Below are 112,300 nucleotides of genomic sequence, written 5' to 3'. Positions count from 1 at the left end.
AAGATCATTGTTAATTTTGTTTTTAAATGTTGTATGGAGTATTTACACATTTAAATGACTGTACTTGAGCGAGCTCGTGATATAAATTTGTGAACAACATTAATATGAACAGGAAATACAACCTTGAAAGTTACAGTAATATTCTTTTAAATGTGACTGTCTGAAATTTAAAAGCAAATCCGTAAAATTTAAATCATGCTACGGCAACACGTGAAAACGATGATGAAAACATCCTTATTTACATTGATTTTTCAAACTGCTGTTGCATGTGGGTTTTTTGCCATATTATGTTCCGATGTTTCAATGAATAAATAATGTCTTTATATGCTGTCTTGACTTCACGTGAGTTGATATAAGCAATCTGTGCAGGCATATTGTCCGCCCGTGAAAATGCTTTTCCCTTCTTAATGCAAACGCCTCTTAATTAGCCGAACATATGGCATTAGTACCTTTTGTACAGTTACACAGTTGTGTAGTCGTTCTATGTAAGTGTGCATATACAAACAAAAAAACAAATAAAATCTTGAAAACTAACAGTGAGAAGTATTAAGTAGCGTTTAGAGATTGTTTTGTTCATTGACATGAACGGCTTTAGCAATGATAATAGCCTTCAGAATGCTTCATATAGTTCCTACAATAGTTGAAACGTCTGTCGTTGACAATCTGTGGATTAATTGAACGAGTTTTTGGAGTTAATCCGGCCAGAACACCGGGTGGTTTACACTCATAACGCCGTATTTACTATACAACTAATCCACTCAGTGAACGGCGAGCAACATTATAATTATTATCTCGAGCAGTTGCGAGGAATGAAATTGATCTGGCATATACCAAACATTATCCCTAGCAGCGCAGCTAGAATTTTCAATAACACTTGTACTTTTGCGAGAAAAAAAAACGAGTAAAGCTCATACCTGCAAAATGCAGAAGCTTAACGATCAAACTGGCTAAATTGCAGACTAGTCTATACATGCCTATTTTCTTAAAATTCGGACAGCTAATCAGGCGTACAAAAATCAATCGGAAGTATCCGATTTAAATATCTGAAATAACATGTCAAGATTTCAGCGCAAATTTCCAAGACAAAGTGGTGCTGATTTCGCTCTTGGCTGGCTGCTCTGCTGTTCAAATATAAGGTTAAAGAAACATGTTTTGGCATAGTCATTTGAATTTAATGAAACGATAAATTAAAAAAAGAACGTTGCCTTACAGAAATATTGTGTAAACTATATTGAGTAATATTATGTGAAGGACTGAAATATATTGTAAACCGGAATAATTGTAGACAGAACACCCACGATCTTCCTTTATGTTTTTCTGTTGGACTAAGCATTACCCATGATATGATACAATTTTGGATATCTCTCAATTAACAATCGTTTTGAAGCATAAAACAATATTAAGTAATGTGACGCCATGTGGTTTCTACATTGATTACTTTCATTACTCATTCTCCCCTTATTATTCAGAGAAAACGGCGCTGATCAATTAGACAATGCGATGTGTCTGCGAGGAAACAACTATGTAAAGGTTGCAGTAAAATGGTTATTCGAAGTATGAACATGTGTGACCATTAATTGACTTCCTAGCATATTTGGGGTCACACATGATGACCTTTACATCCGGTATAGCAGTGTAGGCCCAATTAAAGTTCGCTAACTTAGACATATGGACTTCTGAAACTATCGGTGACACTGAATGTTTGCAAGTAAATTAAATGTAATGAAAACTAATTTGCCAGATATGTTAAGATATATTAGCAACGATGTTTTCAAGGGGCTTTTCTTATAATAGCAAACAAGTTAATATTTACTTTAAAGTATTAAAAAGTATTCCACGCTATTGATTGAAATATCATCATCTCAAGTAATTTCTTGTCCCAGCACACTCGATATATCGTTGATAGGATACAACTTATGCTGACTGGCTGGACCATCCTTTACTCATGTCATCACCATGGATATTCTTCCTATTATAATGTTGTTGTTCATTTAGTTTTGAAATGTGATACATCAAGAATGTTTACTTGCCTATCAAAATTGACTTCTTTGTATAGAAAAGTATTTTTTCCTTGTGGGGAATGATTTCGAATATTATTAAGAAAAACAAAAATATTTACAACTTAATTTGACGTGATGGCATCACTAATCGTTGCCAGATAACATTCATAAAATATCGGCAGATTTCAAAGCTTAAAGTCTTTACTATAAGAAACGCTATGAGAAAGTGTTTTAGACCTAAAGAAACAGAAAATCCCAGCAATTTTGTTAAATGATCAACTTTCGACACCGGAAGTTAGAAGTTCTTTCCAGTATTTTGATAGCATTGAGAGATCTTTTTACAATGACAAAAAGAGGAGTGTTAGCACATTCAGCCATCTCCCTCCCCTTTTTTAAAGTAGCTTCCACAGTTTAGTAAACGGTTCATGGAAATTTGACTAAATTGCAAGAAAATTTATACGGTTCTCAAAATAATACAGCTTACAATTGCAATCAAACTAAGATACTCTTCCATTTGTTTTCATCGGAATGAACGTTAACTTTAAGCTAGTTATTCACTACTATGTTCGAGTTTAAACAAAGAAATATGCAAACATCATCTTTAAACCATCAATTAACATGTAAAACGCAAAGCCAACTCTTTTATTTGTTGTAGTTTCTTGTCATTATATATGACTACTTATACAACCGATGAACTGCATGGTGAAGATGTCGAACATTGACCAATATATTGTAAACAAAACTGTTTTCAGTTTTAAATTGTTTGCAAAATGTATCAAAGTCAACATAAGAAATGACAGAACTGATCTGGGACACGATGGTCTTTTTGTTGATACTCCCATGCACTTGTTAACTGCATCGTATCCCCACTGTAGAGACCGAAGATGCCATTGATGTGAGGGGAGAAGGGGCGATTAGTAGCAATTCATAGGTCAACAAAGTCAACGTTTTTCGTCTCTCGTCTGAGTAATCGCACGTTAGCCTCTTCTAATGGTGGTAGACGCACTGGCTACAGGGTCATTAGACGGTTTCAGACCAAATATCTTGCGTAATCCCTGCTGGAATTTCCGATATTTGAAGGTATAAATGAACGGATTGATCCAAATGTTACAAAAAGCTAGGAGTACACCGAACACATAGACGTTTCCGTTGAAGTCCAACTGATATATTCCCAAGTTATAGCAAAGGAATGTGACTTGGTTAGGCGTCGAGCAGACGGTAAAAATAATGCCAACCAAGAGCAATGTCTTAATCACATTTCTTCGCACTCTGTGGTGTAATTCAGACTGCTTGGGGTCCGATCCCTTGGGACGGCCGACCACCGGTGGTTCCGTGTTTTGTCTATCATTGAGCTGTGAGTCGTCCTTTGGCGGTTGCGATGAACCATGCTCGTCTTGGCGCTTCTGATTTGAAATCTTGTTAGTTTCTGTCGTTGTCAAGCTGGGAGAGATCTTAGTGTTAAGCTTCATCACGATTCCAACGTAGACAAAGACCATAACCATGATAGGGATTAAATGTTTGATCAAGAAAATAAGTATACCCAAAACGGCTTGAAGAAGAGGACTTCGCCAGTCTGGATAACAAGACGTTTCTGTCCATTGATGAACTGCTGGCCAATATAATTGTAAAATAAATCCAAAAATCCAGGCGAACACAGCAGCAACTTTTGCGCTGTGCCAGTTGACACGGTTGCGATATGTCACAGGTAGTACGAGAGCCATGTATCGCTCCAATGTAAGGAACACGAGATTAGTTGTTGAAGCTGCCAAGAGTGCCCAAAAGACGTAATCGGAGGACCAAAAGAGACATTTTAATTTACCTACACCGAGGCTGCTCTGTCCCTGATCGGAGTTCTCATCTCGATACTTGCTTAATAGCAGAAAGATCGAGGAAACCAAATCTATAAGGGACTGGTTCCCAATAAAGAGGTTCGTAAAGTTCATTAATGAACGAACTCTAAGAAATACGTATATAACCAGACCGTTGCCAAAGACCCCAAGAAGTCCAAAAATGAGATACATTATTCGGAGGAGATCTTTCGCTGACCAAATATTGTTTTCGTTCGAAACAGGTATTGTTTCATTAGCATCCATCTTTAAAATGCAATTTACGTCTTGCAGACGCTCGTCGAAAATCCCGTAAAAATATTCTAAAATCCAGTGGTTTTAATCTCGTATAAACGTACGAGATGTTCTAATAAGCTGAAATAGATGGAGTGAGTTGCTAGCATTTAATAAAATAACAATTTTCCTAGACCCCCTTTTACCCTTTAGAAATATTTGCAATTGCTTGTAAACAATCACTACGTTTTCACTTTGAGAACACCATTCGCTTTCAACAGAATATATGTTTTAACAGCTTCTTGTCACGCAAATTTCCTGTATATTGTCATCGGAAAGAAAACTGCGTTCCCAGGGATACGCTGATGACGTAAGATCTTATATCAAAAGAAACAGAACTCACAACAGCCAATTAGAATACTGAGTAATATAACGACGATTGCGACAGTGACTTCACACTTGCTAATTACATGTATGTTTATATATATATATATATATATATATATATATATATATATATATATATATATATATATATATAAACATTGCACATTGCGCGAACTCTTGTAACTGAAAGTAAATTCCATTCTAATTACCAATTCTATAGCAATTTTTAGAAAGACTAATTTGAAGCTATTCAGTTAAGCACATCGTTATAAACGTTGTACTACATGGTCGAGATTGCATTGAACATAATACGGTAAACCTAAGAACTAAAGTTAAAGCTGAAGGTTTAAAGTCTTGCTTCACGGCAAAGGTCTTCTCAACGACTTTTCAGCAATTAATCCCAAGTGATTAGTTACTTGTCTCACACATACACCCAAGTGTGAAATGTTCAAAACAATGGCCGGCCGGAGCACTAAAGCTCAAACTCTCACATCTATTTCTATAGTGTGTAGCCAAAACTAACTATCTTTTACAAGTTATACATCTCAAGAGATGTGGAATGTCTCTGGGATGAAACAACTTTTAAAGGGTGGCAGTACGAAGTACGAACATGAGTGATAAAATGTATAATAAAGTGTCATTGCCAAGGACAACGTAAATGATCGGTCAGGTCTAGAACCTGCATTCTTTACATTGCTTGTCCATCGACAATTTGACAACTACGCCCTCGCTATAAGAAGAGGAAAACACGTATGAGCAAAACAGCTTTATGGGATCATGATTATTCGTTAAAGAAGCAAATGTCGTCATAAAGGTTTGTGGAAACTATATGATCTTAACGGCTCATCCATGACGGCAAAAAGATCTGAATGATAATAAAAATTTCGTTTGACTGATTAACCTCTTGATTTGTCGAAACTAATATATACACAGATTGATCAGACCAGTTGAGGTGTAAATACGACCACCAACTCGCAAAGTTTGAGTTCATCTGGTAAAGCATTTTGATAATGCTCTGTCATAAATGAAACACATACAAAGCATACAAAATTTTGGAATTGCAGATCTTACTGTTTAATATTTCCATTTGTTTGGTTGATTCGAGAAAGACCTTATAGGTATCAAATGCGATGAGATTATTATTATTATTATTATCCTATTAGTATTTTATTAACTGATATTATTAGCGCGTACTCAAAGTGATGTCAAACATCCGAATTTCTCGGCCACCGTAATGATAAATTAATGTATGTGTGATTGATAAGGCCGGCCGAATATCCCATCTGTAGGGTAAAATACAATGAAAACGCTCGGTTTTTGTAATGTTTTCTTTTGCGAAACTACGGTCATTTGACCGGCAGTGTCATTTAAAGTGGCCATTACACGAAAATGTCAACATCCAATCTTTTTGGGATCCATCTAAGCATGTTCTCTTGAACATATATCAACCATTCTGCCAGCTAAAAACTTGATTTTTCTAGTCGGAAGTTGAGAATTAATTTACCCTCTCGGCGGGGCTTGAAATGTTCGCTCGCCCGAAAGTGTTCCTAATCTCATGACGTCATGATGACGTCATGTTAGGAACACGATTTGCTCTCGCTGCTTCCTCCGAACATATATACACGTTCGTACACATTCGACAAGTATACATACTACACACAAAAAATCGATAACAAGTCAATGCGAAATCAAATCTAAATTTCCCGTGGAATGGCAGATCTAGACCCAAATGAGGCAACCGAGTTCAAAGTGATAGTGGTTCTTTCTTCATCAGGCAGTGAAATTGGGCTAGAATTAGAGTGCCATTTCTCATATTCGAAGCAGAGAGTGAAGTCGATGATCATGCCCATATTGAACCGAACGTTGAGGGTGAACCTGAGGTGTGATTGTTAGTGTTAGTCATAGAACCGTATCATTTCGAGCCTGTTAAACGAGCCAAAAATGAAGCTCCACAACATATCGAAGAAGAATACTGTTCGGAACTATTGCAAGGAACAAAAAACGTGGTGAGAATTTTGTAACGAAGAAATATATGTCAAAAATCCAGTCCATTCTGTGCATGTGTCGTTGGAATTCGCGGAACTGCCTAAACCGTATTGTGCGTTGTGTTGCGGTGATTTACACCCATAGAATCCTAACAACCCATATGTACAGTGTGTTGGCTATATAATGTACTACCCCGGTGCTGCTAATGAGAGTACAGCATACATGTACAGTATGCTGCGTAGTACTACTACTAGTAGGGTTGGTTGAATACTGAAAGTTTGGCTCGGGGATGTAAACATTATGCAGCCATGTTAGGTAGGCATATGTGTCTTTTTATACTCATTATTGGGCTAGTACTTAGGCCTGGAGTTTTGCAAATCAATTGTCTGAAACTGTAAAGAATGTTTCATTAAACATGGAAGGTGTAAATTTACAACAGATGTAACCATAACTGTACATCCCTGGTGAAAATTCCAGTTGAACTTTTGAACTGAGTTCAACTGGAATTTTCTATACGGAAATTGGCCCAAATTTGAACTAGGTTGAACTGGGGTTCCCAACTGGTTCAACTATGTTTTACTGGGTTCAATCTGGTTCAACTATGGTTTACTGGGTTCAACTGGTTCAAGTTCAACTATGTTTTACTGGGTCCAACTGGTTCAACTATGTTTACTGGGTCCAACTGGTTCAACTATGTTTTACTGGGTCCAACTGGTTCAACTATGTTTACTGGGTCCAACTGGTTCAACTATGTTTTACTGGGTCCAACTGGTTCAACTATGTTTTACTGGGTCCAACTGGTTCAACTATGTTTTACTGGGTCAACTATGTTTTACTGGGTTCAACTGGGTCAAATATGTTTTGCAGCTGGGTTAAACTTGTTGAACTATGTTTTACTTCTTATATTTTTAAATAGTTTGAACTGGGATTCTCAACTGGTTTTATCTACACTTATATAACACCACACTATAAGAAGTTTTCATTTGTTAACAGTAGATCTATACTGTATGTAAGGGTGTTAGCCACTGAAAATAAATGTTTGTTTTTGATCAGAGAACTCTGGGTTTGGTGTGATGACCTAACACAGAGCAAGACACATATAAAAATGGAGAACTCAACTGGACTGGATCAAAAGAAATTATAATTATGAATAACAAACAATGTACAGCTGATCTGGGCCCAGTCAAAGAATTAAATGAAACAACTTGCAGTCGTGAGGTGCGCACCCAAAATATAAAGAAATACACTTAATTTTAAAGTCTGTTCTGGTGAGTTGGCCTGCTGGTGACATCAAGTATTCTACGACCTCAGACCTTCCACGACATCAGATTTCTACAACATCAGTATAGTTGAACCCAATAAATGGTATTATGAATGTCCAATCCCAGCAAAAAAGTATCCTTTAATTTATATGAAATAGTGTTCCAGGGTATCCTTTCAGTAAAATAATGTCAATATCCTTTGTAGTAAAATAATGTCCTTTATTTATAGGTGATGGTGTCCTGGAATATCCTTTATTGTAAAACAGTATCCTTTATAGTAAATAGTATCCTTTATAATAAATAGTGTCCCAGACGGTCAGTTGAATATCACAACTTCCATAAAATAATAAGGTCTACAGTAACTTGAACTATGTAAATTAAGGTTAAAAATAAACTATCCAGCCATTAAACTATCTTTCTCTTCTTTTACAACTGCCTTGCTCAGATACTCATAGCCAATTGCCAACTCCCTATACTGTACCCTCACAAAACTCCTTTGGTTCCTAAAATATATACACACAGACCCCATTTCCTATGAGGGCTAATTTCCAGGAAGAACAAGATAGTTGCCTAGCAACCCAGAAGAGAGAAAGATTTTAATCAACCCTTTTGCTGCCACAATACAACATACAAATATACTGTACAAATGTATAACCCTCTGTACAGTGAGCACTGCACAGTGCACTACCTCACCTCACCTCACCTATCCCGGAGTCTGGTAGACCTTAGGGGCGCCACAGATGCCCTCCCAACTATTTCTTTCCACTTCTTCCTGTCCTCGGCCTCTCGAAGGGCATCAGGCAGTTTGAGGCCCGTCCACTCTGGGATGTTGTCCTCCCATCTTTTCCTCTGTCTGCCTCTCCTTCTTCCTCCCGGTACCGTGCCCTGCAGTATCGTCTTAGCCAGTCCTGTAGATCTTGTGACATGGCCATACCATCTCAATTTGCGTTTTGTCACAATGGTGAGGAGGTCATCGTAGGGCCCGATAACCTGGCCAATTCTTTTCCTCACTTCTTGATTGGAGATGTGGTCCCTGTAGGATATATTGAGGAGTCTGCGGAAACATCTCATTCTACAGCTTGTATCCTCCTTTCGATGTCTGCTGTCAGGGTCCATGACTCACAGGCGTAGAGGAATATGGAGGTGACAAGGGAGCGCATCAGTCGGATCTTCGACCGGAGGGTGATGTTCCTGTCCTTCCAAATTATCTTCAGTTTCGTTACTGCTGATGTTGTCTGTGCAATCCTGGAGAGTATTTCTGGCTTTGAACCTTCATTTGTTACTATTGCTCCCAGGTACTTGAAGCTCTGAACCGTTTCCAGCTTTTCGCCATTGGCCCTGATGTCTATGTTGATGCCATCGCTGCTATTGGTCATCAGCTTGGTTTTTTGTGCATTGATCTCCATCCCGTAGGCTGCCGAGGTCTTGTCGAGGCGTCCCACTAGACTGGAGAGCTCTTCTTCTTTTCCTGCAAGGGCATCAATGTCATCGGCAAAACGTAAGTTGTTACATGTTCTGCCACCGATGCTCACTGTCCCTTCATGCATATCTAGAGCATCCGACATGATTTTCTCGAGGAAAACGTTGAAGAGAGTAGGCGAGCAAGCAACCTTGCCGGACTCCGACTGTTGTCCTGAACCGCTCCCCTATTGCACCATTGAAGATGACTGCGCTGGTGGCTTTGTCATAAAGCTGTTGGATCACTCTAGTGAGGTTGACATTGAAGTTGTAGTGTCTCATAGTTGCCCATAGAGCCGCATGCCAGACTCTATCAAAAGCCTTTTTGAAGTCTATAAAGACATGGTAGAGGTCTTGCTGGTGTTGTAGGTAACGTTCGCACAGTATTCTGAGATTGAAGATCTGCTCTGTCGTGCTGCGACCAGCTCTAAATCCAGCCTGCTCCTCCGCAATGATTGCTTCTGCTTGTGGTTTCAGTCGGTTTAGCAAGATCTTTAGCATTACTTTACTCGGGTGGCAGATGAGGCTGATTGTGCGATAGTTCTGGCACTGTTGCAAATTGCTTTTCTTTGGAAGGGTGATGACCAAAGACTGTGTCCATGGTGTGGGCCAGTTTCCTGTCTGCCAGATCTTTTTGCAGATTGTGTGTAGTGTGTTGATGGCAGCTTCTCCCCTGCTTGAATCAGCTCTGCTGGGATGTTATCCACTCCTGCTGACTTGTCCTTTTTCAGTGATCTAACAGCTGCTTCTACTTCCTCCCTAAGGATAGGGTGATTGTCACTGTTAGTGGCAGTGCACTAATAAACAAGTAAAACTATGGTACAAAACAAAACTTTATGTAAGAGCTGACCATCTTACACTGTACAAATGAAGCCTCACTTGAAATTAGATTGATAGTTTAATCATATGTTCATAATGTTCAGTGTAGGGCATCCTCACATTTGTAGCATATACGTGTAATGCTGTACACTTCACTAGGCTAATGACTTTTGCAAAGTATGTTAAATGCCAATTGGACACTTCATGTTTGAAACAACAATCAAGGCAATTGCGTAAATTTTAAAAACTGCTATTATGTTTGCTAGTTGACGATAACTTTCCTTAAATCATGCGGCTAAATATCGGTGTTAACTTGAGTATAACTAGGTTAGGCCCCTATAAGCTAGGCAACTATAACGTTAGGATATGTCTAACGTTAGTAATTGTACCATGTGGCATACCTAGTAGGGAACCGGTTTGTTAGGCCTAGCCTATACTATAGTCCCAAGTCACTGACCTATATATAAAGTTTCTGTTCAATTCAAATATTTATGATAAAGAGCACGTTTACAATCAATTGTTATGTTCCAAGTATGTGTCAATAATATAAAGATACTGCAAGATCACAAAGGAGGGAACTTAGCCGCGGTAATAATTTAAAATTGTTGGCAAAATCGGTTAAAAATGCGATTATTCTGCGAAGCTTCTGTTGGCGTATGTGGTTTGCGGATTCGGAATTTATAAATTTAGCGCTCACACAAGCACTGATCTACACAGTGTACACAAGGGACAAATGTCAAAGCCAAATTTAGTCGGATCATACTATTTTGCACTAGGAAGGCATTTTGCCTACCAATTGTTCAAATCGACGAACAAAGTATAACATAATTTTTTTCAAATGTATTATATAGGAAATATTTTATACTTTTAATCATTGCGGTACAAAAATGTAATCGTTTAATCATAACTGTGATAAATATGACAAAGATTTATTTTAAACCCCTCTTAATTTGGCTAATTTAGCATTTTCAATATATTACGATACGGTTACTGCTTACGAACTTACATTATAATATTCTTGATAATTACGCCTAAAATAAAAGCAGTCAACATAGTCCAAACCCAGATGGGCCAGTGTGAAACCTAGTTCAACCCCAACAGGACAAGTTCACCAGTAAACATAGTTCGAACCCAGTTGGGCTTGTGCAAACCAGTGAAACCTAGTTAAACCCCAACTGGGTCAGTTCACCAGCCAATAGTCCAAACCCAGTTGGGCCAGTGCAAAACCAGTTGGGCTAGTGCAAAAACCAGTGAAACCTAGTTGAAGCCCAACTGGATCAGTTCAAACATAGTTCAAACTCAGTTGGGCCTGAACAAACCCAGTTGAACATTGTGTAAACCCAGTTGAACCTAGCTCATGTTCAGCATAGCCCAGTTGGAATCCAGTTAGACCCAGTTAAACACACTCAGTTAAAAACCAGTTAAACATAGTAGGCCCTAGTAGAACCTAGTTGATTTTTTTAACTGGGTTCTACTGGAATTTCTACCAGGGATTGTATCACTGCTTGCTATTGTGGACACCATGTGCCCACATTAATACATTTGAACTTTCATAAAAAAAAAATCAGTCAGTACAGATACATAGCCTATCATCAACAGGTTCAATTTGCTAGGGGTTCCTAGCAAGACACGTCAGGTGTGATGCTGTGTTTCACGTTGCGCGTCAGTGTTGTACGTGTGGTCGTGTGTGGGTAACATTGTTACATGTGAGTTGCGTCGTGCAGTGTTTCTTGGTTTAAATTATCCTTTATTCTAATTGCTTCTGGTTTATTCTAATTAATTTGTCACAATAACGATTGATGGCGATGGACATGTATCTGTGTTGTAGGCTTAAAGCCCGAACATTACATGTAAGTTGTTTTTCCTTAAACTTCCTTGATGCACGAATTACATCAGTGTAATTTAAGAATGATGTTGTCTATGGAAAGTACAGTTTTTTTATGTCATATAATACAAGGAGAAAATTGTGGTGTTAGTATTTTGAATGTGCTTTAACTGTGTTTATGGATATTTGCAGTGAGAATTCTGTTCCAGTATTATTGATTTTGGGTAACGTTATATATTTTTGTAGCTATCTTTGATGATTTTCATTATTGTGTATCATTGAATCCATTTTCCACATGTGACCCTTACCAATGATTGTTGTTAATGATGGTTTAGTCACGGGCTTGTTCAGATTGTCCAGAATGACTGTTTAGAACAGAACCGATATTGAATAAACTTTGTTCAATGAGTTAAGATTTGAACTACGTTGTGTGAATTTTTGTCTCTGTGACTGTTTAAAATAAATCTCTGTGAGATTTAAACACCCTTTGGAATATAATCTTTTTAACCACTTATTTTGACCCATCCCTATCACCCCCACTCCCCCCCCCCCAAAAAAAAAATGGTTTCCTAGAATTCAAATAAGAAATATTATTGCCATAACTAACTGACCCGACATATTCCAGATATAAATTGCGGCACTGAGATTTTTCACAAGAATGTAACCCATCCCTTCTGAAGCTAACCTCATAGCTTATTACTACACAATAGGGCAATGAAGCGGTTGTTAATTTAGATGATACCACAAAAACTCTTCTTTTTTAGCGACTTATGTATAGTAATGCTAATACTACAAGGCCTAGTACTAGTGCTCGGCCGCGCTTCCTCCAAAGGATCGCTACTTGACCCACTGGAGGTTTCCTGTTCCCTGATCTGGTCCTCGGAGTTGTTAATGTGGGGTACTTGCCATGAAGAACGACTCTTGTCAGGAAGAACGACTGGTTTATGTCGACCCGTTAAAGGCTTTTTGTTTGATTTCAGTATAAATGAGGGATAGTAGTCTGCTTCCGTGAAGTGTTCGCTACATACCGTTTCTGTATACTGGCTAGGCCCAGTAAAATCAGCGCTGGTGTTCTGCACTTACTTGGTCATAACCAGTGGTGGAGCGTCCATACAGTCAGGGGGGCGAATGCCCCTCTGACGGACTCAAATGGGCTGCTGGCGCCCTTTTCAGCTGTTTACCACTTTTTACTTATTCGCGATTATTGACTTTTTTGGTTTAATTTGGATGCAGTCAACTATCATTTATCAAAGTTGCATCAGTACCTCCTTATTCCCTTAATTGACGATTGAAGTTAAAAAAAATCTTTTTAAATTATCTTTAGACAGTAAATTTTAACTCCTTGAATTTCAGGACTTTTTTTACAAATCAAAGGTGACATGTGCTCTGAAGAAAAACTCCTAACATAAAAAGCCACAGTTAGCAGACTGTGATAAAGACGAACCTGGTGAGTGACTACTAGACTGAAATCCAGTTCCTGCAACCACAGCAATAAAGTCTTTGTTTTAATCAATGCACTTGTGTGTTTGAAACTTTCAAATGGACACTCAATGGCAGTTGGTTAAGATATAAGGTTTTACCTTCGTCATGGAGAGTTGAAGGGATTCTGCCTCATCATCTGAATAATGGACTCAAGGATAGCATCAAATCATGATTGGATAATGATTTTGAGCAAGTAAATATCTGGCAATTTGAAAGTTTGTATTATTTTTTTACATATTATTTAAGCTGTTTAGCTCACACACAAGCAAATGATCAAGTGACAACAACCGATGCAGTATATTTAAAGGTATTGAAGACTTGCCCTAAACCGCATGCCGCGCTCTGTAAAAGTTTACTTTCCGTTGCTTGCAAGTGAAGTTTTTTTTTGTGTCGCTACAAAATGCAGACAGTAATGAAACCTGATACCTTGTTATCTTTTATCTAGACCTGAGATGTCCACGCTGCTATGTGCACTGTGTTGTGGGTATTGACTGTGATGTTTGTATTGACTGTACACTAATGTCTATTTACAGATGGTAGCAAGCTGTGTGTGTATTTTCTGGGATCAATGGTGGTGTCTAACACTTCTGTTACACCGCATTCGAAACTAGGTCAGATAACCGGCATGAGACGTTTCTTTGTGCGGGAGTCTTCACACCCTTTAAGAAGTATTTATATCCCATTAATAGAGAAAGAATTATGTTTCAATTTGTAGCATGCAACTTAAAATTTTGCAAACATTAGATACAATCAAACAATAACAAGGTTCATTTACAAGGTAATCTACTGCCCTTTATTTCACATTAGTCTGTCACATCAGAAGGTCACAGCTTTCAATAATTATACAAACAAACTCCCTTGATGGGTGCTTGGTTACATTCCTGCAATTTTCAAGTTTATCAATGTAATAAGTTCTGAATGTGGCAATGTGGAGAAGCTTTGGGATAATCTGTGGATAAGACTGCCAGACTATCAACAAGATTCCACATCCATGCAACTCCAACTGCTTCCTTCACCTCCTTGCAAATGTACCACATGTCCAAAAAAAAGTCAGCATTGGTTAATGTAATTAAAATCTGGCTTCCTCCTGACCTGGCAAATACACATGAATTGTCAAGTACAGAGGTCAGTGTGAAACCACTGAAAGATCTTCTCAGCTTTCAAGAAAACAAAGACTTGAAGCCAAATTGACAGAGGCCACACTGATACCATTCCACTCTCATAAGATGAAGGTATCACACACACTTCATTTTGCTTCTGCGATGCAGTGCCTGGTAGACTGTGAGGGTCACCCAATGGATGTTTTAACAACTGCCTGGTTTATAGAGCTCTGCAACAGATAATTCATCCTGATGTCTAGTCGTCATCCTGTCATGGCCTTGAGCAAGTTGAACCCACTTCAACACAAAGCAGCTATTGAATTCTTGTCTAGGTACTGTCAAATCCACATCACCATCGTTGCTGGTTCCAGCTACGCTGACCATAATAAAAGAGTACAATGAGGGATTTTTAATTCACCCAACAGAGCTTGCATTCCAGTACCTTTGGGCAGCTGAAAAGATATTCAGAAATTGTTATATATAGTGTGTTTGTATGCATGCATATGTGTGATTTTCTTGCTTTACAGAACAGCTCCATTTTGATAAGCTATGTAACGTGGAAACCTGCCAATCATATGTTTGAAATAGGACAGGCTGAAACGATTCTTAAATGAAAAACTTAACGACTTCTTGCATTTTTATACATCACTGTTCAGGTAAGGCCAGTAAGGGCAGTATGAAGAATAAGTAACAATTAATAATTATCATTATGGCCATTTGCTGTATGCATAATAACAAACTGAATGATGTCATCAGCCCTGTGCTCAGTTGACAACACTGACAAGTAGGCACACTATGTCAGTGTGATCCATGAAACCTTATTAAGGACATGACCGTATAGTATATATGTTAATGGAAAATACATAAGCTACAGCATACACCAGTATTCAGTTGTTGCAGGGATTCTTTTTTCTCGACAGACCCATTCAATCTGTTGCACCTACTACAGCCTAGTACTACATTCCTGAGAAATTAACACCACAATATCAGTCTTAGGTTTGCCCACAGACTCCCAGCTATTGCTAACTCCTACACTCAAGTATATAGTTTAGTTTAGTAGAAAAAAGGACCAGGAGAGACACTCAAGTCCCCATTAAGGACCCTAAGGCTATATGAGAGGAATAAAACCGAGGATATCAAATGTCATACCCAATTACAACGCTTAATGTACTCATCCAAAGCATTCTTAAACCCATTCACACTACTTGCAATTCAACCTTCTCAGGCAAACCATTCCATCCATTCAAAACCCTTGTATTAGACTTTAGAGAAAAAGTTATGCCGAATATTAATCCTACTTTGTAACTTCTGGAGTTTAATACAATGACCTCTGGTACAACTACTTTTGGCAAACCTGAAAAGATCAGTGAAGCATAAATTGTCATTTTATGTGTAGGCCTACTCTATTTAATTGAAGGATCTATTAATGTAGGCCTGATGCTATAGTTGTGCGTCTGTAATCTATAGCCTAGCCAGGACTGTGATGTGTGCTTTTCGTTTGTATGACTAAAGTAGGACTAGTAGTATGAGGCGTAAAATAAACAAGTGTAATGACAGGTTTTCAGCTAGTTTTCTATGCATTTCAGGTGTGAAGATAAACGTAAATGTCATTAACTAACCCATACTCTAATTCATTACCTGATATCCATTTTGTTCCTCGTATGCCTGTCAAAATCTGACATTCTGAGTCGCTTCGTTTGTTCGCAACGAGCACAGCGTGCAAAGCTGATATACTATTGTGTGTGATGTTTTCCGTGTTTCGCGCAACTGGTAACGACATCTGGACCTATTTTGATGCCCATGGTTTGCGTGTGACGTCACAAATCGCCAGTTGGCCAAACTCTCTCTATATACGGCTCTGATAGTGTCGAAAGCGCCCCTACAGACCATTCTCGACCCCTCTGACCAATACCCCTAGCTCCGCCACTGGTCATAACCTCCGTGTTTTTTCGTCCTTGAAGGCAATTGTGTGGGTTATGACATTACTGCAGCCCCCAACAACACAACGGACCGACTTTTTTTCTCGGATAGTCTACAACATGTTGTAAAAAAATTCAAATTTCTAACGATATAGCGTAATATTTTGGTTGTTCTCTCTGCAGTGTAAATGTGCGGTGTATGTGTGACGGTATGATCGTCGCGCATCTGATACATGCCTGTGCTTGGCACTTGTGTTCCTAATATGACGTCATCGTTGTGTTGTTATAAAATCTCATTTATCAGAGGACTGTTTTCGGTTGCGAAAAGCGTTCTATGTTAAAAAAATTCTAATTAGTCCTTGAGGTTTTCAATGTGATGATGAATTTTGATTTTCTCATAGATTCAGAGGAAATTACTCTCGATTAGTTGGATTTTACATGTAATGGCCTCTTTAAGTTTCTTATTACTGTCAGCTCATCAGCACATTGTTTACTGGTTTAGTAGGTCTAATTATGAACACGATTTTCACGAGGTCAAGTGTACCATTAGTCATAGTTAGAGTAAGTAATAAACTCAGTTTAACCTAAAAACAACAGGCAATCTTTATAAAATACATGTAAAAGTAATAAAATATCAACGTCAGGCGTCCAGTATATAGTGGACGTGTACAATGATTGAATATGAAGCTCGGAAAATAGAAGGCGGATCGAAATGAACCTTAGTTACATTGTAAGCCACCTGATTATTATAATAATAATAATAATAATAATAATAATAATAATAATAATAATAATAATAATAATAATAATAATAATAATAATAATAATAATAATAATAATAATAATAATAATAATAAAAATAATAAAAATAATAAAAATAATAATAATAATAATAATAATAATAATAATAATAATAATAATAATAATAATAATAATAATAATAATAATAATAATAATAATCATAATAATAATAATGATAATGATAATGATAATGATCATGATCATGATGATGATGATGATGATCATGATGATGATGATGATGATGATGATGATGATGATGATGATGATGATGATGATGATGATGATGATGATGATGATGATGATGATGATGATGATGATGATGATGATGATCTTGCTGGCCCTCTGTATCGTTTACTAAAACGATTTCTACTTTCTAGGGATCGCAGAAAGGATCCCATAAAAACGAGTAAAGGGATATCTTAATGCCTTAAATTTCGTCAGAAAAGCATTAAAGGACAATTGCTTCCAATCTGGCCAAAACATTTCCCTAACAAACAGTAATCCGGCGTCGTGAAGATTCTTGTCATAAACAATGGTATTATCAATTCTAATAAAATTATTGTCCAAAGGATTTCCTCACCAAAGTGACCCGAAGGTTTCTTACATGTAGCCTTACTCCAAGCCATGCAAATTTGCCTAATGTACATATCTTGGTCATTCAAATTACAATTAAAAAGCAACTCTTTGCCGAACGGCGACAGAGAGGAATGAAAAAAGAGCTTCCCATACCCCATGTTGGCATTATTACAATAACGCTTGACCCAAGAGGTCTTAAAAATCAACAAAACAAAACCGTGAACGTGTATTATTAAACCCCCCCCCCCCTACCGCCCCCTAGGTTCCAGACCACGTACTGTAAACTCGTGCCTGGGTAAATGGTGATATCATAGGTCAAACACACAGAAACCTTTTTTAGCCATTTTCTGCTTGTCAGTATGTTGTAGAAAGTCATCACGCAACAAAATATGTACAAAATAATGTGACAAATTAAAAAAAAAAGTAATTATATAGTTGTTTACGGTCGAGGTCAAATTTTAGTGTAGATCCATTCCAACAAAGAAGAGTTGAGTTATGCAACTGCATGGATTTCTGTAGTACGGTGGCTTTAATAACTGTGCTGCAAAGTGAAAAGGGGAAAATTGTCTTCTCACGCGATGAAGCATAAAGACGATTTCCAATAAATAAGTCTCAAACCATTACCCCTTTAAGCATGTTATGTAATAGTATAGTAGTAGGCTATAAGTAGAATTAACCGAAAAAGATGGACTCGAAAATGTTAAAGTAGAAGCACCTCTAGGTTAATATGATAAGAAATGAACGTCTCCAGCAGACATCTGACGAAACACTTGATAAGATATCGGATATCATATTTCTTGTGAGGAGCAGCCATTTTGTCAATGCGTAATATGTCATAGTTTTACTTACTCTTTCCTTTCATATTACGTTCAATGTGGATTTTAGCATTTACACAATCCTATGCTTTATTAGTGACAGAAGCTAAACATTGTAATAATTTAGAAACGGATCAGGCATTTGTGGCTCGATGATGTCATGTATATTAAGATTCGTCTAAGTCTGCAGTATTGTGTCGAATATCTTTCTTTCTAGAAATGTTTACTACAATCTAAAAACAGTTGGGTACAACTTTGCCCAACTTGGGCACGATTTAAAGCAAACGCTGGGCACGCATGCCTCCTGTCCAAAAGCTAGGTAAAACATTGCCCAGTTCAGTTGGTTACAAATTTTACACAGAATTTAGGCAAACGTTTTATACTCAACCATTTTGCCCGACCACTTTGCCTAAACAAAACTGCCCAACAGCTGGTAAATAAACTGCCAAATAGTGGTCAAAAACAGTATCAGCTGTACACAATAGATGGTTATTTTATGGTTATACCTAACGTGTGGTTAAAAGATTGAAAACTTGAAGGGGTATATAAGCAAAATATATAGTGTGTAAACTTTTAATGTGTAACACTGCTTTGTGTTTTGCCAGCAAGACTGAAAACTGGATTTCTTTCTTGCTTTTCAACTTAACATTTGTTTGATATTATGGCTTATTAAAACAAACGTAAGATTGTGTATGATACTATTTAACATAAACTCTTACATAGTACTCAACCTGATGTCAACAAAATCAGAAACCTGATGTCAACAAAAAGAAGGGAAAAACATATTTGGATGTAAAGAAACTAATCCCCAAAACACTTTGTATTCTTCTAACTTGTAACTCAAAGTATTCTATACTTTCTTCATGGTAATCACTGATTAAACGTGTCATAACCAAAGTAATACTAGTTAAACTACCGTCCTTGAGAATAAATCAAAACAATATGAAAACCTTTTGCAAAAGACAGCAAGAAACCTGCCAAAAAATTTCCGCTGTTTGTTAATTGGTGACTCATTATCCAGTCGTCACGTTTTCAAAGTTTCTCTAATTTTGCTTCATTGAATAATATTTTCATTACTTGGATGATAACCATCTAATCTCATAAATGTTCAAATTAATTTACTTAATATGAAAGAAACCAAGTTAAATACATCCAATCTGCTGAGAGTGTAAGCAGTTTCTTCTACAGCCAAATTTGTTTGGCAGTTAAATATTAACCATGATTAGATATGCTTGTAAATAACAGAGCGGTATATTATTATCATAGTGATCATTCAAAATGTTAATAAAATGAGTTCACACAACCGTCAAAATAAGTGCACATATACTATCATGTTCCTTTGTACAAGCAGGCATCCATTTATGACGACGAAATACTCCTTATGCTTACAGGAAAAAAACAATTGAACTGGCATTTACTGCCATGGCAGTGTAAAATAATGGTTTTGTGTTTATTCAAGGAAAATGCAAGTGGGAATTAATTTTAGCCAGTACATTTTTTGTACACATGTAAGTTTAGCAGGCGCTTAAATTTGAGATATTATAGGCCTGTATAGTTGCCATGGAATCCATGTAATATATACATAAATTTAACCAATCAAACTTACTGGTTTTACATATTTGAATGATCGCAAGAAAGTTGTAATAGTGCATGCACCCTTCCATGTTGATCTTTCCCACAACAACAAAAATGCGAAGTTCTTCATTTAATCTGCAAGAAAAGGTTAAACTTTTTGAAATTGCTGTAAATCTGATAACAGTAAAATAGCATTTACTGACAGGTTATGTCTCATGATCTGCTGTGCCTTATATGGAAATGTAATCTGCCTAACTGACAGTGCTCCAAAACTTATTTCTGGGGAGTATTATCGTAGAATAAGAACAACATGAGATCTTACATACATCATAATGTCATAGAAAGCTCTTGTAATAATGTAATAGTCCAATGCTTCATAAAAATTGTCTGTTTGTGTGAGGCCTATAACATCAGGAGTGCAATAGGTGTGACCTAGATTGTGGTGTTTCATTTTTACATTTTTTTATGTATGGATAATATTTACATGTGATTAGTCATTGAATTGCGAAGCTTTGCTTAATTAGCTGATATTTCAGTCAAAACCTGTTAACATTTTACACAAGTAACCCCCTCCCCTCCCCCTAGACTTGACTGATGCCCATTTAGATTAAGTATAGTCTCCATTGAGATTAACCATACACAGTTTTTTTTTTATTGTTTTTTTTTTTTTTTTATAAATTATTAGTATAAAATCACCATTTGTCTCGTTATATTTCACATCATGAATACATATAACCTGATATAGCTTCTCTGGCTATAGCCTGGGTAACAGTAACAGAACATTGGAAGTTTTACACTATTCTAGGCCAATACGATAAATGTATCGCATAAAATTAGCCATGTCCCCGAACATGTAGCCAATAGGTGGTCTTAATATATGCACTGTATCTCCTAGGCATATACTATCTAAGAGCAAAAGCAATCTTACAGGGTCTAACTGTGCTAACCCCAGCATAATAATTTATGTGTATATTGTCAAATTCTGAACATTGCATTCCCATAGTGTTTCCAGGCAGCTTGTGTGTATCGGCGATCAGGGTAAAAACATTATCATGGTCACCAAACATTGCCGATGATATTTGTCTTTATGTAGCTGTTACCCTACCACTTGCAAGTGCAAACTTCTTGCATTTTTCATTTCTCAAAATACAAAATATAGACAATAACCCGACTAGGCCTTAAATTAATCCTAATAAATGTGTGGTTTTAGTTAGGTGCGCCCTCAGAAGTTACCGTATTTTTCTACAATTGCTCGCATTCGCTTGAACTTGGAAGCGAGATTTAGCGCAGGTCATATGACACACAGTAGGCATACATTTACTTAGGTCTATCCCTGATAGTACTTATTACCCTATAGATGCTATTACATAGCCAGTTGTGTATACATACTACTACTATAGATCAGGGATCGGATCTGGCTTAGCCTAGCTTAACAGCATAAGGGTCAACGTTAGGTTATATTTTCACGGTTGTCGTAGGCCTGCGTAGGAAACCGCCAAATCTATCTATCAGGCTGAGCAAACAATGTGGCGTAATATACTTGTTGGCGCGAAAGTTTATACGGGTTTTAACCAACCAGGGCAAAACCATCGAGTACCGGTATCTGTTTCTCTTAGAGCCTACCCTTATTTCGTTTATCCAACCGGTTGGGTACACCGTATTTTTATCAACGCTTTTTAAGTAATTCTTTTTAGAGACACGTAAGATAGAGCCTGGGCACGAAAACCAAACCACTCGATATACTCAGCTCTCTTAACCCCAGTCCCAGTGGCGGTCTGGCCACAAGGACATTTGGGCAATGCCCGGTGGCCCGGTGGGCTGGGGAGCCTGGTAAAAATTAGGCTACAGCCCATTTTCACAGGAGTTAGAATACAGACGGGCTGTGTACAAATATGTTTTTAACTGTGGGAATCAGCTCATGAAATCACTATTTTGCATCTAGGCATTCCTTAACTTCAAAAAATCTCAATGGGGAGGGGGAAACCCCATCCCCTTATACCCTCCCCCAGGACGGCATTCACTATGTAAGTAGCACATCAATGAAAAATGGGCCGGTCTAGGTGGAAAATGCCAGTCCGCCACTGCCCAGTCCCCTTACATCGAGACAGTAACCATATATTATGAGATGTTACGTGAAATGGGTTTCACTTTGGAAGGGGAAAAGATATATTACACATGAGCAACTTAAAGGTTGGTGAGCGATTTATTTTGCGTTACACTATTTTACACATTATCGTAGCTTAAAGTCCGAGTCGTCTCAGCCTTGTGTCATATAACTTCAATAGAATGATATTTACTATAAGCGGAATAAGACTTTTCTAAGGGAGGCCTATTTGGATAAGTTATTCTTTCAATTATCTATATCACATAGGCCTATACTGTTAAATTGCTGTGTTTCGTTTTTAGTTTGTAACTCCGCCTTGTATATGTTGAGCTTTACATGTCTGTAAATTTATCAAACAGTTTAGTTAAGTTTAGTTTAGTTTAAAGTTTTAATTAGTAGATTAAAGGATCAGGAGGGACAATCAAGTCCCCGTCAAAGACCGTATGAGAGAGGGGGGGGGGGGGAACCCGAAGACAGTCGTTGTGTTCGCTGATCATCGGTCAGTGGGCGGGTGTCAGTCGTTTAGGATTATTATTCTTCACAATAAAAGATGTTTCACGTAACTATGGTCGAGTTGATGATCGGGATCACTTGTACAGTGTGAGGGGATCAGTCGTACAGTGTTCGGGGATCACTCGTGTAGTGTGCGGCGGGCTTTCTACCCGCACAACTACACGTCCATGTGTTCCAGGGGCGTATCCAGGATTTTCCAATAGGGGGGGGGGGCGTCAGGCATGAATGATCGCCATCCTGGGGGATGGGTCTAAGGGGAGGGGTGTACAATTTTTGTTTTCGAAGACTGAGGGCTGAAATGCAAAATGGGCGGCGATCCGTACTTCCGAGTGGGGGTGGGGGGGTATGACCTTGTTGACTATCTAAGCGTAGCGCCAGCATGGGTTGGCGCGAAGCGTACAAGAAAATTTGGGGATTAACAAACCCTCTAGATGATGGCCGGAAACGGCACTTCCCGAGGTTTCCAAGCGGCATATACCCAACTTTAAAATAGGGATGTCATGTCCGAAATATCTCATAATCAGGATTCAAAATACTTTTTTTTTTTAATTTCGGGTGATATTTTGGGAAAATTGCCCCTGTCAATCTTGTTTCAGGCGCAACGTTAGAATGTTCGAGAGCTCTTTTATATTATTCGATGAAGAAAATGGCCTCATGCAGGCTATTATAGGCCTATACACATGCAATACACAATTACACATAGTTTCATTCCTAGGTACCGATTGCTAGGGCATCCAGGTGAAACGTGTATTAAGCATTACCCTGGTTACATGAGATTCTCAGCTGTTCGAGGGAACATGTACGTGTGTAGGCCTACTATAGGGCCTATATGAATCAACGAGTTAATCATTTAACGAAGATGCATAAATGTAGGCATGAAAATATTCTTATCCCTGGCATTTGGTGGGGGGGGGGGATATGGTGCATTACATCCCCTCCACCCATTTTCATGGGGGGATATATCCCCCCTCCACCCAGGATCGCCGCCCATGGCCATATGTGATCCATTTTTCGACCTTAATAATAAGCAACATTTCCAGTAAATATGGACACAAAATGCACAATTTAGTATGGCTGGCATGTCACTTAGTGTTTATAGTGATAATACAAACACAATTACCATCTATGTTTCTAAAACTATTATGCCGCCGAACTTCGCCAGAACCTTTTTTTGGCAAACAAAAAATAAAGCATACGGGAGGGGGGGGGGGTTGAGCGATCACCGACATCTCACATAAAGGTCGTCATCAATTTTTTTTTTTTTTTTGCTAAACTTTTTTTTTTTGGTGACGGCCAATAGGGGGGCGCGCGCCTGTTGCGCCCCCCCTGGATACGCCCCTGTGTTCAGAACTACCACCCTATATGAACGTTCAAAACAAATGATGTCTGTTCTGAACTGGGACACTAAATGTTGTGTGATTCTTCGTTTCGTAGAACATCTTAAGTTTTTTCTTGTAGATGAAAAATCTTCACATGAAGATGCAACTTTTGACTAGTAGCAAGGGCATGTTAAGCCTATAAACGTGATTTGTGCACGGACGCAATCAGAGCATGCGCACACGATCAATAAAGATAGTTAAGTTTGTGTCTCCGTCTCTTAAAGGAGACAGAAAGTCAGCCATCACCATGGAGCTATATATGACAGAGATATACCCGTGTTGAACAAAATTTACCAAACAACTGTGAGTTAACACATGTTCAATGTTTCGTCACATATAAATCTGAAGATGACATCATTGAGCCATTTGTGTTTTCATTTCCAATTGTTTTCTTTATTTATTTATTACAACGTATATTATCTGTAATGGGTTTTGTAAATGCTGTATCTGAGATATTGGATCTCATAAATTGACCAAATCATGGCAATTCTTTCAGAGTTAACAATGTAAAGAAACACACACAGAATAGAGTATAGGTTTGAGATCCTAGGGACACCGTCACATCTCAGATTTACAAAATAATGACCCCAGCCACGACTATTAAGCAAGGATCTATATCTTGTAGTTAATTGTTCGTGTGGAATTCGTCATTCAGCCAAAGATCTCCATTACTATTTTGTGTTTGTTTGGAGTTGTGTCTCATTAGAATGATTCATAAACACAACAATGGTACTGTAATAGTCCTATATATCTTGTATTGAACGTAATAAACCATATCATCTTAGATGTGTCGTAATTTGCTGTTTTTTTTATAATTTTATTTAAATTAGGTAACCTTAATTAGGTGCTTTACATAATGGAGATACAAACCTCTCCATATATGTGGATCTGTGTGATGGAACTAAATGATATGAACAACTTTGTACCCGAACTTATAGCTCAGAAAAATCGTAAGCTATTTGAAAGATGTATCATAAATTTAACGTTTCTTTACAGGCAAGGCTGAAGACTTGATCAAGTCCCATTATGACAACATCGAGCCACACATGTGCTGTACTTTGCTTATGTATTACATTGTTTTACTACAATGTGTATTTGCTAATCATGTAGATGGGTTTTACAAACTTGATGCTGAATCTTAAATATATCAGCTATTTAGCATGATTCATTGATGACAGAGGTTGCTGTTTCAACACTGCTAAAAGATTTACCAATTAAAATGTGAAAAGAAAAGAAGAAAATAAAAAACAAAGAGAAAATAAAAAGTTCAAATCCTAGTGGCGTCACATGATACCACAGATATCACACCTTCCAGACACGACCTTGAAATTAAGATACTCACAAAGGATGCAATATTATTCTTATCTTTTTGGGGGGAGTTGTTATCGTCACGATACGATATCTATCATATATATATAACCTAATGGTGATGGCTGGGTCTCTGATTCCTTTAACTTCATTATCATTTGCTTCACACTTACATAATCACATTATCATTGTACGGGTGTGTTACTAAATTCAGTTATACAACGAGCGATGGAATCAGGTGAACTATACAGAGGGAAATATTCAAGTATTATAATTGTATTTTATAGTAGGGCATTGCGTTTGATCGATAAACTCAACAAAACCTACAAAATGTTCCTCAGCGTATAAGAATTAAGACAATTAATCAAACTAAGTCATTGGTGGGTTATATATGATTTTCTTACGAACTGAAGCTAAATGAGCAATGGACTAATTATTTCCGTTGATTCTCAACAGTCTGTCGCCCTTATAGTCACACTTTGGATTTTAAAACAAAATAGAGGAAAGTTTTAACATTTTCTGTATTTATTGTGATTCATTATTTGAAAGAAGACGTGACATTATGTGATATTATTAAAAAAAAGTTTTTGTTAGACTTGATCCAAATTAGCTAATACAGTTGCTTTAGAGAGTGTACAATATATATATATATATATATATATATATATATATATATATATATATATATATATATATATATATATATATATATATATGTATATATATATATATATATATATATATATATATATATATATATATATATATATATATATATATATATATATATATATAACAGCAACAGGTCAACAGCAAAGATCGACAATGAATAAAGTGTCAACAGCAGAACAAACTATTGAGTTTTTTGATGGGATTGTTTCTTTGTCGCGTTAATAATATAATACGCGTGAGTCGATATATAGGACAACACAGGTTGGTAGAGTGCTCCATTTCCAGTGTACAATGTTTATATACTTTCTCCTGTACATTCCACCAGCCTTGCAACTTTCTTGTCCTCTCTTATTACATCCCCTGTCCATTCTCCTTTCCTAATACCCAGAGGAATATACTTAAACATGATTGGCTACACCAGGCATAAATTCATTAGCATAAACATAAAGAACAGCATAACAAAATACCACTAGACTGCTTGGACGAAGGAATGTAAATATCTCAAATATTAGTGCAATACTTAATACTGTCATACAGATAGAGGGGGAAAGGCATGGACAGAGCACGTGTCACCAAATACAAAGATAACAACTGTACAACTAAATAGTTGTAAAGATGACTGTTATAATAACATATCACTTCACCCTCGATCGTTGCTTTATCTGGTTTATGCTCTCTCTGTAGTAGAAGATTGCAACCACAATCGGAGCGCATGCGTTCTTAGAACTTTGAAATGATTTTCTGATTGCAATTGATCAAATTATGAAAATAATAAACAAATGTTATGACTTAAGAGATTTTCTATTTGATATGTGTTAATCTATGCTTCAACGAGGGTTCGAGGTTAGACATTCTTACTACTCAATGTTTAAATTCCTATACAAATATCATACTCTGTAATACACTTATCCCATGCATATTAAGTAGAAGTCTATTGTTGTTTGAGAATTTAAAAGCTCATTTGAGGTCACCAGAGGTCAAACTGTAAAAACCTTGCAACAGGGGCGGCGGAACGGGAAAATTATTGGGGGGGCTAATATGTGGAGACTATCTAAGCGGAGCGCCACCATCGGTTGGCGCGGAGCGTACAAGAAATTTTGGTTTTTTCAAACCCCCCAGATGGCCGGAAACGGCACTTCCCGAGTGTTTTATGCTGCGAATACCTAGCCCTAAAACATGGGTCTCAAGCCTGCAATTTCTCAAATTGCACGTAAAAATCTGTAAAAACATTGTAACTTGTATATTCGATGGTGTTTTAAGAGAGTAGCTATATTACTCGACGTGTACTCGCAAAGACGTTTTTGAGTGTAGTAAATTAACTACTTGCAATTAAATGCAACAATTACAAGGGCGTCGGAAGCTATTTTTGATTGGTACGGCGGTTCAGAGTGTGGCCAACTATCATAATTATCGGGGGGACGTTTAGTAGGTCAAACAACGCTACGCGCCACCATGGTTGGCGCGTAGCGTAATGGAGAAAATTTTGAAAATATGCCTCCCAGATTGCAGGAAATGGCACTTGCCGTGCTTGAAAACAAGACACCTGCCATGCCAGAGTGGTCACATTTAGCCTACTTGCCGTCATCATTATTGAAACATATACCTCCGAGAATTTTTTTTTCCATTTTTTAGTCCTACCTTTTTTTTTTTTTGCGTCGTGAATATTGGTCCGACGCCCCTGAATGAAATAAATGTCATAAGAAAAAACAGAAAGCATTTCTTAATGTCAACAAATGGGTAATTCCAAAACCATGTGCAGTTGCCAACAAATTTCTATGACCTAGCAGTAGCACTGTCATCATGTCATGAATGCATGTACCCTATACAGTACAGGTGAAATGCTAATATTGTGTTTTTGTTCGTTTAATAATTGATTGCGTTTAAACATAAAGCCATGTTCCACGCCTTGCGTGTACTCGTAGTGTAAACGCAAATGTTGATGAGTGTATAGCGTTTAGCTTATTACCCTCTTATTTAAAACACTAATATTCGATGAGGCATGATACAGACAATCAATTATCATATTTAATTATTACACCTATATAGTATACGTGTGCATCGGACAGATCGACAAGTATGCATTAAAAAATGGGCACATGCACGTTTCGGAGCCTTGGTAAATATTGGGGGGGCTTATCATGCATTTGCCCCCTCAACTTTTTCATTGGGGGCTGAGCCCCCCCAAGCCCCCCCCCCCCCCCGGTTCCGCCGCCACTGCCTTGCAAACACAATTTCTCCAGAAGGGAATCTACGACAGATCTCATACTTTGCAATGTGGATGCATCTATAATGTGCAGAAGAAGCGTCTTTTGTGGAGGTGAACGGTTATGTTAGGTCACCAGAGGTCAAATTATGAAAACTTTGTTAATCTGACTGCTCCGGAAGACAAGTTTGTACCAATATCAAACTTGGCATGCTAATGCGTTACTATGAGAGTAAAAAGTGTATAGCTGTTCGTAGAGGTCGAAGGTCGTTTGTGGTCGCCAGACACTGAGAAATGAAAGCCAGCTTGTGTACAGGCTATCTCTAGAAGAGAATATTGCACAAATTAAGTACTTACACTTCATAGAACAAAACAATCAAAAAAAAGCATAGAAGTAACACATATACCACGAACGTTTGAAAGTAAATGGTGATTATTCAGCCCAATTTAACAGCTAAATACAGTTAGGCTATTTTCGTTTTCATGTTGGTCCTATTACTTGGCGCTGAAAATACCATTCATCTTGAGAAAAGCTTGAAATTGAAAAGATTTCGTTAAGGATGTCAAATTCTGTTGTGATATTAATACAAAAAACTGTTATAATACTAGCTTTGTACTACTGAATTTCTTTGCGTCAGGAAACACTGCATCAAAATAACAACCAATAAAAATTCACTCTACCCTTGAAGTGTTTGAAATCTGCACAACATTATAACTTCGTTCACATCAGCTTCTTCGACTATACATTAGTATATCATGTATCTAAGGGATTAACGATGTAATGTAAGATTGATGAATAAAGTTGGTAATCCGTCGAGTGGTTTACTTGTCACTTTTTTTATACACGAAATGCTTTCGATAACCCTTTCTGAAATCTTTCATATTGAAAAGTGTAAATAAATGGATTTATCCAAATATTGCAGAAGGCCAGTAGAACACTTGCCACATATACACCATTGTCGAAATCTAGATCGTATAGACCAAGATTATAAAGCAGATATATGATTTGGTTAGGTGTCCAACAAATAATGAAAACCAGGGCAACGCAAATTAATGTTTTAATGACATTGAAACGTATTTTGTCTCTTTGTCGCGCCGGTTCGACTTGATGACAATTACCAATGGATAGCCCGCGTCTTTGTTGATGCCCCCAGTTTGGCAGCTTTTGCTGTTGTTGTTTTTGTTGATGTCCCCGTTTTTGATCATGTTGTTGTTGATGTTGTTGTGTTTGTGCATGCGTTGAACAATGCTGATTGTGTTTTTCTTCACCAGCCGAAATATCACTTTGACTGTGATTATGTACATCCTTGTAGTGCGAATCTCTTTCACTAAGAGCAAGACGTTGCCTGTTTCTTCTAACGTCGACTGCTCTTTGATCGTTACCGTTTACAGATCGCGGATTGGTACTTTCATCCCTGTTTGGAAAAGTAACCACATCTCTGCCGACAAGCTGCAGTGCGTCTGCATCGGTAGGCCGCCGGGGGTGCGGCTGTTGAATGCTGACTTTGTTACGAAGGCTGCGAAATATTTTAATGTACACAGTAAGCATCATACTGATGGGTAGGACGTATTGGAAAACAAAAACCATAAATCCTGCAAAAGCCTGCAGTTGTGGTGTGCGCCAGTCAGGGTAACATTGATTCTCTACCACACGAAATACAGCAGGCCAATATATCTGAACAACGAAGCCAAAGATCCATGGCAGGACTACACTAGCTCGCGCCTTCTTCCTATTGAACCGACGACGATAAAATACATGGATTTCAAGGGCCGTGTACCGTTCGAGTGTCAGGAGAAGTAAGTTCATGGTAGAGGCTTTCAGCAGTGCCCAGAAGATGTAATCCGAAGTCCATAGTACGCACACCAATAGTCCAGTCACTGGACCTAGATTCTTAAAATCTGCATTGTTATCCAGGTACTTACTGAGTATAAGAAAACACGACGATAAGAGATCAATAAAAGATTGATTGCCAATATAAAGGTTTGTAATATTTCGTAAAGACGGAACACGAATGAACACAAAGAGAACCAGACCGTTTCCTAACAAGCCAATCAAACCAAAGATTAGGGAGAAGAGTCGCAACAGGTTACCAGCAGACCATGCTGACTCAGGCTCAAGATCGCTCGAATTATTTCTCAGTTGTGTTGTCAAATTCATAATGAACGATATTTTGTTGTCGAATTATAAGCCTAACGTGAGAACATAAACTTCACAAAATCACCGTATATATCAAAAGGCAGCATCAGTATAACCATGTATGCATTCGGATGGAAACCTTAATATTTGATAACTAATTATTGGTTTCTGATGCGTTTTAATCCGCGGAACAACTTTCGAAGCAGACTAAATTTTAATTAGCTTATGTAATGAGAAGCCTTGTCCTAGTTCATTCCCAAAGCTCTATCTACCTTTCCCTAATTGCGAACAACATGCGGCTACTAAAGAAATGCCAATTAAATCACTAAATTATTCGTAGCCTATTTCTGACGTGTTTGTCGATTAATGATTGTCCTTATCGTCAAGGAAGTACTATTCGAGGAATAACATTACGTATTTGAGAACAATTGCTTCTAACCGTGCACCTATGCGTTAGTTTGTAATGAGTTGAATGACAGTCTTAATTTGTGTACGTTTCTGGTAAAATCGCGGTGGCTATTCCAGAGGACATATATTAAAAGGTGTAAAGACTCGCGCACAAAGAAACGTCTCATGCCGGTAATCTGACTTAGTTTCGAATGAGGTGTAACAGAAGTGTTAGACACCACCATCGATCCCAGAAAATACACACACAGCTTGCTACCGTCGGTAATTAAACACTAGTGCACAGTCAGTACATGTAGCTACGGTTAACACAGTGTACATAAAATAGCAGCGATGGACATCTCGGGTCTAGATAAAAAGGTATCACGTTTCACTATTGTCTGCATTTGGAAGCGACACGCACAAAACGTCACTTGCAAGCAACGGAAAGTTAACTTTTTCAGATGGCCGCACGCGGTTTGGGGCGAGTCTTCAAAGCCTTTAAACTATATCATATGCGTATGAAGGGGAGGGGGGTAGCACAAGGGTTCGCCGCCCCCACATTGACATGTATAGGGGAAGAAGTATATTTGTGCTACCCAAACTTTCATAACTAGAGATTCACTCCACGGCAGTCCAGAATCCTTCAACGGCATGGATGCTTTGCATATGATTAGCAAAACGAGTGCCAGACAATCAATTATAACTTAGACTTTTGTCGCTCAAATTTTGTATAAAAGTTTTAATATACGAAATCAAAATTTCGTTGAAACACCGAAATTTCAACAGCTTTTATGTAGACCGCTTTTCGTTACCCTTCGTTGCTTATAACCTGAGATAAAATAGTCGAAAGTTTGACTTTTTACATAATAAAAGAAAACAAAAATCGAAAGAAGTCGAAGACATTCGAAATCAAAGATTGAGATAAACAGTACAAAGTCATAGTCAAAGGTTGAATATCTAGAAAGAAATCGAACTTTCTTAATTAAATAAATCAGATTGCAAGAAGAGTTAAACTTTTGAGATTTTCAAAGGAAAAAAAAAGCAGTAGAAAAATTTGAGTTAAAAAAGCAAACTTTTGAGAAAAACATTTTGGACATAGTGAGTTTGTGTTTGAACAGAATTCAACTAAAAGTCAAAGTAATTCAATAACGTCAGGGGCGTCGGACCAATATTCACGGCGCAAACAAAAAAAAGAAAAAGTATAGGACTAAGAAAAAAAAAGGGCAAAATATTCTTGGAGGTATATTTTTCAATAATTTTCAATAATGATAACGGCAATTAGGCTAAATGTGACTACTCTGGAATGGCAGGGGTCTTGTTTTCAAGCTCGGTAAGTGCCATTTCTTGCAATCTGGGAGGCATTTTTTTTAAATTTTTCTCCATTACGCTACGCGCTTACCATGGTGGCGCGTAGCGTAGTTTGACCTACCAAACGTCCCCCGATAATTATGATAAGATGGCCACACTCTGATCTGCCGTACCAATCCTAAATAGCTTCCGACGCCCCTGAAAGTCAAGTTAAGATAGAAAGCAACAATCTCGGTGATGCAGGTTGAATTTCGAGAAAAGTAGTTCAAATTTCAAAGACTTTGTAAAAATTGCCTAATTTTGGTCAAAGAAGTCCAAAGTCTAAGTAATAAACACAAACATTTTGATATCCTAAGCAAAATTAACTAATGCAAGGTAAAAAAAATCCTTTTGATTTTTGATTTGCTTCTGATAAGCTGACGTGAATGCCTGCATGCCTTTAAGTTTGTCATGTGACTTCATATAGTTGAGCCTCTTACATTTAATTAAACGATGACGTGAGATAGAAGAAATTCTTTATAGGACTATATGTTCAAAGTAACAAAATTGAATACTGACAATGTTCGTAATATAGTTATTTGGATTTCAAACTAAGCATCTCTAAAATATGCTAAATCTCTGAAATGTTCCTGTAAGGCTACTTTGATAGCGACGTCAGCTCGTAAATGCAGGCCCTTAAAATGTTTAAAATTAATCCATTCAATCATCTCAACCAAAATATTTCTTTGGATAACATTCAACATGTTGATGTGCACATGCATGATTTTCAAACGTGGGAACAAATTTTATAATCTCCCACCCTGCACCCCAACACTCACCCTCGATTATTTTTTTTTTTTTTTAGGGAAATTCACCTTTTGGTTGAAAGGATAAAATTCCTCTCCAACTGAATTTAAAAAAAAATGATCCCAGAATGAACGTTTTATCCGCAAGTGACGATGACCCTCACTTATACACGATAATCCACTAAGTTAGTTTGAATAAAGGGGAGGAATGGGGGGGGTGGTGGAGGTGGAGGGGGTGGGGGTGGGGTAAGATGGGAAGCAATGTTGATACGATTTGTGCACACAAACTGAGGATAATCTACATCTTCAGTTCATTACATTTAGAGATTTATACCTTTAAAGGTGCGACAGACAAATAACCGAGATTGATTGTAGCGTGTGTTTTTAAGGGTTTTATAACATACGGAATTAATTCATTGGTTACATCCTCGAAGGTACAGTAAAACCCGTGTTATATGGCAATGTTTCATTCCATTGTCGATTATTCGGATCCCAAAATGCAACTAATCCTCTTAATATTTTGAATAGTTCCCCCACATGGTTTATTGTGATTGTAGTACAAGTAACCGAGACAGTTAAACCACAATATACAGCAGTACGGTAAGTATAGAGTATTGTCATGTGTATTCTTTTCTGGCTGAAACACCTCATTTTGCTTATGTTTATTCTTCATGAGGATATATCAGTACAGCGCATTTTTTATGAGAAAAGTCACAACTTCTTGGAATAGTACCAGCTGAGTAGGAATTAATAGACTAGTAATGGTTCAACCGTAAGTAATGAGTAAATGAAAACAAGTATAAATAAACAACACTTGTCTTGCTAACAGTCCAGTTTTACAACCACAATAAAACAAATACGCGACTTGTCAGCTCAACTACATTATCACCTTCTATGGGTGTTTTTTTTTTTGCAGTAGGCTTCTGTTTTTCACATTTTTCAAACAAAAAACAGAACCCCACCCCCCCCACCCATCCCCAAATAAAAACAAAGCAAATCCAAAAAGCAGCGACAGTGACAGCGTGTCCAGATAATGTTTTGAGGAAGAAATGAACTTCATGATATCATATAGAATCATCATATATATTAGTCCCTAATTGATTTCGTTTGCTTTCAATTATTAAAGAAGACCCACTTTCTTATTTATATTAAACTTCGTACGGAAATTATCTTCAAAACTGTACCACTTTTTTCTTCGCATTTTAAAATGAAGCTTGAGGCTATTCCTGGAGTGGATCCGTCAGTTTATGTAATATTTTCCCCTTCAAACACGTGCAACATAGATTATTATATAAAACCTGCAGGTTTCGTTGCGAACGGAAAGAACACACTAGTTATAAGATTAGATGTATGTATAAATGTTGTCTCCTGTATATGCTAGACTCCTCCGTCCGTGGTTACTTTACACAGATAAGTAAATGATAATTTGCTTGAGCCACGACCGACCATGAGAAAACAAGAAGTTGTAGTTATACAGGAACTCGGATGGAGGTTTGCCGCTTGACTGTTTAAGCTTCAGTTAGTATAAATAAAGACGCGAAAACATGAAGTAAATTATTCTACATCTATTTTCTCCAACTACTGCTATTCCTTTTCAGGTATGTTTATATCCGACTCTCAGATTCATACGATTACTCTTAGAAGAAACGATAAAAAAATACCATTGTATTAGTCCCTCCTACCACATGGGCGCAGATCAGTCTTGGATAATAGTGCGGACGCGAGTAAGTTCTCTGATACTATCTAAGCGGAGCGCGACCATGGGTTCGCGCGTAGCGTCCAAGAATTGTTTTGGGCAAAGATACCTCCCAGATCGCCGGAAATAACACTTCCCAGACCCAATGATGCATGCTCCCGAACCTCCTTAAGTTTTAGATCACATAGCTTAGAAATTTCATTTTGGGGAAATACATGGGCGTCTGCAGAAAAAAAAATCAGGGGACAAATAATTGTATACGATGGGTCTGGGGTCCTCTCCCAGAAAACAACTATAGACTGCCGCAAATGCGATTTCCGTCCTAACCACTGTGGATGAATATAGTTAAATGAGAACTGCTGCATGTCAAGTTCAATGCTGGGGAATTTGAAATGCAGGGTTTGGTCAAGACAAATTGGTGGGGACACGGTATATCATGTCTCCACCACTGAAAAAGTTGGTTTGGGACGCGTCCCGCTGTCCCGACCAAGATCTGTGCCCATGTCCTATTATATGCGTGATATACCACCGCAGTGTGCTTACGTAACCAGTCAGTGTACCGTTAAAGATTAAAAGATTAAAACTATACCTGCACAACTGTCTTTTGACTTGTACACTTGGCAGCTACAACAAGCCACTATAAAGATCAATGAATTGGGATTATAACATTGAATTAAACTATCGAAACCCTAGCAAAATCAGAACAATTGGTTAGACGTTGTAATATTATACACATTTGATCTTGAGGGTCAGCAAGTGAGGTCATGGCATTCGCAACAAGTACATATCGGCAAATCCACCAGGACAATATCCACATCACCGTTGGGAAGAATGCATCCCACTAGCACTGGATAGGAAACAGTACAGCATCCGCATTCATTGCCTCGAAAACATGGACTTTTGGGAGAAGTTGGGGTGCAGGAGTCAGAAACCTGTAGTGTATAAAATATTATAAAAATTATGACCAGCTTTAAGATTACCGCCCGCCTTCCCCCGTGTTTGAGGGGATGGGGAGGGGTGTATTTATAAGAAGAAGACAATCGATTAAGAATTAATCTTTGATTGTTCATTAATTCATTCATTTTATATGGCAGAATAGAACTATGAGGATGTCTTATAGTTGGATAAATTGTAATTATACGTTGAATGATAAGCAGTAGTAGCGAAATGCCAGCAATTAAGTATCAACGCAAGCGAGACTTGAACAATCCTGCTAAGTTTTCACAACTGACGTACTATTAGTGTGTTTGTTTTAGATTTTAACGAGGAAATAGGTTAAAACAAAATACTCACCAATTGAAAAGTGAAAACGTGACAAACCCGCCCGGTGACCGCTATGACTATTATACGGGACATTGGGTATCCTTGACACGCTTCCCTACTGCCTTCTTGACGTTTACCACGGGCTTCATCTTGATCGCCATTTGGTACCAGTGCTCTTTAACCAAAGAAAATATAGTATCACCAATGATGCAGTATATATAGCTAACACCTGATACAAAGTGATGGCATTGTATGTACATGCAATCAGCAACTTAACTAATTGCAAGCCAGTGTAAGAGTAATGACGGCTAAATAACCAGTCACAGAGTAAAATATGTTTCGAAGAAATGACGCCTATAATAGCTGCCTGATCTGTTTATGGCTTACACTACTTCAGTCAACATCATTTAAGATTATATGATAATGTGACCGGCAGAAACTGTGGTGTCGAGTGTCACATTATATGACATGGACGAAAACGAGCAGACAGCTATTGTTGAACATACAAGAACGCAACCACACACACACCCCCACACCCACTACCACAAACATAGCCTATATTTTATTACCAGATCTAATCTTGCGAGGATACAAGAAAATAAAAAGAAGAGAGATGCTAGCATATTAAGAAATTTCATGTAAATCAGAATACCGAAAGCAACGTAATGTACGTATCAATACAATGAAAGAAACATGAAAACTCACAGAGTTAACAGTAACAAACTTAAGAGACAGAAAAAAATTGGGGGAAAAACAATCGGGTTGACTAGCTACACTGCTTTATACAATTATGTATAGTGTTAATGTAACTAAACAGTACCTATGCAGTGTTAGTCAACAAGGTCCTAAGACAGAAATCACATTGACTAGCTACACTGCTTTATACAGTTAGGCCAAGTAGTGTAACTGTAAGTTACACTGTAGCCTAAGCAGTGTTAGTCAACATAGGTCCTGAGACAGAATAATACGAGCATCGATAGTGGGGTGCAAACAGACGTGGGTTGTTGCTACGAGATAAGAAAATACAATAATTAACGGGTCATTTAACACGAAAAGGGGAACTTCTCGCAGTAGTTACTGATGTACGGTTGTAGAACATGAACAATAGTTACTGTACTAGCAATGAGTATCGGGTGTTAAATTTTTAGACGTCCTAGTAATTAGTCTATAGCAGCTGAATTCTGAATACGCTGTATAGCTCCAGTCATATGGTCTGTGGTAACCCACAAAGCAAGGAATGACAATAGTCAGTGTTACTTGTAATGAATGCATGAACAATAAATTAGCTGGTCTTCCGACCCATTATTCAGAAAATGACGGATTTTTATCTGTTACTCAGGTGAAAAAAATGCAGATTTTCACTTAGAGTTGACAATGAAAGTACTCTTAGTACGTTATCGAATACGTTACATGAGCAATCCATGACATAACCAGCCTTTTTAACCTGACGTGTAATATACTCAGCTATATATATGTATATACTTCTTTCTTTTTTAGCCTTTGTCGAATTTCTGGGGAGCTGATCGTTGTATGTGACTCACCCGATACAAACAGAGAACACAGTTATAATACCAGGGAGTTGTTATGTAAACTCCCTGGTTATACTTCTGTAAATCTTAAAGTTTTGTAACAAAGTAAAAACTGGAACTTGCTATATTAATCGGTAGCATGTGCTATTAGGATTACAGTAAGAACTGAAGATATGTGTAATTCGAACAAATCCAGTTGTTGTTGTTTTTTTTTGGGGGGGGGGGGGGATTACACATATCCTAGCATATGCTACCGATTGATCAGACTTGTCAGCACAATCCAGTATTTACTGTGGAACAAAACTTTAACGTTTACAGTATAGTTACTGGTATCTCTGTGTGAATCGGCTGGGTGTGACGGTAAAGATTGTCACAAATTGTCATTTAAAATGCCGAGTAACCATGTCAAAGAACTATTTGCACAACTTCCAGACTGATTAATTACGCTTAAAGTGAGTCACTCCAGATAATACCAACTCCACCCAGCCGCCTAATTCACCAGCCAAGCGAAACGCGACGAAATTGAAAAGCATTTGACAAGTAACTGTTCACTGCAAACACTTCAATCAACAACGTGACAAAAGATATATCCATAACAATCCCAATCTTGGTGATCGTTGCCAAGAAAACTCCACAGGTTGCATTATTGCAAATTATGTTAAGCAATGCTTTCTGTAATTTCAATAGGTCTATACTGAAAGTTTGTAAAGTTAAGCGAATACAATACCCGTAGGGCGTTTATGCCAATACTAATTATACCTAACACGCTGAAGTGAAACAACAACAAAAAACGATTCCGGATTTAAGGTTTTATAGCTTTGCTACTGCAAAACAGATATTAACTCACGCGAACTTTAAACAATTAATTGTTTTTGAGGTTAATGATAGTTTAGTTAGGTTCTTAATTTTATTTTCTATGTCCATAAATGACCCCCCCCCCCACCCCTATTAAAAACATTGTCGCTGGTCACCTTATGAAATTAGGAAGTTGTCATTTTAAATGGTGTTTCCTTGGTACATATATATATTGCACAATAAATAGCCAAGTCAAAATACGCAGTTGTACACTGTAACAATGTCCTCACTGAGAAGCCCTCAGATAAGCATAAATATACGCAGTTCTGTATCGAATTTGATGAAGCGGGTTCTCCCATTATTTACAATGTTAATACAAATATTTCATATAGATCGCCTCCGTATAGTTGTGATAATAGGCCCAAACTTAACTCGTTAAGCGATAGGTTAATATTAGTAATCTGGGAAAATAAAAAAATCTTTCCATATTCTATCCGATGACGTATTGATTCTCACCCATAAAATTTCCGTAGCAGCTCCAGTTGGTCTCCGCTCAACTCAATTAATGGTTGTACAACCAAACCTCTCGACGTTTCTTGGCCCTTTATCAGATATTCAGTTTCGCTGAGTTCATCCAGGTATATCTCAGCCAAAGCACCTGTCATGTTAGATATTTGTTGACCCGTCAACCCAATTTGAAAGCCAAGTTGGCTGCAGTTGGGGTTTTCCCCTGGAGGTTGGGCGATACCGTGCGGTAATATGAGGAGGCCTACAAGTACAACTCGAGCAAAGTTAGCATGCATCTTTATGAAAGAAAGAAAGAGAAATTTCTCAAATTTGTATTTAAATGAAGAAAATCAAAGAAAAAACTTAATCAAGAATCATTATCATGATTATATCAAATTATTCCTGTACTTTTTACGTCTTTGTTGTGTGGCACTTTCAAGTTTGAACGGGGTTACACGTGCATGGTTACACTAGTTAGTATAAATTGCTATTGTATAGGACCCTTGTGTCATATATAGAGTTGATATAGGCTTATATATGATCAAGTTAAGTCACTAAGGGATTATTTGACATTTGTGGGTTTTATCTTAAATGAAACCGATTCAAGATATCTAGAAAATGCACAGTTTTCATTCTCATCGGGTTTAAGGACAGGGAGCCGATACTTCTCCGTTGTTATACTGTGCACTAAAGTTCAATTATTGTCAAAGCCTCCGGCGGTTGGTTATTATGGTCTGTATTAATACTTTCCTATTCACCGATTCATATTTTTTCTCTTAAAGTTGTGGCACCTGCCATGTGAAACTACTGTAATACCAATAAAACATTTTATTTATATTTATTTATGTTTGACTTTGACTATATTTTCAACAACAAGATGGTATATACCTACCAACAGTCAACAAACTGGTTTTATGTTAACTTCAAGTTCAACTATAATAATCTAACATTTTAAGCGTGAACGATGCAAACGAGGTTCAGTAAAGTGGCAGCTTGTAAGCTTGGTAACTTTCATTAAGCAAGAAAGAAAAAAGCTAGTTTTCTTTATCTAAACCAAACTATCACTAATCTAAAATCACCTGCATTTCCAATATCAAATGATTAACTCTCAATAACAGGACTGGCATATATAGGCCTACAGAGTTTGGCCAGTTTCAATGACACCTGAGAGAACGCATACATCTACCGGAGTGTCTGAATCAGCCTTTTGATTTATGTTTTACACAATTCTGGTGAATGTTAAATGTATCAAGTTTTTTATTTTTAAAGGAAGATGCAACGGGATAAAATATTGCTGCTGAACAATTAAACCGTTGTCAAATTATTTGTTAAGTGGTACGCATTATAGCTTGCTGAATGAACCTATACATGGTTGTTCTATGTGTTATTCTATCACTAACATATATAATGGCCACGAAATTGGATTAACACGAATCACTGAAATCAAATTAAATATCATGTCACTGAGCAATAGATTATAATATAACCAGAGACTATATATAGAGCATATTGAACCGGGGAACACTGTCATATCAGCACGTATAACAAAAAGACGGACTTCGTGTTATTCATGAAATTTGATACTGGAATGATCTTATATTTCTTATATATCTCACTATATCAAAGTACAATGAGAGCACCATTCAAAGTGTACATAACACATGAACACACATACAAGATAAGACATATTAATATACACTTACCATTATGACAACTTAATGAAAGTGTCTCCTAATTTGGGAAAGTTCCGTATAACACCAGTACACTGTTAACTCTTGTGAAACCAATTTGTTTAACCTACACATATAAGTATATAGTTAGCCACAGAAGTTTTTCATTTGACCTGAAATTTTGAGGTTAGAGAAAGAAAGAAAAAAGAACAAATAACAAGGAAATGACTGTCACTCCAAATAATCGTGATTTTGTGGTTTCCATACGATATGGTCTTTAAAGGGAGTAAACAATGTTGATTTATATCATTAATGTAAACTGTATATAATGATATCTCAATGTTACTTAGAGTTCAATGGCTTATCCCGAGGATGGTATACAAACTCGAGTATAGCTTGTCTGTGCGACAAGATAAAAGCACACACACACACACATTGAGTAACAATGGTCTTCAAACTGAGTTTTTTAGGGTAATTGGATGTTTTACCAGGGAGTTGTTATGTTCCATAACAACTCCTTGGTTTTACTTGTAAACCAGATTCCAATTCCAACACAAGAAATGTCCATGAATATGATATAGTGTTAGTAAATTCAGTCTCAAAAGGTGAGAGATTTTGTTTGGAGGAGGGAGGCAAAATTCGCTGAAAATGCCAATTCCAGTAGGGAAAGCATCCATGCCCCCCCCCCTCCCCCACCGCTTCTGAACTAAGAAAAACGAATCAACTATAAGACATCCACCTATTCCCCATCCTTTCATAGACATTTGGTTGACTTAAATTACTTAACATTCAAATGTATCGGTGAACGGAGGATAAGAAAGAAAAAACGACTAACATCGTCATTAAATTTAAAGTAACACGATCCCTTTAACACACGAACCTAAAGTATACATTCAATGGAACGGTAACTATAATGATTATATAGGTAACCTTCGGACTTCAAAAGATCGAGAAACTGTGACGCACATGATTACCATGGTTGTCAAATTTATATATGTCTCCTTGTCATATTCGTTATTTGTTACATTGTTTCGTATTGTCTATCATTACTGTACTGTAGAGACAAATAGCATTTCCTTATATAGTGTTATTTACAGACATGTGTATAATCCAACTCAGACAACCCTATTTCAGGTATAGAAGTGGCCCTTTTGTGATCAAAACAGATACTAATTGCACCAACATGGTAACTGAAGGAAAATAGTTGAGGAATACGTAATTTCCTTTATAACTCGTCTGAAATATACAGATTTGTAATGACAGATGGATTAAGTAACTCGAACGCGAGTCGACTTCAGTGCCTTCTGTAGAGTTTTCCGTTATGATGAAATGTAGGCCACAGATTATAATGCAATGATCATGAAATTTGTTTTCCAACTTTTTAGAATTCATAACCAGTGTGGGTTTTGGTGTTTTTAAAGGTTTTAAATATTAACTTGTTATTCAGGCTTCCTATCTAGTTTGATGTCATTCTCTGTAAAAAGACTACTTGGCAGATTTGCAATTTGAACTTTTCCACAGTTTGTGTGTGGAATACGACATGTGAGAATGACCTATATTGTTGGAACCGATTTCCGAAGTCAGCTCTGTGACATTTCTCTGTGTCCTGTCGATTGTAAAAAAACAAGTTGCAGGTCGTTCTAACATTGTATGGGTGGAAATTTTGTGAGCAATTTTGGGTTTTCACAATTCACACGTGATATCCACAATATTTTAGCAGATTTGGCGAGGAATACTTTCTTAGATTTTCGTTCTTCTATTATCATGAATGAAAACTATGAAGTGCATATATACTGGGTATCCATAATAATAAGTACACCGATCTATTGCATAAAATAAGTTCGTGACAGTATAGATTCGAATGCCAATCCAATAACTCCCAATTCCCTGGTGTGAGTATGTATATGTTTTGGAGTGTGTGTCACAGTGTGTGTGCGTGTATGTGTGAGTGTGTGCTGCCTTCTTGTAACACCCATAACTCTAAAAGTGTATCATTGGTAACCCTTAAACTTGGCATGTACGTTGCCCATATTGGATAGGGAGCTTATTGATTTTATTGGAGGTCAAATGTCATCTGAAGTCAACAGGATAGAAACAGTGAAAAGCTTGAACCTACCTTATCTCGAGAACGGAAACATGTATAGGTTACCCATGATGAGTTGGACAAGAACCTTGATATTAGTTATAAGGCCAGTCTGTGACGTCAACTGGCTCAAATGTGAAAACGTTGTGTCCACCGTAGCTAAGGAATTGTAACATTGACAAGTCTCCTACTTCCATGAGGTGTCATTTTGATATAGATATATTCATTTTTGTGGAGGTCAAATTCATCAAGGGTCCACGGTGTCTGCAGAACTCATATAAACAAAACGTTTTCATGATATCTTACAAGAATAACATTGGTTCATATCCTGTTACGATGAAATCAATCCATTTCAGTTTTGCAATCTGGTTTAAAGGTACTACAAACTTAGGCAGTTCTGCGTTTTAAATATTCAAGAACATAAAAATTTATTTCAAATTTTTAATATTGTTTATTTTAATAATATAAAAGTATTACAATGATCTTTATGATTTTTTCTTCAAAAGAAGTATTTACAACTTTCTGACAGTATTTTTTATTTATTTATTTGTTTCATCACATAGTATAACAAGATGAACAAGACAATATAACTGCAAATAAGTAAAAAATGTGAAAGGAAGTAAACCCTTTTGGGCTTAATCGAATAGAGTACTTTCATCAAAGAATATAGATAACCTTAACACCTATAAAAAGACCCCCCCCCCCACAAAAAATAGATAACCTAAACATAAATGACCTATAACACTACCACCCCCCCCCCCCTCCACCACCAACTCCCACCCCTTACAACGGATACAATCAATAGAGGCTTTTTATAGTAATTTTTCAGTTGTCGCCTGCATGAACGAAGCCACGGAAGTATAAGATTTCAAGTTGATCGGAAGATTGTTCCACAAAGAAATAGAACTGCGATATCGGAGGCTTTGTATGCTTTTGAATTAGGACAAAAATAAGCACGTAAATGATCATTTTGTCTAGTATTATAATTGTGAATAGAATGACCAATTGTATAAAAGGTAGCAAAAGAACTTAGATGCAGATTGTTCACTGTAGCACGATAAGTAAACGTCAGAACATTTAACGAAATGAGATCAGTGAATTTGAGCACGTTTAAGGAGAATAAATGATTGGTATTATCACGTGGAGCTGAACACGTCATGTGCCTCACAGCCCGTTTTTAGAGAATGACAAGCTTATTAAGGTTAGTATTGAAAGTACCAGACCAAACTGAAGAGCTGTACGATAGATGAGGAAGTATAATACTATAGTAAATAGATCTCACAATTTTCATTGGAAAAGTATATTTTAACTTAGATAAAATACCTATACACCTCTAGAAACTTGTTTGGAAATATGATTAATATGGACTTTCCAGGAGAGCTGGGAATCAATATATATACACACCAAGAAATTTAATATTATCGACTCTTTTAAGGCAAATACCATGCATATATAAATCAGCATTTATTGTCCTAGAGGAGTTTCCAAATACCACATAATTTGTTTTATCAATATTCAAGGACAATTTGTTAGCAGAAAACCAATCATAAAACGCATTTATTTCATCACAGAGTTTCTACATTGCTGTCAGAGAAAAAAAATAGTATATATCATCAGCAAAAGGACATTCGAGCAATTTGTGGAGACATTGCAAATATCATACGATCATACGATAATTTCCTCAGAAGAATTCGATGATCGATGGTATCGAATGCTTTGGAAAGGTCTAAGAAAAACACCAATACAATTATCACCTGAATCAAGAGCACTATGAATTTTATCCACTGCCTTGACCAAAGCAAGTTCTGTAGAGTGGCCAGGGCGAAAACCAAACTGGTTTTCATTGAGAATACGATACTTGTCAACCAAAGCATTGAGACGGTTAAATATCAACCTTTCCAGATTTTCGAGATACAAGGTAGTATAGAAATGGGACGATAATTACTAAATAAATGAACGTCACCCCTTTTATATAATGGTATAACTTTGGCAATTTTAAGAATATCTGGAAAAATACCCGAAGTAAAAGAGTTGTTGAAAATATAGACTCAGTGGTTTACAATATAAGGCATAATCAGTTTAATAATGTTCGAGCGGAAATTATCGAAAGCAGCCGATTTCTTAGTAGTAAAAACTGTATTTGAAACCTTAAAAGCTTCATTTTCAGTCACAGGAAAGAGAAAAATAGTGGAAGGATTGGAATCCCTTAGGTAACTACTGAAATGAACATTAGAATCAATGGAACTGGCTAAGGAAAGACCAAGGCCAACAAAATAATTATTAAAAGCATTTGCTATTTTATTCATATCAGTGAATTTATGACCATCCTTAGAATGAGAAAACATCGGGAAATGATTGGTTTTTCTAGTCTGTAGAGTGCCATTGATAATATTCCATGCATCTTTCATGCTGTTTTTATTTTCATTAAAAAGATGAATATAATAATTCTTTTTAGCAATAAGGAGAACGTGTGTAAGCCTATTCCGGAAACGTGCGTAGTTGCAACTTGTATTTATTATCTGCTGTAGGCAATTTTATATATGTTTTATAAAGTTTATATTTTGTGCGTCTTGTAAAACTCAAGAAGTGATCCAAGGGGAAGGTTTCTTCCTCGTCTTCCTGCCCTTAATCAGTTTCATAGGGATATTTTTATTACAAATTTCACTAAGTGTATTGTGAAATTTATTGAAAGAGTTATTAACATTATCAACGTTGGAAACTTGATGCCAGTCCAAACCAGATACTTCCGAAATAAAATTATCAATCTTGAGCATAAAAATCCTAACAATATTTAAATGGATCGGAAAATGATCAATAATGTCAGTGATAAGGACTCCTGAATAGGAGATCATGACATAATTGTCACCCAATTGCCGTTATTCAAGATATTGTCAATAAGTGACGAGCAAGAACTAGAAACCCGGGTAGGTTTGGTGATTGTGGGTATGAAACCACAAGAAACTACTAAATATTCAAAAATTCGACGAATTTGGCCTATTGACGTCAATATTGAAGTCACCCAACAAATAGCAAGATTTCTTCTCCTTAGTGATAACATCCATTGTTTGATAAAGGTAATCATTAAACGAAGTTATATTTCCACTGGGGGGGGGCAGTAGATTATGCCAACAATGATATCTCCTTTCATGAAGGGAACTCTTATTTCGACAAAAAGGCTTTCAACATATGATCATTAAATAATGATATATCATCACGTTGACTGAATGTGCAGTAGCGTAACTCCTATGTCCTCGGACCGTGCTGCGCCGGGGGCCCCGACCAAAAGAAGGCCCCCGCTATACTGATTCACAGAAAAAGGGGTACCTCGTTGGATAGGGAGGGCCCGGTTTTACTGGGAAAGAAAACTCATGCAAGATTGAATGTTGTTTATCACTCATACAACTTGTAAGATGTATCCAGAAGCCGAATTCCTCAATCCTCATTCCATGGTATATAGTTACAAAGAATTTTTATAGCTATGTTGATAGTATTGTTCTGTCATTTCTCTTGATGTATTTTAGCATTAAAACATATTTGTCAGCTGGAAACATTAATGTGTAAATGCTAAATGGCCATTCAAATTTTCTAAACCAAGACCCCCTGCATTGATCCTGCAAAAATCCTTAGACCTTGGACCCATGGGCGTCCGCAGGGAGGGGAAAATCAAAAAATGAAACAAAAATGTTAAACATTATGACATTTCAATGATTTCACCCAACCAACAGTTTCTAGTTATGTTCATTGCATACGGACCCATAATGCATTATTGAAATTATTGAAAGTCAAAATCCTAAGACATGAGATCTCAAAATAACCGATGTGTAAATGCAACTTGAACGGGAAGTGTCTTTTCCGACGATCTAGGAGTATTTTTTGGCAAAAAAAAATCGTCGTACGCTCCGCGCCAACCGATGGTGGCGCTCCGCTTAGATAGTATCATGAAGTGTGTTACACATAAACGACCTACTGATCGTAAACATAACTTATAAGAGGTTTTAATATTTGCACACCAATATATTAACTGTGTCTGAATTTTCGAACAAAATATTCTTCACCATACTTCCCTCTACTCGTGCAATTTTGACAGGTCTGTTAGGGTTTGAAGGAGGTTTTTCTATAGTGATTTTCCATAGATGAAATGTTGTGCGACATTATGCTTTGAAGCGAATTTATTCACGAGAATTGTGAATTCTCAAATTCTGAACAAATAATGGGCTCAAAACCTTGGAAAGTGGGGCTTACGGGTATTGTGGGCCGCGACGTAGAATCACCTACAAAAAGCAATGATCCACAGGAGATGCGATGGAGGTCGAACATGATGTGTGACTAGTGACAATCTTCCAAAAGGTTATGGATGGAAAAAAAACTATTGGGAAATTCTTGGTTCACAGGCAAAAGTGTACATCTGGTTGGTCATTTCAAGCTCGAGAAGTGCCATTTCCGGTCATCTTGGGGGGGGGGGGGGGGATCAAAATCAGAAATTTTCTTGTACGCTGCGCGCTAACTTATGGTGGCGCTCCGCTTTGATAGTGATTCGCGCCCCCCCCCCCCCCCGAGTTAGAAAATCCTGAATACGTGCCTGATTCCCCGACAATGGTTAACCTCTCAGGCGGACGTGCACTAAGTCCAATTGTGGTGCGATGCCTTTACAAGTAATATCCCGCCGCGTGACTGTATAGTACAACACTATATTGTGGGTTGCCGTTGGTGTTATATGTACCGATTCCAATACGACATTAAAAGAAGGAAGGGTCTTTTGTATTTTATATTCATTATAAGATCTCAACAAATACGTGTTTAATGTCACAAACATTTAGAGCACACTACGAGATGTCTCCACAGGGGCGGATGCAGGATTTGTGACAGGGGGGGCGGTCTGACTGGTCCAGCCGCGCCTGAACGTAAGACTATCTAAGCGGAGCGCCACCATCGGTTGGCGCGGAGCGTACCAGAAAACTTTTGGCCTTTACAAACCCCCCAGATGGCCGGAAACGGCACTTCCCGAGTATTCTAAGCTGCATGTACCTAGCCTGAAAATATGGATCTCATGTCTGCAATTTCTCAATTGATGAGAAAAAAACAATCTATGAAATATGGTAATACATATCAGATGAGTTGAGATGATACAAAAATCATAATGCCTTTAGCCCCCAATCCCCCTCCCGTTCCGTCACCACTGTTTGATGCAGGGCCGGATCCAGGATTCTGGAAGGGTGAGGGGTTTGGCCTCCAGTAATCCTAGGGTCTAAGGGGAGTGGGTTTCCCTCTATCCATTGTGAAATTCTTGGATATTTAAGTACAACAGGGAACCCCCTTCAATTTAGCCATGCAAAGCACCTACAAAAACTCACTCGAAATGTATCTGCATCAGTACGAGTTAGCTAGTTTTATTGATGATCTATTCATGGTAGATTGGAGAGAGAACAAACACCGTGGATGTTTCTCAATGAACTTTCGAACCACCTCGTCAGCGTCGATAGGAGTGTTATAATACGTGTTCATGAGAACAAGAGCTGTGAGACGTTCCTCGCCCAATGGGCGAGGAACGTCTCACGTGTAGCACGCGTGCACACCATAGTTCATTTGACGGAAAAGACACACCTGGCTAACTTGTGAGGATAACCGCCCTTCTGACGTCCTACATGTTTAAAATTGGCGTTTAATTTAATTATTTTGTTCTCTCTCTCTTTCTTTCTCTCTTTTTTTTCTCCTTTTTTTCCCTCTTTCTTTTTCTCTTTTTTCCCTCTTTTTTGGCCAAGAGCAGGGGGAGGTCCGGACCCCCTGGACCCCCCCTCTGGATCCGCGCCTGCTCCACTTAACTGAAAACTGAAGCACTTGATGCGGTGTCTGATCAGCATCCGTGACGCTTGAACTATTAGTATCTCTTTTGGTTATAGGAAAGTTCGAGACTTTATGTAGGACGAACAAAGCTTTAGTCGGACAGAAGTGCCAACACCCGTCGATATGATCCCCCACTGTCGTTCAACCTTAGGGAACCGGGGAGGGGGTTAAAGTCGTGTAATGTAAGGGATTTGCAAACCTCAAGCGGCACACGTCTGTTTTGTTGCAATTTGCAGTTTTCTCGTTCCAATACTGTAAATCTCTCCGGATTCTGGTTTTCCTGACATAGTTGTGAGCAGCTTGGCGATGTCAGACATTGTGTTCCTTTCTCATCCGCCAGGGCAGTTACGTAAAAGGTTGCTTGTAAGCGATTTTGGCCGTTTGTAAGAATCAGTCTCTGAAGCTATCACAAGTGGCAAGGGATATCTTTCAGTTGCATGCGACAAGCACTGCTAAAAGAACTGAATGACGTACCATAGCTAGCCCTACTTGCTTGTCACTGCACTCATTTACCCTGCGCAAAAGTTACAATGGATCAAACCACAGAAAGCTCGACGAATTACAGTCGTAATTTGACTCTATTTTTACAGGTTTTGAACATATTGTGTATTGTACCATGTATTGTTATGAAGGTGCCTCAAGTGTCATTGCTGTGGAGATCCAAAAAGACGACAGGACTTAGTCTCATGAGCATTTTATTGGAATTTTATGTGTAAGTATAGGCCTAGGGCTTAGTGGCCGTCCTGGATCACTACATCCAGGACTGCACAGTGTTATGGTAATAGTATTGTCCAACTATAGTAATGCTGGGTTCATATTCAGTTATTGCGTAACAAACAACAGGAAATTTCTGCTGGGTACCTAGATCATGCCTTGATCATAGTGCCAAAGGCAATACTCTGCATAAACGTATTCGAGGAGTCTACCACCCTGCCGATTTAACAAATAGCCTAAGTTTGAATATTCTGCCAAACGGATATTCAGCGTTTTCCTTGAGTACTGTGACTTGTGAGTGTGACCTTAGGTCCAATTGCAGGGAATGGAGTCAAGACATGTATCTTTGTACACATAATATTACATTAAGCAACATAATTGTGCCTTATGTGAATCAGTGAGATTTTCTAACTACAAAGATAGCCTAACATACAGAATGCATGAAGAAATGTGCAAATTCTCTATGCAAAAATGTTAGGCCATAGAATGCCAGTAAACCAGAATTACGTAGTATAAGGTGAGCTAGGTACTGTAGTGTTAACATTACACTTGGTCAACTTTGTATCGCTTTTCGTTTGCTCATTTTTCAAACCATTAACAATTACGTGAGGCATAACCTATGTTTTGAACTAATGAAAAACAATCTATAGACCCAAATTTTGCATACAGAATCAAGGAAAGTCATGTTTTTCGTAAAGACTTGTCAACCCTTTTTCGTATAGGCACACCGACAATTCACCCCACACTACACATTGACAGTGTTTCCACTCCAGCCACATCATGACTGTGTTACTGTAGGAGTGTTAGCTCATTGGTTAACGCAGGTGCCTTCCAATCATGAGGTCCCCAGTTCGAGTCACTCCAAGATTAATGTATGTCATCCAGTTACAGAGTTGTTGACAATTAATAATCATGAACGTTAAATATGAATATAAAGAGACTGACTTCGGTCAGCTTGCGGCTTTGATAAGCCAATGGGGCTTCTTCGCGAGTTCCTGCTTGCAGGAGGATCTAAAAAACATACATACATACAGTGCAAATTTTACAAGAAGTGATGTGTGTGCCATCTACAGAATTCCTAATGGCCTACAGTGAACCATATGCATGCCTAGGCTCTACATTGAGCATCCTGTTACTGTTCAACACTTACCTGCTTTCACTAGCTTTAATACGGCATAAGAGAACTAGCAATACACTGGTCTGGCTACACACATTCACACTTTTAGTTTCTTCCAGTATATATCCCAGAAATAGTGAGAGACAAGCAGGCAGAGAGTGGTACAGTACTTACCAGTTTAATGCTAGTAACTCTCTCCATTTGCACTTTGAAACTACCTAAGAAATACCATTTCGCCTGAAATCTTGAGTCGTGGGTGGAGTTGGATGGCATCATATAACATGTGAACTTTGTGAAGCATGGAGCATAGCATGGAGGGAGGGAGGGGAACCTTTATCGTCAAAATACATGGAAGTCTTAGCCATTGGCAGTTGTAACCATTGTTATTGGACGTGATCCTTTGCCAACATTTACAAGTTATATTGGCATCATCTGGATTGCATGAGCCAAATGTGCCTATTTGCAAAAGGCTACAAAAGTATCAAGTTTATTTTCAATTAGAAATGAAAAGCGTGGCCCCGGGGGTGGTTCCATTAGAGAAGTCAGGGCCAATTGGCCCTACCAATTTGCGATGATATATCTCTCTATCAGTTGACTGTTATAATACGGTCTTGATGATTCATGCAAGTCAATAACCATTGTCGTTTTGTTTTATTTCCATGCAGATATACTGTGCATTTCCTTTATTTCTTTATAAATGAATATGCACTGATGTCATACGTCGAATACACTTTTCTCCTTGTACAAGGTAAGATGCCATATTGTATTTCAGCAAGTGCTATTGTAGCACTCGAGGCTGTTTGCCAATAGTATCTATAATAATCTGTGATGTTTCTTCCTTAAATATACAAATGAATTATGGCCTTCATTCAAATGTTGTGCAATTGTGCCTCTGTTATGGCAAGAAATGTCACAAAAATGGACAAGTGCTGGATAGAGGATGTTGCCTTTAGTGAAATAAGAAATCCTTTCTGGATTGGAACGACTGTACACGATATTATGATAGTGTCCATAGTGCAATTGGTTGGGACATGTGTATGTAGCAGGAGGCACAGGTTCAAATCCTGGAGAAGCCTGGAAGTTTTTACACGTTCTAACTTAAATGATTCGGCTGGTAATTATTTTGACACATGAATGGCTACTCATGAATGAGAGATTCCGATACTTTAAGGCCTGTTCTGTGAATATAGTTTACTCCATAATGATGTTTTCATTCTGGCAATTGCACCCCTCCCTCGTTGGTTTTGAAATTACCAAAGAGGAAAGACCATTTTATGGTCCGATTAAAGATGTGACTTTTTGGTTGATATGTTCTGAAATCATTCAATCCGGACTGCTGTTGTGTTAGCTTTTGTAAGTGCTGACAGTAGGAGATGTTGAAGTTACAGATAGGACTGTTAAGTTGGTACACTGAAGCTGTAATTATCAGAAAACCAATTTTGTTATATAATCTTGTTTCTCTCTTGCATGCAATTTGATCGTCATACTTATTCCTATTTGGAAGCATGTGCAACCATTCCAGTTTGCCACTTGTGTGTGAGTCATCTTACAAGTCGTCTTCATACTGTTATGTGCAAACTGTGTACAAACAATATAAATGTTTTTGCACACAAATGCTTGATGAATACAAAGTATTACTTTAATATTTGATGTTTACTATTTCTCTTTTGTCTATAGATGTGATGCTGATAGCGTTTTATTTATTCTTCAATGATATGATCGATGCAAGAGTTTTCATCAGCACTAGTCTGTATCCTTTACTACAACGTAATGGTGATGAAAGTTCATTTCAACATCAACTGTGAAAAATGGCACTCTTTGTTGCCATGGCACCATATATGGTTTTAGTGGTTTTAATGGTTTTTAATTAGAATGATAAGCTTGTCTTTCAAGGAAATGTAAACAGAACCATCATCTTCATAACTAATATGAAGGAGATGTTTGTGATGAAAGCATTGAAGGAAATTCTTGCTCCAGCTATTAAAACATATCGTGATTCAAAAGTACTTTTCTTCTGTCCCCCCCTCCTCCCCTTGTTCTCCCCCCCCCCATCACTCCTCTTCTCATAGCTCTCTTCCACCCTTTTTACTCCACACCTTTCTGTCCTTGTCCTTCTCCAGTTCATTTCCTACCACCTTCCCTTAATCCTCTCTTTGTCCCTCCACTGTTTATCTCCTACCTCTCCTCTTCCCCTGTTGGTTTCTTTCTTTCTTCTCTCCATCCCTTGTCTACTAATCCCCTTACATCTATCTCTTTGTGTTCACCATGCTCATTAACCTGTCTGTATTCTGTGTGTGTTTTTGTCCCTTTTGTTACTGTTACTTGTCATTTAGAAGATCCTGCTAGGACTGAAACGTCAGGCCAACTTACTTAAATTACACCTTCAAAAGTTGTGTCAGAGAGCTGCCATTTTATGTCAATCTGTGATGTCATGGTGTCATAGGGAGGTGTCCTCTTTTCTATATCTTCTCATTTCATATTTTTGTGTACTAGTTTGGAACATTGAACCTGTGATATCTCCCAAATGAATTTTTTTCTTAATGTAGTGGTGTTAAATTCTACCTGGCAATGTTTTGGTACTTACTCCCGTGACAGAGGTGTGAGTCATCGTTCCTGTCTCTGTTTCTCCGAGGTCCAAACATGTGGTTTTAGTAGATTGCGCGGGATGTTAATTGAGTCCCAATTAAGCTGTTATTTATGTTAAATGTTACCTCGTTTTCTGGCCAGTATCTCTTTATATTCTTTTTTAGTATGTCCAGATTGACAAAGGGTTTTCTTGTTTCTGTTAATTTACCTGGATTTTTAAGGGTTTAACAGGCTTTTATATCAATACGCTCGTGATTGGGTCGCCGATTGCGTAGGGATGAGAAGGCCTACAAAGCTTTTCTTTGTTGCTTCCATCATCGTGCTTAACGTAAAAAGAACTGCCGAAAGTAGTGGTGGAAACCAAGTCAAATTTATCAATGTAGAATAAGAGTTTTGTGTCGCCGTTGTAAGGGTGAGTGTTGATTTGATATTTGTCACATTCTATCGCAAGAAATCTAATTATTATCTTGATGTTAATATGTAATTCTTGATCGAATCTTATGACTCTGTATCAATGAAGCTGTCTGTAGCTTTTCAATGATATACTTGGTATAGGGGTTCCACGAATGTTATCGTTAGAAATTCGGGACTCGTGAGAACGTATATTTTCTTTCAATGATCATATCCTCACTTATTTCAATGATCGTATTCTTAAGATTTATTGTCCTAGAAATGATGTACGTATGTTGATATCATGTTTAAGTTTATTTATCATTCCGATGGATCGTAATATTAGATTATTCTTGTTGTAACAGTGCTCATGTTAGGATAGGTAATGTGCCATTACGTAATAGGTGTGGGTTGAAGTGCTATGGAAGCCTGGCATTTTTGTTTGTCAAAATGGCGGCGCACTTTCAGTATTATAAAGTGGGAATATCAAAGTGTTGTTTTGGTTCCCAATGTATGAATTCTGCTACGGTATACGTTAATATGTGTTGACCGGGATTGCAAGGTGATAAAACTTATTTAATTGTTTGATTAAATGTTTTTGATTAAAGACTATGCTTATTGACAGAGTTTTGTAAAGTTATGTAAGATTTGTACTGTTTGTTATTCAACTGAACTGAATTGTTGTGACTTTGGATTCAACCGGACGCAGACTATATAATTTTCAATAAAGAGACATAGACTGTAAACTGGTATATATTTAATTCAAACAGGTTTGGTGAGAGTTCTCCTCTACCTTGGGTATCTCCAACTATGATGCTTGCCATTTGTTGAAGTCAAAACCTTGTATCTATTTTTAGCCTGGTGAGTTATCATGTCAAGGGTCAAGTGTAAATGTTGTAAATAAAGTTTCTTTTCCGTTCATACAGATCCATGCAGTTTTACTCTGTGCATGTTATCATTGATACTGATGTTTTCTGAGAGTTATATTACATGAACCGAAGGAAAATTGTTATGTTGATATTTAGAAACTTAGAAGAGAGTTAAACTAGAAAGTGTGAAGCATTTATATTAATTGTTTGCATACTAATGAGGTTATATTCGCATATTCATATCATTTTAAGTTTTTAAGTGTTTTAAGTGTTATGTTTCATTTTCTCATCTTATGATTTGTTCTGTATGTTGTTTTACAGAGGCTGTTTTATTGTAAGAATAGATTACGTCAACCGCAGCTACTGGTGTCTTCTGTCATTCGTTTGACTGTCCACTCCTTTTCTTAAGCCTTTTGGGTCCATTTCATTGGTGTCAGAAGTGGGATACGGAAGCTACCATAGTAAGACGTTGTGATCATCAGCTGACGTCGATAACCAGAGACAGCACCAAGGAGTAAAAGAAGACAATAAAACAGCCTCAGGCTACTATATATGTACAGGTATTTGATTAAGTTAAGAGTGAGTTTAGGGCCTTATTTGGTGTAAGTAGATACGATTAGGTCGTCCTTTGTAAAGCATAACGTAAGTGAGAAGGGCAAGTGGTGCAGGCATCATGACAGACCCAGATCCCAACGCTGTGAATATGGCCCTGCTGACCCAGCTTTTCAAAGGAGCGATGGGGTTTCAAGGAATTCCAGTGAGTCGCCTTCCAAAATTTAAAGGACCACCGTATGCAGCTGGGGATCTTTCCTTCCTTGAATGGTTGGAAGAGTTTGAAGGGATCATCGTACAGTATGATCTGGAGGACAAAGCCAAAGCACGGGCTCTGATTAATCATTTGACTGGTCCAGCCAAGGAAGAGATAGCGTGTTTGGAAGAGAGCGAGAGAGAAAAGTTTGACGAGGTTGTGTCCTCACTGAATCTCTGTTTTGGCACATACGAATCACTTCAAAGCTTGAGTAGCCTTTTTCACAATCGCAAACAACAAGAGAGTGAAAATTTGTCTGATTATAGTAGGTCCCTCAAGAGATTGTATACGAAAATGGAGACGGCTGCATCATCAAAGGAGGAGAGCACAGCCCTGAAGCAGCTCCGTGACAAGTCTCTTCGAGAGCAGTTCATTCGTGGGGCCAGTGAGACCTATGTGCGTAGGGAGCTGAGACGGATTGACTTATCTCCAAATGTAAGTTCGTTCGAAGAGATGAGGAAGGAGGCTATCTTACTTTTTCAAGAAAGCGAGATGCAGCCCAGACGATCCCGAATCAGAGAAGTATGTGTAGAGGCCCCTGTTGCTGCAGCTGAAATCAAAGAGGATGGAGCCTTTTCTACCCTGTTGGAGAACCAACGTGGACTAAGTGATGAGGTGAAGAGTCTCAAGGAGCAGTTGACATCCCTCCAGAACACGATGCAACAATTTATCAACTCAGCCCCACCACCCGTCGACATCGGTCAGCGTTGGAACACAACTTGCTTTTCTTGCCAGCGTAGAGGGCATATTGCACGGGACTGCCCAAGGAATCGAAGGAATGAGCGACAGAGGTCATCAGATCAGCATCCCCAAACACAGCCAAGAAATAGCCATCCGGGAAACCAATAGTCTCTGCTGTTACGGGCGAAACAGTAGAGTCTTTGGTAACCAATCGACAGCCCATAGCAGTTAGAGTAGGAGAAGTCAACGGGAGAGATAGAGAAGATGCAGAGGTTAGAGTGGTGCTAGAGAAATTGATATCTTCAAGTCCAACGGTCATTGCAGAGATTGAGGGGGTAGAGGTAGGCTGCGTCCTAGACACAGGAGCAGAGGCATCTTTGATACCAGCTGTGGTTTACAGGGAGATACTTGAAGGTGTACTCGGACCGATTATGAATTTGCCTGTCCCTTTAATGGTTGTTGGATTTGGTGATGAAGATGTAAATGTCCTTGGGTTTGTAAGTGCAGTGGTGAAGATAAGGGAACGATCCAGCTTAGTAGCTTTCTTGATCATAGACGGACAGACTTCTGGGAGATCTGAGCAGTATCCTATCCTACTTGGGTGTAATGCTCTGAAGGTTCTAGTGGGTGCCAATGAACCCGTTAAGGAGGGTGAGAGTGTAGAATTGGCTGCAAGGTGTATGGAATTTTCAGATGTTACTCAGGTATGTGAGGCAGAAATAGTCATAGGAGAGGAAAGAGAAGAAGTTGCTGCATGTCAGAATAGAAGTGAAGGATCTCTAGTAGGAAAGTCGGTAGCTGCGCTTGCTGAAGGACAGGGAGGAGAATTGTTGACTAAGAGTGAAGACAGAATTGAAGGTAGTCAGGCTGTGAGTTTAGAGGGTACACCTTCCTCAGATACAGAAGTATATATGCTGGCTGATGAGACAATGGTAGAATTGCCATGGGGAGTGGAACTTCCGGCGCTTGAAAGAAACAAGGTAGATCGTGTAGCTGTCCTTTTACATGATAACTTGAAGGCCTTCTCTAGAGATGATCTGGATCTAGGATTCTGTGATCTCATACCCCACGAGATTAAGTTAACCGATCAGTGCACCCCCATTAGGTTACCATATAGAAGAGTTCCTCCGACACAAACTATAGAGATCAAGGAACTTCTTCAAGGACTGCTTGAAAAGAATATCATCAGAAGGTCGTCAAGCCCCTATGCCAGCCCTGTTGTAATTGTTCCAAAGAAAGATGGCTCCTTGAGACTGTGTGTAGATTATCGCCGTCTGAATTCTATTACAATCAAGGATTCTTTTCCCCTTCCACGAATTGATGAGACGCTAGAGGCCTTGGGTGGATCGAAGTACTTTTCTTCCCTAGATTTGTCTCACGGATACTTCCAGGTAGCTGTACATACTGAATCTGTAGAGAAGACTGCATTTCGTGTGCCGTGGGGACTATATGAGTTCACCAGGATGCCTCAAGGACTTTGTAACAGTCCCAGCACTTTCCAAAGAGTCATGGAATTTATTTTTGGAGATGTCAACTTATCCCAACTGGTATTGTATCTAGATGATATTCTGGTATTTTCCGACAGCTTTGAAGAACATGTCAACCGACTGGGTGTAGTGTTTCAGAGACTCATTCAAAACGGGCTGAAGCTTAAAGGCGAGAAATGTAAGTTTTTCCAAGAAGAAGTAAGTCACCTTGGGCATATCGTCAATAAGTATGGAGTTGCAGTTGATCCTGGGAAAGTTGAAAGAATTATGCAGTGGCCAGTACCTGAAGATGCAGGAGAGTTAAGTTCCTTTTTAGGACTTGCATCTTATTACAGACGATTTGTGCCTGGGTTTGCAGCATTAGCCGGACCACTCCATGCTCTTGTTGGTTCTTCTAGGAAGAAAGCGGGGAAGCGTTCTAAATCAGATTTTGTCTGGACTTCTGAATCCGATGAATCGTTCCAGAAGCTGAAGACACTTTTATCCACTGCACCAGTCCTAGCCTATCCAAAGTTTGGAAGTGAGTTTGTTCTTGAGGTCGATGCTAGTCTGAAAGGATTGGGTGCATGTCTCTTACAAGCCAATGATGATGGAAAACTCCATCCCATTGCTTACGCCAGTCGGGGACTTCGAGGAGCAGAACGCAACTATCCAGATTTTTCTAGCTTTAAAATTGAATTGCTTGCACTTAAATGGGCAGTGACAGAGAAATTCAAAGAGTATCTGATGGGTTCGCATTGCAAAGTATACACGGACAACAACCCTCTTTCACACCTCCAGACGGCTCAACTTGGTGCTACAGAGCAACGATGGGCAGCCCAATTAGCTTCATTTGACATCGAGATCCTTTACAAGCCAGGGAAGTTGAATACGTGTGCAGACGCCCTCAGTCGTCATCCAAACAATCAAGAAGAAGGGGAGAAGTTGCCCTGCAGAGCTACAGTTGCTACTTGTACCATATTTCCTGCTGAAGTTCGTGCACAGGCTGGACATTCTGATCGAGAGAAGCCACCAGATTTTGTTTCTCCCTGCATATTTCCATCATACACATATGCTCAGCTAGCAGCAATGCAACAGAATGATGAAGTACTAGGTGTTCTGTGGAAGTATTGGAAGTCGTCATGGGAGCCTGGTGAAGAAGTTGAACCTTGTTCTTCAGAAGTGAAGAGCTGGTTGAAGGAATATGATCGTCTGGAAGAGTATAGAGGGGTTTTATACAGGAAAGTGACAGGACCTATGGGAAGAGAGTACAAACAACTTTTAGTGCCATGTGTCCTGCGATCAACCATGCTGACCATGTCTCACGATGAGTGGGGACATCAAGGTGTTGGAAGGACTCTGGACACTCTGAAAACTCGATGCTTCTGGCCAGGAATTCACAAAGATGTTCGAACTCATCTGAAGAATTGTTTCAAGTGTGTGACTGCTAAAGTCCCAACGGCAAAGATAAGGACCCCCCAGAGACATCTGCTTGCATTTCGCCCAAATGAATTGGTGGCAATCGACTTCTTGAAACTGGATAAAGGAAAGGGTGGTATTGAAGACGTTTTAGTCGTTACAGATTCCTTTACAAAGTATGCACAGGCCATACCGTGCAGAAACCAAACAGCAACAGAAGTAGCCAAGGCATTGAGGGATAATTGGTTTTCACATTATGGTGCGCCTTTACGAATACACTCAGACCAGGGCAGGAATTTTGAAGGAAACATAATCAGAGAATTGTGCAAACTGTATGGAATCAAGAAGTCACATACCACACCGTACCACCCACAAGGGAATGGGCAGACAGAAAGATTCAATCGTACCCTCTGCGCCATGATACGCTCCATCGATCCTTCCAAGCGACGACAGTGGCCTGAAATGCTGAATCACCTCACTTTTGTGTATAACGCAACTCCTCACAGTGCGACTGGAATCTCACCTTTCCGTATGCTGTATGGTAGAGACCCCTTTACCCCACTTGACCAACTGTTAAGTAAAGTCAGAGATGATTGGCAAGAAGATTATATTGTAGCACAGGCAGAAGCATTGCGAGAAGCTCATGAAATTGCAAAGAAGCGCATGGAGAAGAATCTCTTGAATCAGAAGCGTGCACATGACAGTCTACCTATGAGTAAGCCTTTCCCAGTTGGAGCAAGAGTTTTGCTAAAGCGATGTGCCTTCGACGGTCGCCATAAACTGAAGGATAAGTTTTATCACGAACCGTATGTAGTTGTTAGTATCAACAAGGAGGGTGATGTGTACAGTATTCGACCAGCTTTAGGCGGTGACATGAAGACTGTGAACAGAAGACTTCTGATTCATGACCCTCGTAGTGATCAACCTTGTCTTGCAGAACCAGATGCTGATATTATTGAGAATGAAAATGAAGTTCCACCTGGAGTAGATACTGACGATGACGATGAAAATTTGTGTGAATTGTTACCGCTTTGGTTGTACCAACAAGAGGCAGTACTCCCAGAAAGAGGTCGACTTCCTGTGATAGATGAGGAGCAACCTGTGGGCTGCAGACGATCAGCGAGAGTAAACAAAGGAGTTCACTCAAATCCTGCCCACTTGCCTCGCTCTATTTTGCCAAATGCTGGTGATAGTTAGGTCAAGAACATGTGAAATTATTAATCTTGTCATTTGGTTATTATGTTGTGAGACCTTTCAAGGTTATTGGAATTGCTTGAACCTGTTTTTGATGTGTTTATTTTCCGTTAATTTAGTAAGATTACCATCAGTCAGAGGCGATGATGTTAATCGCGGGGAAGATTGTAGTGGTGTTAAATTCTACCTGGCAATGTTTTGGTACTTACTCCCGTGACAGAGGTGTGAGTCATCGTTCCTGTCTCTGTTTCTCCGAGGTCCAAACATGTGGTTTTAGTAGATTGCGCGGGATGTTAATTGAGTCCCAATTAAGCTGTTATTTATGTTAAATGTTACCTCGTTTTCTGGCCAGTATCTCTTTATATTCTTTTTTAGTATGTCCAGATTGACAAAGGGTTTTCTTGTTTCTGTTAATTTACCTGGATTTTTAAGGGTTTAACAGGCTTTTATATCAATACGCTCGTGATTGGGTCGCCGATTGCGTAGGGATGAGAAGGCCTACAAAGCTTTTCTTTGTTGCTTCCATCATCGTGCTTAACGTAAAAAGAACTGCCGAAAGTAGTGGTGGAAACCAAGTCAAATTTATCAATGTAGAATAAGAGTTTTGTGTCGCCGTTGTAAGGGTGAGTGTTGATTTGATATTTGTCACATTCTATCGCAAGAAATCTAATTATTATCTTGATGTTAATATGTAATTCTTGATCGAATCTTATGACTCTGTATCAATGAAGCTGTCTGTAGCTTTTCAATGATATACTTGGTATAGGGGTTCCACGAATGTTATCGTTAGAAATTCGGGACTCGTGAGAACGTATATTTTCTTTCAATGATCATATCCTCACTTATTTCAATGATCGTATTCTTAAGATTTATTGTCCTAGAAATGATGTACGTATGTTGATATCATGTTTAAGTTTATTTATCATTCCGATGGATCGTAATATTAGATTATTCTTGTTGTAACAGTGCTCATGTTAGGATAGGTAATGTGCCATTACGTAATAGGTGTGGGTTGAAGTGCTATGGAAGCCTGGCATTTTTGTTTGTCAAAATGGCGGCGCACTTTCAGTATTATAAAGTGGGAATATCAAAGTGTTGTTTTGGTTCCCAATGTATGAATTCTGCTACGGTATACGTTAATATGTGTTGACCGGGATTGCAAGGTGATAAAACTTATTTAATTGTTTGATTAAATGTTTTTGATTAAAGACTATGCTTATTGACAGAGTTTTGTAAAGTTATGTAAGATTTGTACTGTTTGTTATTCAACTGAACTGAATTGTTGTGACTTTGGATTCAACCGGACGCAGACTATATAATTTTCAATAAAGAGACATAGACTGTAAACTGGTATATATTTAATTCAAACAGGTTTGGTGAGAGTTCTCCTCTACCTTGGGTATCTCCAACTATGATGCTTGCCATTTGTTGAAGTCAAAACCTTGTATCTATTTTTAGCCTGGTGAGTTATCATGTCAAGGGTCAAGTGTAAATGTTGTAAATAAAGTTTCTTTTCCGTTCATACAGATCCATGCAGTTTTACTCTGTGCATGTTATCATTGATACTGATGTTTTCTGAGAGTTATATTACATGAACCGAAGGAAAATTGTTATGTTGATATTTAGAAACTTAGAAGAGAGTTAAACTAGAAAGTGTGAAGCATTTATATTAATTGTTTGCATACTAATGAGGTTATATTCGCATATTCATATCATTTTAAGTTTTTAAGTGTTTTAAGTGTTATGTTTCATTTTCTCATCTTATGATTTGTTCTGTATGTTGTTTTACAGAGGCTGTTTTATTGTAAGAATAGATTACGTCAACCGCAGCTACTGGTGTCTTCTGTCATTCGTTTGACTGTCCACTCCTTTTCTTAAGCCTTTTGGGTCCATTTCATTAATACCGGTTTGAGGTAAAACAGAGGCCAATGATGAATGATGGTTGGGTTAACTTGTGCAAATATATTTGATTTTATATCTTAGATATCTTGAAATGGGTTGGAACAGTTAATTTGTAACTCTTAGAGAATAGACTGGGATGAAGTATTTGTTCATTTATTATATAAATGTTTTACAACTGAATTGTATTGCATTTTTATTCTGTATTATGCATTCCATTATAACACATGTACACAAACCTGTACATATCATAATGACCTGATTGGTCTATTTTCAGTTTTGACAGGTTCCCTACACGTAAATGAAATGTTGGTTTCTTTGTTCTTTGTTAAACAGCTAGTTACTGTGGAAAAGAAGTATATCCCATTATAATAACATGATTGTAGGGAATCTGTCAAACCTGAAAAGATAGATTTAAGTTGTCATGATAAAGCATAACTTTGTGTGTCTTTATTCTGTATAATGGAATACATAATATATTTGGCTTTAACAAATTAAAATCAAGTTCATTTTATTCCTATAAAGTAATAAAGTTGTTCAACAGTAGTTACCAAATACTGAGTTAAACTAGCCAGGGGCGTCTGTACTGTGATTATCGAACAGTCAATACCATATATTAAACGCCTTAACGACGCTGGAAAAGTTATACTTTCGGAAGCATTGCCATAGCAACAGGGATAACACCTGTTTGGTTACCTTCATTCCTACTAGTAAGTTTATACTCCAATATTGAATTGCTTTTTATGTTATTTTTTATGATATTCTGCCGTGATTGGCTGTATATTCTGCCCTGATCCGCTGATCAATCCCTGTGTCCATATCTTGTCTTTCCCTCAGGCTCCATGTCAGGTCAAATAAGAATGAGTTACGTAGAAGTTAGGTGGTAACATTTTATAATATAGCCTTTTCCCAGAGCTACACTATGATGCATTTGATTTTGCAGTGCAAGTGCTTTATTCTCAAAGTAGAAATCCACCAGAAAGTTGATCTTTGTATGATGCTAAGGGACAGTATGTGGATATGCGTTGTTGTACAGTATGGTTGTGTGTAATGTGTATGTATTTATACATGGGTACATTTTGCACACATGGAAGAACTGAGTGACTCGTGACTTACAGTACATTTCTTACTTCAAAAGCTCTTTTTGACTTTGTATCTCGTTGGATGTCAGGTTTTACAGTTATTATCTTAATACTTTTCATATTTTACATTTGAACATGTATCAAACTGTCATTTCCACACATTCATACAGTACCGCTCACGTATAACTGGACATGTGTACGCGCACAGAATCGTATAAACACGTATAAACACGTACACTCGCGTATAAACTCGTTGACAAAGAAATTGCCGCGTAGAGGCCGCGTAGACACCGCGTATAATCCCTCTACGAGTTTATACGCAGGAAATGCTATTGTGCTCAATGAATAGGGATTAAAGTCGCCGAAAGAGTTAGTGAGATGTTTAAAACAGCCGTTTCTTACATCGTAGTTTAAGAGGTGATATTCACTTTGCAGCGAAGGGGACGAAGGTAAAGTGTTTGATGGCATAGAATTTTTTTTGTTAATTGGGTTTCTATTCAGTGTTTCTTTCCCCGACTTTATTTTTCAGTTGTAGAGGTTCTGTTCCACGGAGGATTAGTTTACTTTGAATAGTTGTCAACATTTTGAAGAAATAATAAAGTACTACTAAGCGTTTCTTTGTCAATTTTTATTTAATTTACCGTTGGTTCGTTGGAATGAAAAGAAAAAATTCCACCGAAGAACTTTGAAGCAGGGCCGGTAAAAAACAAAACATGTTTTTCGCCCGCACAAGGGGCCTCCTTTTTCCTGAATTCCCGGGTGTCTATTCGGATTACAAGCAATCTAAACTATCATTAAATAATATTTTGTAAAGGAAGCCACGTATTCCGAACTAGTATTAAAGCAATGAAAAGAAAAAATAATGGCCGCCCGTTTTTTTTCAGATTTCGTACGAGAAACATTATTTTATTTGAAAAAAAAAGAACAACTCAAACGTATGGTAATTCTTTGTCGCAAGAAATGTGTTATTGGGAAATATGTATTGAAAGAGGCAGAGAATTTGCCGCAAAACGGCGGACCTTTCATATGAAAGTATGTACACCTTCATTGAACATCCTGTTCTCCCTCAGTTGATTTGAGTAGGCCTAGGCCTAGGCTAAAACAAAACTTTGAACAAAAAAAGAGGTGTTACGTAAAAAAAACTTATACTTCTTAGAATGTAGGAAAACAGTTTCCAATTGCATGACTTTTTCCCTTGAATGCCCGTTTGCCAAATAAAAAACATTTAGGATCCACAGACTGATTGGTCATGACAAAAGTGTTCGAGCACAATTTAAAATGGCGCTAAGATGCTTACCAGCTCCATTCAACTTGACATTATAAGAACCAGTTGTAACCGAACATCAGAAGAGTAAAATCCACGTATTCCAACAGTAAGTTTCATTTGAGGTTTTCGTTTTCCTATGTCATGCGTACTAAAACGTGATCACCAAATATCCCAACTGCAGGTGCGCGCGCGGAATATTGACTACCCTGGAAATCTAGGTCATGTCCTGGTTTCTGCTCACAAGCCTGACACCTGTTAATTTGCATTCCATTCTGACCTAACAAGGAGTTGTTACAACCCTGGCAAACTGCCAAAAACGTGCGACACTATATTAACCCGTCTCGTAAGAGAGGAGGGGTGGCCCAAGCAGTCTCCCAGGTACCTTGCTTAGCGCGTGTGAGCTCAACCTTTGCAGCAACGAGCTTTACCCTGGATTCCTGGAAGTACAATTATGTTCGTGAGATTTTACGCCCTGGGATTTGTTTCTCAATGTGTTCAAATTTTGCGAATAACATTTCCTCATTGTCAAAAACAAACTTCGATAACCATTGAAGATAAAAAAAAGGAAAATAACCGGACGATTGAACGGTGAGAAAAAATACACTTAACGTAGGGGTAAAACGTTCGTAACATTTGCATATTACTAGTACTTTCAGATGTTTCCGACTTTTTAAACAGTGTTACATTTCGTGGCGCCTTGTGTGTCTGGTAATGGCGGTACGTTCGGCGTTATCAATAAAAAGCTTAGCAACTTTTAAGGAGCTACGGGAGCTTGCGAGGCATATACGGCGTAACTTTCGTTGAAGGCTAAAAGGTAGGATAGGCCAAGGCCTACCTTGTTCTCATTAATTGTTACCTACATTCAATTTAATGCCCAACGGGAGGAACTCGTATAAATATTAACAGACTGGTGCACATTGTAATTGATAAAGTTTCCTTGCTGAAGTTTTCCTGCACTGATTGTATCGATCGTTTGTACTTCTAGTAGCGCTGTTTTCTTTGTTACTCCTATTCTTAACGGCTTAAGTATATGCTTACTCTGTGGTTGAATATTTTGGAAAGGCTTAGGAGACATTACTTGATGTTGAGTTTACCGACTCTTTTCTGCATCACAGTTTATTCTAACCCATAGAAGCTCTGCTATATAAAGCGGCTGAGAATATCCCACGTTTACAGATTATACGAGATTGTACGTCTTTACGCGCGTATAATCCCTATTCAGGTGCACTGAAGCGAAGCCCTAAGCCGCGTAGACACGGCGTAGACGCCGCGTAGACACCGCGTAGAAAGTCGCGTACAGAAACGTATAACATCGTGTAATCGCGTATAATCGCGTAGATAAACGTAGAGTATACGTCTACGCGAGTTATACGTGAGCGGTACTGTACCTCCCCCTTCAAAGAACGATATATATGTGTTTACTGTTTTCTTTCCCCTGCTCCAGAGTGTTTGTCTACCAATCTCAGTGTCTTCTAAGGGTCTCCAGATTAGAGCAATCATTAATGCCGGAGACTCCAGCAGGGTCAGCCTAGTGACATGGGCCATTGCATTCCTGACAACTCTGGGTAGGTCAATAACAAAATCAGATCAGAATATTGTAAAGGAAATCAGATCAAATGGGCTGGGTATAAGCCTAACAGGGGGAGGGGCTTATAAAAAGAGGCATTTTTTTCACGGAATGTTTTACCCGTCACAAACAAGCTATTAAAGTATTGATATTGTTTGAATATCATTTGTTTTAAATTGCAATATATGCAATAATATATAAATGAACAAAGAAGCATTAAATAAAGTATGGACCAATTGTTGTACAAAGAAGAATGATTAATCACAGGTTAATGTACAACACAGAACCATTATAAATGAGGTTTTTACAGTATTATTTATGATAAGGTGACCATATTTTGCTGACTGAAATCAGGGACATTTATTGCGTGACTGAAATGGGGGAGGGGTCTAAGGGAAAAATTTTCAAGTGCCTAAGGTGCTTAGATGTGAAATGGTGATACTTAGAAGCACTTTTTAAATCAATTTTATTTTCAAAAATGTAGCTTTTTCTTAGATGAAATTCACTTACTTTACGTGGTTCTTTGAGAGCTGATGATTTGCTCATGCTCACACTATAAGTGTTGTTGTGTTGCCGTAGTTGCCAATTATACGGTCGAAAGAGTGCTAGGCTAGATCGATGTAGCATATTTTAGTGTTTCCATGCACTTTACACGGGCCCACCTGAAATACTGGTAATATGTTCCGTTCTGCTACTGAACACTTGACTAAATTTTGTTTTTACAATTATTTTACTAATAATGTGGGATATTTTCGAAATTCCTGAACAATTTGACGAATCGGGGACATTTTCGGGGACACTTGTTCATCGGGGACAGCACACTGTAATCGGGGACTGTCCCCGAAAATCGGGGACGTCTGGTCACCTTAATTTATGATAAACAGAATTTCAAAATTGCTGTGCAAAATATAAACACTTCATTAAGTTTGCCTGTAAATTGCTCTGGTTCACCTTTGTACACACAAATATTACAGGAGGATTGCCCTAACCATCATCTTAATGAGATGTAGTTCTTTGTGATGGAAAAAAAATGACCTTAAAAAAGTAATGAGACGTGGAAGATACAGTATCATGATAAAGTGGCATTCGGCTGCCATTTTGTAAATTCGTAATGTTAAAAGCCACGTTTTCCATTTCTTTGACTATAACCTATTAAGATTAAATTCTGGCTAAAGTCATCCTTTGATACAGAGTTTGACTCGGATTCCAGGAGTTGCACTGAAAGGCATATTGCATTACCGGATTACAGTATCAAACCATAGCCTCTTCTGAACTCAGTGGCAATAACCGTAGTTCAAGCAACACATTACAGTTTGTTAATAAATGTTTTGCAGGGTCACAAAAAGTGAAAATATTTTCTCTCATATGCAGAACTCTGAATTTAAGCAAAAAACATTAATATCATGTTTACAATAGGTCTTTTTGTTATAATGCAGAGAAACTTAATGTCACAGTCAAATCCTTAAGCCTGCTTATTGGATTACTTTTGCCACAAAATTAATTTTGTTATGTTGTAGATTGATAAAAACCACTGCGAGCAGCCCAGATTGTATTTCTATGCCACTTTTAGTTTTTGATAAATGACACGTTAAACATCTGAGGTTCAACAATTAAAATAACTGGACCATAGTCTAACAAACAAACCATCAATATCTTGTCAGTTCCTCAGATGCAACACAAAACCTAGGACTTTTATGACCTTCAATTACTTGGCTACAAAGTGTTACAAATTTGTCAAGGACGAATTGTGTTGAATCTCATCTGAAGGTGTTTTCTGTTGGCTATATGAAACTAAAAGAACATATTTTGAAGGGTTTTTAGGATTTGTTCATGCATGGATTAACAGTTACAAGTAGGCTTCCGTGAGATGCCGACATTATCATCAATTTTATCCTTAAAGCAGCATTCCAGAGATTTTGCATATTTTAAAGATGAATAATCAGAAAAGCAATAGAAACATTACCAGCAATCAAATTTTTTCTTTTATCGTTGGAATATAACATATCAAGACTAGAATTTTTGCCTAAAATAATCCTATCATTGATTTTTTTTACTGATTGATTAAACTTGTGACATCGACTATCGCAAGATTTACCAGTGCGTGGAGTACGATAATTTGCCAGATCATTCAAAACATATACCTGTAGTATGACATGGTAAACTGGAACATCTATTTTGACATTTCATATGAAACATTATACTGTATTATCATTTTGCAGGAAGGATGATAACCTTGGCATTTGACAAAGGTGATCAATTAGGTAAGTTCATTTTACTTTTTGCAGTCATGAAATCAAATATTGTTTGATTACCGTAGTCTCAGGACTGCGAATTGTGCTGTTTGTAATTACGGAGATTCTCCACGTAAAATTTGTAATAATTTCAACCAGTATGCACTGAGCAAGAGCAATATTGTTAGATACTGTACCATGTTGCCTTCATTAATGCAGCTGTTTTCATTTTGGTAGACAAAATCACCAATCTTTGCAAATATTCATTGGAAGATGATTACCGTTGACTAGAGTAAAGGACAGTCCTTTATTGTTTCATGCATGTGTATGAGTTATGACTTGGTAGTACTTACAATATCGTGAGGGTGGTTTGGACAGATATACTGTGCATGCAGAGATTGCCAATAAGGTCAAAGGTCATTTGGATTCAGTAACTGAGATTTGTTATAAATAAGAAATTTACAATAGCCCCAAATGAGCAAAGCAACTCTTACAGAATTTCAGTGATGAAACCTTGGAAACGGGATAGGTCAAGATTAGGTCAGCAGCTAGGGAGCATGTGATTGGTAGACTTGAATAGTCGTTTTTGGTCGATGCCAAAAGTGATTTGTAGTCATTCCAGGTAATGAGTATCATAAAGGCATCACACTTGACATGTAGATGCCCCAGATTGAGCCAAAAAAAGAGATCAGTCGCTGAAAGTCAGTATAGCTTTCAGAATGTGACAATTTTGACAAATCCAAGAATAGTCATGAATTGAATAAAACATCTGCTTGTACAGCTAATAGTCTTTTAAATGTTACTATACCTGTAAAGTCATAAAGTTTGTCATATTGCTGTAAACATAATACATATTATACCAAATTTTGCAGCAGAAATATGAAATCACCCAGGAAGTTAAATGCTTGTCAAATAGAATGCTTGTCTAAAAGGAGTTGCTTTTGAATTTTGAGCATTGTTAAAATTGTACTGTGAATGCATTGCCTGATAAATTGTGCATTGTTAAAAACTTGCTTCTAACTCAGCAATTGATAGACAGGTCGCCACTAATTTCGGCAATTTATAATAGGCACCACAATCTATAAAATGTGAACTGTGTGCTGTTAGGCATATTATTCAGTAGGATGGTACTGTTGAAACTGTAAACGCTTAATGTAGACGTAAATTGCAATACCACCTTCAACACACTATGATATACAACCGTAAATCAGGATGTAATTAAAGTTTCATTGGTTCTTCAAAAATGTGCATATGCAGTTAATAGCTTATTATCTGTTTACCATTATTCAATGGCCTGTGAGTGAAACATGTTCACTTAACCATATTTAATGATCAACGATTCAGTGTGCGAATGGGTAATTCGATGGGATAGTATCTTTTTCAACTTTCATATCAGAAACAGCAATTTCCAAGGAGAAGAAACAGGTCTCTTCAGGTGATCACACCATAATGACTAATTGCTTATTTTCCCTCTTTTTTTTGTTTTTAGTAATGTTTGGCTATTTGGTTGGTATGTGCCTCAACTTTCTCGTCTGCTGTGCAATCATCTACTACAAACCATCACCGAAGAAGTTCAAATGAAGGCCCCAGAAAGTACACTAAAGAGAGTAATGGGCTTTTTCCTAATCAAAGCCTACCTTACACTCATGAAGAGTTAAATTTGGATTGTTATTTGCATTCCATTCATGAAATCAAGTTTGAACTTTAATTTTTCCATTTTATAACTTATTTCAATTTTATTGGTGGCGTTTAAAGATTTGATGGGATTTTTTAAATAGCTTGTGGAATATAGCCGGGTCCTTTTGCAAGTGGTCGTCTTGTTTTTAAGTAGTAACTGTTTTGACTGGAGATGAGATTTAGTGGGAATATGCAGGGTCATTTTAATCGTTTTATGGATATAACTTTTACTCTATCGTGCCAAGTTAATCTTTTAGAAATGATATCTTTTGTACTGGATACAACAATAACATCACCTTGAAACCATTTTAATGCCTGGATTTTCCATTTTGAAGGGGAAGAAGGATATTTGTCGTGTGATATGAGTATTAATTCCAGTGACCAAAACAGTTGACTGTGAAAGTTAGACCCAACTTGCTATGTCTGCAAAGTAACTTCTCTTGACATGAAATTATCTTATACAGAAGTTACATGCTAGGTAGCTATTATACTTTATATTAATTTCAGGACAGATATGTGTCATACATTGTGATTAATATGTGGAATGGATGAGGTACAATTGGTTCTTATAAAGGGGAAATAACTTTGATATAACTGTAAAATAAATTAATGACTATTTAAAAATGTGGTGTCTTTAACAAAGACCAATAACACTTTGATAGCGTATTTATCCGACCTGACTGAATGTGATAATAAGGTCTGAATTTGCTGAGGCTGATAACTTGTTTATTTCAACCATTTCTGGTTGACAAGGAAAACTTCTTAAATCTCACAGAGAACATCATGAAACTGCTAAGGAGTGGAGATGAGGTACAATTGGTTCTTTATAAAGGGGTAATAACTTTGATAAAACTGAAATGTAAATTTAATACTTTCTGTTTTCAGCGCATTCCATGATTAAGCTCCGGATGTATTTTTCAACTTTGTTGATCTGAGTGTCACACATGAATGTTCTTCGATGAAAAGTTTACACAGTTGAGAGGTTGTACTTACAGAAACCAATGTAGAAGGCAAAGTACAATAATATATGTCACATCCTTTCATATTCATATATTTGCTGGGTTTTTGTATTAAAATGACAAAATATGTTATTTAAAATGACCCATTGCTTCTATCCATAACGATATATATATTCTGAATCATAGTTCTTGCCGATATTGCTATATTGTTATAGTTTGTGTACAGTGAACCTTTGCATGAATTGATGAGTCATGAGTTATAAATATGAATTTAACTTGACATCATTTTCCTTCTTGTATTCAACCTACAACTTCGTCATCTATTTGATTTTAGTTGAGCAGAATGAGTTTGCATTTATCATGTCATCTGTATTGTGATATATTTTGTCATTTGAAGTGTAGTCAAGGTTCTTTAGAATACTCAGTCATCAAAAAGTGTGATACCATGAGCCAACAGTTCACTATTTTGTGATGTGCTGCCGTATGTTGTTTACTTTACTATACTACCCAAGGTTCTTTCTGCATCTCAAAACTCTTGTGAGCATGTTTGCCAGTTTACAAGATATAGCATGGCAAAACAAAATATACCAGAATATTTGAATCTTGCACTGAAGTTCAAAGTGGTATGTAATGTCAAAGTTTTTATTTCTTGCCGGAGGCAGAATGAATCGATGCAATGGCAATGGTGTATGTGTATGCATGTGTGTATGTGACACTTACTTGTAAACACTGTAACAGTTCATGGTCATACTTGGTATGTGATTCCGTCTTATTGAGAACAACAACCATGACCTTTTGTTCAAAGGTCATTTGCAGTCAACATCAATTCAAAGTCTGTAAAACCTTGAAATTGTGATAAATCAAAAAGTACACATTTGTTGAACTTCATACTTAGTATGTAGAACCAGCTTAAAGAACAGTATTGAAATTGGTAAAGGTTAAAGGTCACATGAGGTCAACATGTGTCCAAGTATGTAATCCTTGTAAACATGTTATCTCTAAATTTAATCTACAATCTCTGAGTTCTACCATGCTATCATTTTCTTTTGGTGAACATAGTTTGGTCAATTTCAAAATTGGTTCAAGGGATCAACAGGTTATCGCAAATGGTCTCAAACTTTGTCTTATTCTCTGTGATTTATACTAGATGACTTTGACAGTAAGTTGTGAAAATATTTTAACAATGTCATATAAATCTCATTGATTAATAACAATTATTAAAGGGATGGTTGGGATGGCTGATTTGCTAGCTCAAAATTGGTAACAGAAAATGTTAAATTTGCTCATACATCTATGTGTCTATACTTCACCTAGAAAGACTGTTCTTTTTGGATATTTAAATATTTTGGAACCAGAAAGCAAGTTAGCTTTGAACTTTTTTCAATAGGGTTCTTGCACTCAACAAGCTGAATTTGCATACCATGTACTGTATGAAGTTCAACAATGATGTACTTTTTGAGTTTTCATACTTTGACCTCTGTTAACCCCAAGTGACCACTGAAATTCACAAAAAACGAGAGCTTGTTGTACTCAATAAGACAGATCCACATACCAGGTATGAAGTTACTATGTTTGCAAGCGTTACATACATACACACTCACGCCATCACCAAAGCATAGATTCCTTTTGGGTCCTGCAAGGAATCAATAATAATTCTGTACTGTGTACAGTGTATTAATCAATTGATGCCCACAAGTGAGTGCTATAAGTAACAGATGGACATCTCTGTTCTTTTCTGGTTCTCACTTAATTCTTGGACAAATTAACTCACTTGCTCTACATAAGTTGATATTTGGAACATAGATATGTGGAATTTTGTGCAAAGTATATGGCAAGGAATCACAAAGCCAACTGGCTTTCTGGTTAATGGGTATGGTTGAAGAGGATTAATGTATTTCTGCAAGTTGGTTTTGGTGGAGTAATTCTTTTAAATTTTAATTGAGTGCCTTAATTTTGAAATGTTAAAATAAAAGAGGATTTATAAGGTACTCTATTCTATCACGTTCATTTTTTCTAATGTGTCTAAAGATTAGAGGAATGTCTATAAAGGCTTTGATTGTAGTTGTTACAAGTATTGCTGCTGATGTGAGTGTTGTTGCTGTGAGTGATGCTGTTGTGAGTGCTGTTGCTGTGAGTGATGCTGTTGTGAATGCTGCTGTGAATGCTGTTGCTGTGAGTGATGCTGCTATGAGTCCATTGCTGTGAGTGATGCTGCTATGAATGCTGCTGCTATGAGTGATGCTGCTGTGAATGCTGTTGTGAGTGCAGCTGCTATAAGTGCTGTTGCTGTGAGTGATGCTGCTATGAGTGCTGTTGCTGTGAGTGATGCTGTTGTGAATGCTGCTGTGAGTGCTGTTGCTGTGAGTGATGCTGTTGTGAATGCTGCTGTGAGTGCTGTTGCTGTGAATGCTTATCAGTGCTATTGCTGTGTGAGTGATGCTGCTGTGAGTGATGCTGCTGTGAGTGATGCTGCTGTGAGTGATGCTGCTGTGAGTGCAGCTGCTGTGAGTGCAGCTGCTATGAGTGATGCTGCTGTGAGTGATGCTGCTGTGAGTGATGCTGCTGTGAGTGATGCTGCTGTGAGTGATGCTGCTGTGAGTGATGCTGCTGTGAATGCTGTTGCTGTGAGTGATGCTGCTATGAGTGCTGTTACACATGTGAGTGATGCTGCTGAGTGCTGTTGCTGTGAGTGATGCTGCTGTGAGTGCAGCTGCTGTGAATGCTGTTGCTGTGAGTGATGCTGCTATGAGTGCTGTTGCTGTGAGTGATGCTGTTGTGAATGCTGCTGTGAGTGCTGTTGCTGTGAATGGTTATCAGTGCTATTGCTGTGTGAGTGATGCTGCTGTGAGTGATGCTGCTGTGAGTGATGCTGCTGTGAGTGATGCTGCTGTGAGTGCAGCTGCTGTGAGTGCAGCTGCTATGAGTGATGCTGCTGTGAGTGATGCTGCTGTGAGTGATGCTGCTGTGAGTGATGCTGCTGTGAGTGATGCTGCTGTGAGTGATGCTGCTGTGAATGCTGTTGTTTTGAGTGCTGCTGTTGTGAGTGATGCTGCTACTACTACTGTGGCCACTACAGATGCTACTGTTACCACTAACAGTGCTGCTGTTAGTAACCTGTTACTGCTACTATAATTCCAGTTATAACTGCTGCTGCTACAACAATGGCTGCTACTGTTATTGCTATCACTGCCACTCAAGTTGCTCCCTTACTGCTATTCAAGCTGCTGCTATTACTGTATACATATTACAAGCTCTTTGAATCTTTGTAAAAAAGGAAAGTTTTCTTGTGCAAGGATGCAGCAGTTGAAAGTAGGTAGGTTCCAGATTTTAATTTTAATTGCCCGCGGCGATTTACAAGTAACTTGCCGTGCATCATAACAATAAAACTTTGATTCCTTGCTGGAGGCAAAAGGAATCGATGCTATGTTGCTGGCGTGTGTGTATGTGGCACTTGTTAGGGGTCAACAGAGGTCAAATTCTGAAAACTTTGTGAACAGGTTAACTTAAAAGTATGTCTTTATTGATATCCATTAATGGTATGTAGATTCAGCTTTGTTGAGTACAAGAACTCTATTGAAATTGGTGGAGGTCAAAGGTCATTTGCAGTCAACATTTAAGTGAAAGTCTGATATTCTTGTAAACACGATAACACAAGAAGTATATCTTCTTGAACGTCATAACTAGTATGCAGATACAGCTTGGTGAGTGCAAGATTCCTATCGAATTGGTAGAGGTCACATGAGGTCAACAGCCATCACAGTCAGAAAATATCTTTTAAACATGATAACTCTAAAAGTAAAACTACAATTAATCAGTTAATTCTCAAATGCTATAATGTTCAATTTGTGAACAAACTTTGGTCAAAGTCAGTTCAGTTCCTGTGAAGGGGCTCTGTAGGTCTTCTGGTGTGTGAAACATACCTGGCATCCAGATAATGAAATCTGCTTCAGAGTTTATACTCATGCTTTAGGCATACTCTTAAATGTCCTATCATTTTTCACCCTTTGAGCCTCAAGAATTCAACAGGTATTATCAAATTCAAATGCCTGGGCACAAACTGGCTCAAGGAGTCAAAATGTTATCTCAAATGGGGGGAAAATTTCACAATGTACAAGCAATGTCATGTTACTTTTAACAATTATTAAAGGGATTTGCCAGCTCAAAATTGGTAATCTGTGTCTATATCTCACATGGGAAGACTGTTCTTTCTGGATATTGAAACATTTTGGTATAAATTTCTATACTGTAAAATCCTTACCAGTGAACGACGTGGTTGATGCCCAAAAGGGATTGCTCAGTACATACCTTTTCTGGTTGTCACTAAATTCTTGGACAAATTTAACTCACTTGCTCTACATCATTCAGATAGTTATTTTGAATTTTGAATCACAAAGCTAACTGGATTTCTGGTTGTTTTTTAATTTGGTAAATTTCAAAACATTTTAGAGAAACCATTGTATGCATTTTGAACCCCCATAATAGCAAAGAAAACCTTTCTTTTCACCCTATAGTATTTGTTTTCCTTCTGAGCTGTCATAAAGTGTATTACAAAATTACAGCAGTGATTGTTCAATTAGGTTGCACCCTATATGAAATTCCTACCGTGAACTTTCAAATTATGGCCTCATTTCTTTTTATATTATTTAAAAGGCCTGAGTGAGGATGTATCCTTTTTACCCTTGGTGAATGCGATGGTGATGACTTGTGTGTTTGTGTGATACCTGATGGTAAACACAATAAATGCATGGTGGATGGTGCACCTTATTGAGTACAAGAACCCTATTGCAAAATGGAAGGTCATTTGAGGTCAAAATTCTGAAAAACTGTTAACATAATAATTCACAAACTGAAGCTGGCATGAAGTTCATACTTGATAAGTAGATCCCTCTTGGTGTGTCCAAGAACCCTATATAAATTGGTCATTTATTTGAGGTCAACATAGGTCAAAGTCCTTGTAAACATGATAACAGCAAAATTAGTAAGGCTTGAATGAATTTCATACTTGGTATGAAGATCTAAAGTAGAGAGTACAAGAACCCTATTGGAATTGGTGGAGGTGAAAGGTACACAGAAGTCAAAGTCTGAAAACCTTGTATTCATGATAACTCAGAGATGAATTTATAAGTTTCAATCATTATTAAATTTGAAATAATTATATTTCTTCTGGTGACCTTTGACCTCAATAATTAAGGTATTTCCTTTTACTTATGTTGATCCACATGCTAAATGCGGTTCCTTCAAGCTTTGCTTTTGGGACAATGATCATTATAACTGGGTTTTAAGGCCTCTCTTGACCTTTGACCTCCACAGAAGTTATCATGTGCCAAGTGTGGATGGTACCCAAGCTGCACTCTATGAGTTATCATGAATACAAGGTTAATTCAACAAGTTCTGTATTTATCATCAATCATTGTGATACGTCCTTTTCATAAAATAATGTTATTACATAAATTATGAAATGTTGGGGGGGGGAGGGGAGACATGAATGTACGATGCACAAAGAGTTATTTGTGGGTTTGGGGTATCAAAGTAAGGACAACAAAGTATAACAACAAAACTTAAGAGTTGACTTGTTAAAATTTTTAATTCTTTATGTGGATATCAAAAAACTTGCATTGAAAAGTATAATTTTTTGGCATAGCACATCAACATTTTGAGTTAAAACCTTAAAAAATTGCACAAACTGCAGATAAAAAGTCAAACCTTTGGGATTGAACATCCAAATTTTTAAATAGTTATATCAGAAGTTTCCTGACGGAATGGATAGCCATCACTCTTCCTTCCTTCCTTGCCTGTCGTAGCAAATAACCACGGGGGGTGATACCCCGACCTCTCAGAAATATTATACAAGGTAATGTGGCTTCACAGCCTAAGAAAGATTGCACCTAGCTAAAGGCTGGACAGCTCAGTCCATAGAGCCTGTACATGTGACCTGAGGTCGCTGGTTTGACTCTTTATGTACATTAGCCAATCACTTCTTTGCCTTTCTATAATAAAAATTTGATTAACTGGGAAATCCCATAAAAGCACCCATATATATGACTGCTGTGACATATGTTGATATCTGAACATTCTGAGATCTCTCTGTGACATTGCCAATCTCCAGGCATAATGTCAGATTATAGCAAACACTTTTTGAACGAGGGAGTGTTAGCTCAGAGGGTAAAGCCGGTGCCTTTCAATCATAAGGTACCGAGTTCGAGACACTCCAAGATACTGTAAATGTATGTCATCCAGATACAGAGTTGTTGACAATTGACAATTCATAATCATGGACATTAAAATTTGAATCTAAGAGACTGACTTCGGTCAGCTTGCGGCTTTGATAAACCAATGATGGCTTCGTCGCGAGTTCCTGCTTGCAGGTGGATCTAAAATACATACATAGAACTACCATTTATAAGTAGCAGTGAATAATTTAAAATTTAAAATTAATTTTTACAGGCAAACTTCATTGCCTTCAAAGTGCTATGAAAAGGTTTTACAGTAATATATTCCCTGAGTACACCTACACAATCTACTACCAACATGGATGGACAAACAGAATGCAAGTTCAAAGATTCTACTTGACTAAACTAACATGAATTTACCCCTGCAATCCCATCTTCATCACCATTAATCTTGTTACTCTTAGCCTGACGTAAAATATCGTGAAACCAAAAGTCTTCAAATCGACTCTCGATATTTTCGTTAACTAGGTTCGTATCGTTCCTCCCTTTCTTCTCGTTATCTTCTGTTTTACTCTGTTTCGTTTCTAAACGGAATTGGCGTTTCCTACAGAGCTGGTGAATCTCTTCTACAAATGCTTCGGTGAAATCCAGTAATTGTAAACGGCTTTCGACCTGTTAGAAACAAAATTATACAAAGTGAGGGGAAATAACTGCAGAGAATGATAAAACTTACTACACTGTTCAAGTTAATCCCAAGCATTGCAAGCAGCAATACAAACAGTAACTATACTTAATGAGAGTCAGCCAACTCCTGACCCTTGAAGTCTTCCAAAATTTAGAGCACTGACAACTTTATCATTTGAACCCTCCCATCATCCATCCCTCCCCTTTTGATCAACACTAAAAGCAGTATGAGTCTTCTCAGGCTAACATGCAACTTTTGGACTTCCCAAACAATAGATACTTTTAGGCCTAGGCAAATCATAGCACGGGCAGTGAAATAACATTTTGGGAGAGAATATGGGGTGTCGTCCACCTTCAACGTCGACTGTATCAAGCTATATTTTTTCTATCTTGTTATAAATATCAATGGTTTCATCTATTTTTTACATTTCCACTATCATGCTAGGGTATACTCTCCTTTAAAGCAACTTAAATGGTTTCATCCACAGGCTGACCAGCACAACCTAAGCATCTGGTAACTTCAGCTTTCCTACACTTTTTCTTGTATCAATACCTTTTCTATTCTTGTTGTTTTACGCAAGTGTAAATAAACTGAACTAAAATGTAGGATACATGCAAGAATAGCAGCATATAACCAGGGAGGGAGGCCAACTGGTTTAATGCTGGCCACTTATTGCACATCATTAGATAGATATATAGATATATAAATACATATATATTTTTATATTAATTTTCAAGCTGCGTCCATTTTACGTATTCATATTTTAAGGGATTTTGTCATTTTGTTACTTAAATTTACTTAAAACTCACTTTTTTTTTTTTTAGGAATTTCACTGTAAATCTATATTATTTTTTAAATTATTCCTTCGTTTAAATATATATATTTATTTTTAATAGTAACATTTAAGCTGTGTCAATTTCATTCTTCATATTCATATTTTAAGGGTTTTGTCATTTTGTTTTCATTGTAAAGTGCTCTTGAACATGCTTAAGCATGAAAAGAGCGCTATATAAATTTGGTAAAATGATAATAATAATCATTCTACAGACACATTTCAAACCTTGACCATTGCTGAATGCATGTGATCTGGAAGGTTCTTGCCTGTTTTACAAGGTTTCAATGTTTTCATGTCTGTTGACCTCAAATGACCTTTGACTTTCACGGAAGTCACTAGCCTGGATTCTCCAACTTAAAGCAAATCTTCCGGCCAAGTACAAGTTCATTTAATAAGTTTTACTTTGGAAGTTTTACTTTGGATAACTCTATCATGCTTTACAACATTTTCATACTTTGATCTTTGGAGACCTCAAATGATCTTTTAAGTTCCTTTCAAGTAGAATTTACTATATATTGTATTTACTATTCATTTTAGTAAACAATATATTGTATTTACTATATATTGTACACAACACTGATTGTTCACTTGTGTAGGCCCACTGTCTGTCACTTCAGGTCCTAACGTTTTGCATCAAATGAAGCCAACTGCCACTCATTGAAACCCAAGATGGATATGGGTATCATTTTATTGCCACAGTGCTTGATTTTTCTCTTACCTCCATCAAAACCTTTCTACTTTTAGTATTGCACAATGAAGATGTAGGTTGTTTCAAGAGCAGTCTAGAGATAAGAAACAGAAAAAGGAAAAGTAAGAAACATATTATTATATAAACAACAATATACTTTTTACCACATCATTTAAAACAAAAACAATCATTTATATCTGTTACGATGAACCCCGACTGTCCAATGACACAGGTTCTTCATGGTTTATGTATGCAAAATGTATTTATTAACAAACTGGCTATAAAGAACAAACAGCAAACCTCCAAAAAATACATAAAGTAAACCACTGTTTGAATACTTGATCTGGCAACAAAGAATCGCTGCAACACTATTCAAATGTAGAGGTTATGAAGGCTAAGGCATGTAGTCTTTACAGAATTTTCTTGTGGCTTCAACAGTTTTACAAAGGACAGTAACAGATTTGATGGCCAGCTTAAAAGTCTGAGATGATATGCTGTAGCTAAAGTGCCCTTTCATGACTTCCGAGTGGATATGCGCATGTTACAAACCACCATTGTAATTATTCCGCACCTCGAGCACCTTCCGGGTGGATATGCGCACGTTTGAGATCACCATTATTATTATTATTATTATTACTATTATTATTATTAGTATTATTAAAATAAAATAAGCCAACATTGCTGCCTGCAGTGCCTGCTTGTTTCACTTTCTAACCTAGTCGACTTACCTAGCCCTTATGAAACAAATCAAAGCTAAAATTTCGTCGTCAGGGTCAGTGGAGCTGGTACCATGGCAAGAATGTGCTCCACTTTTTGCAATGTTGTGAGATGCTGCATTGAGTTGGCCCTCAATGTTGAACGTCTCCAAACCTTCATGACTCTGGTGATTCCCTACGCCTCTCAAAACACCCTCCTCATTCCACTGTTCCTTACTGGTGCTTTTATCCGTCACTTGTTCCTCCTCGTTCCTCTGTTCCTTACTGGTGCTGTTATTGATCACATCTTCATTTCTACATTTCTTGCTATCTTCTCTCTGCTCGTACTTCACATCAGCACCATTTTGTTCTGTAGTAGTGATAAGTTCTGTCTCCTGATCTATACTTCCCTTATCCTGCCGTATTCCGTCTTCTCCCATATCTCCCATGGCAACTTCACTCTTTAAGCCCACACCCTCGTCAGTTTGCTTTTGCCCTTTCTCACAATTTATATCGAGTTTGCTTCTATTGCCATCATTATTTTCCATCGCTTTACTTTTCAATCTATTCATTGATTCACATTTTTGGTGTCCTGAAATGTTGGATTGTGACATCATGGACTCAAGCTCTGCATTCACTTCATTCCTATCTGCATTATTAATTTGGTGGTCAATTTCTTCTGTGCTTTTGCTGAACTTGTGATGGCACCTGTCTTTACCTCCAACATCAGAACGAATAGAACGCTTTCCACTCTTAGATAGATATGATAGACCGAGACGAAACCAATGGCTGCCATTTAGGGGTTGCCTTGACAGACAAAATTTCAAGTGTTCTCCTTCCTCTGTTTGGTAATAAAACAGATTTAATGAAAAGTAATGTTACTATGAGTTGCTACAAAACAAAATACATAGATCTGTGTATAAAATCTACCTCAGTCAAACTACTGTTGGGTACACGATAACATCCTAACATTTGGAGTGAATACGTAGCATCTGATCACTTTTCTATTTACCGAGGGAGGTCAAAGATACTAAAGTCAACGATACTGCAGTGCAACTGCACTGGCAAACAATGTAAACTTGAAAACCAGTTGAAGGGCAGGATCAAACCAAATTTCCCAATTCACAAACAAGGTATGAGAGAAATGGCATTTCCAAGCCTCACAATTCCCGCTAGTTACTGTCTAAATGCCACTGGACTAACCCATTCTTAAGTAATTAAAAGTCATTTTGCCTGCCAGTAGAACATACAAACACAAGTGAGTAGGTTAACAATGATCAAAGGATCTGTATCTAACAAAGTCCTGCAAATAACACTATCAAACATTATTGGGATGCTCTCATATTGCCTGTACAGTGCAGTAACTGACGTGTGTTGTAATATAGGAAAATAACAGTGAGAGCTATGATTTTAGCCAGTAGATTTTTTTAAGTGGTAATATATTGTGAAATTATAGGCCTTTGTTCACCATTTCAAATTATGTCTGTTAAGTAGGTCACACACTGCCTGACTCATCACGACCCGACTCAAATCACAGCCGTGACCTACTTTACATATTTGTTATGACCCCATAGAGAAACAACTGATCACAGCACGCTGAAGTTCTGATAAGTACACGCAATGACTGCTTTCTGTTAACGACACCGTGCTCGCTTAGGACGTCATATGCAAAATTTTGTTCCCGTGACTCGTTACACTCGTTAAGACTGGATAGCTTTTGGTGTTAACCGCTACACTGTGACCGGCATCTGAAGCAGTCATGACTTAAAAACTATCATAATCTTGATCAGCTGTAGTCTTAAGGACATGCACACTGCCCAACTATGATATTCCAAGTCCAGTTGAATCGAGTTGTGAGTGTGCGGGTTTTTATCGGAACTTATTCTTCATTCGAGAAGTAGTCATTTGAAGTGATGCAGGCGTTCCCTTAGTATAGCTAATTACAAGTAGTGTCAAGATTTCTTCATAATACAGGTATGCAGTAGGTTGTGCTTATTGAAGGACACAAACAAAATATAAGAAACCTCAGGTTTCAGTTATCAAGTGGAAGCCAAACCTCTTATCACCTAAAGTTCTCTAAATACTAGATTTGATGGTCTGTAAAAATTAAAATGATCAGTCAAAGGAACTTTGTGCAGATTTACTAATCCTGTGGGCATTTTTAAAACAATAAACAAGAACTTGTTCTCACTTGTTTCAAATACATAATTTTCATCGTGACTGATCTGCGAGTAACATAGAGTTCCTGATTTTTGTATGAATATGATTAAGCGGGTATATTGTACTTGAATATTACATCAGTTGACACCATCAAGTATACTTTGAGCTTTGTAGCAATGTTATATAGCATTCTTATGGTACTTCCACTTACCTTCTGAATGGCCTAGTCCATGGCATATGTCAGCAATGAGATTATGTGCTATGACTCGATGTTCTGAAGACTGGCACACCTTCAACTGAAATCACAAGAGAAACACTTATGTAAATCATACGTAATAGGACAAAGGCAAGTTGCAAAACTACAAAGTCCAGTGTCTATTAACTCCATTCAAAGTTACATTTAAAGTTAGCTGTAGTATATACTCTCAGTATCATCATGAAGGCTAGGTCTGGTGTAATTCAATACCATACCTGTTACCAATTGGCCAGAAGCTTAAGACTTCTTGCTAAAAAGAATTTTGCTTTTGCTTTTAAACCCTACTTTCTGACATCATCAATGGTGCACAATGACAGGACCATTAGTGTTAGGGCAAAATGAAAATTGATTTTGATTGAAATGTGGTAAACCTTAAACCACAGCAGGTTTTAGCTTTCAATGAAACTGACAAGTTTTCATTCTAGTTTTTCCATTTCTCTTTTGTATTGTTTACAAAACTCTAGCCTTTTAGGTATATATGATAGACAATTAAAAACCTAAGAAAACTGACATCCATACACACACACACACACAAACAGGATGAAAGAAAAAAAATAAACATGAAAATACACCTAGGCCTATACAAAAGTTTTAAATTATTTTGGTTAACCATTACAGGCATCAGATATTCTGATAAGCCATATTAGCTCTTTAACTCAGCTTCTGATTTTGAGTTTTGTCAGATTTGTTGCAAAGCCTTCTCCACAATATTAGTACTCATAATAAAGTACTAACCAATTTTTGTGCCCATTCCATGGATGTTTCATACTTCTCTAGATGCAAGTAACACCTCGAGAGTGATTCCAAAGTTATCCTTTGTAACAGGGCACCTTTCTCGTTGAGTAATTCCCGGGCTTGTAGATAGAGTTGAGCAGCCCGATGCCAGTTTCTTGTGTAAAAGAAGTGGTCAGCTTGAGATAGTATATCAACAACACATGAACTTTGGTTGATATTTTCTTTGAGAAGCCACTGTATAACAGGAAAGAAAGAATTATTTGGTAGGTAAAAACTTCTTTGATGAGGGGTACAATTAAATAATTTATTCATTATCACTGCAGTGCACTTTCATTAGCAAAGTTTTATTCAATTGAAAACATTGAAGTTTAGTAATAGTAATAGTATCTAGGCTATGTGATATTTAGATAAATCTGTATCCTAGCCTTACGATGATCGTTGGACCGTCTGATCATTGAGTCCAAGTAGTAACCCCTATGTATCTGATAATGCAAGTATTCCTGTGGAATGATTCGAATTGTTACACATATAAACTGCACCACTCAGTGACAATAAACTTCATACTTGTTAGGCCTAACTCGTCCTAACTTTAGTCCCTATGATTAGAAACTTACACTAGTTGATTCACGAAGTTTTGGATGATATGACGATTCTTCGTCAGGGCAATGATCACGACCTTTCTCAAAATGATTCTCATCAAAATGACTTTTTTCGTCCATCCTCCTACAGAACGGACACGTTGCTAGTGATGAGGGTTGAATTGCGTCCTGGGGACCCAAGCTCACTTTGTCGAGAATTCTTTCCTCAGAAATTGTGGAAGCAGAAGTTGGGTATTACCTTCAGTGAGTTGGACGTCGACTCATTAAAATTGAATGGTTGGACGAGTTCTCTGTGATGGTGATTGCGTAATCGACATTATTGCCAGATAAGAATACTTATTCCAAACATCTGGCAGACTTTTTCAAGATCATTTAACATTGAATTCATTATTGGCATAGTTGATGGTCACAATAATATTTTTGAAAAAGCATACTTTTTTTCGTTTTGTTCGATACACAATTAATCATCTTGAAAAGTTTTCGAAAGTAAAGTTAGTAAGGTTGGGCGTCGTTGTCGTACCTGAAAGGGTTAATTAGAAAAACGGAACGGGCAAAATAACACTAATTAATGATAATCGCTATTGGTATGTAATTGCTAGATCAAAACATCCAGATTATTTGGTTTGATCCCCCGTAAATAACCATAAATGAAAAGAACCAAATCTTAATTTCTGCCAACTCACATGGCTCTTCCCATGGGCTGCACAATACTCACATGTGCAGAACGGCGGGTTATTTCACGTGCGTGTATACAGCTCAGCAAAGTGTAATATGTTGCTGCAGCTGGGCACTCAGACGCTTGATAGAGTATGAACACGACGAAAATCGAGCAGCAAACATTACTGTGCCATGTGAAATAGAAACAGATCAAGCGGATCGCTGTTTGTGTGTATGAAATTGTTCTTCTTGTTTATGGCTACAATCATAAAGGTAATAATCAACTTGACGATTTATGCAAAGACAGATCAAGGCCTAGTCTAAGCTATAAATTACTTTAGTATAAGCCCCCCATTTGCATGCTGTACTGATATTGTAGGCCGTTGCTACGTTAGGCTAGTACTAGCCCGAAACGTAGGCCAGTAGTTTCAGCTATTCTCCGCACACGGTACTTTCCCCTGATGACATTCCGCTGAAAAGTTTCTTTTGCGGAAAAAAAACTTTTTATTTCCACTAACATGTGCACTAGCATTTTCTTCAATTTTAAGGATACCAAATCCAGGATGAAGAACATAACGTGTGCAAGCATCAAAGAAAGTCAAGAAGGGTGGTTAAACTGAGTGAATGTCAGTGATGTAAAGTTGCTTATAATTTACGGAAGGCATGGGTGTGTGTAATTAAGAATAACTTAAAGAAGTACAATGCGGTTGGCTTATTAAGGCAAAAGGAGGCCGGCGTAGTCATGGATTAAGTAAAGTGTTAAAATGCAGTCCCCGTAATAATGGTTTAAGAAGCTCTGTTTCACCTTTTTTCACCTGTATTAAAGCATTATTCCTCTTCCATACCTAATCTTTCCTGAGAATCTACAGTCTCGGAGCGAAATTCTATCCTGTTCCAGCCAAATTATATCCTCCTTCCTCCAAAATCATTTCAGTGTGCTTATTCAGTTTGGTAAGCCATTCTGTTCTTCCAAAAAAAAATGGTATTTTGCGCTGACAAATTTGTTGTGCTGAAAGTACTGTTTTTTGTCAGCGTAAAGTACCATGTGCGGAGAATAACAGCACAGATACAGGTGATAGATACGTTAAATTTATTCACGATAGTTAAGGGCATTGTAATGAGGATCAGGGATTTTCTCCTGTGGTTTAGTTCTATTCCTCTATTACGTGATTTCATTGATGGTTTGATCGGAAGTCAAAAGAATAATCCTTGCAACAGTCAGGAGTTGAGTGCTTAAAGTTGAAGCAAGGAAATATGATACTTAAAAACCATGAATGTACAACCCAACAGTGAAAATGTATTTTCTCCATGTTCACTTGAAGAGACAGGCTTTGATTGCTGAGAAGAATTTAATGGGTACAGTAAACACTGCAGTAGATTTAAATGTAAAAGTATTCACTTTAACTACAGTTCAAATTGCTAAACATTACCAAAAGCACCAGATACACAGGTTAGTCAGTTTAAACCTTACATTTGTTCTTAACCCATTCATAAATTGAGGAAGATGGAAAAACAGGAAGGCCCAGCAAAACAAAGCTCCAGATTCATCTTTCAAAAGAAACTGTTGGCCTTGCATACAACTCAAGCTATATTGTAGTATTGTCTCTGTGATGGATGCACTTTTACCCTAACAGGAAAATATGTTTCTTGTAAAAATAGCAAACTTTGAGTATTTTTCATTTCAAATTGAGGCAAAATACCCTCCTGAATTTTTTTATACAAACAGGATGGAACTATATCTCTTCTAGCAAAAATAATCAGATTTTGACGTGTTTTGAGTTATTGGCTGTCAAAGACGACCTCCTTTGTACATTTGGCAAATTAACCAGCTCATAAATGAACATTGAGAAAAGCTAGAACCCTGACATTTTGGTAAGTTGTACTTAATGCTTATCATTAAAATAAAATACCCTCACAGCTCTCACATTGATACCTCAAGTGGTAAAAAATTGGCATTAAACCCTTCCTCATGCTGAATCGGAAGCATGAAATAGCAACTTTAGAGCTGTACAACTTGCAAATTTATTACAGGAAAGCATTGTAATCATTGTTTTGTATGATTTGGACTGGAAAAATATATCCTCAAATATCCTGAAGCAATAGTTTAGGAGCAATTTATCACTGAGAATAGCACATTTTTAAGCGAAAAAACAACATACCAAAATTAAATAATTTTGGCATTTTTAAGTTGACCTAACTCCACAAGACCATGCTTTTAAAGACTTTTTTATTGTCCATGCTATAATGGGATAGAGTCTTTATGCTTCTGTAAAAGAAAGGTAGTAGGATGTTTAATTGCTGAGAAATCGGACCTCAAAGATCAAGAAAATGTCACCGTGGCGATAAATTTTGGAATTTAAAAGTGCGATTAATCAGCCAATTTTGAAGCAGTGCAACTGAAATATGCTTATTTAATGGTGTTTTAATCATAAAATAATTTTGGTAATTTTTGGAGAGGGTCCAGCCACAGCCATCTTTGATTTGTCTTGTAATGATCCATATGTACCTCTCAAAGACCAATATTTGGTCATGGTTTATATGTGAATGGAAGATTACTCTTATAATGAAAACGTATATATGAAGTGACATAGTGTAGTAAATCACATGCATATGAAAACTAGACTTTTAAAAAATTCAAACCACACTTTCAGTAGTAAGTTCCCTCCATACCATACCATGTCACTGTGCAAACCATATATGTAAGATGTCATTGCTAATTTCAGCTAACCAAGAGGTGAAACATTATCTGCAAAATATCATTAAAAGGTAACTTCCTTCTGACCATTAAATACATGCCTTAAGCTGTAGTCCCTTCATCAATTTTCACCACTTGACCTAAACAACAGGTCAACTATTATCTGAGAATATACCAGAATATGTAAGCTATTTGAAGTTTGTTCTGCATATACTGTACTGTCAAGGCAAGTAACCAATGGAAGGGTCTTAACTCTGGTTTGATTCCTTGTCATGGCAAAAGGAATTTCTATATAGCTATCACATAGATTCAGACCACTCTTTTATTCTCCTGGTCATCTTCATTTAGCTGACATAAACTATCAACACAATCCTGTAGGGTATGTCCTTCCTGTTTATCTGGTCTTAGGGTTCAGGTTCAGCTGGCGAGAATCACTACTTTAGCTTTTTCCCACTGGTGCTTCTTTTGTTGGCTGTTTTGTGTGGTCAGGGATTTATCTTAAGCTTTGTTTGCTGGAGAGTATAAATTGATGCAGGGAAGCTTTCTACACAGAGTTACTCCAGCTTCCTCTTAATGATATACTTGCTTTACATTTTACTCTTATACTGTTCTTTACTACATTATAGTCAGTTGGGGTAAAAAAAAACAAGGGGGTAGTTGGGGTAAAAAAAACAACCCCTTTTTATAGAAGGGGAATATTTTACCAAAGTTCCAATTTATTTTGAGTGATAGTCCTACATGTCTAGTTTATTATTATATAATATCTGGAACTCTATGTCACTTCGCTGCCAATTACCGCTTCATCGAATCAAGCGAATGCTAAACTAGCAAAATGTGAAGTTTGTACCACATATCCGAAACTTTCTCCTGCATACCCAGCTTATATGATGTGGAGATTAATCCAGCAGTTACAGCATAGCAGTTAGTGATATTACACTCCCCCATTGGGCATTGTTTTTTTTTACCCCCAAAAAATGATGCGAATGGGGTAAAAAAAAACAAGTACTTTCCGGCTCCAATGTACTCCCAATTTTGCCCGACTGGATAAATTTTTCCATAATGTTGATTTTAGAGGTTAGGCAAATAGTTTTCATATCTGTCATGTGTCAAAAATGTGTTAAATAATTGGGCAGAAGTAACTGAAATTGACTCAACTCTAATGTCTTCTATATTACACCACATTTGTGTAGCATCATATACACACTGTACAGTATGAATATGGCTGAGCATGACATATGACATGAGCCATCCATAATTTTTAATTTAAGACAATTTCACAATTTTTTTCCTTTTTCATGTAAAGGTAGTAGCTCATACTTAGATGTAATTATATGCAAACATGATTTTATGATACATTCATGAAGAAAATAGTTGTTTTCTAGCATTGTTTTTTTTTTACCCCGGCATTGGGTTTTTTTACCCCGAATTAAGCAAATTTTGGGGGTAAGAAAAACAACATTTTTCGCAAAAAACGACACTTTCCATTTACAAATAAGTTATTTTTGTTAGATTCTCTTTAAGAGAATCCCACTATACACACTTGAACATTGGAACCGAAACAATACCTCTTACTCATCAATTTTTAGAGCAAACTTTAGGTAAATCGTTTTTTTTACCCCACTTGACTATACTTTGCATTTTACTTTATGACACAGTACTGTACTGTTATCCATCTATTCGGAATACATTATAGTAGTGTTGGATCTCTACAATATTAATCTTACTCTACTTGTGTTGTGTTTATTATGCATCCCCTGTTATATAACCATGATGTTGTGTGTATTTGTGTATGTGTGTGACACCCTTGTTAACACCATAACTCCAGAAGAACATCTTTAATAGTTAAGCTTCAAATTGTTACTGTATGTGCAGCTTTATGAGCACAAGAAATCTACAGTATATAATTGGTGGCGGTGGAAGGTCATATGAGGTCAAAGTCTGGAAACCTTGTTAACACAATAACTCAAGAAGAATAACTTTGATGAACTTCATATTTGGTATAGATCTCCTTGTTAAGTGCAAGAAACTTATTGAAATTGGGGGAGGTCAAAGGTCATTTTAGGTCGACAGTGAAGGTCTTTGTAAACATGGGAACTCCAAAAGCTGAGTTGGGATAGATTTCATTCTTGGCATGTGGATCAACCTTAGTACATGAGCCATGTTGCCTGTTGTGGAGGTCGTTTGGAACTCATTTGAGGTCAATAGTGGTCAATGTCTGAAAACCTTTTAATTTAACACAATAACTCCAAAATTGAAGCTTGGATTAAGTTCATAGTTGGTATGCCAAATGTCAATAGCTTAATGCAGGTCATTGTTTTGAAACATGAAAAAATACTTTTTACCTCCAAAAGGAAAGTTTTGATGAAGCTTATATATACTTGGTATATGGATCAGGCTCAGCCTTCACCAATTCATGAAAGAAAAACTTTCTATGCAGGTCAAAATCTGTAAAACTTGCAAATGTAATTTAATTTCATAACTTGGATAAAATTCATACATAGTGTGTAGTAGGGCTCTATTGTTATCTGTGGAGGCGAGGGGTCATTAGAGGTGAAAACTTGGAAACAGTTTATGCAGTGTAACATTTAATGTTCTCATATAAAACTTGGCAAGGAATGACTAAGCCTTTTGACTTTCTGGTTCAAGCATGTTGACATGGTGTAATATCCCTAGCAAAGGTAGATGTAAGTTGGAAAACAAGTTGACCAAGAATTTTGAACTTTTTCTACACATGGTCAATCCATGCCAAATCAACAGTGGCCTCCACGTCGACCCTCTCAGTATCGCCTGAAAAAAATTGATATAGTGTCTTGCCATACTGTACAGTATGTCTCAAAGGATGAAGTAAAATGTTGAAAACTTTTTGGTTGCTAGGATACAGCCCCGCCTAGCAACCAAATCCAGATTGCATTTTAAGAGCCCTAAATTTGTGTCAAGTTTGGAGGCATCTTTTGCATAAATGTGAAGTATTTTATGTCTGAGATTGCAGATATTGTGGAAGACATGTGCCCAGTCTTCGAATTTAGCTAATTTTGTGGAAAATTTACGGTCTCAATTTTTCGTAACAAGTAATTAAAATGGCAGAAAACGATATAGGGGTCTTTTCTGGTCCTACTTTGAGTGTGCTCTATATTCACAAGCAAAGGCATGTTTGAGTTTTAATTTGCATAGGATCCTTGTCCAGGGCAGGTCCAAGCTATTGTATCCCTAGAAGCCAAATTTCAAACTTTACTGAAGCACCCTAAATGTGGTGTCATGTTAAAGCTGAATTATTGAAGTTTCAGATTTTCATAATTTTTTTTAATTGTTTTGCCTATTCGAACAATTACAGCCAGCTAATTTGCATAAATTCAAATTGCAGTGTGACGTACGGGACATTTGGAATCTTATTTCCCTGCCAGCAATATGAACTTATTGAATATAAGTTATGTGGGACATGATACACCCTTCCTTCCAATTATTTTGACATATTATGTTTGGGGGTTCATCAATTAAATATGCTAATTAGCTAGTGTCCAAATACTGATGTCCCGTACGTCACAATTTTCAGCACTTTTTTTCAAATTTTGATATGGACGAACAATTTTTTTTGTGGTGATATTCTGTAAAGTTCTAATTAAGAACATTGTTCAACAAAATCCATCCCCAAAAAATTGAAATAATATTCACAGCAAATCTAATTATCAAAATTAAAAATGTGACGTACGGGACAAAATGTGACGTACGGGACATAGTGTGGGGGAAACCCTGTATTTATACATAATAAACATGCATGGGCTCCAATGGGGACCTCTACTGGAAACCTTCCAATGCTTACAAATTTATTTTGTTGAAAGATGGTAGTTGCAACTTAAAATCCCTGCATGCCTGAAGAGCACATCATGGCTTCTAATAAACTATTGACCAATGACCACCAACAGCCCAGGTGTTGTTCAATAAACTATCGGGAAGTCAATTGTGTGTGTGTGTGGGATACAGAATCATCTACAATGCTATTCAACATTGAGATTGAATGAGGACGACTTCAAGAATGTTGAGTTTGCATTTCAACATTTCGTAGGCCTATTTTGAAGTGTGAAGATCATGACTGTGCAACAATGTTCTTGTGTCCTGAACTTAGATAGTAGACATTGAGATTTTTAGTTACAAGTGTAGAGTTTCGCTCACCCAATTTTTGCAGAGGACAATCACTCATGAGTTTGTTCAATAATCAGTATTAGGTCTATAGAGTTTTCTTTGTTGTACTAGTTTCATAGATGGACATAACGTTGACGTTACTGTTGATATTTTGATATTTTTTGAATGGGATGGATCATATTTCAACTTCAGGGTCAATAGTGGGGAGTGTGATAAAGTGTTGTACAGTATACCAAAACAGTTTTGCACCAAAACTTTGCATCTTGAATCATTTGTGGTCTATTAAACAAAGCTAGAATTGATGTTATGAGTATTAGGTCTGGTAACCAGTTTTAGGTGTATAGAGTTTTCTTTGTTGTACTAGTTTCATAGATGGACATAATGTGGACGTTACTGTGGACATTTTGATATGTTTTGAATGGGATGGATCATATTTCAACTTCAGGGTCTATAGTGGGGAGTATGATACAGTGTTGTACAGTATATACCAAAACAGTTTTGCACCAAAACTTTGCATCTTGAATCATTTGTGGTCTATTAAACAAAGCTAGAATTGATGTTATGAGTATTAGGTCTGGTAACCAGTTTTAGGTGTATAGAGTTTTCTTTGTTGTACTAGTTTCATAGATGGACATAATGTGGACGTTACTGTGGATATTTTGATATGTTTTGAATGGGATGGATCATATTTCAACTTCAGGGTCAATAGTGGGGAGTATGATACAGTGTTGTACAGTATATATACCAAAACAGTTTTGCACCAAAATTTGCATCTTGGATCATTTGTGGTCTAACAAAGCTTATAATTGATGTTATGAGTATTTGATGAATGTGTAGAGTAGATATATACTTTACGCATTCCATGTTTTATGTAGTGGAATGATCTCACAAGTACAGTCACTGCTCTTTTCGATCCCCGAAAGAAGGAAATATGGCATGAAATTATCTATGACATTGTTCTGGCATATCCAAATTAATGTTTTTATGTAGAAATTAGCTTGTTATGGTATATTCAGGAATAAAAATATGAGTTTTCATAGTCAATTTTTATTTGGACAAATTGTCCCGTACGTCACATGTCCCATACGTCACAGGACAATTTTCATTTGTGTAATCACTGAACTGGAATGGCTTCATATTTTTTTCTAATATGTTAGAGCTTAGCCCTTGGAAGGTTAGGCTATTCACTAGTTATAACAGCTTGATCACTGCCCTCCTAATTTCAGAGGGATTTCAGCTTTGCTCTTTAGTAAAAAAAACACAAAATTCTCTGGTCCCGTACGTCACACTGTACATTAATTAAGATGGGACCTAATTAAAGCAAGTGTAGGAAATCTTCATGAGTTTGTAATAAAGTAGCAGCAATAACAAATATGAACACCTGAAAAAGTTTCTGGAAAATAGATTTTTTATAACTTTTAGACACATTTAAGTCTCTGAAATGTCCCGTACGTCACAGTGCAAATAGCTTGGACCTGCCCTCCAGTGGTAGTTGTACGGGAAAAGTGCAAAACAAAAGTCTATTTTTGTTGACACCATATCAATTTCAGGCGATTTTGAGAGGGTCGACGTAGAATCGACCCAAAAATCTGTCGATTTGGCATGGATTGACTCCACAGTTAACCCACCTACTGTATGTACACACTATAAATAGGTGGGTAGTTTTGTAGAGTCATCTATGTAGGTTTTATTAAAACAAAGAAATACAAAATTCAAAAATGTGATTCAATTTTATTTTGTGTATTTGCAACAAATAATTCTTTGTTCTTAAAATTTAATCTACTGTGCATTGCACAAAATTACAAAAACACAGTCGGAATATAGAAACTAACCCCCATATTTAATCTGTCCTTACCTGAAATTTCATCATTGTTATGTAGAGTTAAAAAGAGTCCATGATACAGGCAAACTAAATCCAAGTAAGCTCTGATTTTATACAATTCTTAAAATATAATGCAATATGTATTTGCTGAGAAAAGAACAGGTAAGTTTGATAATAACCAATCTGACAAAATTGGTACGAGTTGAATAAAAAAAAAAAGTACCTTATAGAAAAAAGGAGACCTAGCTTTTGAAACCACTGTTCAAGACACTTTGTGCCTTTGAATTAAAACCATTCATTGGTATGATAACACTGTGATAACAAACCATAACCCAGCACAGAATGAAATCATACATATTGTTTTGGCCTAGTGTCAACACCATTTTAGATTTTGCCAGTAGAAACTAATTTGCATTTGATCAAAGTGGTTGCTGGAAGGTACAAACATTTCTAGTTCCCTTTGCTCTTGCCAACTGGTGGGATTTTCTATCATTAAATGTAAGCAGTTCACATCTTTGCCATGCAAAATGTTAACATGGGGATGTGGTTTTGACCCTAAGGATGCATGATAAAATTGTCAGCAATTTTGTCAGAGAATGACCTTTAATATGCATAAAATTAATTTGACATGTTGTAGACTTTTACAATGTACATGTACCTTTTTTCTATACTTTTTTTTTGTCAATTTGCGGAAATCAAACAAATGATAAATTCAAACAAAGCTTACATGTCTTACCTTTTTTTTCCTTTCAGATTAAAAATGGCCAGCAGCAGCAGCTACAATTGTTTCATGCCGAAGATCGGTGAGAGAAAGGAAGTTATGATATCACATGCTGAATATGATAAAGATAATCAGCTGTTTCTCCTCTGGGGCCAGTTCCACCTGCCAGAGGTAGAGAAGATCGAAGAAGCCTTGGCAGAGCTCCAAGACGTCGCTCAACGGAAGGAACATCCGAGAGGTCAACTGAGGTTAGGAAATCTATGTCTAGCAAAGTCAATACAAGATAACCAATGGCACAGAGCAAGCATACAGACTGCCACAGGAAACGACGTTCTCGCATTCTATGTCGACTACGGAAGCACAGAGTTTGTTCCTCGCAGTAGAATAAGAAGTTTGGATGAGACCTTAACCCTGAAGTATGAAGCCCAAGCTACTAAACTCCTACTGAGAGGTATCCAACCATTATTTGTACGTGGTGGGATTAAGCCTGGGACACTGGACTACCTGGACAGGTATGTGGTGAACAAGGTGTTTCTTTGTGAACCAATGGAGCATGTTCAAGATGCAGTCTATGTTAAGTTGTATTCAGGTAAGAGGGACTTGTCAGCCCAGTTTATCTCAGATGGTTTTGCTGAGCCAGCATTGACTCAGGAGGTGAGCTCTCCTGTGCCTGTAAGGGTGGAAGTGGATGTTACTGAACTCCCAGTAATGGGTATGGATGTCGGTCAAAGAGAGAGGGTCTACGTAAGCCATGTGGTTTCTCCCACACAGTTTTGGCTTCAGCAAGAGGTTGTCGCCGTAGACCTTGATGATATGATGACCGATCTGCAAACTTACTTTGGATCGGAAAGTAGTCACAAAGCTGTTGGAATTTCTCACATAGTACCTTATGCCCCTTGTGTAGCAAGGTTTGCAGAAGATAACCAATTCTACAGAGCCCAAGTGGTGAGATCATCTGGTTTCCAGTCATGTGAGGTATTTTTTGTGGATTATGGTAATACAGAGGAAGTTAGTGTATCTAACCTGAAAGCTCTACCAGATCAATTCTCAAAACTTCCAGGAGCAGCAATTGAAGCCGGCCTGAGTGGGATCGATCCTGCGTCATGTTCCAATGATGCTGCTACAGCCAGATTTAACAAATTGACACTGGAGAAGATTCTCTGTGTTAAAGCCGATTCACTCGATGGACCCAAGGTGATGGTGTCGATGGTAGATCCCAGATCAGAGATGAATTTATCGATAGGGGAAATTCTCATCAAAGAGAAACTGGCGACTCGTACCGTTGCCAAGCGCACACAAGGATCCCCTGGTGGTGCGGTAACATCGTCAAGTCGAAGCAGTTCCAGAGCATCAAATTCTTCCATAACAAGTCCAAGAGGTTCAAACCATTCGGCAGCTAAGTTTAGGCAGCCAAATTTGACCGTAGGCTCTAAGTTCACTGTAACTGTTACAGATATACAGACTAGCAATAACTTTGCTTGCCAGCTCCTGTCTCAAGCAGTGCAATTTGAAAATATGAGTGCCATACTTCAAGAGGAATATTCCACAAGAGACCCAAGGGATAATAAGTTGAAAAATGTCCATGTTGGATTAGTTTGCTGTGCTCAGTTTTCTGAGGACGAAGTATGGTATCGTGCTGAAGTGACCAAAGTTGTGGACATGTCCGTGGAGGTACATTTTGTGGATTATGGCAATACTGATACATTGCCTTTGGCAAAAGTCAAGCAGTTAGATTCAAAATTTTTAGACCTAGAAGTGCAAAGTTTCAGATGCCAGCTAGAGCACGTTGAAGAAATTCCCAAGATTGCTGAGAAGATGAAGGCCAAATTTGAGGAGCTTGTAGGAGAGAATGAACTGGAGGCTAGAATTTGCAAGTCCGGGGGCAGTTTTTTTGTCGTGGAACTGATCGATAAAGCCAACAAAGTCAACATTAACAAACAACTTCAAGAATTGTGTGGCTCCGTGAGACCTCGTAGCGCAACACGGCGTTCTGTCGGAGAGGAATTTATCCGTGTTGAACCGAAACGACACGAAAAGATGAAAGTCTATGTCAGCAATGTCGAAAGCCCAAACCTCTTTCATTGTCAACCAGTCAAATCTGCTCAAGATTTGCAAAATATGATGGATGGACTCAACAAGCACATTGAAGGGACTGCTCCAGCATCAGCATTTCAACCAAAGCTTCAGGCTCCCTGTGTAGCACAGTACTCAGATGATCATATGTGGTACAGAGCAATAGTGACCGGACTCAAGAGATCGGGAGATGTAGAAGTGCGCTTTGTCGACTTTGGGAACCACGAAACATTGAAGTCCAGTTCGATCAGATCTTTACCGAGTAAGTTTCTGGCATTTCCCATACAGGGGATACCATGTTCCTTAGAAGACGTTCCCATGCGCTTCTGGGTAGATGACGATATCAACAAGTTTTCTGACATGTGTGGTGATACCGAATTGCAAGTGGAGTTTGGTACCAGAAGTGGTGACAACTATGAAGTGAAACTTGTGACTGAGACAGGCCTCTGTATTAATGAGATTTTCCAACCTCCTGCTTCTGTGACTTCTCCAAGAGGAGACAGACATCCTCCTCAAAGAGGATCATCACCTCAGGGAAGAGGAAAGAGATCACCACAACCACCTGCATCACAATCATCTTCTCCTCGGGAGATTGGTCAGTTCAAGGAGAGAGAGTTAAAGGTTGGACCGGCAGTGGATGTCTATATATCACATGTAGAAAATCTGTTTGAAGTTTGGTGCCAACCAGCCTTCACTACCGGTGACTTAGAATCTTTGATGACGAAGCTAGATCAAAAGTATAGTAGGCTGGGGCAGAATCAGTTAGCCATCAGGAATCCTCGCCTCGGTATGGCATGCGTCGCTCAGTTCCAACAGGACAAGAATTGGTATCGCGCCATCGTAACCAACAAGCAGCTGAATCGTGTGTACGTCTGCTTCGTAGACTACGGTAACTTTGAGTTTGTCCCCGTCTCTTGTATCAAGGAGATCGATGAGGAGATAATGAAGATCCCAGTAGTCGCTGTCAAGTGTAGTCTCAGAGGTGCAAAGGACTTGGAAGGAGCGACAAGAGTCAGGAAATTGAGAAATTTGATCGACCAGGTCGATTGCTTTAGCTGCAAAGCCGTCAGCACTGCCAATGGAGTGTTTGAAGTAGATATAACTTTTGACGGTGGGAAGTCTGTAGTGGACATCCTGAGAAAGGTACCAAAGGAAGAGGCGCCAAGGATCAGTGCACCCGCAGCTAATCTGCAAACACCTCCACGTGGTAAGAGGTCCGAATCTCCAAGGTCGCCTACTTCACCAAAACCTGCAACAAACACAACCTTCAAGGGCAGGTCCCCACCTCAACCTCAAAGACAGCCTTTCCAATCCAAGCACGCCACTCCGTCCAGTGCACCAGTGCCTCGAGTAAGCCAGCAACCCAAACAGTCAGATGAGGATTGGGGAAATTCTTCTGGATCTACTGCAGTTGTTTCTCCTTTGCCTGCTGCTCCATCTTCTACTCCTGCACCCATTGCATTGAAGTATATCAAGCATCAAGAAGAATCTGTTGTTCTTGAAGAGTTCATTGACGTGGTTGTATTATTCATAGAGTCACCAGCCAAATTTTGGGTACAAAAAGCCGACCTGTGTGCAGAGCTCGACGCCCTCATGGATGTACTAAATGGGAATGTAGCCAGCGGGAAGTTGCAACAGATGAAGGACACGGAGAATGGACAACTCTGTGTCGCCAGATCAAGCCTTGATAGTGCTCTTTATAGAGCAAGAATTTTGAAGAAACTTCAAGACAATGTTGAAGTAGTCTACATTGATTATGGAAACAAGGAGATAATTCCATCAAAATCGATACTGAGCATTTCGCAGGAACTCCTCAAACTCCCTTCTCAGGCAGTACAGTGTTCCCTCTCTGGGATATCAAAGACAGGCGTGTATTCTGATGATGTCATTGAGAGATTCACAGCCCTCACGATGGAGAAACAATTAGTCGCAAAGCCACTCAGGAAGTATGTGAATCGATTAGAGGTCAAACTTAGTGACACATCTGGAGATGTTGATATTGATATTTCTGAAATGACAGCCAAAGCAGTAGAAGATGACAAGATGCCCTCATTGCCTCCTCCAGAGATCACAGAGGTTGAATGTGCAGCATATGTAACACAGGTTCAGGAAGACGGATCATTTTATCTCCAGTTAAAAAGCTCCACAGATACGCTAGATCAGATTCACGCTGCTATCCAAACTGCTTATGCAGAAGAGGTGAATGCACTATCAGAAGCAAAGCCTGGGACTATTTGTTGTGGATTGTATTCAGAGGATAACGAATGGTATAGGGGTGTAGTTGAGAGTGTTCAAGAGTCCGGGGAGGCTTCCGTGAGATTCCTCGACTATGGTAATTCATCGTTATGCACCGTGAAAGAACTCAAGGAACTACTACCACAGTTCCTCGATAAACCAGCGATTGCATTTAAATGTGAACTCCACGACCTTGCTCTCACTGGCATTCCAGATATTGGAATTACACTTGAGGAGATGACATTAGAGAAAGAACTTAACTGTCACTTTCATGACAAAAGTATGCCTTGCCAAGTGTCGTTATCAGAAGAGGACTTGAGTATAAATGCAGAGCTGAGAAAAAAGTTTGACTACCAACCAATTTCACAGCCAGAAAGGAGGCCAGCAGAGGCAGGAACGCATTGGGTTTTCCCCAAAGTCGAAGTAGGCAAGAAATTTGAAGCCTACGTGTCCAGTGTTGTGTCGCCAAGTTATTTCTTTTGCCAACCGTCGAGTGTTACCAAAGAGTTGGATGACCTGATGGTAGAGATGCAGAGTGTGTACAGCCAGGCATCAGCTGAGCTGCTGCTTAGTGCTGGTGATATTCCCACGGGAAGTCTGTGTGCTGCATTGTTCACAGAGGACAACCAGTGGTACCGAGCAGAGATACTTAAACAGGAAGGTCATACGGTTACCGTCTTCTTTCCCGATTACGGCAACACAGATGTAATCGGAACAGAGAAAGTCAAAGTGTTACAAAAGAAACACAGTGACCTAACACTCAAGGCAATTGGGTGCTCATTGGATGGTATTCAACCTACATCAGGAACTTGGAGTCAGGAAGCCTGTGAATTCTTTGAGAGAGAAACTATGGACAAACCTCTTTTGATGGATGTGGTGAACATAGCTGACTCTAACCCTCAGGCTGCAAATGTGGTTCATAGAGTTCATCTCTTGGACATGGGCATGAATGTAGCTGACAAACTTGTACAAGGAGGGTTTGTTGCCGATCAGAATGCTGCACCGGAATCAGGAAAGAAAACAGAGTTAGAGATATCTTCCGTCCAGGTATTCCCTGGATACCCGTCATATCAACTCCAGGAGGGTTCTACAGAGGGTGTACTCATCACTGCTGTCACATCTCTGTGTGACTTCTATGTCCAATTAACCAGCCATGCTGACCAGATCGATGACCTCAGTGGTAAAGTTGACGAATTCTACAAGAACAACGAGGTGACAACTGTCACCGATGTTAAGGTTGGGACACCTTGTGTGGCGCAGTTCTCTGAAGATGAGGTGTGGTATCGAGCTGTCATCGGTGAAGTAACAGAGGAGGACTCTGTTTATGTAACTTTTGTTGACTATGGTAACGGGGACTCAGTACCTGCTTCAAGCATCAAAGAGCTAAAGGAGGAATTTGGAAGTATACCAGTCTCTGTTTTTAAGTGTAGACTAGCCGGGATTGACGAAGAGATCGCAAAGGACGAAGAGAAACTCGCAAAGTTTGAAGAACTGATGGAGAAAGAAACGCTAGTTGCAAAAGTGTTTTCAGTGAGAGATGGAGTTGTGGATATTCAGATACAAGAGAATGGCGTATCTGCAGCAATAAGTTTAGGGTTGAAAGAAGATCTGAACGAGTACCAACAACCATCACCGGGCTCTACACCGCAGAAAGTAGCAATACTTCACAAGCCTATCTCCAATAGCATGTATCCAGGTTATACGTCAACACTGATCAATGTTGGAACCAGAACGCCAATCTTCCTGACATCCATTACATCTCTGTCCGAGTTTTACATCCAGCATCTATGTGACGGCGACACGGTCGCCAACCTTACAGCCGAGATGGACGAACACTATCAGAACAATGAGATGCCTGGACTAGAGTCTGTTCAAGTCGATACCATATGTGCCGCCCAGTTTTCCGAGGACGAGGTTTGGTATCGTGCTCAGGTGACTTCTATAAACGGAGAAGATGCCGATGTTCTATTCGTCGACTATGGCAACTCAGACACCGTCCTGACAAAGTCGCTGAAGTCCCTGAGGGAAGACTTGAAGACAACCCCGGCATACGCTCTGCGCTGTCAGCTGGCCGGTGTAGACACTTCGGTGGTGAGCGAGCAGATTCTGGATAAATTCCAAGAATATTTGGATAGTGAGAGGCTCCAGGTTTATGTAGTAGACTGTCAGGATACCATATTGACAGTCCAGATCCTGGACAATGGCAACTCAATTGCATCATCCTTGGGTCTAGAAGAAGACATCCAGATGCCTGCTGTGCCTAGTGCTTACTCTATGTGTGATATTCCTGCTGGGTCACTAGAACCTGCCTATGTCACCTCCATTACAGCTCTTAATGACTTTGCCATCCAGTTACAAAAATTTGAAGATGCTGTCGCGGACTTTACATCTCAGGTCGATGAATTTTATAAGTCGAACGATGTTGCAACGGTGACATCTGTCTCCCTGGGAATGCCTTGTGTTGCCAAATTTGCAGATGACGGCGTGTGGTACAGGGGAAGGGTCCATCATCTAGAAGAAAATTCGGCCGAGGTTACTTTCGTCGACTACGGGAACGGAGACCTCATCGAGATATCGCAGTTGAAGGAACTCCACCCAAATTTCAAAGAACAACACGAATATTCATTCCAGTGCCGGTTAGCAGGAATCCCAGAAGACTCGACCACCAAAGAAGAAGTTCTGAATAAGTTTGAAGAATACTTGGAAAGTGAAACCTTGAAGGTCAGAGTAATCAATGTGCAGAATGGAAGGCTTGTCGTCCAACTCCTTGACGGTGATGACTCCGTGGCAGTAAAACTAGGCCTTACAGAGGATCTAACTATAGAATTGGCAGGTAATTTGTCATGTTTCTTTTCTCTCTTGCCTTTTTGTTTTTCAGTTTATTTTTTGTCTATTATTCATTCATGTAAACAATTGTGTGCATTTGATACCCTAGGTGTAGAGCGTGATATCTCAAGGAGGGTAATGTTTATAATGTGGCTTCCTTGTCATGGGTACAGTGTTCCCTTATTGTTTTTGGTGGGGATTCTAAAAGTTGTTTTGGTCACCAGACAGTGACACGTTAAAGTCGTTAATGCTGTGTATGTCAAGAACTGTAGGTAAAGTTTGTATATTTGCAAGGTACTTTGCTCTGAAGATCTGCAAACTACAATTTTTGGTGAATGCTAGATTGTTGGTTAAATATCAATTTATTCTTTATATATACCTTTAAATTCACAGATGAGAGCATAGCCACGACCGCGCAGTCTCTCGTTGAAAATGCTCTAATCTCAGCAATGAAAGACCTAGAACTAGAGAACAACTCCTCCTCTTCTACCGAAGGGGGACCACCAATTGTCGGAGACGGTGAAGCTGAGAAGGTAGCCGGCGATCTCGTCTCAGAGATGGTTGAGTCTGTTTGTGAAGAAGTTAGTGAGCTCACCATTGAAGGAGTCGATGCTGAGACTTCACCATCTTTAGTCACCACAGAGACTTCACCACCTAGAGTGACCATTAGTCCAGCAGGTAAGAGCACATTTTGTAGAAATCTGGAGAAGTTCTATGTCATTTCTCTTCCAGATTTGCCATTTTTTGTTTTTTATTCTATTTTAATGATCAAACAATAATATTGGTAAGAGTTTATGCTTAATGCAGCATAGGCATGTCCAAATTTTTTTTTTTGTTTTTGTTTTTTACAAGAACTTGCAACAACCTACTTGTCTAGAATCTATCATTGTACTTTCCATTTTACTTAGTACAGTATATGAAATGCTACTCTCAGCACTGCACACAGATTAACTCACCAGTGTGTCAATGCCCATTGGGCTGGTGGGTTGGGGGAATCGGAAATCCATGGTAAAAAATAAACACTACGTACAGAAATGTTTTGGCCTGTTGAAGCCATTCATTATCAGCTTCATGTTTAGATTCAGTGTCCAAGCATATCAGTTGCCATTCAGTCATATTATCATATGGAAAGTTATGAAAATCATTTACAGTTTAGACGCAGGTTGGCAATAGCTGCTTGTTTGATTCAAAATTTTAAAATTGTGACTTGTTGCACCTGGCAATTGTTACTGTTTATGCAGAAGAAAGCCATGAGAGTGTACAATTTTAGTTGAAAGTACTATTTTGTAATGAAGTGTACAGTGCTGATTGATCAACACCGTTGAAATAAAAGGGCTGGGAGAATTTTGTTTCAATTCTAGAAATAATACAAACATTTCTTTCGATTGTCTAATTTATAACACCGGCACTAACGTTTATGTCATTTATCAAACAGATGACTCAACTGTAGATGGTGAGTTTGTGGATGCAGAAACAAGTCCAATGAAAGATACAGGTGACAGGGAGGATGATTTAAGCATTGAAAACAGACAAGCCGTTCTGTCAGAAGAGGACTCTTTTCAGGATGCTCTCGAAGAATCCATTAACCCAGAAGAGGGAGAAGAAGGTCTGAGTGAGAAACAGAAAATTGGGGAAGAAGTTGGGTCGGGGGATAGGGAAATTGAAAACAAACATGATGAGCAGATTATTGGAGAAGAGAACGCTGCTGAAGGAGCTGGACTTGAACATACAGTACCAGCAGTGGAAGAGAAAGGAGTGGGAGTAGATGATACCATTCAAGAAAATGGCAAAGATGTTGAGATCAAAGAAGAGGTTGTTTCAGACACTAAGGAGGATGGTTTGGAAGAAAATCTGGAAAGTAACGGGGAGGTCATTAAAACTGATGATAATGAAAAACAGGTTGATGAAAACCAAGAGACTGTAGAACAAGTGGAAGAGAAACCCAGTGACTCAGCGAATGGTTCGGTGAAAGGTTTTGAAAAGGAAGAAGGCAGAGAGTCAGAGGAAGGTCCAGCAACTAGTGAAGATATTGTAACATAAGAGTTGTAAAGGGTTTGTAACAGTTGCTGCTGTAACAATATTATCAATATGTCAGCAAAAAGAGAAGGTAATAAGTTTCTGTAAAGGTTTCATTAGTTAAGTTTCAAATTTCCATGTTACTGACACTAACAGAACGATGGTCATTACTCATTTATCATCGTATCTTACTTTGCTTGGGAAGCAGAAAAAGCATTTTGTTCTTCTTTTGAAGCTATCAAGGACATGTTTGCATTTCTTTCTTGTAGGAAAGGATTACTAAGGGTAAAAAAGAATCGGTGTTGATATGCCATAATCCCAGAAAACTACAAGTGCATTTATCTTATTTTTTTGCAAGATATTCATTCTGAGCAAAGTAGATGTACTTTGGTTTCAAGATATTCATGAGCAAAATAAAGTTTGTTAAACACCGCTTTATTGTACAAATGTTGGCTTCCCCTTCAGATATATCATTTGTTTGTATTAATCAACTGCTTAATATTGTCTGACAGCTTTGCAAAACTACAACAAGTCATCCAAATGTGAAGTCCAACAATATTTATAGGCTTTTCATGCCATGTATAAGGCATTATTTGAGGCCACATATTTGAAACAAAGATTGCATATTGATATGTTTGTTACTTTTTTGGAAGAGACTTAGAAATCTGATGTAAACTAGAGCCTGAACGAGGTAGTCCAGGAAAGGACTTAGTAACCTGATGTAAACTAGAGTATTAACGAGGTAGTTTGGGAAGAGACTTAGTAATCTGATGTAAACTAGAGTATAAACTTGGTAGTCCAGCCACTGTGAAGGAACCTCCAATGTTTATTAAAAAGATGGAGAAAAAAGGTAGTATTTGAGAGAGATTTGTTGCTGGTAGTAGCAGTAAAGGTCTTCTTGTTGTTATAAATAAATATCAATCTTTCCCTAAGTCTTCCTTTGATAACTCATGTGACTGGTAGATACATTGTTTGGTATGCATCTCACAGAAGGGGAATGTACGATATTTCAGCTACTTGAAAAAGTGTCCAGATATTGTTTAAGTGCCTTTTTTATGCTGTTACAGCATCTGAGCCAGTTTGATTGAAATTGGTTTTTTGTTTAGTTAGCTTTGAATAATCATCTTGTTAACCCTTAGTACCCTTTTCTCTTCTTTGCATGATTTATTTTTTTTAAGTTCTCGAGCTATGATTTTAAACTGTTGGATCTTCCTTTTGCAATGGTATCACATTTCTGCCCAGAATAAAATTTGCAGTGAGGTCATGACTTCCTCCAGGGAAGCTAAATTTTGATTACGGTTAGCTTACAGCATTCATATCATGTTAGTATATGCAGTCATGCACTTGTAAGTACTTCAAGAGATCGAAAGCAGGAGTTCACTTCGCATTTCAGTTGACAATGTAAAGTTGGAATGTAATGGAGGTATAATACTTCGTTATAATTGCAACATTAGTGTGAAAGGTCTTAAGTGTGGCCCTCTGTCACATTCCTTCCTCTCCCAAAATTTAGCAAACTGAATTTGTCAAGTGTTTTGTGGCACTTTGTCAAAAACCTTGCATATTCAGTGTGCCAAATATTTAAATCAAACGATGAAATAACTCAGCAGCCAATGAAACGGCTGTGACTGGAAAAGTGATAGTACTTGTTGCTGTTTGATGACTAGGATCAGTTTGGCTTTGCAGCATACACTGGGACAATACAGATTACCTTAAAAGTACATTGCTGAAGTTTTAGTGACTCAGTTTTTCTTCCAATTGTATGATGTATGCTGCATTCGTGTCATACTAGCACAGTGTTGTCATCATTTATTATAGTGTTATGATCGTTATTATTTGTTCTTCTTCTGCTTACCATATGGCATTTAGTTTTGGCAGTACAGATTAAGTGATTGGTATGCAGTTATCCTAGTATACTCTACGGCATGCTTGAGGAACAAGAATCATTTTACAATAGGATTGTATAATGGGCTTATTTGTTCACTTGGTATGTTTACATTTCTATCTCACTGAAAAACACAAATGCCATCAAGGAGAATTGGAGAGATCCTTTGTATTCTTCCAGTGTGTAGTTACTTGTGATCCTTCATGACGGTGTGCATGTAAGGAATATGATAAAAATGCTCCCATTTTAATCTCCAAGGGCACTAGTGGCTTGCAATAGTGCATTGCTGACAGTGATCGTGAGCACTCTTTCAGCCATTTTCAAGGTCATTGTGAACTAAATTTGGAATGCAATATGGTCACGTTGAAGTTACACCCAATTGTTCAGATAGTACTATCCAAGGAGTTGCAAATTGTCATCAAAACAGCTTTAAAGTAAACCAAATGTTAGCCGTAAAGGGTCTGAAAACTGAAGTTAAAGAGAACCATTACTTTGGTAGTACCAAATTTTAACCTGGCACTAGTCATCGCTAATTATTCTTGGCTTCTATCATTTGGCTTGTTAGATTCTCACATCCCCTCACCAGAATACTGAAATTTCTGTCAACCGCCGTCATGTTTTAAGAGGATCTCTCACCACACCAATTTAGGCCTCTTACAAGAGAACAGAAACCTCATCACCTTTAAGCTCTAGTGATTCTTACCAATTTTGAAGATGTCTGCTTATGTGATCATTTTATCCTGTGGTTTTTCAAAGCAATAATACTTTAAGATACTTCTGTGCAAAGTTATTCACCCAAATCATTGCTTTTGTTATATCCAAATATTGCACTTTAATAAGTTTCACACTTACAAGATGAGTTGTTTTCTTGTTTATTTATATATTTTTAAGACAGGACACAGAAAGTAGGTTTCAATAAGTAATTCTTTGTTTGCCATTGATCTTTATTTCTCTTCATTATCCAATTATTATATTTCTTTCTTCGTACATCCAAACTGTGTTTAGATGTCATGTGTAATGCCTCCAAACTTTAGCGTAGCCAACAAATACTAAACATTGCTAAAGGATTTCCAAACTACATCTGTGATTGTTCGACCCTTTGAAATATCCTCAGAGAGTGAAAATAATTTAAGGGTGCCAGTCAATGTGTCCTTGAAGTGTCAAATTCCAACCTATATTTGGAGGAAAATACTGATGCGAGAGGGTCGTTTGTTCTTTTTGTACCGTAATTGTTTTAGCGAGTCGGTTCTAGATAATATTTATCTTTTTTGCTCAAACTACACTACCACTAAACTCTATTGCTTGCCTTCATGCTATTCATTTTCTGAGTCATGTGTTTTTCTCAGGGACTGTTGATAGTGAGTCATCCATTTTCTGCATTTTATTTCATCTCTGTGTAATCTCTTGCCCTTTGAACTTTCTGTGTACATGCTTAAAAAGATGTCACTTCTTCTCTTAGAGCTTGCCCACGGTAGATTCCATCAAATAAATATGATCTCTTACCGACATTATTTTAGAAAAAACAAACGTTTATCCTATCGATGTATATCATATCATACCCTGTAAAGACCTCAATTAGAGCTCTTCCCTAAAGACTTGCCTGTAAGCTTCAATTATGTGAAAGTTACCCATACCAGAAAGGATGTGATAAGGTCACACACTTTATTTTATCAAACAGAATACCACACTTGTTTATGGTTCTCATTGGACAACCATACAGGAAGACTTTAAGCTTGGAAAGCACTATGTTGCTTCACCACATATGTTGATTTAACAAGCCCAGATGTTAAAATCTTTTGCCTTTATATAACATTGATTAACAATGTTACACAGGTATAGCAAATGACTCTATTTGAAGGTCTTGAGGTCATTGCCGGAGCTTTAAATGGGGTGTTTTAAGCCTTGTAGTTATCTGTTGATGATTATATTGGTTGTGGTTTTACCAGCTGATCAGAAGAAAGATGTTAGATCGGATGGCATTTGTTTTATTAGTCCTCGTTTCTGCCAAGATTTCACAAGGGTAAATCATCTTGAACATATCTTCCCTTTATGGATCTTAGAATGGTTTTCCATTCACTATTCAAGCCTAATGACAAAAGTTTGCGGATATGATATTTTCTTCTGTTTGCTGTTAAATGAAACTGTTCCTTATGGTTTCCTTAATACTTTCCATTAGTTTGGGTTGACTTACTCTTTACTTATGTAATTTTGTTAATAAAGTTTATATTAGCATTTACATGAATACTCAAGATTTATTCGTTTAATTTTTGTAGTATATTGAGCTGTAAGAAGTAATCACCATTCAGTGTTGAATCCAGGAAGATTGAGGTCAGGAAAACAGTTATCAGTAGATACCAATATTATTACCAAAAATAGCAGTGCAGATTGAAACTGTCAGTAAATTGTAAAGATTGTCCACCCATTATCCATGCTACATTTCCTTACTCATTACATGGACAGAAGAGATATTTAAATTCTTACCATGTTACCACTTCCAGATGACAGCCAAAACTGTTCCCAATTTCAATTTGATTGGTCAATTTAATTTCGAAACTCAATGAATCATAGACACATTTGTTGCATTACATAACCATGAAGTTGCTTAAAGATGAGTTTACTTTGCTTTTGTAGCACGAGTCGCATTTAACATCACTGTTCCAGGACACCCAAACAATCAGATGAAGAAAAAGGGGAATCACCAGTGTAAGACAATACCTGGAAGATAATATGCAGCTATGTGAAAATCCCAAAAGACAAATTTCCCTTCCTCATGTGTCCTTTTTTTTTGTGTGAAGTAAGAAATTTAATGTGAAGCAATCTCCCTCATGTTAGTTACCTTACCACAATTCCTGGAAACTGAAGATTGGCAGGGTGGGGATGGTACTATATTACCAGCCAGGAATGTTCATGCATCATTTCAAACATTACACCAAAGAAAGGTCAAAATACACAAATTCCCTACTGAAATTAACAGTTAATAAAACCACAACAAAGATGTCATTAACAATCCATAAACAATTCAAGCAAATTTATTCACATTTACCAATATCCTTTCCTGGAACAAAGGGAAAAGGCTAAGATAAGAGATTAAAAGAAAAACAATAACTTTCAACTATTCCTAGCACCTTGAAATAGCCCAGTTACTTTTGGAACACTGCACTGTGATAACAAAGACACATGGGAGACTCTGCAAACGAACGATGTTCAACAACAACTAAGATGAGAGTTGTTTCTTATCAATAAATAGAATCATCACCAAATGAAATTTGTCGTATTGATGGATCTACAATTTCGAAACTTCCTGCACCAAATCCACATCTTCCACTAATGTACACTACATAGTGTCATTAGTGTAACCTTTTACATTCTCTTTGTGTTTTTGCTTTGTTTATATTCTCAAATAGAATGTTGACGCTGTAACCAGGGCCAACATGTGTTAGATTCAGCACTCGCAAGACTATATACACATAACCATTACAGAACTATACAATAAGGACAAACAAAAATTGGAGCACAAGTTGGCTTGATGATGTCATATTTAGACTTCATTAAGTCTTAAGCCACTTTTATGAAGGAATATTATAATCTGTGATGTTTCCTAAATCAAATAAGACCTCTAGTAGCTGGTTGGGAATTTCTTCGTGACAGTTATCCCTATCACATACACCAATGATGGTCGTTGTGTTTGCCTCTCCTGTAATAGGATAAGTTTTGAACACAACAGATGTACAATTTGCATATACAGTAGATCTTTCATTTCTCTTATAATATAATAGTTCCCTTTTTGTCACTGGTTTAGGCTCCTCCATAATGTTACACTAAAGTTTCATTGTAATATTCAAGATCAATTTTGGGGCCCAGCCCTGGAATATCCAATCATGTATGCCATTATTAAAGTTACTCTTACAGGTAAAATGAATGAATTTCAATATGCTATATACACAGTATCTCAAAGATGCAACAAGCTACTTTATGAAACAGGGAGCTGGACCAATGTACAGTACTACCATCTCAGACTTAAAAAACGGCTTTAAATCCGCTGGTGTACTATAGACAATTTCTCTCCTCATCAAAAAGGCTTGAGCAGGAACCATTTTGTGTGTTCATGTCATTAATGTCACTATGAAATGAATAGTTTTCCAAAACAACTGTCTTCAAATGTTAGCAGTATTTTCATGTCAGAATCGTGGCATTCTTGTTTACTACACATTAATTGCCTCCCTTTTGTTTCATGCAAAGACAAACTTGTACAAAAATTGTTCTAATAAATTGGGGTCAAACTTTTTGTGAGTTGGAAACTGATTATAAATTTTGAAAGATAAGCAGTAGCAATATGATACAGACATTATGAATAATAAATGTTGTACTACTTAAAATGCCATTAGTATCCTAGAGATCATTGGTTATTCAACATCCATATTTCTTGTTGCCAACTAGGTATCCAGTGTTAGTGTTCATCCTTGCCAGGTGGGGAGTTTCAGCATCCACCATCCTGTGCGATCACAGATCAGACATGTTCTCTGAGTCCTCAAGCTGTTGTGTTGCACTACGATTTATAATATGCTTCATATCACAAAATAGGCTTACATAAAGTAAAGGTCCACAATTGGTATGGCACTGTCTTTGATTCGATGTGTGACACTGTGACGAGGTCAACCTTTAAAAGACTTCAGTACCTCCTGTAAATAGAATGGTATAATCTGACTGAGAACATTATATCATACATTCAGTAAAAATAGGATAAAAGGAATTACCCCCAAATGTTGCTTCAATGTCTACACTACTCATGAAAAAACTACTGTACAGTACTTCATATTCACACCACATGCAACAAGATCAATCCAGTGTTTTGGAGAAACAGATTGAGTATCAAATTCCTTGTTCAGTAAATGCTGTCCCAGAATTACCATCCTAGAAACCTTTGCACATAGTTCATAGCTTACAAGATGAAATTGGAGCCATATTAACAGTTCTCATATGATCTTAAAGGGAGTGAAGACTCGTGCACAAAGAAACGTCTAATGCCGGTAATCTGACCTTATTTCGAATGAGGTGTAACAGAAGTGTTAGACACCACTATCGATCCCAGAAAATACACACACAGCTTGCAGCTACAGTCGGTATTTAGACACTAGTGTACAGTCAATACATACAGCCATGGTCAATACCGACAACACAGTGTACATAGCAGCGATGGACATCTCAGGTCCAGATAAAAGAGAATAAGGTATCACGTTTCAATACTGTCTGCATTTTGTAGCGACAAGAAAGAAGCGTCACTTGCAAGCAACAGAAAGTTAACTTTTTCACAGGGCGGCACGCGGTTTGGGGCGAGTCTTCATGTCCTTTTAGCCACATAACATCCTGCAATTCTTATTGTACAAAGCTGAACGCATTCAAAGTCACTGACAGCATTTGATGATGTGTAGAGCTAATAACTGATCTTCTGAGTTCTGACCAATTTAAAAAGAACTGTATCACTAAAGAAAGTATTTCTTATTTTTTTTAAATGAAGCCAAACACCAATAGACTGCTTATTTTGAAGTGAAGAAATAGAAAATTGCATGTTTGATAGAGTTTTCTACATACCTTTTCAACTTGCTGGATGTGAGATGCAGTAATTGTTCTCTCTCTATTTTCCAAAGCTTTGTGATTGGCTTGTCGTGCTAGAGCTTTTAACATTAACACACAATCCAAAAAGATCTGTGGAGAAGACACAAATGACTGGTTATAGGATCTGAATCATAACATTCCATGTTAATCAATATTACTACTGAAAACTGATAGGAAGTTGAAGCCTTCACGAGTTCAATACTCTAGATCCTGTACATCAGATAGACATACTTGCCAAATCTATACATAGGCTTACAGTCTCTAACAAGAAAATGTTCTCCACTAGAACAATATGCCAACCAATTCTTTTAAGAGCTGTGTAAGAGGTGGAGATATCCAGTCTCTTGCTTACATCTCAAAATGAGAGAAACCTTTATTCAGCCAACTTCTCCAAATTTTTCTACCTAAGAGATTTTCAGTTACACATTACTGGGATATCCCGTAAGATACTGTACTTGTATTTCATGTTACTGGTTCAAGAATATTCATGGAAAAAGGTGTTGACTAATCATTTTAGTAAATATGGTGGTGACTTCGCAACTGTATTAACTGGTCTTGATACAAATTGTGTAGTACCCCTACTGAGAGCTGTCTACAGGCTTCTTCTGTGCAATGTGCATTGCACTATAATACAGTGTTTACAATCCTGGTCCCTTATGACTGATATTCAAACTGTTTAACTATATTTTACCTTCAACCTCTTGAGTAAATTTGAGAACCTCCCATACCAGATGTTGTAAGCCTGGGGAAGGGGCCTATGGGGAGGTGGTATCCTTTTCCTTTAAGAAATTTTTATATGGTTGAGGAATCGTCTGTAATGTAAACTAGCTAATCTTGTAAGGTCACCAACATTAAAAGTTCATCACTTACAGTAACTTTGCATCCTCAACATCGAATATTAGAGTATGGAATAAACTTCCTAGATACCACTATGAAATTTGTTTCCACTAAAACAGTGCATAGGCAGCCTTTAAATTTGCTGTGTGTGAGGTAGAGATTTCCAGTTACTTGTTTACACTAACAATTTTGAAAAAAATCCTTTCAGTAAACTTTTCAGGCATTTGCAAATAGGAATTCAAAGCTGAAAATAACTGGGATTTCCTAAAAACAGTCAACTTTCTCCGTCCGTAGAATTGGACGACGTGATGCTATTGCGCTTGCGCAATGACATTGGACCGCACCATTATGATATGGATGGGTTTGTGTTAGGGGTTGGGAACTACCTTTGACTATTTTTACGACAAAAACATTTTTTCCTGTGAAAAATATGTATGCACGATGGTTCCAGTCAGTTTTAAATGTGTTTCCAGATACACTCTGATCACAACCATTGTATTTGATGGTATTTAAAACTTGTTGTCTTGAGTTGTCTTGAGTTGTTGTGAAATGGGCCTGTTGACGCTAATTAGTACGACCCAAATATATCCATGAAAAAACATTGAAATCACTGTTTAGATGGGGTATCGACTTCATGAAATCCTTCACCTAAGAATACATTCTTCATGCACATTGTGAAGGTCTAAGCTATAGCCCATTCATGCAATACTATGTTGCATAGTGGCTACTTTATACATGCTACGGTCATGCTCATATTCATAAGGCCACCTGAGTAACTTTTTGAATATTTCTCCATTTGTTACTTCCCATTTTCTTGACAACCCTCCATATTTTTTGGCAACGCTAGGAAGGGTCCCAGCCCCTACTATGTACAATATCTTACCAGGGCTTTTTGTTACCTTAGTCCTACCTTAATTTTTGCTATAATCAGGGTAGGCTAGGCTGGTCAAGGTAATTCTATGCAAATGCCTCAGCCTAATGTTGCTTAGGCCTAACGTTAGGCACCTACTGTATACTAGGAACCTTCTGAGTCTGACTGTTAATTATTACCAGCAGTTCTGTGTTCTTTCCACATCTGTACGCCGGGTTGTTCTTCTTAATTACACCACGTAGCTTTGTTCTAGGAGCAGATCGTTTCATTCTCGCAGGTAGCCTATGCTTTCTGTCAAGTAAACGTAGCCTAGGCTAAGTTCAGTAAGGTAGCTATCATGTATTACATAGGAATAGCCAACAGAACTTTTGAAGTTCGCGCTTGCGTTATTGTAATAATACATGCACACAGTATGAGGGTGACGGTGTCACAGTATGTTAGCACCAATCAAAATAGATCTTAAAGAAGGTTTGGGGTTGCAGCCAATCGCTGCCAAGCACCCCAAATCAAGATGTCTGCGCCCACAGATGTAAACAAAGTGCAAAACGTATACGAGAAGAATGGCGACTTCCAGCCCGACTTCAAGCCACTGATCTGTACAGATCAGTGCTTCAAGCGTGTATAGTCAAGGTGAAGGAGCATAGAAATAGAGAAATGGCGAGCGGTCGATTCGGGCGCTTTGGAAGTGATGGAGAAGTCCGAATTTCGATATAGCCTACCTATAACTAGTAGTAGGCATAGTATTACTAGTACTAGCCTACTACTACTAGGCGTAACTGTATTTTAGGAATGTAACTGTGTTAGCCTTACTTAGGCCTGCAAACTGTACTGCCAGTGTCATGCACGGCAATTCACTCTGGTATTTTAATAATTATTAGTACCCTAGGGCCTAGGATCAATACTTAGCTTTGTACTGGTGGA

General features: G+C 37.8%; 7 protein-coding genes across 7 annotated transcripts in view; 2 read left to right on the top strand and 5 right to left on the bottom strand.

Moving 5' to 3' along the window:
- Positions 1–4,484, bottom strand: part of LOC139973793 (galanin receptor 2a-like) — a 4,628-nt gene extending 144 nt beyond the window's left edge. The window contains exon 1 of the mRNA XM_071980660.1: positions 1–4,484. This exon is cut by the window's left edge and continues 144 nt beyond it. Within this exon, the coding sequence (XP_071836761.1) occupies positions 2,978–4,093 (1,116 nt within the window). The 5' untranslated portion in view covers positions 4,094–4,484 and the 3' untranslated portion in view covers positions 1–2,977.
- A 23,789-nt stretch (positions 4,485–28,273) lies between these two features.
- On the bottom strand, positions 28,274–31,431 carry LOC139973845 (muscarinic acetylcholine receptor M4-like). Its single transcript, XM_071980718.1, has one exon. The coding sequence runs from the start codon at positions 30,400–30,402 to the stop codon at positions 29,083–29,085; it is 1,320 nt and encodes a 439-aa protein (XP_071836819.1). The 5' UTR covers positions 30,403–31,431; the 3' UTR covers positions 28,274–29,082.
- Positions 31,432–34,758: 3,327 nt separating this feature from the next.
- Positions 34,759–40,533, bottom strand: LOC139974017 (uncharacterized). The gene is made up of 4 exons (XM_071980931.1): positions 40,355–40,533; positions 38,661–38,947; positions 35,851–35,995; positions 34,759–35,489 (listed from the first exon to the last, which is right to left on the bottom strand). Exons 1-4 carry the CDS (start codon positions 40,355–40,357, stop codon positions 35,307–35,309), a joined length of 618 nt encoding a protein of 205 aa, XP_071837032.1. The 5' UTR covers positions 40,358–40,533; the 3' UTR covers positions 34,759–35,306.
- An 8,093-nt stretch (positions 40,534–48,626) lies between these two features.
- LOC139972912 (solute carrier family 66 member 3-like) lies at positions 48,627–72,159 on the top strand. The gene is made up of 7 exons (XM_071979223.1): positions 48,627–48,957; positions 50,742–50,824; positions 51,754–51,826; positions 62,032–62,098; positions 65,182–65,302; positions 67,524–67,565; positions 69,025–72,159. Exons 1-7 carry the CDS (start codon positions 48,776–48,778, stop codon positions 69,114–69,116), a joined length of 660 nt encoding a protein of 219 aa, XP_071835324.1. The 5' UTR covers positions 48,627–48,775; the 3' UTR covers positions 69,117–72,159.
- Positions 72,160–75,687: 3,528 nt separating this feature from the next.
- LOC139972906 (uncharacterized) lies at positions 75,688–83,519 on the bottom strand. The gene is made up of 6 exons (XM_071979217.1): positions 83,010–83,519; positions 82,396–82,629; positions 81,616–81,700; positions 79,278–80,085; positions 78,580–78,643; positions 75,688–77,013 (listed from the first exon to the last, which is right to left on the bottom strand). The coding sequence occupies exons 1-6, from the start codon at positions 83,112–83,114 to the stop codon at positions 76,747–76,749; spliced, it is 1,563 nt and encodes a 520-aa protein (XP_071835318.1). The 5' UTR covers positions 83,115–83,519; the 3' UTR covers positions 75,688–76,746.
- Positions 83,520–83,625: 106 nt separating this feature from the next.
- LOC139972902 (tudor domain-containing 6-like) lies at positions 83,626–106,300 on the top strand. Its single transcript, XM_071979213.1, has 4 exons — positions 83,626–83,924; positions 93,059–100,167; positions 100,554–100,838; positions 101,596–106,300. The coding sequence occupies exons 2-4, from the start codon at positions 93,066–93,068 to the stop codon at positions 102,198–102,200; spliced, it is 7,992 nt and encodes a 2,663-aa protein (XP_071835314.1). The 5' UTR covers positions 83,626–83,924; positions 93,059–93,065; the 3' UTR covers positions 102,201–106,300.
- A 771-nt stretch (positions 106,301–107,071) lies between these two features.
- Positions 107,072–111,822, bottom strand: LOC139972913 (centromere protein W-like). Its single transcript, XM_071979224.1, has 3 exons — positions 111,559–111,822; positions 109,648–109,761; positions 107,072–108,737 (listed from the first exon to the last, which is right to left on the bottom strand). The coding sequence occupies exons 1-3, from the start codon at positions 111,646–111,648 to the stop codon at positions 108,711–108,713; spliced, it is 231 nt and encodes a 76-aa protein (XP_071835325.1). The 5' UTR covers positions 111,649–111,822; the 3' UTR covers positions 107,072–108,710.
- Positions 111,823–112,300: the final 478 nt, after the last annotated feature.

The sequence above is a fragment of the Apostichopus japonicus genome, chromosome 9 (assembly GCF_037975245.1).
Source record: "Apostichopus japonicus isolate 1M-3 chromosome 9, ASM3797524v1, whole genome shotgun sequence".
Taxonomy (NCBI): Eukaryota; Metazoa; Echinodermata; class Holothuroidea; order Aspidochirotida; family Stichopodidae; genus Apostichopus; species Apostichopus japonicus.
This window is presented reverse-complemented; position numbering and strand designations above follow the sequence as displayed.

Excerpts from the sequence above, each read along its gene's own strand:
- LOC139972906 (XM_071979217.1), bottom strand. The coding sequence starts at position 83,114 with ATGGACGAAAAAAGTCATTTTGATGAGAATCATTTTGAGAAAGGTCGT. Across the intron at positions 80,086-81,615 it reads TGGACTAGGCCATTCAGAAG|AGGAAGGAGAACACTTGAAA; the intron begins GTAAGTGGAAGT and ends ATTACCAAACAG. Across the intron at positions 77,014-78,579 it reads GTAGAAAGGTTTTGATGGAG|GTCGAAAGCCGTTTACAATT; the intron begins GTAAGAGAAAAA and ends TGTTTCTAACAG.
- LOC139972913 (XM_071979224.1), bottom strand. The coding sequence starts at position 111,648 with ATGAAACGATCTGCTCCTAGAACAAAGCTACGTGGTGTAATTAAGAAG. Across the intron at positions 109,762-111,558 it reads GAAAGAACACAGAACTGCTG|ATCTTTTTGGATTGTGTGTT; the intron begins GTAATAATTAAC and ends TCTTCTCCACAG. Across the intron at positions 108,738-109,647 it reads ACATCCAGCAAGTTGAAAAG|GAGGTACTGAAGTCTTTTAA; the intron begins GTATGTAGAAAA and ends TTCTATTTACAG.
- LOC139972902 (XM_071979213.1), top strand. The coding sequence starts at position 93,066 with ATGGCCAGCAGCAGCAGCTACAATTGTTTCATGCCGAAGATCGGTGAG. Across the intron at positions 100,168-100,553 it reads TCTAACTATAGAATTGGCAG|ATGAGAGCATAGCCACGACC; the intron begins GTAATTTGTCAT and ends TTAAATTCACAG. Across the intron at positions 100,839-101,595 it reads AGTGACCATTAGTCCAGCAG|ATGACTCAACTGTAGATGGT; the intron begins GTAAGAGCACAT and ends TTTATCAAACAG.
- LOC139972912 (XM_071979223.1), top strand. The coding sequence starts at position 48,776 with ATGGATCAAACCACAGAAAGCTCGACGAATTACAGTCGTAATTTGACT. Across the intron at positions 48,958-50,741 it reads ATTTTATTGGAATTTTATGT|ATATACTGTGCATTTCCTTT; the intron begins GTAAGTATAGGC and ends ATTTCCATGCAG. Across the intron at positions 62,099-65,181 it reads GGTTACCTTCATTCCTACTA|AGTGTTTGTCTACCAATCTC; the intron begins GTAAGTTTATAC and ends CCCCTGCTCCAG.
- LOC139974017 (XM_071980931.1), bottom strand. Across the intron at positions 35,996-38,660 it reads CTGCTACGGAAATTTTATGG|AGCACTGGTACCAAATGGCG; the intron begins GTGAGAATCAAT and ends CTTTGGTTAAAG. Across the intron at positions 35,490-35,850 it reads ACGTTTTCACTTTTCAATTG|GTTTCTGACTCCTGCACCCC; the intron begins GTGAGTATTTTG and ends TATACACTACAG.
- LOC139973845 (XM_071980718.1), bottom strand. The coding sequence starts at position 30,402 with ATGAATTTGACAACACAACTGAGAAATAATTCGAGCGATCTTGAGCCT.